Source organism: Pogoniulus pusillus, chromosome 24, assembly GCF_015220805.1.
Source record: "Pogoniulus pusillus isolate bPogPus1 chromosome 24, bPogPus1.pri, whole genome shotgun sequence".
NCBI classification, from domain to species: Eukaryota; Metazoa; Chordata; class Aves; order Piciformes; family Lybiidae; genus Pogoniulus; species Pogoniulus pusillus.
In genome coordinates this window covers 19,034,170-19,139,455 of record NC_087287.1, presented here as the reverse complement: position 1 = coordinate 19,139,455, position 105,286 = coordinate 19,034,170, and the positions used below count along the sequence as shown (strand labels likewise).

General features: G+C 54.6%; 1 protein-coding gene across 3 annotated transcripts; it reads left to right on the top strand.

Annotated features, from left to right (window-relative positions):
• The first annotated feature begins 22,219 nt into the window (after positions 1 to 22,219).
• On the top strand, positions 22,220 to 94,615 carry LOC135186272 (carnitine O-palmitoyltransferase 1, liver isoform-like). 3 transcript variants are annotated; one of them, XM_064163858.1, is made up of 21 exons: positions 22,220 to 22,327; positions 28,969 to 29,108; positions 41,875 to 41,962; positions 43,216 to 43,368; positions 47,731 to 47,870; positions 48,196 to 48,367; positions 54,740 to 54,841; positions 56,475 to 56,612; positions 57,934 to 58,011; positions 58,955 to 59,062; positions 61,337 to 61,424; positions 64,194 to 64,389; positions 68,820 to 69,008; positions 70,572 to 70,677; positions 73,894 to 74,010; positions 76,207 to 76,371; positions 78,315 to 78,449; positions 81,186 to 81,338; positions 86,014 to 86,118; positions 90,752 to 90,844; positions 94,069 to 94,615. In XM_064163858.1, the coding sequence occupies exons 4-21, from the start codon at positions 43,228 to 43,230 to the stop codon at positions 94,153 to 94,155; spliced, it is 2,313 nt and encodes a 770-aa protein (XP_064019928.1). In that variant the 5' UTR covers positions 22,220 to 22,327; positions 28,969 to 29,108; positions 41,875 to 41,962; positions 43,216 to 43,227; the 3' UTR covers positions 94,156 to 94,615. The 3 variants fall into 3 exon arrangements, with proteins under 3 accessions (XP_064019928.1, XP_064019929.1, XP_064019930.1); XM_064163859.1 differs by lacking the exon at positions 22,220 to 22,327 and adding an exon at positions 23,119 to 23,269; XM_064163860.1 differs by lacking the exon at positions 22,220 to 22,327 and adding an exon at positions 24,918 to 24,984.
• The last annotated feature ends 10,671 nt before the right edge of the window (positions 94,616 to 105,286 follow it).

Here is a 105,286-nt window from a genome sequence, read left to right as displayed (position 1 = left end):
AAAGCTCAGCCAGTTCCAAGCCCTTGCCACAGGCAGAGACACCTCCCACTAGAGCAGGTTGCTCAAGGCCTCATCCAACCTGGCCTTGAACACCTCCAGGGAGGGAGCAGCTACATCCTCCCTGTGCAACCTGTGCCAATGTCTCACCACCCTCACTGCAAACAACCCCTTCCTAACAGCCAGTTTCAATCTCCCCTCTGCCAGTTCAAACCCATTCCTCCTCCTCCTGCCATTCCCAGACCTTGTCAGTAGTCCCTCCCCAGCCCTCCTGGAGCCCACTTCAGATCCTGCAAGGCCACTCCAAGGTCTCCTCCAAGCCTTCTCCTCTCCAGGCTGCACAGCCCCAACTCTCTCAGCCTGTGCTCAGAGCAGAGCTGCTGCAGCCCTCTCAGCATCTTGGTGGCCTCCTCTGCACTGGCTCCAACACTTCCATGTGCTGCTTGTGCTGGGGGCTCCAGAACTGCCCCCAGGACTGCAGGTGGGGTCTGATGAGAGCAGAGCCAAGGGGCAGAATCCCCTCCCTTACTTTTGTGCAGCCTTCTCCAGTTGGAAGTGTTCCTGCTGCCTGCATCAAGATATCCTCTGAGTGTTCCTTCCACCCTGAAGCACTCTGAGCTGGCAGTGTCAGCATGCAAGGGGCTTGCTGCACTCGAGGGCTTATGTTACAGTTGAGAGTTAATGCCCTAACCCAGTCTCTTAATTGCAAACAAGTTTTATTGCAGAGAGTTTGAGTTTAGGATAAACAATTCTAGGGACTGGACATGGAATAATCACAAGATAAATGTATCTCACTCCATTGCTCTGCTGAATATCTTCCATGCTGCTGGACAAGCTTGCTCTGTCTCCTCTCTCTGCTATCTCTTGCTTGCTGCTTGCCCTTCTCTGACCTTGTTTGCTGCCTTGTTTTGCCTGGTGAAGGTACATGGGGTGGGGGGAGGTCAGAAGACAAGAGGTTGTCTGGCCTCTGGGTGCTTTTGCCCAGGGGGATGGTTTATGCTGTTGCTGGATTGTAAATCCATGTCAGTGTGCCTTGTACATGTTTGCTGCCTTTTATCCTTCTGCATTTAGCCCACTTTGGGTATATATCAATTCATTTCACTTCCAAAATCCTGAGGGGTAAATTTCCTCTGGGAGGGGTGGGGAAATTTCCTGTGTGTTGGGTGCAAATCCAATCCCCAACAGCTTCCCGGACACAAATGTGCACTTTAAAACCCTGTGTGAAAGTCAGGCTGGAGCCTGAGGTGCAGAGGCAACCAGAGAAGCTGCTGCAAGGAGCAGCTGAGCCCCAGGTCCCCAGCAAGCTTTTAGGCAGATGTGATCCAGGCTGGATGTGTTCCCACCAGATGTCTGGGTTCAGAAGCCTACAAAGCACTGAGATGCTTTTGAGAGCTGCCCACCAGGGCAGAAGAGAGCAGCTGTGATGCTGCTCACAGCAAACCAGGACAGTGCAGGAACAGGGCTGGGGCTTGGAACTGGATGGTCTTGAGTGGGAACTGGATGGTCTCTAGTTGGAACTGGATGGTCTTGAGTTGGAATTGGATGGTCTTGAGAGAGAACTGGATGGTCTTGAGTTGGAATTGTATGGTCTTGAGTGAGAACTGGATGGTCTTGAGTTGGAATTGGATGGTCTTGAGAGAGAACTGGATGGTCTTGAGTTGGAATTGTATGGTCTTGAGTGAGAACTGGATGGTCTTGAGTTGGAACTGGATGGTCTTGAGAGAGAACTGGATGGTCTTGATTTGGAACTGGATGGTCTTGAGTGGGAACTGGATGGTCTTGAGTTGGAATTGTATGGTCTTGCATTGGAACTGGATGGTCTTGAGTTGGAACTGGATGGTCTTGAGTTGGAATTGTATGGTCTTGAGTGGGAACTGGATGGTCTTGAGTTGGAATTGGATGGTCTTGAGTGGGAACTGAATGGTGTTGAGTTGGAATTGGATGGTCTTGCATTGGAACTGGATGGTCTTGAGTTGGAACTGGATGGTCTTGAGTTGGAATTGGATGGTCTTGAGTTGGAATTGGATGGTCTTGAGTTGGAATTGGATGGTCTTGAGAGAGAACTGGATGGTCTTGAGTTGGAATTGGATGGTCTTGAGTTGGAATTGGATGGTCTTGAGTTGGAATTGGATGGTCTTGAGAGAGAACTGGATGGTCTTGAGTTGGAATTGGATGGTCTTGAGTTGGAATTGGATGGTCTTGAGAGAGAACTGGATGGTCTTGAGTTGGAATTGTATGGTCTTGAGTGAGAACTGGATGGTCTTGAGTTGGAACTGGATGGTCTTGAGAGAGAATTGGATGGTCTTGATTTGGAACTGGATGGTCTTGAGAGAGAACTGGATGGTCTTGATTTGGAACTGGATGGTCATGAGTTGGAACTGGATGGTCTTGAGTTGGAATTGTATGGTCTTGCATTGGAACTGGATGGTCTTGAGTTGGAACTGGATGGTCTTGAGTTGGAATTGTATGGTCTTGAGTGAGAACTGGATGGTCTTGAGTTGGAATTGGATGGTCTTGAGTGGGAACTGAATGGTGTTGAGTTGGAATTGGATGGTCTTGCATTGGAACTGGATGGTCTTGAGTTGGAACTGGATGGTCTTGAGTTGGAATTGGATGGTCTTGAGTTGGAATTGGATGGTCTTGAGTTGGAATTGGATGGTCTTGAGAGAGAACTGGATGGTCTTGAGTTGGAATTGGATGGTCTTGAGTTGGAATTGGATGGTCTTGAGTTGGAATTGGATGGTCTTGAGAGAGAACTGGATGGTCTTGAGTTGGAATTGGATGGTCTTGAGTTGGAATTGGATGGTCTTGAGAGAGAACTGGATGGTCTTGAGTTGGAATTGGATGGTCTTGAGTTGGAATTGGATGGTCTTGAGAGAGAACTGGATGGTCTTGAGTTGGAATTGGATTATCTTGAGTTGGAACTGGATGGTCTTGAGTTGGAACTGGATGGTCTTGAGTTGGAATTGTATGGTCTTGAGTGGGAACTGGATGGTCTTGAGTTGGAATTGGATGGTCTTGAGTGGGAACTGAATGGTGTTGAGTTGGAATTGTATGGTCTTGCATTGGAACTGGATGGTCTTGAGTTGGAACTGGATGGTCTTGAGTTGGAACTGGATGGTCTTGAGTTGGAACTGGATGGTCTGGAGTTGGAATTGTATGGTCTTGAGAGAGAACTGGATGGTCTTGAGTTGGAATTGGATGGTCTTGAGTTGGAATTGGATGGTCTTGAGAGAGAACTGGATGGTCTTGAGTTGGAATTGGATGGTCTTGAGTGGGAACTGGATGGTGTTGAGTTGGAATTGTATGGTCTTGCATTGGAACTGGATGGTCTTGAGTTGGAACTGGATGGTCTTGAGTTGGAACTGGATGGTCTTGAGTGGGAACTGGATGGTCTTGAGTGGGAACTGGATGGTCTTGAGTTGGAATTGGATGGTCTTGAGTTGGAATTGGATGGTCTTGAGTTGGAATTGGATGGTCTTTTGTTGGAACTGGGTGGTCTTGAGTTGGAATTGGATGGTCTTGTGTTGGAACTGGATGGTCTTGAGTGGGAGCTGGATGGTCTTGAGTTGGAATTGGATGGTCTTGTGTTGGAACTGGATGGTCTTGAGTGGGAGCTGGATGGTCTTGAGTTGGAATTGGATGGTCTTCTCACCAATGTTCCTTACAGAGGGAAGCCTGTGGACAAGATCTCTTCTCCTAAGCAGGCTCAGCCCCAGACTGCAGACCCCAGCCCAGCTTCAGCCATGCTCCCAGCCCTGCCACTGCCGGCACCATGGCAGCACCGCTTGTGTCCGTGGGTGGCTGTACCAGATCTGCTCTGGGCTCACACTTGGAGCTGCTTTGCTTGCAGCTGCCTCCAGCTTGAATTCTCCAGGGATGGAGAGTTTAGGCAGGCCTGGGGTCCCTGCACTGCAGCTCTGAAACCATGGAGGCAGGATCAGAATCCTAAACCCAGACTGGTGGTGCTGCTCCCACAGCCTAGCGCTGCCTTCACCCTGGAAGAGCTGTCCAGGCAGGCAGCATTTGGCCATAACCAAACAGAAAAGCCTGGATGGGGCACTTAGTGCCATGGTCTGGTTGATTGGTTAGGGCTGGGTGATAGCTTGGACAGGCTGAGGTCTCTTCCAACCTGGTTGATTCTGTGATCACTGGATCAACTTCTTTCTGCAAGAGTCCACCTCATTTCCTAATAGGCCTCCAAGAATCAGTTACCTAAGTGTCAGATGGTGCTGAGGGCTCCTTTCTGAGCCCTGCAGAGTGATGGCAATACCTGTGGGCCAAGCTCCAGCTGCCTGGAAGAGGGTATGTTGTCACAGTGGGACCTGGGGTCATACTTAGTGAGCTAAGCACCAGACAGCTACCATGAGGTGAGACGAACTCTGTTCTGATGGCAAATGTAGCTGGGGCAATTGCCTGGGTGAGAGAAGGTTTTCTCTCAGCCTAAGAAGCAACACCTTGGATTTGCATCTCCTTTTTATTATCAGGCTTCCCACTTTGGCCTCCTGAGTAAACTGTGTTTTCTTCTTCCATGGCAGTGCCATGGGCAGAGGCACTGAGTGCAGCCTCAGCAAGGTTGCTGCCCACACCAAGCTGTGTGGTGCAGCAGCCAGGCTGGAGGGCAGGATCCATCCAGAGGGACCTGGGCAGGCTACAGAGGTGGGCACAAGCCAAGCTCAGAAGGTTCAACAAGACCAAGTGAAAGGTATTGCAGCTGGGTTGAGGCAATGCCAAGCACAAATCCAGGCTGGGCAGTGAGTGGCTGGAGAGCAGCCCTGAGGAGAGGGACCTGGGGGTGCCAGCATATGAGCCAGCAGTGTGCACTTGCAGCCCAGAGAGCAACCAGAGCCTGGGCTGCAGCAGCAGCAGTGTGGCCAGCAGGGCCAGGGAGGGGATTCTCCCCCTCTGCTCTGCTGAGACCCCACCTGGAGTCCTGCATCCAGCTCTGGAGCCCCTGGGACAAGAGGGCTGTGGAGATGCTGGAGAGTGTCCAGAGCAGGGCCAGGAGGATGCTCAGAGGCTGCAGCAGCTCTGCTGTGAGCACAGACTGAAAGAGTTGGGGCTGTGCAGGCTGGAGCAGAGGAGGCTCCCAGGGGACCTTCTTGTGGCCTGCCAGCATCTGAAGGGGGCTCCAAAAAAGCTGAGGAGGGACTTTTGAGGTGTGAGGGAGTGGCAGGAGTGGGGGGAATGGAGCAAAGGTGGAGGTGGGGAGAGTGAGGCTGGAGGTGAGGAGGAAGTTGTTGAGCAGGAGAGTGGTGAGAGGCTGGAATGGGTTGCCCAGGGAGGGGGTTGAGGCCCCATGGCTGGAGGTGTTTGAGGCCAGGCTGGCTGAGGCTGTGTGCAGCCTGCTCTAGGGTAGGGTGTCCCTGGGCATGGCAGGGGGGTTGGAACTGGCTGATCCTTGTGCTCCCTTCCAACCCTGACTGATTCTGTGATTCTAAGCCATCAACTCCTCATGTACAGGACTCTACCAGTGCCCTACTTAAGCAGTGCAGCCTGGGGGCTGCTGCTGTGCTAAACAGCTGTGCCAGCCCAGAGAGCCCTGGGTGCTGGGGCACCAGCAAGGACACTTTCTCTAATGGCTGTACCAGAATGTGGCTTGGTTTTCTTTTCTTTTGGCTGGTGAGCAGCCTTGAGCAGCTGTTACCTCACTTACATGATGTCTAGGCAGTATTTGGTGGAATTTTGCTGAACAAGATGTGATTGAGCCACACTTGTCCACCTTATCTGTCAGCAGGCTGGAGCATAAACAGCAGAGCAGGTGATAGTGTCCTAGCACCAGTATTGACAGAGAGAGAAATAAATAAGCTGCTAAACCTCAGACCCTGCATCTTATCCAGTTCAAGAGTTCATCCTGGACAAGGGTGCCAGGAGCTTTTGTGTCTGTGGCCTTCTGAAGGGACAGGCTGCTTGAGAAAGGCTCTCTCCATTTGTCACCATCAGCAGACTCAGAGATCACAGAATCACAGAATGCTCTGGATTGGAAGGGACCTCCAAAGCTCATCCTGTCCAACCCCTTGCACTCAGCAGGGGCATCCTCCACTAGAGCAGGTTGTCCAGAGAGCCCTGTCCAGCCTCACCTTGAATATCTCCAGGGATGGAGCCTCAGCCACCTCCCTGGGTAACCTGTTGCAGTGTTCCAGCAGCCTCCTGCTGCAGAACTTGTTCCCCACATCCAATCTCAACCTGCTCTGCTCTGGTTTGAAGAGCAATTAGTTAACTAGAGACCTTTGCAAACAGTCATAGAATCATAGGATCAACTGGAGCTCCAAGCTCAGCCAGTCCAACCTAGCACCCAGCCCTGCCCAACCAACCACACCATGGCACTAAGTGCCCCAGCCAGGCTTGGCTTCAACACCTCCAGGCACAGCCACTCCACCACCTCCCTGGGCAGCCCATTCCAGTGCCAATCACTCTCTCTGACAACAACTTCCTCCTCACACCCAGCCTAGACCTGCCCTGGCACAGCTTCAGACTGTGTCCCCTTGTTCTATTGGTGGTTGCCTGGCAGCAGAGGCCAACCCCCACCTGGCTACAGCCTCCCTGCAGGTAGTTGTAGACAGCAATGAGGTCACCCCTGAGCCTCCTCTTCTCTAGGCTGCACACCCCCAGCTCCCTCAGCCTCTGCAGCCTTCTTGTAACACTCTTCAGGTACTGGCAAGCTGCTGTTACGTCTCCCTGGAGCCTTCTCATCTCCAGGCTGCACACCCCCAGCTCCCTCAGGCTGGCCTGTAGCATGTCCTGATGATTTTTGTGGCCCTGCTCTAGGCTCTCTCCATCAGGTCCATATCCTCTGTCCCTCTTCTCTGGTGAGACCCCATCTAGCATAATGTATCCAGTTATGGAGCCCCTATTACGAGAGTGATGTGGACATGCTGCAGCATGTCCAGAGAAGGGGCACTGGGTTGGTCAGAGGGCTGGAGCACCTCTCCTATGAGGACAGACTGAAAGAGTTGGGGCTGCTCAGTCTGGAGTAGACTCAGAGGTGACCTTCTTTTGGCCTTTTAGTATCTGATGACTGGCTAGGGCTGGGTGCTAGGTTGGACTGGATGATCTTGGAGGTCTCTTCCAACCTGGTTGATTCTATGGTTCTATGATTCTATGATAAGAACATCTGGGAGTGAGAGGCTAACCTGTCCCAGTGAAGTCAGGCCCTACAGCTGCCTCTCACCCTACACACCCCCCCTGCAGCTACAGGTGCCACAGGCATTGCTTACCCTGCAGTGAAGGCCACTGACACTCTCCTGCACAGGAAACTCCAGACAAGGACACCTTGCTTGAGAAATGCCCCTCCATGAAATGCTGGCTTCTTACTACATCAAGGGGTGATACTTCCACTTGAAGCTTGCAGGTACAGTGTGGGAAGGTCAGTCCTGAGCTGGCAGTGTAATCACCAGGTGTTAGAGGAGGCTTATGGAGGCATGCACCCCGGGAGCAAAACTGATTGTGCAAGCCCATCTGCTGTGTTGCATTATCATCACTGCTGCTGAAAAGTAGTGATGGGCACTGCCAGGATCCCCTCTGCAAGAGCAAGTGAAGAGAGAGGGTGAGTGCTGTGAGCTGATCCCCAAAGAGCCCAGTCAGGTTTGCATCTCTCTATATGCATTTTGCACACTTGGAGAGGAAGCCTACCAAAACCTATCCACTGTCCTCTTTGGAAGCTGTGGCCAGCTCAAACCCCACGAGAGGGAGGGGAAATGCAGACATCTGCAATGGGTGGGACTTGGGAGAAAGGCAAAAATGAGCAAACCAGAAGAAGCCTCAAACTTTCAAATGGGCACAATCCTATGAGAAGGGCTGGAAGGAACCTCTGAAGGTCATCAAGTCCAACCCTCCTGCTAGAGCAGGGTCACCCAAAGCAAGTCATGAAGGAACACGCCCAGGCTGGTCTTGAAAGTCTCCAGAGATGGAGATTCAACCAGCACTCCAGCAGCCCACTCCATGGCTCTACCATCTCAAAGTCAAGAGCAATACAAGTACCTCCTGAAAAAGGAGAGAAGAGCTCAGCATTCAGCTAACTTCTGTGCAGCAGAAGCTATTTAAACAAGCCTTTCAGAATCATAGTCAGCCAGGTTGGAAGAGAGCTCCAAGCTCACCCAGCCCAACCTAGCACCCAGCCCTGCCCAACCAACCACACCATGGCACTAAGTGCCCCAGCCAGGCTTGGCTGCAACACCTCCAGCCACAGCCACTCCACCACCTCCCTGGGCAGCCCATTCCAGTGCCAATCACTCTCTCTGACAACAACTTCCTCCTCACACCCAGCCTAGACCTGCCCTGGCACAGCTTCAGACTCTGTCCCCTTGTTCTGGTGCTGGCTGCCTGGCAGCAGAGCCCAACCCCACCTGGCTACAGCCTCCCTGCAGGCAGCTGCAGGCAGCAATCAGCTCTGCCCTCAGCCTCCTCTGCTGCAGGCTGCACCCCCCCCAGCTCCCTCAGCCTCTCCTCACAGGGCTCTGCTCCAGGCCCCTCCCCAGCCTTGCTGCCCTTCTCTCAACACCTTCCAGCACCTCAGCAGCTCTCTGCAATTCAGGAGCCCACAACTGGACACAGCACTCCAGGGGTGGCCTGAGCAATGCTGAGCACAGGGGCACAAGAACCTCCCTTGTCCTGCTGCCCACACTGCTCCTCAGCCAGCCCAGGATGCCATTGGCTCTGCTGCCCACCTGGGCACTGCTGCATCAGCTTCAGCTCCTCTCTTCTAGCACCCCCAGCTCCCTCTCTGCCTGCCTGCTCTCAGCCACTCTGTCCCTAGCCTCTAGTGCTGCTTGGGGATGTTAGAACCCTGCACTTGGCCTTGTTCATTCTCATCCCATTGGCCTCTGCCCACCCATGCAGCCTGGCCAGGTCCCTCTGCAGGGCTCTCCTACTTTCCAACAGCTCCACAGCTGCTCCTAGCTTGCTGTCATCTGCAAACTCACTGATGCTGGACTCCATCCCCTGCTCCAGATCATCAATAAAGATGTTGCTGGGTTCTTAAGAAGAGCTTTGACCTCCATGAAAGTAATCCTAGAGAAAACGATGAAACAAGAAAAGATTTGTCTAAAAAACCAACCAACCAACCAAAAAACCCCAAGTGTGGGAAAAAAAAACCAATCAGAAATTTCTTTCCTATCTCCAAACAGAAGAGCTAAAATAGATGTAGAAGAGCCTGGAAACAGAGGACATAAGAAGATCATCTTGGCAAGCACTGGGCTGGGAGAAGTCACTTCTGCTTCAAGGGCAAGAAGAGAATATTTCCCCATGAGACAAAGGTGCAGTTTATGCTTTCTGAAGGGCCTGGAGCAGCTGGGGGTGAGGAGGGGCTGAGGGAGCTGGGGGTGTGCAGGCTGCAGGAGAGGAGGCTCAGGGCACAGCTCATTGCCCTCTGCAGCTGCCTGCAGGGAGGTTGCAGCGAGGAGGGGGCAGCCTCTGCTGCTTGGTGCCAAGGCACAGGAGCAGAGGAGCTGGTTCCAAGCTGCAGCAGGGGAGGCTCAGCCTGGGCAGGAGGAAACATTTCTGCCCTGGAAGGCTTCTCAAAGCTTGGCCCAGGCTGCCCAGGGCAGTGCTGCAGTGCCCATCCCTGGGGGTGTTCCAGCAGCCTGTGGAGCAGCTTGGAGTGCTGAGGGCCATGGTTTGGTGCTGAGCCTGCAGTGCTGGGTGCAGGGCTGGGCTGGAGCAGCTTGGAGTGCTGAGGGCCATGGTTTGGTGCTGAGCCTGCAGTGCTGGGTGCAGAGCTCTGCTGGAGCAGCTTGGAGGGCTGAGGGCCATGGTTTGGTGCTGAGCCTGCAGTGCTGGGTGCAGAGCTCTGCTGGAGCAGCTTGGAGGGCTTAGTGCCATGGTTTGGTGCTGAGCCTGCAGTGCTGGGTGCAGGGCTGGGCTGGAGCAGCTTGGAGGGCTTAGTGCCATGGTTTGGTGCTGAGCCTGCAGTGCTGGGTGCAGAGCTCTGCTGGAGCAGCTTGGAGGGCTGAGGGCCATGGTTTGGTGCTGAGCCTGCAGTGCTGGGTGCAGGGCTGGGCTGGAGCAGCTTGGAGGGCTTAGTGCCATGGTTTGGTGCTGAGCCTGCAGTGCTGGGTGCAGGGCTGGGCTGGAGCAGCTTGGAGGGCTTAGTGCCATGGTTTGGTGCTGAGCCTGCAGTGCTGGGTGCAGGGCTGGGCTGGAGCAGCTTGGAGGGCTGAGGGCCATGGTTTGGTGCTGAGCCTGCAGTGCTGGGTGCAGGGCTGGGCTGGAGCAGCTTGGAGTGCTTAGGGCCATGGTTTGGTGCTGAGCCTGCAGTGCTGGGTGCAGAGCTCTGCTGGAGCAGCTTGGAGTGCTGAGGGCCATGGTTTGGTGCTGAGCCTGCAGTGCTGGGTGCAGAGCTCTGCTGGAGCAGCTTGGAGTGCTTAGGGCCATGGTTTGGTGCTGAGCCTGCAGTGCTGGGTGCAGGGCTGGGATGGAGCAGCTTGGAGGGCTGAGGGCCATGGTTTGGTGCTGAGCCTGCAGTGCTGGGTGCAGGGCTGGGATGGAGCAGCTTGGAGGGCTCTGCCGAGAGGGTGGATTGTGTGGTTCTGTGATTCAATCCCGAAGTGTCAGTTTTCCAAGGCTGTTCGGCTGTGTTAGCAGCAGCCACAGGAGGGCACTGAGCTCTGCTCGCTGCTGATGGAGGATTTTTTTGCTTTTGCAGCAATCTGTGCAAGCGGCTCTTGCGTGCCAAGAGAGTGCAGCCACTCACCTACTGAAGGGCACTGTGGATCAAAGGAACACAAGGGAGGTTCTTCTGCCCCTGTGCTCAGCACTGCTCAGGCCACAGCTTGAGTGCTGTGTCCAGTTCTGGGCTCCTGAATTGCAGAGAGCTGCTGAGGTGCTGGAAGGTGTTGAGAGAAGGGCAGCAAGGCTGAGGAGGGGCCTGGAGCAGAGCCCTGTGAGGAGAGGCTGAGGGAGCTGGGGGGGTGCAGCCTGCAGCAGAGGAGGCTCAGGGCAGAGCTGATTGCTGCCTGCAGCTGCCTGCAGGGAGGCTGTAGCCAGGTGGGGTTGGGCTCTGCTGCCAGGCAGCCAGCACCAGAACAAGGGGACAGAGCCTGAAGCTGTGCCAGGGCAGGTCTGTGCTGGCTGTGAGGAGGAAGTTGTTGTCAGAGAGAGTGATTGGCACTGGAATGGGCTGCCCAGGGAGGTGGTGGAGTGGCTGTGGCTGGAGGTGTTGCAGCCAAGCCTGGCTGGGGCACTTAGTGCCATGGTCTGGTTGGTTGGGCAGGGCTGGGTGCTAGGCTGGGCTGGCTGAGCTTGGAGCTCTCTTCCAGCCTGGCTGATTCTCTGATTCTGTTACCTATGATTATGGCCTTTTTAAAAGAGCTTTATTCCAGAGCAGAGATTTTCCAGAGTGTATCACTTTTACCAAGTAGTTTTCATGCCTTTCTTTCTAAAACTCAAAGGTGCCTGCATCAAGTTGTGGATTCAAATCTCCTTGCTCTCTACAGCAAGCCATGGCAGCTCTGCACTCCTGCCAGGGCCTGAAGGCTGCAGCAGGAAGGCTGCAGAGAGACTTCTGCTGGGAGTGTCTAGAGCCAGGCCAAGGGGGAATGGTTTGGAGCTGAGGCAGAGCAGGGTTAGAGTGGAGCTGAGGAAGATGTTACTGAGTGTGAGGTTGGTGAGAGTCTGGCACAGGCAGCCCAGGGAGGCTGTGGATGTCCAGTGTCTGGGGCTGTTCAAGGCCAGGTTGGTTGAGGCCTTAGGCAACCAAGCCTAGCTGAGAGGAGTCCCTGCCCATGGCAGGGGTTGGAGTGGATGACCTCCGAGGTCCCTTCCAGCCTCAGGCATTCTGTGTTTCTGTGACTAGACCTGTGTTAAGACATGCTGGGAAACACTGCTCTGCTGTTTTGACAGGGTGGCAGGAGCTGAGCTCCCTTGCATTCTGTCTTTCACAACACTGCTTTTCTTGACCAGTCTGCATTCAGAATCACTCAGAGGAGCCTAAGCCTCGAAGCAGAGGTGCAGTTTCAGTCCCTTCTCTGGCCAGCTCGAGTTCATGTTCACTGTCACACTGAAGAACACTGCATGCTTTTGGTAATTCCACAGAGTGATGGCTTTCTTCCCCCCTCTGCTCCTCCTGCTCCTCCATTCCAATGCAGGAACATCTTCACGTGTGGTGCTGTTGTGGGCCCCCAGCCAGGTCACCTGTGCAGCTGGGCAATCCATCAGCAGAAATGACAACTCAACTTACTCTCACCGTGAGAGGGCAGAGGTCCAGCAGGCAGCACACAGGACTTTGCCACAGTCATTCCCTGCCTGGCCTTGTTTTGAAAAGCAGCCCAGCAGATAGGGCTTGGCTGACCTGGCTCTGGGTTTGTAAACAGCCCAAGAGGCATGCTCCAGGTCTTGGAAACCTTGCTTGTGAAACACCCTTGCTGATCTGTGCCTCCAGCCCACCCTGCTTTATCTGCTCTCAGCTCCTCATGTGGTTTCAACATGGGCTGTAGACAGGTATGGGCAGAATTTGTGCTTGCTGTGTGCCCACTAGGCTGAGCAGAAGTCCACTGCTTTGAGCTGCTCAGGCACAAATACGGGCAAAGTCCAGCGGCTGCTTGCGTCACCTCGAGGAGCCAGCACCGACGTCCTTGTGCGCTGCTCCAGCTCCTTTCTGCTGCCCATCTTGATAGCAGCTGAAGTTCATCCTGGTAAATAGGTTAGTCACATATTGTGCCTTCTCTGACAGTCTTTATTACTCATTAGGACAGTCTGATAAACACAATGCCGTTAAACCCAGGGGGCATCAAGAAAAGTGTGTCCAGCAGGTCACTCTGCTCTGCCCTGCTATAGAACCATAGGATCAAGCAGGTTGGAAGAGACCTCCAAGATCATCCAGCCCAACCTAGCACCCAGCCCTGCCCAACCAACCACACCATGGCACTAAGTGCCCCAGCCAGCCTTGGCTGCAACACCTCCAGCCACAGCCACTCCACCACCTCCCTGGGCAGCCCATTCCAATGCCAATCACTCTCTCTGACAACAACTTCCTCCTCACACCCAGCCTAGACCTGCCCTGGCACAGCTTCAGGCTCTGTCCCCTTCTTCTCTTGCTGGCTGCCTGGCAGCAGAGCCCAACCCCACCTGGCTACAGCCTCCCTGCAGGCAGCTGCAGACAGCAATGAGCTCTGCCCTGAGCCTCCTCTGCTCCAGGCTGCACACCCCCAGCTCCCTCAGCCTCTCCTCATAGGGTTTGTGTTCCAGGCCCTTCACCAGCTTTGTTGCCCTTCTCTGGACATGCTCCAGCACCTCACCTGCAGCACTGTGCCCAGTTCTGGTCTCCTCAGGGCAAGAGGGACAGGGATCTTCTGGGGAGAGTCCAACAGAGGCTGTGAGGATGATGAAGGGTCTGGAACAGCTGTGTGAGGAGGAGAGGCTGAGAGTCCTGGGGCTGAGAGCCTGGAGAGGAGAAGGCTGAGAGGGATCTGAGCAGTGCCTCTGAATACCTGAGGGGCCAGGCTCTGTTCAGTGCTGTCCTGTGACAGGACAAGAGGCAATGGACACAAACTGGACCCCAGGAGATTCTACCTCAGCATGAGGAGAAATTTGTTTGGTGTGAGGCTGCTGGAGGCCTGGAGCAGGCTGCCCAGAGAGGTTGTGGAGTCTCCTGCTCTGGAGACTTTCCAGACCCACCTGGATGTGTTCCTGTGTGCCCTGCCCCGGGCGCCCCTGCTCTGGCAGCAGGTTGGCCTGGATGCTTTCCAGAGGTCCCTTCCAACTCCTAACACTCTGTGATTCAATACTTCAATTTCTCCCAAAAGTGAAAAGCTGCTTTGTTGCTCTCCTTAGCTATTTACTCACTGAGCCAATTCTTCACCTGCTCAATGTGTAGGTGAAGAGCAGCACAATCTCTGCTACCTCCTGCAGCAAGAGCAAACCACTTTGTGCAGAGTTGCTGTGCCTTTAGCAATGCAGACACATGGATGGGCTGAGGAGCTGTTACATCACCCAAACACAAAGGCAATGCCCTAGCCAACTAAGGGAGGAAGAAAGACTAACATGACAAAGAGTTTGCTCGTGCAGGGAAGAGAATAAATGCAAAGAGGGGAGCCTGTGGAATAAACCAGCCCAAACTAACTTTTGCACCTTTGAGCAGTCTTCCCCACTAGGGAGAGCTCAGCATAACTGTGGGCACTGCCCACTTGGGGCACTAATTGTGTGTATCTGGCACTGCTTTGACAGCTGTGCTTTCCCCACCACAGTGCTCCACTTGAGAGGTGAGGACAGTGCTTGCCTGCCTTCTCAAGGCTTGCTTCCTCTCTTCCCAGGACAGGCACAAGAAAATTCAGTGTGTCACCAGGGCCAGCACAGACAACAGGGCACAACAGGAGCTGAAGAAGAAGGAAAGAATGCTGCAACAGAACTCAGAAAGGCAGAGTGAGGGTCTCTGTGCAAAGGCCAGCATCATTTTTCCACCAAAGAGCAGTGGTGTTTGCTGCCACAATAAGCACACAGGTGTAAGAGTGTCCAATGAGGAAGTGCTGAGGGTGCAGAAGGGGCTGAGGCCTGACAGCTGTGGCAAGATCAACATATAGAGCATTATGCCAGGCTGGGCTTGCCCCCAGAATCATAGAATCAGGCAGGCTGGAAGGGAGCTCCAAGCTCAGCCAGTCCAACCTAGCACCCAGCCCTGCCCAACCAACCAGACCATGGCACTAAGTGCCCCAGCCAGGCTTGGCTGCAACACCTCCAGCCATGGCCACTCCACCACCTCCCTGGGCAGCCCATTCCAGTGCCAATCACTCTCTCTGACAACAACTTCCTCCTCACAGCCAGCCCAGACCTGCCCTGGCACAGCTTCAGACTCTGTCCCCTTCTTCTCTTGCTGGCTGCCTGGCAGCAGAGCCCAACCCCACCTGGCTACAGCCTCCCTGCAGGCAGCTGCAGGCAGCAATGAGCTCTGCCCTCAGCCTCCTCTGCTGCAGGCTGCACCCCCCCAGCTCCCTCAGCCTCTCCTCACAGGGCTCTGCTCCAGGCCCCTCCCCAGCCTTGCTGCCCTTCTCTCAACACCTTCCAGCACCTCAGCATCTCTCTTGAATTGAGGAGCCCACAATTTGACACAGCCCTCAAGCTGTGGCCTGAGCAGTGCTGAGCACAGGGGCACAAGAACCTCCCTTGTCCTGCTGCCCACACTGCTCCTCAGCCAGCCCAGGATGCCATTGGCTCTGCTACCCACCTGGGCACTGCTGCCTCAGCTTCAGCTCCTCTCTCCAGCACCCCCAGCTCCCTCTCTGCCTGCCTGCTCTCAGCTACTCTGGCCCCAGCCTCTAGTGCTGCTTGGGGTTGTTGTGGCCAAAGTGCAGAACCCTGCCCTTGGCCTTGTTCATTCTCATCCCCTTGGCCTCTGCCCACCCATCCAGCCTGGCCAGGTCCCTCTGCAGAGCTCTCCTACCCTCCAACAGCTCCACAGCTGCTCCTAGCTTGGTGTTAGCAGCAGCCTACATTGCGCTGCTGCTTGTGAAGAGATGCACCAATAACAGGGATGTGTCTATGCAGGGAGATCTTAAACTGCTTTGCCTCCAGTGCAAATTTCCTCCTTATCCAAGCTGGTTTTTGCTGCTTTTCTTATGTCCTACTCCAATTTCTGGAGGATATTACCCTCTTCCTACCCTCTCATCACTCTTCCCTGTCTGAGCTGGTGGCACTACAGAAGTTAAAGGAGACACTTTGCAAATGAACGATGCTTTATGATGCAGACACAGAGAGGAAATTCAGAGGCAAAGGTACAAAGGCAGAGTTTAATTGCCTGTGTGCACTCAGCTTTGACTGATCAGGTGGAGAGAAACCACCTGCATGGGGGCCAGATGTGCCACTTGCTGTGGATGATCCTACTAAATAGGCTCTTGATCTGCATTTTTTGAGTGCAGGGTCCCCTCTGAGCTTGCCCAGCAGGGCTGTCTCCTCTGCATGCCATGGCAGTACAGTTCTGCTCTTACTGGATCATACAATCATATGATCAGGCAGGGTTGGAAGGGACCACAAGGAGCAGCCAGTTCCAACTCCCCTGCCATGCCCAGGGACACCCTACCCTAGAGCAGGCTGCACACAGCCTCAGCCAGCCTGGCCTCAAACACCTCCAGCCATGGGGCCTCAACCACCTCCCTGGGCAACCCATTCCAGCCTCTCACCACTCTCCTGCTCAACAACTTCCTCCTCACCTCCAGCCTCACTCTCCCCACCTCCACCTTTGCTCCATTCCCCCCACTCCTGCCACTCCCTCACAGCCTCATAAGTCCCTCCCCAGCTGTTTTGGAGCCCCCTTCAGATGCTGGCAGGCCACAAGAAGGTCACCTGGGAGCCTCCTCTGCTCCAGCCTGCACAGCCCCAACTCTTTCACTCTGTGCTCACAGCAGAGCTGCTGCAGCCTCTGAGCATCCTCCTGGCCCTGCTCTGGACACTCTCCAGCATCTCCACATCCTTCTTCTAATGGGGGCTCCAGCACTGCTCAGGGAACTGTCTGCAGTGTGATGTTCTGAGCATGCAGATGTCACTGACTTCCTTCCAGACTCTTAGCCAGGATGCTCAGGCACTGCTAGAAAGTCTCAGTGGGGTCTCCCCAGGGTTACTTGGTTATAAATGGAACCTTTCCTGACAGAAGGGCTTTCTAAGAATAGGAGCTTTGTAGGCAACAGTGACCTATCCCTATCCTCCTGGCAGTGGGCACCACTCTGCTCAGTGCTTGTGGTCGCTTGGTGCCTCAGGCAGCCCTTTGGAGTTAATGTGATAATAGGTTACACTATGTCAGGTGTCTTAAATAGCAATGGCAGACACTGGGAGCAGAACTCCAGCCTCAGAGAACATTTGGATCACATCTGGGAAAGTTAGGTGAGCAGCTGTCATTGCCTCACTTGTACACTGATACCACATTACTGGTTCAGTGGAACCTATAAAAGCTCCCTTTCCAAAAAGACTCTGGATCCACCTGGTCTGGCAAGCAACTGGAAAAGTCTGCTGCTTTTAGCTTGATATACAAACTGGAAGCAAGACCTGTGGCATGTTCTAAGGGGTGCTGGGAGAGAGGAGCTGAAGATGAGGCAGCAGTGTGCCCAGGTGGGCAGCAGAGCCAATGGCATCCTGGGCTGGCTCAGGAGCAGTGTGGGCAGCAGGACAAGGGAGGTTCTTGTGCCCCTGTGCTCAGCACTGCTCAGGCCACCCCTGGAGTGCTGTGTCCAGTTGTGGGCTCCTGAATTGCAGAGAGCTGCTGGGGTGCTGGAAGGTGTTGAGAGAAGGGCAGCAAGGCTGGGGAGGGGCCTGGAGCAGAGCCCTGTGAGGAGAGGCTGAGGGAGCTGGGGGGGTGCAGCCTGCAGCAGAGGAGGCTGAGGGCAGAGCTCATTGCTGCCTGCAGCTGCCTGCAGGGAGGCTGTAGCCAGGTGGGGTTGGGCTCTGCTGCCAGGCAGCCAGCACCAGAAGAAGGGGACAGAGTCTGAAGCTGTGCCAGGGCAGGTCTGTGCTGGCTGTGAGGAGGAAGTTGTTGTCAGAGAGAGTGATTGGCATTGGAATGGGCTGCCCAGGGAGGTGGTGGAGTGGCTGTGGCTGGAGGTGTTGCAGCCAAGCCTGGCTGGGGCACTTAGTGCCATGGTCTGGTTGGTTGGGCAGGGCTGGGTGCTAGGTTGTGCTGGCTGAGCTTGGAGCCCTCTTCCAACCTGGTTGCTTCTGTGATTCTATGACCATTTTACACTTCCTTGGTTGATGAGTTTAAAACCAATATTGCTTGTCTGACTTGAGATAAATGAATCCATTAAAAGTGCATCATGACTTCTAAAAATGACACTGTTTAGGAGAAGAGAAGCATCTTGTCTATTTAGAAAGCTCTGTAGTTATAGGACCAGAGGCAATGGCTTCAAACTAGAGCAGAGCAGGTTGAGATCAAGATTGGATGTGAGGAACAAGGTCTGCAGCAGTAAGGCTGCTGGAACACTGCAACAGGTTTCCCAGGGAGGTGGTTGAGTGCCAGTGCCTGGAGATATCCCAGGTGAGGCTGGACAGGCTCTGGGCAACCTGCTCTAATGGAGGATGTCCCTGCTGAGTGCAGGGGGTTGGATTCTGCAGATGACCTTTAGAGGTCCCTTCCAACCCAAACCATTCTCTGATTCTGTGATATTTATGTTCCCAAAATATCATTCTGCTGTTGCAATCAAATCTGCACAGCACACATTTTGTGCTAGCAGGACAGGCTGATAACCTGGAGATAACGAGTCAGGCGAGGTCAGCAGCAACATCCATTTTATCTGGGTGAAAAAGACAGAAAAGAGGGCAAAAAGTGGCAGCTCTGTTGTGGCTGATTACCTGTTGAAGCTCCTACTGGAACTTCACAGGGAATCGTTTACAAGTGGCCAAAGCTCAAGGCAGATGAAAGCTGTGTGCTGGCAGAGCTTGGTGCTCCTCGGTGCTACAGCAGTGGCTGAGATGGCTGAGTCACAGCAGCCAGGGCTTGGGTAACAGGACTGATCTGCTGGATGCAAGCAAAGAGGATGTGGTAAGGCAGGGCCATGGTGTGCAGCCTGCCAAATCCCTCTGGGATTTTCACTGCCCAGGGATGAGCACTGCACAGTTTCACAACATTTCTTTCTTGACCAAAAAGCTCCTGGACACTTTTGGATGTTGCAATGTTGAGGAGCTTCACTGCCTCTCAAGGAGAGGTGAATGTGAGCCCTGCACATGTGTGTGTGCACTCTCAGGGCCTTATCATAGAATGATAGAATCAAGCAGGTTGGAAGAGAGCTCCAGGCTCAGCCAGCCCAACCTAGCACCCAGCCCTGCCCAACCAACCAGACCATGGCACTAAGTGCCCCAGCCAGGCTTGGCTTCAACACCTCCAGCCACAGCCACTCCACCACCTCCCTGGGCAGCCCATTCCAGTGTCCAATGACTCTCTCAGGGAAGAACTTTCTCCTCACCTCCAGCCTAAATTTCCCCTGGCATAGCTTGAGGCTGTGTCCTCTTGTTCTGGTGCTGGCCACCTGAGAGAAGAGAGCAACCTCCTCCTGGCCACAACCACCCCTCAGGTAGTTGCAGACAGCAATAAGGTCTCCCCTGAGCCTCCTCTTCTCCAGGCTAACCAGTCCCAGCTCCCTCAGCCTCTCCTCGTAGGGCTGTGCTCAAGGCCTCTCCCCAGCCTCATTGCCCTTCTCTGGACACGCTCAAGCATCTCAATGTCCCTCCTAAACTGGGGGGCCCAGAGCTGAACACAGCACTCAAGGTGTGGTCTAACCAGTGCAGAGTACAGGGGCAGAATGACCTCCCTGCTCCTGCTGACCACACCATTCCTGATGCAGGCCAGGATGCCACTGGCTCTCTTGGCCACCTGGGCACACTGCTGGCTCATGTTCAGGTGGGTATCAATCAGCACCCCCAGATCCCTCTCTGTCTGGCTGCTCTCCAGCCACTCCGACCCCAGCTTGTATCAAACATCACCTGTCCTGCTGCCCTCGCTTAGGGGTCACAGAAAGGTGCCCCTCACATGGAGGGCCCTGCCCTACCTGCATTGCTGTCACCCATGGCCACCTGGCATTCAAACATGCAGGCACTTCTCTGTCTACAGTTACCTTTTGGAGCTGCCCTTCAGCTCACTGACTACCAAATTGCTTTGCCATTCAGGCCATCAGTGGCAAGCTGCTGTGGGACACTTGACTTAGCTGAGTTAACATCCTGACCAGGAGGATGCCATTTCTATCGTGGCAGACAACATGAATGAAGAAAACAAATGACCTTGGTCTGCTTTAAAGAGAAACTGCCAAGGCTAACATGCCAGCTGGGAAAACACCTGCCACTGAGATGGCACCCAATAAACCTGTGCTCTGGAGGGCTTCAGTAATTCAGTTCCAATAAGCAGAATAATTCTGTTTCCAGGCATTAAAACTCCTTGGCTGAAGCTACCTGAAAAAGTGAATTTATTCCAGAGAAACACACCAAAACAGAACAAGACAAACTGCACCAGAGGCAGGTAGGTTTCCAGATCAGATCCATGATTAAGGTCTAGTGCTTTGCCTGTTAAAATCTGCTAGAAACTAGAGAAAAGTAGAAGCATAGAATCATAGAATGGTTTAGGTTGGCAGGGACCTCAAAGCTCAGCCAGCTCCAACCTCCTGCCATAGGCAGGGACACCTACTAGGACAGGTCACTTAAGGTCTCACCCAATCTGGCCTTGAGCACTTCCAGGGAAGTTGTGGAGCATAGAATCACCCAATGTGATCTTTGATCACATTGGGTGATTCTGTGATCCACAGCCTCCCTGGGCAGCCTGTGCCAGGGTCTCACCACCCTCAACCTGTGCCAGTGTCTCACCACCCTCACTGCTAAGAACCCTTTCCTAACATCTAGTTTGAATCTCCCCTCTGCCAGTTCCAACCCATTCCTCCTCCTCCTGCCATTACAAGCCCTTGTCAGTAGTTCCCCCACCCCCCAGCCTTCCTGTAGCCCTCCTTCAGATCCTGGAAGACCACTCTAAGGTCTCCTCTAAGCCATCTCTTCTCCAGGCTGAAGAGTCTCAATTCTTGTAGCCTGCATTGGAGGATCTTTAGGCTAAGAGAGAGGCTTAGGTCTGTAGAGCCCAAGCTTCTGGACTCAGCCATCTGCTTGTGTGCTCTGGAGCCTTCAGCCCCTTGTGGGAAAGGGCAGCAGGCAGGGCTGCGTGGACGAGTGGGTCTGCCCGCAAGGGAGAAGTGTACGAATCCCAACCGGCCCTGGGGCTGAAAGACACTCTACAGTGACACTGCCAGGGCACCACAGGCCATGACCTCCTCTTGGGACAGAGCAGTTTTCCTGTTGTTGGCACACAGAAACCAAGCACAGCAGCAGGTAAACAAAGCCTGAGCTCTCCTAAGCGATCAGCCCATCAAACGATTTCCAAGGGCTCGTTTCAGGTTCTGCCCCGAGACAGGCACAGATGCTTCTGTTCAGATTACTCTCATGATTTTGCACTATCAAACAATGCAATTAGCTCTTCTTCAATGTATTGAACAGATCATTTCCTTAAAGCCCCAGTACTTGCTGGAGCAGGGTGGGCTGGCTGGTCCTTTCCAAGGAGGCTCCACAGCTGCACACCAAACTTTTGGGTTTAGAGCTCACACACAGAAGAGGCCAGGACTGAAAGCTGTTGCTGATCCTCATCTCCTCATGGCAGCCCTTACACAGCCCCATCAACACTGCGGGTCTGACCCTGCTTCAACCACTGATGTTTGCAGACTGTTTTATTTGCTCCTGCCGGAGCCCAGCTCCAGAACAGGAAAGGTCCAGCGACTGCTGCCCTTGAAAGGTGTCAGCACTGAATGCTGTGGCTGCCCCTCACCTGCTCTTGGAAGCCCTTTGCTCTACCACCTAATCCTCAGTCTCACTGCAGCCCAGGGACCTAGAAGAGCGACATCATCTAAGGCTGCTGCTGCCCCGGAGGAGCTAGGACATGAAGCTCTTTGCAGATGCAGCAGCTCTGCTCTGAGGCCAGGCTGAGAGAGTTGGGGCTCTGCAGCCTGGGGAAGAGAAGGCTTGGAGGAGACCTTGGAGTGGCCTTCCAGGATCTGAAAGGGGCTCCAGGAGGGCTGGGGAGGGATTATTGACAAGGTCTGGTAATGGCAGGAGGAGGAGGAATGGGTTTGAACTGGCAGAGGGGAGATTCAAACTGGATGCTAGGAAAGGGTTCTTAGCAGTGAGGGTGGTGAGACCCTGGCACAGGTTGCCCAGGGAGGTTGTGGAGCACAGAAGCACCCAATGTGATCGAAGATCACATTGGGTGCTTCCGTGCTCCACAACCTCCCTGGAGGTGTTCAAGGCCAGGTTGGATGAGACCTTAAGCGACCTGTTCTAGTGGGAGGTGTCCCTGCCTATGGCAGGAGGTTGGAGCTGGCTGAGCTTTGAGCTCCCTTCCAACCTAAACCAGTCTGTGATTCTATGCTTCCCCCGGCAGGCACCACCAAACAGACCCCACGAGTAGCGCTTCCCTCCCCCACCAAACCGGAGCCTCTCCTCGCTATCCTTGCAGCTCCCTTCCTCGGGACGACCGAAACCACGAAACCTCCGCCGTGGCTCCGGGGCTCAGCTGCCACAACCTCAGGCCCCGTCCCGGTCCCGGCTTCTCGCCCGCGCCGTGCAGGGAGGCTGTGCCTCTGGCTCTGCCTCGGGCTCCCCGCCAGCCGCCCAGCCCGGCCCACCCGTGCCCCGCGGCTGCCCGCCGCTGCCCGCCCCCTTCCCGCCCCTCGCCCGCCCCTCGCCCGCCCCGCGCCGCCGCCGCCAATGGGGCCGCGGGCGGCAAGCCCGGCTCCAGCAGGGCGTGTGAGGGAGCGGCTGCCGCGGCACTTGCGTCCTGCCTGTGCCGCCGCTCGTTCCGGCCCGGCGCCTCTGGCCGCCCTTCTCGCAGCAGGTCAGTGAGAGCGGGACTCGGTCGCCGCCTGCGGCTCCCGGGCAGATGCGAGGTGTAGGTCCTTCGACCGTGAGCTTTCGTGCCGCGGTGCGGCTTTAGCTCTGCCGTCTGCAGGCGCCGAGCCGCGGCGGTCCCGGGGGAGGAGGGTAGGGGGCAGCGCCGGGCCGCGGCGGTCCCGGGGGAGGAGGGTAGGGGGCAGCGCCGGGCCGCGGCGGTCCCGGAGGAGCAGGGTAGGGACAGCGCCGGGCCGCGGCGGTCCCGGGGGAGCAGGGTAGGGACAGCGCCGGGCCGTGGTGGCCCGGGGGAGCAGGGTAGGGACAGCGCCGGGCCGTGGTGGCCCGGGGGAGCAGGGTAGGGGCAGCGCCGGGCCGTGGTGGCCCGGGGGAGCAGGGTAGGGACAGCGCCGGGCCGTGGTGGCCCGGGGGAGCAGGGTAGGGACAGCGCCGGGCCGTGGTGGCCCGGGGGAGCAGGGTAGGGACAGCGCCGGGCCGCGGCGGTCCCCGGGGAGCAGGGTAGGGACAGCGCCGGGCCGCGGCGGTCCCCGGGGAGCAGGGTAGGGACAGCGCCGGCCGCCTTCCTTGTGTCCGGCTGATTCACTGCGGGCTCCATCCATCCCCTCCCCGCCCCCTTCCAGCCGGGACGCGCCCGCAGCTCACTGCTGCTGGCTTTGGGGCTGTCAGAGGGCGAGACTGGCGTCAGGTGGCTGGGCTCGGTCGGTCCGGTTTTAGCCTGTTATTTTCATTAGGGCGGGTAAGAAGTTCGTGGTACATGCCCGAGTACGCCGAGTGGCGTTTCCTCAGCGGGGCTTCCCCGAGGACAGGCTAAAATCCGGTGGTGGTGGCAGCGGGGCTGCTCCCGCGGGTCTCCCCCGGGAGAGGCACGGTGTCCTTGGCACACCGCCTGCCTTCTCCTGGCCGGAGAATGAACGCGCCGCCGCCGCAGGTAAGGAAGAGGGGCAGGCAGGGAGTGGGGGCAGGGGGAGCGGTGTCACACGGGGAGAGTCGCGGGATCGGCGCTGCGTCAATGAAGGTGGCGTCGGTGACTCGCCGCTTGGCTTCGGGTCCCTGCCGGGAGCAGCCTCCCTGTCGAAGGGGTTCCCGGCGTCCGCAGGCTGAGCCCTCCGGCATGTGTGCAGGGATGAGTGTGCAGGGCATGGCAGACGCGCTCCATCAGAATGCTAATCAGACTTGTTGCAAAAAGGCAGCTTAAGATCCTTCGCAGCATCTCGCAGCTTCTCTTTTCTCGCCTCATCTTCGCACGACTTAAAAAGCGCAAGGCAAAATACCGAAAGAGCTAAAAAAAAATCCTCCTAAAATAACGGCTTCAGTTACAACCCAGTTACAACCGCTCTGTGCTGGCGGAACTGCAACAAAAACCGTCACGCCTCTTTCTGAGAACAGGGCAAGATCAAAACCAGTATCTCCTTCTTCCTCTTATCTGGCAGTTCTTTCAGCAGTTGGAGGACAACTGGAAACTGCAGTCCAGAGGAGGCTGCCGGACGCTCCTTGCTTCCTTATCACACGTCTGTAGGAGTGTAGCGCTGAGAATGGCGAAGGTTTGAAGCCTTCCTTCTCTTTTCCTTAAGCAGCCGTTTTCCCGAGTGCCTGCAGGGAGGCTGTAGCCAGGTGGGGATTGGTCTCTTGTGCCAGGCAACCAGCAATAGAACAAGGGGACACAGTGTCAATCTGTGCCAGGGCAGGTGTTGGCTGGATGTTAGGAGGAGGTTGTTGGCAGAGAAAGTGATTGGCATTGGAATGGGCTGCCCAGGGAGGTGGTGGAGTAGCTGTGCCTGGAGGTGTTGAAGCCAAGCCTGGCTGGGGCACTTAGTGCCATGGTCTGGTTGGTTGGGCAGAGTTGGGTGCTAGGCTGGACTGGATGAGCTTGGAGCTCTCTTCCAACCTACTCGATTCTATCTTCAGGTTCCTGAACTGCAAGCTCTTGTACGCAGTTTCTGACCGTTGTGAATGGGTTTTGTGTAGTCTTCAGTGGTAATTAGCAACTTCCCCCAGAAATACTAGTATAAACCAGTAATTACCACCTTGTAATCACACTGGGAGTGCCAGGGTGAGGAACAATGGCTTTGAGCTGGAAGAGGGGAGATGGAGAGTGGGGATGAGGAAGAAATTGTTGGCAGTGAGTGTGGGGAGAGACTGGCACAGGTTGCCCAGGGAGGTTGTGGAGCACAGAAGCACCCAATGTGATCTTTGATCACATTGGGTGCTTCTGTGCTCCACAACCTCCCTGGAGGTGTTCAAGGCCAGGCTGGAGGAGGCCTTGTGCTGGTAGGAGGTGTCCCTGCCCATGGCAGGGGGGTTGGAGCTGCATGATCTTGGAAGGTTCCCTTCCGACCCAAACCGTTCAGTCAATCAGCTGTGTGGGTCTCTGCTTTGAGGCAATGTCACACTGATGACACAGGTTATCAGGCGCTGCCGTAGCTGTGACTTGGGTCTGAAAGCCAGCCAGATCCTGGGCAAATCTTGGCCATTTTGGAGTGGTTTAGCCATGACTCGAGAGCTTCTTCCAGGAAGGAAAGGCGGTTCGAGGTGCCAGGAGCCGGTGACATGAAACAACAGGACGTTCCTCGGCACCGGGAGCCGGAAGAGACGCTGCCGGGTTGCACAAGCTGCATGCAGCCTTTTCCCCCGTTTAGCTGCGGGGTTGGTTTCCCGGCTGCGGGTCTGCCCTGCGGTGCCGCTGGCCCTCGGCCGGGGCTGGGGGTGCGCTGTGCCGGGGCTGGGGGTGCGCTGTGCCGGGGCTGGGGGTGCGCTGTGCCCGGGCTGGAAGTGCGCTGTGCCGGGGCTGGGGGTGCGCTGTGCCGGGGCTGGGGGTGCGCTGTGCCCGGGCGGGGGGTGCGCTGTGCCGGGGCTGGGGGTGCGCTGTGCCCGGGCTGGAAGTGCGCTGTGCCGGGGCTGGGGGTGCGCTGTGCCCGGGCGGGGGGTGCGCTGTGCCCGGGCGGGGGGTGCGCTGTGCCGGGGCTGGGGGTGCGCTGTGCCGGGGCTGGGGGTGCGCTGTGCCCGGGCGGGGGGTGCGCTGTGCCGGACGGGGGTGCGGGGTCCCGGGCGGGGCCGCTGCTGCCTGCGGCCGCCTCCGGCCTGCGCGGCGCTGCGGCGCGCGACCTCTCACCTACTTCCCGGGGCCGTCACGTGGGCGGGCGGGCGCGCGGGGGCTGGGGCGGGGGAGGGGCCGCGGGGGGTGCGGGCGGTGCGGGCGGCGGTGCGGGCGGGGGGCTGGCGGCGATGGGCTTTGCCCTCCGCGTCTGCGGGCACAGCCGGGCTGCCGACCCCCGAGCCTGGCCGCTTCGGGACAGCCTTGGCCGACAGCGCTGGGAGCTAAAACAAAAGAGCCCGCAGGATCCCCAGCGACTCTGTATGCTCCGCTCCCTGCGTGCCGGAGCCGCTGTCGGTGCCGTGCGGCCCTGCTGTGTCATAGCCGCCAACTGCACATGGTCACAAAAGCGAGGTCTGAAGGACTGCCGAGTGTCCATCTCGCCCCCGCCCGACTTAACTTGCCTTTGAATGGTTACTTCATAGAATCATAGAATCAGGCAGGCTGGAAGAGAGCTCCAAGCTCAGCCAGCCCAACCTAGCACCCAGCCCTGCCCAACCAACCAGACCATGGCACTAAGTGCCGAGCCAGGCTTGGCTTCAGCACCTCCAGCCACAGCCACTCCACCACCTCCCTGGGCAGCCCATTCCAATGCCAATCACTCTCTCTGACAACAACTTCCTAACAACATCCAGCCTGGACCTGCCCTGGCACAGCTTCAGACTCTGTCCCCTTCTTCTGGTGCTGGCTGCCTGGCAGCAGAGCCCAACCCCACCTGGCTACAGCCTCCCTGCAGGCAGCTGCAGGCAGCAATGAGCTCTGCCCTGAGCCTCCTCTGCTGCAGGCTGCACACCCCCAGCTCCCTCAGCCTCTCCTCACAGGGCTCTGCTCCAGGCCCCTCCCCAGCCTTGCTGCCCTTCTCTCAACACCTTCCAGCACCTCAGCATCTCTCTTGAACTGAGGAGCCCTCAAGCTGTGGCCTGAGCAGTGCTGAGCACAGGGGCACAAGAACCTCCCTTGTCCTGCTGCCCACACTGCTCCTGAGCCAGCCCAGGATGCCATTGGCTCTGCTGCCCACCTGGGCACTGCTGCCTCAGCTTCAGCCCCTCTCTGCCAGCACCCCCAGCTCCCTCTCTGCCTGCCTGCTCTCAGCCACTCTGGCCCCAGCCTCTAGTGCTGCTTGGGGTTGTTGTGGCCGAAGTGCAGAACCCTGCCCTTGGCCTTCTTCAATCTCATCCCCTTGGCCTCTGCCCACCCATGCAGCCTGGCCAGGTCCCTCTGCAGGGCTCTGCTACCCCCCAACAGCTCCACAGCTGCTCCTAGCTTGGTGTCATCTGCAAATTTACTGATGCTGGACTCAATCCCCTGCTCCAGATCATCAATAAAGATGTTAAACAGGACTGGTCCCAGCACTGATCCCTGGTGAACACCACTAGTGACTGGCTGCCAACTGGATGTGGCACCAACATCCTCAACTAGATCAGGTTGCCCAGAGCCTGAGCTTAGCAGTGGACATGTGAAAGGGGAGAAAGCAGGAATAAATCTCATGTAATCTCAATGCCCAAGGTGTGCTTTCTGTAGCAGTGTTAAAAGGAAACACCCAGCTCTAAAGCCTGGGCTTTGGGGGGTGGGCAGGGCAGTGGGTTAGCTTGGTTATGCTCATTTCTTACTCATTAAGGTTGTTCTGCCTTTCTGCAAGGTCAGAGGAGGGAGCTTGCTGGGATGTGTGCAGTGTGACAGGTCCTGCAGTAGAGACTGCAGTGATCTGAAGGCCTAGGAACAGCACAGTATGTTCTGCTCACTGTAGGGGGGAGGAATGGGACCAGCCTGACAGTGGGGAAAGTCTCTGGTTTAATGGCAGCTGGGAAGCATGGCAGTGGTTTTGGTTGTGATTTTTATCTGGGGAGATGCTGTTTCACAGAATCACAGAGTGGTCTGGGTGGGAAGGCACCTCCAAAGCTCATCCAGCCCAACCCCCTCTGCACTCAGCAGGGACATCCTCCACTAGAGCAGCTTGTCCAGACCCTGTCTAGCCTCACCTGGGATATCTCTAGGAATGGGGCCACAACCACCTCCCTGGGCAACCTGTTGCAGTGTTGCAGCAGCCTCCTGGTGCAGAGCTTGTTCCTCACATCCAATCTCAATCTGCTCTGTTCCAGTTTGCAGCCATTGCCCTCGTCCTGTCCCTGCAGGCCTTTGCAAACAGTCTCTCTGCAGCCTTCTTGCAGCCCCTTCAGGCACTGGCAGGTCACTATTAGGTGTCCCTGGAGCCTTCTCTTCTGCAGGCTGCACACCCCCAGCTCCCTCAGCCTGGCCTCAGAGCAGAGCTGCTCCAGCCCTCTGATCTTTTTTGCCATCTCCTCTGGACCCTCTCCATCAGGTCCAGGTCTCTCTTGTGTTGTGGTCCTCACAGCTGGCCCCAGCCCTGCAGGTGAGGTCTCCTCAGAGCAGAGCAGAGGGGCAGGATCCCCTCTCTCCAGCTCTGCCCACGCTGTTTTGGATGCAGCCCAGGCTGCCCTTGGCCTTCTGGGCTGCCAGTGCCCAGTGCTGGCTGCTGTCCAGCTTCTTCCCCACCAGCACCCCCAAGGCCTCTTCCACAGGGCTGCTTTGTTGGTTTGGGTTTTTCTTGCTTGTTGTACATTTTGGAGCCATCATTTACAGGAGAAGGAGGAAGGCCACATGATCACAGAATCAAGCAGGTTGGAAGAGAGCTCCAAGATCATCCAGCCCCACCTAGCACCCAGCCCTGCCCAGTCAACCAGACCATGGCACTAAGTGCCCCAGCCAGGCTTAGCTGCAACACCTCCTTGGGAACCCATTCCAATGCCAATCACTCTCTCTGACAACAACTTCCTCCCAACATCCAGCCTAGACCTCCCCTGGCACAACTTGAGACTGTGTCCCCTTCTTCTGTTGCTGCTTGCCTGGCAGCAGAGCCCAACCCCACCTGGCTATAACCTCATAAACTGTAGGGATTCAGAACCCTTGCTGTTGGCCTTGGAGCCAGCACATTGTCTGTTCTCAGTGCTCTCATCTGCTGTAGCCACTCTCCTCTGCTTTGCCAGTCATCTAGGTTGGTCAGATGAAAGGAAAACTGAGTCTCTGTGGCTTTTCTCCTGGCGTGCCAGTGGAAATAGGCTGTTCCCTGAACAGCTGTCCCAGGAATCTTGATGGCCTCTGTGCTGACTAATGGAGTTTTGAAGTCTGCAGGCAAACACTGGCGAGTCTTACCCTGAAAGCTGACACTAGCGTTGGAGTCTGGCCCCTGAGCTCAGCCTGCTGCCTGCCCTGGCCAGTGAGCGCTAGCTGAGCTCTCAGAAGTCACTGAGTGGGTAGCAGATGAGCTTTCTTCCAGGGTGCAGTTCCTCCCCATCTCAGACCTGCTGAATGAAGACAGATCTATCCAGACTACATTCGTGGGAAGGGGGTTTCAGAGCTGCTGTTTGTGACTCTCCTCACCGTTGCCATCGGTTCCTCTAAAGCAGTCCCAGTCCCTCTGGGTGGCAGAAAGCTGTGCATCACACCTCAGACTGTTCTTCATGGCTTTTAGAGCTACAGCTGACTGTTTACCATTGCTTTTGTGTCATGTCTACTAGGAGCTACAGCACTGGAATGAATCTGCCTCTCAGTGCATCCTAACTCGTTCAGCTTCCCAGATGCAGTGAGCCTGCGGGACGGAAGACTTCTCTATGAGCAGCAGATCTCAAGCCCACTGTTAAGGCAGACAACTGTTCAGGTATGCTGACATCTTATTCATTGATCTGTTTGTTGCTGTTCTTCTCCTTTCCACATAGCATCATAGAATCAAGCAGGTTGGAAGGGACCTCCAAGCTCATCCAGCCCAACCTAGCACCCAGCCCTGCCCAACCAACCAGACCATGGCACTAAGTGCCCCAGCCAGGCTTGGCTGCAACACCTCCAGCCACAGCCACTCCACCACCTCCCTGGGCAGCCCATTCCAGTGCCAATCACTCTCTCTGACAACAACTTCCTCCTAACATCCAGCCTAGACCTGCCCTGGCACAGCTTCAGACTCTGTCCCCTTCTTCTGGTGCTGGCTGCCTGGCAGCAGAGCCCAACCCCACCTGGCTACAGCCTCCCTGCAGGCAGCTGCAGGCAGCAATGAGCTCTGCCCTGAGCCTCCTCTGCTGCAGGCTGCACACCCCCAGCTCCCTCAGCCTCTCCTCATAGGGTTTGTGTTCCAGGCCCTCACCAGCTTTGTCACGCTTCTCTAGACACCTTCCAGCACCTCAACATCTCTCTTGAATGGTGGAGCTCATAACTGGACACAGCCCTCAAGGTGTGGCCTGACCAGTGTTGAGTACAGGGGAAGAATAACCTCCCTTGTCCTGCTGGCCACATGCTTGTTGCATGCCTCACATGCTTGTTGCTCTGGTTTAACACTTGGGAAGGGGATAAAGAAATGGGCCCACCAAAGAGCTGCCTGCCAATTGTAGCTGCTGCTCACCTACAGGTGGTCTTTGGAAAGTGCTGGTGACTGGACACAAGCTGCTGGGGTTCTCAGTGCTACAGCAGACTCTCGAGCTGGTCTGCTTTCAGACTCTGCTGTGGGTGAGGTTTGCAACAGGTCCCAGTGTTGTGGTACCTGGGAAAACTGACAGATTCAGTTCTCCACCTTGGCTTTAACCACAGTGTTTGTTCACTTCTTACCTGTGAGAAGTCTTTTTAAGACATTTGCAATCCCAAGGTACTGCAGCTGGTGATGAGGGTGGGAAGGATTGGAGCCAATTAGCAATAACCTCATTACTGTCAACAACAATGAGGGGTGACCTCATTGCTCTCTACAACTACCTGCAGGGAGGCTGTAGCCAGGTGGGGTTGGGCTCTTCTGCCAGGCAGCCAGCAAGAGAAGAAGGGGACAGAGTCTGAAGCTGTACCAGGGCAGGTCTAGGCTGGCTGTGAGGAGGAAGTTGTTGTCAGAGAGAGTGATTGGCATTGGAATGGGCTGCCCAGGGAGGTGGTGGAGTGGCTGTGGCTGGAGGTGTTGAAGCCAAGCCTGGCTGGGGCACTTAATGCCATGGTCTGGTTGGTTGGGCAGGGCTGGGTGCTAGGTTGGACTGGCTGAGCTTGGAGCTCTCTTCCAACCTGGCTGATTCTGTGATTCTATGAGAACTTGAAATTCAGATGTCAGGTGATTGTGGCTGGTGGAGATGCTTCTTCCACTTTAGTTGTGGCACAGTAGTTTTACCTTGAAGGACCCTATGTGAGAGAACTGCTGCAAGAGCAACAAATTCAGCTTTTAGGAGGCTTAAACTTCCATCCCTGTGTGTGTTCAAGCAAAGCCTGGATGAGGCACTTAGTGCCATGGTCTACTTGGTAGGGCTGAGTGCTAGGTTGGACTGTATGATCTTGGAGGTCTCTTCCAACCTAGCTGATTCTGTGCTTAAACTTGTTTTAGCCTGTGTCAGTCACAACTGAAGTGGCAGGAGTGAAGTTGAATTTGACTTTGGTCACCTGGGGTGGTAGTTGATTGAATGCTGTGTTAATGCCTGTTCTTAAGGAGAGTGTTGCTTGCTTTCTGTTTTCTTTCTGTGCCATAGTCACTAGTTTCCCCCAAGAAGCCCTGCTGAGTGGACTTAACCTATTGCACAGAAATGATCTGGCTTCCCTCCTCAGCTTTCTCTTAATGATTTTCTGCCTGTGGAACAGGGTTCCTTGTTCTCAGATAGGGAGTTAGTGGTCCAGCTTGAAAGCAGTGCCTATCAGTGTCATTACATGCTGCAGCATGATCAGATGTCGTTGAAGGTTAGCCTGCAAGGAGGCTGCTCAGGAGCTCTGGGGTGAGTAGCTGTGGCTAGTTAATGGTTACAGGAAGTTCAGGAGGCAGTGCTTGGTGGGGTATCACATGGGCTATGAATAAGTCCTTTCTTTCTCTGAGGCTTTGATGTCTTGGAAGTGTGGTGTGCACTGCAAGGAAGTGGCATTAGCAAGTGGAATATAAGACCCTGGAATGGGTTGCCCAGGGAGGTGATTGAGCCCCCATCCCTGGAGGTGTTTAAGGCCAGGCTGGATGAGGCTGTGTGCAGCCTGCTCTAGGGTAGGGTGTCCCTGGGCATGGCAGGGGGTTTGGAACTGGCTGATCCTTGTGGTCCCTTCCAACCCTGACTGATTCTATGGTTCTATGAATATCCAGGGATCAGATCCAAGAGAGACCAGAGAGTCTTTTTGGTCATGTTTAAAAGCTTAAGCTGTACATTTTAAACTGTTTCAGCAGTTCTCTTTAGCTTTAGCAGTGATTTGGGTGAGGGAATCAAAGACACCCTCAGCAAGTTTGCATATGACACCAGCTTGAGTGGGAGTATGACCTGTACTCATAGAATCAAGCAGGGTGGCAGAGACCTCCAAGCTCCTCCAGTGCAACCTAGCACCCAGCCCTGGCCAATCAACCAGACCAGGCTAGATGGTCCTTGTGGTCCCTTCCAACCCTGACTGATTCTGTGATTTGTGTTGATAGAGATGGAGTTCCACTCCCACCTTCTTCTTCTTCTCTGCCCCCAAAAGAGTTTATTTCAAGAAGTCATTGGGGCAGTTGTTTGGCTTCCCAAGACCTTTTAAGTTCAAGATCTAGCCTTAAATCAGAGTCTCAATATAGGTCTTAGTATGTTTCCTAATGAAAACTGGCTCTACTGTGCTTTCATCTGGGCTCTCTCCTCTTCCCATCTTGAAAGTTTCCCTTAACATTAAGCTAAATCTTGAAGCTGTACATTTGTTTTCACCTCAAGTTTCTGCTTGCTTTGGATTTTGCTGGTAGCTTTTTTTCACTTCTAAACTTGCTAGAAGGAACATGGTAGGAGTCAGGTGCATGACAAGGTCACAGACTCAAAGAATCTGTCCTGCTGGAAGAGCCCTCCAAGCTCCTCCAGCATTGCAGGCTCAGCACCAAACCATGGCCCTCAGCACCAGCTCCACAGGCTGCTGGAACACTCCCAGGGATGGGCACTGCAGCACTGCCCTGGGCAGCCTGGGCCAAGCTTTCAGAAGCCTTCCAGGGCAGAAATGTTTCCTCCTGTCCAGCCTGAGCCTCCCCTGCTACAGCTTGGAACCAGTTCCTCTGCTCCTGTGCCTTGGCACCAAACAGCAGAGGCTGCCCCCTCCTTGCTGCAACCTCCCTGCAGGCAGCTGCAGAGAGCAATGAGCTCTGCCCTGAGCCTCCTCTCCTGCAGCCTGCACACCCCCAGCTGCTCCAGGCCCTTCTCCAGCCTCACTGCCCTGCTCTGGACAGGCTGCAGCCTCTCAGTGTCCTTCCTGCAGTGAGGGGCCCAGAGCTGAGCACAGCACTCAAGGACCCAGGACTGCAGGTGGGGTGTGAGGAGAGCAGAGCCAAGGGGCAGAATCCCCTCCCTTGCCCTGTGCCCACACTGCTCTTGCTGCAGCCCAGCACAGTGTTGTGTCTGGGCTGCACTCACCCTGTAGGCTCCTGTGGAGCTTTTCATCCCCAGGGCCTGTTCTTCAGGGCTGCTCTCTCTGAAGAGCCCCAACTCTTGTAGCTTGTTCTGATAGTAGAGCTGCTGCAGCCCTCTGAGCATCTCTGTGCCCTCCTCTGGACTTGTTCTAACTGTAGGGAGCCCTCCTTGTGCTGAGAGCCCTCCTTGTGCCGGGAGTCTCCCGTTCTCTGCAGCTGTTGACTTGCTTCCCTTTGTAGGAAAAGGAGCTACAGATGTGCAAAGTGCATTTCAGTAATGGATGTTTGGCTCCTGATGAGAAGTGGCAAAGTTTGCCTCGAGAATGAGTGGAAATGGGTTGCCAAGGGGTTAAAAGTGCCTTGCCTGAGCCAAGTGCTGTGGGAAGTGAGCGCCTGAGTCCTGAGCTCAGAGGTGACCTGGCACCACCTTAGAACACAGGCCTTGCTTGCTTTGCTGTAGAAAGAGTGGCTTCACTTTTTCAGTCATTCTTCTTTTATCCATATAAAGCTTGCAGGAAGGCTCAGAACAGCATTCCCAGGAGTAGCTGCTCCAGGAATGAATGCCTTGCTTTGCGCAGTTAACTTCGGACTCATGGCTTAGTGCTCTTTAAGACAGCCTTGGTGGTTCTTTCACTGTCTCTTAGGCATTGTCTTCTGTGTTATGTGCTGCAGGGAGACATTGCCACCCACAAGTGACTTCTGGCCTGCCTGCCTCACTGGAAGCACATGGGGGTCTTGCACATGTGGACTCTTTTAGCTTCAGATTCTCCAGAGTTGAGGCCCTCATCTTCTGTGGCTGTAGGATGCTGTAAGCCCCAGTCCACAACTGGCTGCTCAAGTGTCTGAAACTCGAAATCCTGAGGTTTGGGAGGAGTCTTTTGAGTGAGAGCTCAGCCTTTGTAAGTGCCCTGAGCCTACGGCAGCAGCAGCCTGCGGAGGCTTTGTGCAGCAGCAGCTTTGCAGCTTGTCAGACCCATCAGAGCTTAGGGCTGCTGGGTATTGCCCCCACTTTAAAGTCCACCCAGGCACTGTTGTTCATAATAATGGGGGGGGGGGGGGGGCAGAAAAAAGTGGTAAATTTTGTTTGGTTAGAGCAGAGCTGTGAAAAGGGAGGAGGAGAAACATCTGCAGCTGTTGGAGCGCGTTGGAAGGAGACACAGAAGAGAGCAAGGAGCAGGCATCTGTGGCTGTAGGATGCTGTAAGCCCCAGTCCACAACTGGCTTCTCAAGTGTCTGAAACTCGAAATCCTGAGGTTTGGGAGGAGTCTTTTGAGTGAGAGCTCAGCCTTTGTAAGTGCCCTGAGCCTACAGCAGTAGCAGCCTGCGGAGGCTTTGTGCATTAGCAGGCAAAGCAGCAGCTTTGCAGCCTGTCAGACTTATCAGAGCTTAGGGCTGCTGGGTATTGCCCCCACTTTAAAGTCCACCCAGGCACTGTTGTTCATAACAAGGGGGGGGAACGTGGTAAGTTTTGGTTGGCTCTAGCAGAGCCATGAAAAGGGAGGAGGAGAAACATCTGCAGCTGTTGGAGCGCGTTGGAAGGAGACACAGAAGAGAGCAAGGAGCAGGCAGCTTTGTCCTTTAATGACGACAAAGTAGTAATTAAAAGAGACAGCAAGTCTTGGGGAGGCAGATGCGCTTGGGTTGGGGCTGGGTGGGTGTTTGTAAGACCCGTGGCGCCCGGGAGCGTGGGAAGGAGCGAAGGGAGCCGTTTCTGCTGGCTGCTAGGCGAGTTTGGTGATCGTTGGTTTCGGTTTTCCTGCTCCAAGTATGGCCAAACTGCTGCCAAAGTCTCCAGCTGCTGACTGCGGCGGCCGGGGACGAGCTCGGAGCTGGCTGCGGGCGGCGGCGGCCGGGGCCGGGCTCGGAGCTGGCGGCGGGCAGCGGCGGCCGGGGCCGGGCTCGGAGCTGGCGGCGGGCAGCGGCGGCCGGGGCCGGGCTCGGAGCTGGCGGCGGGCAGCGGCGGCCGGGGCCGGGCTCGGAGCTGGCGGCGGGCAGCGGCGGCCGGGGCCGGGCTAGGAGCTGACCGCGGGCAGCGGCGGCCGGGGACGAGCTCGGAGCTGGCTGCGGGCGACGGCGGCCGGGGACAAGCTCGGAGCTGGCGGCGGGCAGCGGCGGCCGGGGCCGGGCTCGGAGCTGGCGGCGGGCGGCGGCGGCCGGGGCCGGGCTCGGAGCTGGCTGCAGGCAGCGGCGGCCGGGGACAAGCTCGGAGCTGGCGGCGGGCAGCGGCGGCCGGGGCCGGGCTCGGAGCTGGCGGCGGGCAGCGGCGGCCGGGGCCGGGCTCGGAGCTGGCGGCGGGCAGCGGCGGCCGGGGCCAAGCTCGGAGCTGGCGGCGGGCAGCGGCGGCCGGGGCCAAGCTCGGAGCTGGCGGCGGGCAGCGGCGGCCGGGGCCGGGCTCGGAGCTGGCGGCGGGCAGCGGCGGCCGGGGACAAGCTCGGAGCTGGCGGCGGCCGGGGCCGGGCTCGGAGCTGGCGGCTGGCGGCGGGCGGCGGCGGGCGGGGCCGGGCACACCTGGGCAGGGCGGCGCAGGCTGGCGCCGGCTGGCGCAGGCTCCGCACGCCGCTGCCCTTTCGCCTACTTCGCTGGCGGCACGTGATGGCAGAGGAATGCAGCAGGGGAAGTGCGGAGCAGCTTAGGAGCGAATTGGCCTTTAGGGGGGAAGAGAAAGCAGCAGGAAGTCTTTGGTGCTCAGCTGTCATCCTCCGGAGCAGCCTTCGAGGCGTGCGGCGTTCTGCAGGGAAGGGAAGGGCTGCGAGCGGGGGACGAGTCCTGGGACTGCGTCGTGTCTTAGGGTCATGGAATCGCAGCATCGGGCAGGTTGGAAGAGAAGGTCTAGGACTACAATAATCAGTAACTCAACATTGACTTAGCAGCTGCAGCACTATGCCTCTGAATCACAGAATCGGGCAGGTTGGAAGAGAGCTCCAAGCTCAGCCAGCCCAACCTAGCACCCAGCCCTGCCCAACCAACCAGACCATGGCACTAAGTGCCCCAGCCAGGCTTGGCTGCAGCACCTCCAGCCACAGCCACTCCACCACCTCCCTGGGCAGCCCATTCCAATGCCAATCACTCTCTCTGACAACAACTTCCTCCTCACAGCCAGCCTGGACCTGCCCTGGCACAGCTTCAGACTCTGTCCCCTTCTTCTGGTGCTGGCTGCCTGGCAGCAGAGCCCAACCCCACCTGGCTACAGCCTCCCTGCAGGCAGCTGCAGGCAGCAATGAGCTCTGCCCTGAGCCTCCTCTGCTGCAGGCTGCACACCCCCAGCTCTAAATGCCCCATCCAGGCTTTGCTTCAGTATCTCCAGTCACAGTGACTCCATCACCTCCAAGTCTTACAGCCCTAGAACTGGACTTGTCTTTGTTTTCAGGGCTTGCTTGCTTGATCCAGGATTAATTCTTGTTGAATTAACAGTTGTTCATTTGGGGATGATGAATATTTTTCTTATTAAAGCCACCAAGGAGGGCCACAAAGATGTCAGACACAACCCTGTGCTGGGCTGCAGCAAGAGCAGTGTGGGCACAGGGCAAGGGAGGGGATTGTGCCCCTTGGCTCTGCTCTCCTCAGACCCCACCTGCAGTCCTGGGGGCAGTTCTGGAGCCCCCAGCACAAGCAGCACATGGAAGTGTTGGAGCCAGTGCAGAGGAGGCCATGAAGATGCTGAGAGGGCTGCAGCAGCTCTGCTGTGAGGCCAGGCTGAGAGAGTTGGGGCTGTGCAGCCTGGAGAGGAGAAGGCTTGGAGGAGACCTTGGAGTGGCCTTGCAGGATCTGAAGTGGGCTGCAGGAGGGCTGGGGAGGGACTATTGACAAGGTCTGGTAATGGCAGGAGGAGGAGGAATGGGTTTGAACTGGCAGAGGGGAGATTGAAACTGGCTGTTAGGAAGAAGTTGTTTGCAGTGAGGGTGGTGAGACACTGGCACAGGTTTCACTGGGAGGTTGCAGAGCACGGAAGCACAGAGTGTGATCTTCAATCACATTGGGTGCTTCTGTGCTCCACAACCTCCCTGGAGGTGTTCAAGGCCAGATTGGATGAGGCCTTGAGCAACCTGTTCTAGTTTGAGGTGTCCCTGCCTATGGCAGGGGGTTGGAATTGGCTGATCCTGGAGGTCCCTTCCAACCTAAATCTTTCTATGATTTAATTTTCTGATCATGCTGAGTATGAATCTGTTAAAATATTGGGCTGACTGCTGCTGATTTGTGCTCTAGATCCATCTTTTTCTGCCTTAGAATCATAGAATCAGTCAGGGTTGGACAGGACCACAAGGATCATCTAGTTCCAATCCCCCTGCCATGTGCAGGGACACCCTGCCCTAGATCAGGGCAGCAGGAATAGATGTGCCTAGAAAGGGAAGAGTTGCTGGAAATCATTGTTTTGTCAGAAACAGAGGGGGTGATAGCTGTGAATTCTCCAGTGGAGAAATCACAGAGGAGCTGCAGGGTGCTCGAGACTGACCTGGTCTTTGCGACACTGCCACCTCAGAACACAGAACTGGAGTGAACTGGAGAGCCTGTTGGCCCTTCAGCCCAGTCCTCATAGTAATACCTCGTAGTAACACTGCCAAACCTACCATGAGTCTTCAGCTTGGAGTGTCTCTCCCTTTTGCACACCCTGCTGAGTCCAGGATGTCCATCCTGTGCTGCTGCTGCCTCTCTCTGCTTTATTGCTCTCTTCTGCTGGTGATGCAGGATTGGAATGAGTTATGGGGCAGCTTGACACTGACTTCCTGCTACTTGTCTGCTCCTGTAAATAAGCAGCACTTAGTGATGAAGTCATTAAGTGATACAAATTGCAGTTGTTAGTACAGGGCTTGTCTTAAAGGTTCTGAAAGCAGTGTTGAAAGCTGATTTGGTTTCTCTGTTGTCCTCCTCAGACACTGTCCATGCACGGCTCAAATTGCATGCTGCATGGCACTGAGCTTCAGCTGCCCTTCTGGCAGCACAGCAGCCTGAAACAGCCTCTTGAGCAGTGGCTGCTGCATTTGGGAGATCTGTGAGCTGCCATGGTCTGTGTGCTGCCATGGTCTGTGTGCTGCCATGGTCTGTGAGCTGCCATGGTCTGTGAGCTGCCATGATCTGTGAGCTGCCATGGTCTGTGAGCTGCCATCAGCCACTGGAGTGGCAGTTGTCTTGCAGAGGTTGGTTATTGCAGGCTGGTCAAGGGGCAGAAGTTGTCTATGTTGTAAACAGTCAATAAGCCCTGGTCAGCAACCTGCAGTGCTGTGCAGCAGCATTTGTCTTCCTCATCTCTGTCTAATGTTCCCTCTTGTGCTCTGTGTGTGTTTCTTTGGCCTGCTGTGGCATTGTAGAATCAGCCAGTTCCAAGCCCCCTGCCATACCCAGGGACACCCTACCCTAGAGCAGGCTGCACACAGCCTCAGCCAGCCTGGCCTCAAACACCTCCAGCCATGGGGCCTCAACCACCTCCCTGGGCAACCCATTCCAGCCTCTCACCACTCTCCTGCTCAACAACTTCCTCCTCACCTCCAGCCTCACTCTCCCCACCTCCACCTTTGCTCCATTCCCCCCACTCCTGCCACTCCCTCACAGCCTCAAAAGTCCCTCCCCAGCTCTTTTGGAGCCCCCTTCAGATGCTGGCAGGCCACAAGAAGGTCCCCTGGGAGCCTCCTCTGCTCCAGCCTGCACAGCCCCAACTCTTTCAGTCTGTGCTCACAGCAGAGCTGCTGCAGCCTCTGAGCATCCTCCTGGCCCTGCTCTGGACACTCTCCAGCATCTCCACTTATCCCAGGGGCTCCAGCACTGGCTGCAGTACTCCAGGTGGGGTCTCAGCAGAGCAGAGTAGAGGGGGAGAAAGCAGTTTGTTATGAGTGCAGTGCTGCTCCTCTGGTCTGTAAATATGGGGCTGGATTCAAAGAGGTTTCCCCTCTTGCACTCTGTATTTCAGAACTCACCCTCCCCATCCCCTGCCTTACCATTGCATTCCCCAGCCACCTCTGCCCCTGCTTCAAGGGGCTCTCTCCTGGGTCAGCAGCAGCAATCCCTGCAAACCCTCAGATCAAGGCAGAGGATCTGAAGCATCCCCCAAGCACTACAGGAATGAATCGAGTTGTGCTGGGAAGACTTCAGGTGAAGGAACTCCTAGGAGTAAGACTTGGCTGTAAGCCTTGGAGTAAGAAGCTGACCCTTCCCTGCCCACACTCAGCACCTGCTTGACCTTCATTCCAGACCTGCCTGTGCTCCAGTGGCATGGCTGAGCCTCTGCTCTGCTGCACATCCCCTTCCCTGCCATCGGTTCTGCCTGTTGGGCAAAACACCTCCTCCATGGCGGTGGTCACCATCCTCTGAGCTAGGCAGAAAGCAATGGAATCAAAAGCAAGGTAGGCATCAAAAGCAAGGTAGGCATTGGAATGGGCTGCCCAGGGAGGTGGTGGAGTGGCCGTGGCTGGAGGTGTTGCAGCCAAGCCTGGCTGGGGCACTTAGTGCCATGGTGTGGTTGGTTGGGCAGGGCTGAGTGCTAGGTTGGGCTGGCTGAGCTCTCTTCCAACCTGCTTGATTCTCTGATTCTAAATATTCTGTGTGTCAAAGTCTTGCAGAGCACAAAGAAAGGGTGCAAAGGGGTAGGAGTAGAGGAGGGAATAAAAGCTGCTGGGAATCCTCTCCTCTGAGGACAGAGTGAGGGAGTTGGGGCTGTGCAGGCTGGAGAAGAGAAGGCTCCCTGACTCATATCTGATTCTATGCTTCTGAAGTGCCAGCTGGACTGCAGTGGTCAGCCCTCACTTGCTGCTCATCAGGTCTCAGAGCAGAAATTTAGTTTCAGGCTGGCAAAAGAAATGTAAATCTCAGCCTTTGGGATTCAGCTGGTGTGAAATAGTTGTACTTGCTTTTGATGTTGCTTACCTGGATATGCCAGTGCCACCTGAAAGTGCTGGAGACTGCTTATGCTGGGTTTGGGGTCAGTAAAGTAACAAAGGTGAAACTAACATTCACCCTTGCATCTCACAGGTGGGGTTATGAATTCCTCTACCTTTTCCCATGCTTCTAGGAGGATGTTTGGTTTAGAATTCTGCAGGGAAGTTTTGATCAGGTAATAAATTAACATGGAAAAAAAGACTTTGGAATCATGATGGTCTCATCTGGAGTATGGACTTTGGACCATTTCAGTGCTGTGTGTAGAGCCTGGCTGCAGCAGCCTCTGTAAGGGCTCAGACAAGGTGAGGCTGGGTTAATGATGAGTAAGGGCAGCTCCCAGCATGCTAGAATCATAGAATGGTTTAGGCTGGAAGGGACCTCAAGGATCAGCCAATTCCAACCCCCTGCCTTAGGCAGGGACACCTCCCACTAGAACAGGTTGCTCAAGGCTTCATCCAACCTGGCCTTGAACACCTCCAGGGAGGTTGTGGAGCACAGAATCACCTAACCTTTGATTACATTGGGTACTTCTGTGCTCCACAACCTTCCTGGGCATCCTGTGCCAGTGTCTCACCACCCTCACTGCAAAGAACCTTTTACTAACATCTAGTTTCAATCTCCCCTCTGCCAGTTCAAACCCATTCCTCCTCATCCTCTGTCAATAGTCCCTTCTGTGCCCCTTCCAGATCCTGCAAGGCCACTCCAAGGTCTCCTCCAAGCCTTCTCCTCTCCAGGCTGCACAGCCCCAACTCTCTCAGCCTGGCCTCACAGCAGAGCTGCTGCAGCCCTCTCAGCATCTTGGTGGCCTCCTCTGCACTGGCTCCAACACTTCCATGTGCTGCTTGTGCTGGGGGCTCCAGAACTGCCCCCAGGACTGCAGGTGGGGTGTGAGGAGAGCAGAGCCAAAGGGGCAGAATCCCCTCCCTTGCCCTGCTGCCCACACTGCTCTTGCTGCAGCCCAGCACAGGGTTGTGTCTGGGCTGCACTCACACTGCAGGCTCCTGTGGAGCTTTGCATCAGCCCAGACCCCCAGGGCCTGTTCCTCAGGGCTGCTCTCAGCCATTCCCCACCCAGCCTGGAGCTGTGCTTGGGACTGCACTCACCCAGGTGTAGGACCTTACACTTGGCCTTGTTGAATGTCCTGAGGTTGGCCTGGGCAAAGCTCTGCAGCCTGTCCAGGTCCCTCTGGATGGATCCCTGCCCTCTAGCAAGTCATCTGTGCCACACAGCTTGCTGCCACCTGCACACTTGCTGAGGGTGCACTGATTGCTCTGCCTGTGGCACTGACAAAGATGTTAAACAGCACTGGTGCCAGCACTGGCCCCTGAGGAGCCACTTGGCACTGCTCTGCAGGTGTTGGTCACCTGTCTGTGTGTGTGAACATCCAGCAGAGGCGTTGCTTACAGGAAGAGAGAAGCTGTGCAGCTGAGCTGCTAAATAGGAGCAGCTGTATCCTCAGAGCCAGCTGAGACACAACTGTGTGAGCAGAAGCACAGCTACGTTGCTGTGCTGACTTCAGTGGTTTCACCTGAGCCTGTTTTACCTGCCCAGGGTGCCAGGCTTCTGTCTGCTCTGGCACCAGTGTGGGTGTTTGAGCAGTTGAACTGAGCCCCAGTTCAGCTCCATTCCCTCTCCTTTTCAGAGGGATGTGAAGGTGACTTTTCTGCTGCTTAGCATTTGGTTTCCTCAGCTCTGTCTAGTTTTGATTTTGCAGTTTATTTGCCAGTGGAAGCCACAGAGGCCAAAGTGTCTCTTGCTGTTGTGACTAATCTTTGGAGGAAGATGTGGCCAGAAGCAGCTTTGCTTTGCAGGCTGAGATCATAGAATCATAGAATCAACCAGGTTGGAAGAGACCTCCAAGATCATCCAGTCCAACCTAGCACCCAGCCCTATCCAATCAACTAGACCATGGCAAATGGCAAACAAAACCCCCCAAACAACAACAACAAAACCCCATAACAGCCAGGCAAAGAAAACCCCAACCCAAAGCAAAATTCCCCACACCCAAACCAACAACAAACCCAATCCCCCAATCTGAATCTTTCTCCTTGCAGAGTGAGCTGCTGGATGCCTGTGGTAGCCTTTTCTGAACAGGATGGCTTTGATTATCTGCTCTGCTGTATTTTCCTGCATTGTCTCTCTGGATAATATTCAGCTTGCTGCAGCCCTCTTGAAAGGCCAAAGTTACAGGAGACTTTTTTGCTTTCATTTCCAGGTGTCGTGCTTGGAAGCAGCATCTTAAGTAGCATACTGGAGGCTCAGATTGAAGTGCAAGCAGCGACTGTGAGGAAGAGGCAAGCACTGTAAGTCAGTCTGACATGCTTGGAAATCATAGAATCAAGCAGGTTGGAAGTGAGCTCCAAGCTCAGCCAGCCCAACCTAGCACCCAGCCCTGCCCAACCAACCAGACCATGGCACTGAGTGCCTCATCCAGGCTTGGCTTCAACACCTCCAGGAACCACTGTTCCCCTACGTCCCTGGGAATCTGTAAAAGAACTCTTTCTCCTACCTAGCATGTTGAGACAACCCCAAAAAACTAACCCCAAACCCAGGCAGCTGAGTGCTGCTCTGAGCTGCAGACCTCTCCTGGTCATGAGATGTGCAGCTGAAGCAGTTACTCAGACTTTTCCTGGAGCAAGAGCAGTTTGATCTGCCTTCAGAAAGCACCTGGTGAATAAGTTAATAAGGGCCTGAGTGCCTCAGATCATTTTAGCTACAGCAGGAGACATCTCCAGACATGGCTCTTGTTGGTTGAACAGCAGCTGGAGCAGCTGGTGGCTCCTGCCAGACTGAAACTCCCCATGCATGCTGCAACAGACTCATAGAATCAGGCAGGGTTGGAAGGGAGCACAAGGAGCAGCCAGTGCCAACCCCCTGCCATGCCCAGGGACACCCTACCCTAGAGCAGGCTGCACACAGCCTCAGCCAGCCTGGCCTCAAACACCTCCAGCCATGGGGCCTCAACCACCTCCCTGGGCAACCCATTCCAGCCTCTCACCACTCTCCTGCTCAACAACTTCCTCCTCTCCTCCAGCCTCACTCTCCCCACCTCCACCTTTGCTCCATCCCCCCCACTCCTGCCACTCCCTCACACCCTCAAAAGTCCCTCCAAAACAGCTACACAGCTGTTTTGGAGCCCCCTTCAGATGCTGGCAGGCCACAAGAAGGTCCCCTGGGAGCCTCCTCTGCTCCATCCTGCACAGCCCCAACTCTTTCAGTCTGTGCTCACAGCAGAGCTGCTGCAGCCTCTGAGCATCCTCCTGGCCCTGCTCTGGACACTCTCCAGCATCTCCACAGCCCTCTTGCAACAGAGGCTCCAGAGCTGGCTGCAAGTAGATTCAGAGAATGATTGAGGTTGGAAGGGACCTCAAAGCTCATCCAGTCTTTGCTTGAACACCTCCAGGGATGGTGACTCCACCTCCTCCCTGCATAGCCCATTCCAGTGCCAGTCTCTCTCTGGAGTGGTCTTTCCCACCATTGCTGTGTAGAAGACACCTTGCTGCTGGGCCTAGCTCCTTTAAACAGAACTGATTTTCTTCACTTTCCTTTTCAGCAGGACTCCCTGAACATGGCAGAAGCTCACCAAGCAGTGGCTTTCCAGTTCACAGTAACTCCAGATGGCATCGACCTGCGGATGAGCCATGAGGCACTCAAACAGATTTACCTGTCTGGTGTCCATTCCTGGAAGAAAAAGTTCATCAGGTTCAAGGTATTTTCACTTGGTCAAGCCCAGCAAACCTGAGAGCTGTTTCTTGGAGCTTGTTTAGACAAAAACTTGCATGTTTGCCTTTATGGCAACTAAATATCCTTCCTTGAAAAGCCTTCTGTGGGTTTTAGTTAAGGCAGTCCCCAGTGATGCTCTAAAGGCTATAAAGGGTAGAGTTGTGTGACTTATTCCATAGAAGCAAATGGTTGTAGACATTAACAATAACTTGGATTGTCTTCATTTGCTTCCTAGGACATGAGGTAGTCCTTTAGCCTGCATCAGAGACATCCCCAGGTGTTGTTTTTGGTCTCATTGCATTGTGAGCTACATGACCACACTCTTGATTTTATGCATTCTTTGCAAAGAAGATTTTCTTTCCACATTCAGCAGGATGTTTGTTGTTCAAGAAGCTGCCTGAGCATCTCTCTTGTACAGGTTTTGCTGAGTAGTCCTGGATTGGGTGAAGTACTTGATATAGATTGGGAATTTATTGTGTCTACTTTATCAGCCCACAGATAAATTTAACCTGGCTTGCTACTCTCTCCACCATCTCTCTCAACACCCATTTTCAGCACTGCTCCTAATTAAATCTCCTTATCAAGCTGTGGGAAGGATGCTGCAGTGGTATCTTCAAACCCCCTCGGGTGCAGTTTTCAGTGTTGTGTTCAGTAGAGTACTTTTGCCATACCACAGAGGCACAGAATCCAAACTGTTGTCAGAGCCCTCCAAGCTCCTCCAGCATTGCAGGCTCAGCACCAAACCATGGCCCTCAGCACCAGCTCCACAGGCTGCTGGAACACCCCCAGGGATGGGCACTGCAGCACTGCCCTGGGCAGCCTGGGCCAAGCTTTGAGAAGCCTTCCAGGGCAGAAATGTTTCCTCCTGTCCATCCTGAGCCTCCCCTGCTTCAGCTTGGAACCAGTTCCTCTGCTCCTGTGCCTTGGCACCAAGCAGCAGAGACTGCCCCCTCCTCGCTGCAACCTCCCTGCAGGCAGCTGCAGAGAGCAATGAGCTCTGCCCTGAGCCTCCTCTCCTGCAGCCTGCACACCACCAGCTCCTTTAGTCCCTCCTCACCCCCAGCTGCTCCAGAATCATGTAGTCCATGAGCAGGGCCATCAGACTGCTTGAAGCCCCATCCAGTCTGACCATGCATGTTTCCAGTGATGGATATCCCCAGTTTCTCTGGATGCTGTTTTGTGGTCTCAGTCTTTGTTAAGGAAAGGTTACATTTGCTGAGCTGCAGAGAGCAATGAGCTCTGCCCTCAGCCTCCTCTTCTGCAGCCTGCACACCCTCATAGCACAGCTGCTCAGGCCCTTCTCCAGCCTCACTGCCCTTATGTGCTTGTTTAGAAAGGCCTAGCTCAGTGCAAGAAGGAATTCCCACAGTGTCCTTTGTGGCAATTTTATTTGCTGATTTGAGTAAGACTTGGAGCAGGATCAGTGTTTTCTACACAAGACCTTAAAAGTCCCTTTAAATTCTTGCTGTGGTGGTGACCCTTTCCTGCAGCCAAGTCAGGCACACCTGTGGAAGTGCAGGATAACCTGGATGTGTGGTGAGTTCTGTTTCTGTGTCTTTGGTGTGAGCACTGATGTGAAGGTTTCCTGTAGCCAAGTCAGGCACAGCTTTGGAAGTGCAGGGTAACCTGGATGTGTGGTGAGTTCTGTTTCTGTGGCTTTGGTGTGAGCACTGATGTGAAGGTTTCCTGCAGCCAAGTCAGGCACAGCTTTGGAAGTGCAGGGTACCCTGGATGTGTGGTTTAGATCAGAGCAGCTTCAGTGTGGTGAATTCTGTTTCTGTTGCTTTGGTGTGAACCACTCATGAAGGTTTCCTGCAGGCACAGCTTTGGAAGTGCAGGATAACCTGGATGTGTGATGAGTTCTGTTTCTGTGGCTTTGGTGTGAGCACTGATGTGAAGGTTTCCTGCAGCCAAGTCAGGCACAGCTTTGGAAGTGCAGGGTAACCTGGATGTGTGGTTTAGAACAGAGCAGCTTCAGCAGGGTGAGTTCTGTTTCTGTGGCTTTGGTGTGAGCACAGATGTGAAGGTTTCCTGCAGCCAAGTCAGGCACAGCTTTGGAAGTGCAGAATAACCTGGATGTGTGGTTTAGAACAGAGCAGCTTCAGCGGGGTGAGTTCTGTTTCTGTTGCTTTGTTGTGAACCACTCATGAAGGTTTCCTGCAGGCACAGCTTTGGAAGTGCAGGGTACCCTGGATGTGTGGTGAGTTCTGTTTCTGTGGCTTTGGTGTGAGCACTGATGTGAAGGTTTCCTGCAGCCAAGTCAGGCACAGCTTTGGAAGTGCAGGATAACCTGGATGTGTGGTGAGTTCTGTTTCTGTGGCTTTGGTGTGAACCACTCATGAAGGTTTCCTGCAGCCAAGTCAGGCACAGCTTTGGAAGTGCAGGGTACCCTGGATGTGTGGTGAGTTCTGTTTCTGTGGTTTGGTGTGAGCACTGATGGGAAGGTTTCCTGCAGCCAAGTCAGGCACAGCTTTGGAAGTGCAGGGTACCCTGGATGTGTAGTGAGTTCTGTTTCTGTGTCTTTGGTGTGAGCACAGATGTGAAGGTTTCCTGCAGCCAAGTCAGGCACAGCTTTGGAAGTGCAGGATAACCTGGATGTGTAGTGAGTTCTGTTTCTGTGGCTTTGGTGTGAGCACAGATGTGAAGGTTTCCTGCAGCCAAGTCAGGCATAGCTTTGGAAGTGCAGGATGACCTGGATGTGTAGTGAGTTCTGTTTCTGTGGCTTTGGTGTGAGCACAGATGTGAAGGTTTCCTGCAGCCAAGTCAGGCACAGCTTTGGAAGTGCAGGATAACCTGGATGTGTAGTGAGTTCTGTTTCTGTGGCTTTGGTGTGAGCACAGATGTGAAGGTTTCCTGCAGCCAAGTCAGGCACAGCTTTGGAAGTGCAGAATAACCTGGATGTGTGGTTTAGAACAGAGCAGCTTCAGCAGGGTGAGTTCTGTTTCTGTTGCTTTGTTGTGAACCACTCATGAAGGTTTCCTGCAGGCACAGCTTTGGAAGTGCAGGGTACCCTGGATGTGTGGTGAGTTCTGTTTCTGTGGCTTTGGTGTGAGCACTGATGGGAAGGTTTCCTGAAGCCAAGTCAGGCACAGCTTTGGAAGTGCAGGGTACCCTGGATGTGTGGTGAGTTCTGTTTCTGTGGTTTGGTGTGAGCACTGATGGGAAGGTTTCCTGCAGCCAAGTCAGGCACACCTGTGGAAGTGCAGGGTACCCTGGATGTGTGGTGAGTTCTGTTTCTGTGTCTTTGGTGTGAGCACAGATGTGAAGGTTTCCTGCAGCCAAGTCAGGCACAGCTTTGGAAGTGCAGGATGACCTGGATGTGTGGTGAGTTCTGTTTCTGTGGCTTTGGTGTGAGCACAGATGTGAAGGTTTCCTGCAGCCAAGTCAGGCATAGCTTTGGAAATGCAGAATAACCTGGATGTGTGGTTTAGAACAGAGCAGCTTCAGCAGGGTGAGTTCTGTTTCTGTGGCTTTGGTGTGAGCACAGATGTGAAGGTTTCCTGCAGCCAAGTCAGGCACAGCTTTGGAAGTGCAGAATAACCTGGATGTGTGGTTTAGAACAGAACAGCTTCAGCAGGGTGAGTTCTGTTTCTGTTGCTTTGTTGTGAACCACTCATGAAGGTTTCCTGCAGGCACAGCTTTGGAAGTGCAGGGTAACCTGGGTGTGTGGTGAGTTCTGTTTCTGTGGCTTTGGTGTGAGCACAGATGTGAAGGTTTCCTGCAGCCAAGTCAGGCACAGCTTTGGAAGTGCAGGATAACCTGGGTGTGTGGTGAGTTCTGTTTCTGTGGCTTTGGTGTGAGCACTGATGTGAAGGTTTCCTGCAGCCAAGTCAGGCACAGCTTTGGAAGTGCAGAATAACCTGGATGTGTGGTTTAGAACAGAACAGCTTCAGCAGGGTGAGTTCTGTTTCTGTTGCTTTGTTGTGAACCACTCATGAAGGTTTCCTGCAGGCACAGCTTTGGAAGTGCAGGGTAACCTGGGTGTGTGGTGAGTTCTGTTTCTCTGGCTTTGGTGTGAGCACAGATGTGAAGGTTTCCTGCAGCCAAGTCAGGCACAGCTTTGGAAGTGCAGGATAACCTGGATGTGTGGTGAGTTCTGTTTCTGTGGCTTTGGTGTGAGCACTGATGTGAAGGTTTCCTGCAGCCAAGTCAGGCACAGCTTTGGAAGTGCAGGATAACCTGGATGTGTGGTGAGTTCTGTTTCTGTGGCTTTGGTGTGAACCACTCATGAAGGTTTCCTGCAGCCAAGTCAGGCACAGCTTTGAAAGTGCAGGATAACCTGGGTGTGTGGTGAGTTCTGTTTCTGTGGCTTTGGTGTGAGCACTGATGGGAAGGCTTTGCTTTGCAGAATGGAATTATCACTGGTGTTTACCCTGCAAGCCCATCCAGCTGGCTGATCGTGGTGGTGGGGGTGATGTCCACAATGTATGCCAAGATTGACCCTTCCTTGGGAATCATCGCCAAGATTAACCGCACGCTCGACACCACGTGAGTAGGCTGCAGAGTTCCCCTCCTCTCAAGCTTTGTAGCTGCAGTTGAAGCTCAGCCTGCTAAAGCATGTCAGCTTTGGAGCAGTGTGAGTGTGCCCTAGGAGCAGCTGCATGAGGGTATGAAGTGGGCAGCTTGTCCCAGCAGTATTCCTGCTTTGTTTTCTGAGGATGTGGGAAGCACTTGGCAACCTCTGCGGCCTTTGATCTCGCTGCCTGGGAGCTTGTGGAGGAGGGCTAAATGGGCATGAAGCTAGCTGCCTGGTTTGCAATGCCAGGCTCTCTTGAGAAAGTGAAGTGGCAGCTGGTGGCTTTTGTTTGCACAGTGGCTACATGTCCAACCAGACGCAGAACGTGGTCAGCGGGGTTCTGTTCGGCACAGGGCTGTGGGTCGCCCTCATCGTCACCATGCGCTACTCCCTCAAGATGCTGCTGTCCTACCACGGCTGGATCTTCTCTGAGCATGGCAAGCTCTCTGCAGGCACCAAGCTCTGGATGGTAAGGGTGCACTGTCCCCCTCCTGCACCTTCACTTCTCTCTGACCTCTACTCATAGATCGTAGAATCAAGCAGGCTGGAAGAGAGCTCCAAGCTCAGCCAGCCCAACCTAGCACCCAGCCATGAAGTGGCTTTGTTGCTACTTGGACTCGTTGTTTTCAACCCAATTTTTGGACAGCATTGTTGTAGAATTAACTTCTGTGCCTTACTGTGATAAAATTAGTCCCTGCTGCCTGGTAGACAGGTGGACAGACAGACAGATAGATTGAGGGATTGGTTGATAGATAGATTGATGGATTGAGGGATTGGTTTAGGGAGAGATTGATGGGTTGAGATATTGGTTTAGGGAGAGATTGATGGGTTGAGGGATGGATTGATGAATTGGTTGAGGGATAGAATGATGGAATGGTTAAGGGATAGATTGGTTGAGGCATTGGTTGAGGGATGGGTTGATGGATTGAGGGATTAGTTGAGGGATAGATTGAGGGATTGGTGGAGGGATAGATTTGTTGAGGGATGGATTGAGGGATTATTTGGGGGATAGATTGAGGGATTGGTTGAGGGATAGATTGAGGGATTGGTTTAGGGAGAGATTGATGGGTTGAGAGATTGGTTTAGGGAGAGATTGATGGGTTGAGAGATTGGTTTAGGGAGAGATTGGTGGGTTGAGAGATTGGTTTAGGGAGAGATTGATGGGTTGAGGGATGGATTGATGAATTGGTTGAGGGATAGAATGATGGAATGGTTAAGGGATAGATTGGTTGAGGCATTGGTTGAGGGATGGGTTGATGGATTGAGGGATTGGTTGAGGGATAGATTGAGGGATTGGTTGAGGGATAGATTGGTTGAGGGATGGATTGAGGGATTGGTTGAGGGATAGATTGAGGGATTGGTTGAGGGATAGATTGAGGGATTGGTTGAGGGAGAGATCGATGGGTTGAGAGATTGGTTTAGGGAGAGATTGATGGGTTGAGGGATGGATTGATGAATTGGTTGAGGGATAGATTGATGGAATGGTTAAGGGATAGATTGGTTGAGGCATTGGTTGAGGGATGGGTTGAGGGGCTGAGGGATGGATTGATGGGTTGAGGGATAGATTGAGGGATTGGTTGAGGGATAGATTGAGGGATTGGTTGAGGGATAGATTGGTTGAGGGATGGATTGAGGGATTATTTGGGGGATAGATTGAGGGATTGGTTGAGGGATAGATTGGTTGAGGGATAGATTGAGGGATTGGTTTAGGGAGAGATTGATGGGTTGAGAGATTGGTTTAGGGAGAGATTGATGGGTTGAGAGATTGGTTTAGGGAGAGATTGATGGATTGAGGGGTTGAGAGATTGAGGGATGGGTGGGTTGAGGGATGGAAGGGTTGAGGGATAGATTGGTAGGTTGAGGGATGGGTTGACAGGTAGACTGACTGACTGACAGACTGACTAACAGAATGCCAGTTTGGAAGTGACCTTGAGATCATCCAGTCCAAGCCTGTCAAGGTAAGAATGTAGCTGCAGTGAGCTGGGCCAGCAGCCTGGCAAGCTGGGCATTCCAGCTGTCTAATGTAGGAGACTCCAGCAGCTCCCTGGGGAGTTTATAACAGACTCAAAGCTGAGCTGCTAGCCTGCCAGCATGGTTCCTTATGAGAGGCATTCAAAAGCAGCTACCCAGGGTGATGCACTAGAGCAGGATGCAATGTTCACCTGTGACAAATGACATTTCTGCTTGCTAGCTTCTCCTGGAAGCAGTATCAGGAGCCTCATGACTGGAGTTTCTGCAGTCCAGGCTCTGGAGGGTAAGGCTTTCTGGCAACTGTTTGAAGCTGCAGCTGTCTGGGTTTTCAGCATGTCCCACCCAAGAGATATTTCATAGCTGTTGATATCATCAACCTCAGACAGCAGGAACTCTAATGCTGCTTACCATGCTTTGTGGCACGTTGGGTTTGTGGGGTTCTGTGGCATTTGTGTGTGTGTTCTGTCTGTTTGTAAATGAAGAACACTGCCTGAGAATGGATTGGGTTGGAAGGGTCCTCCAGAGCTCATCCACTCCAACCTCCTGCACTCAGCAGGGACATCCTCCACTAGAGCAGGCTGCCCACAGCCCTGTCCAGCCTCACCTGGAATATCTCTAGAGATGGAGCCCAGACCACCTCCTTGGGCAACCTGTTGCAGTGTTGCAGCAGCCTCCTGGTGCAGAACTTGTTCCTCACATCCAGTATCAATCTGCTCTGCTCCAGTTTGCAGCCATTGCCCTTGTCCTGTCCCTGCAGGCCTTTGCAAACAGTCTCTCTGCAGCCTTCTTGCAGCCCCTGCAGGCACTGGAAGTCAGCTCTAAGGTCTGCCTGGAACCTTCTCTTCTCCAGGCTGACCAATCCAAGCTCCCTCAGGCTATTACCTGCAAAGGTGTTTGTGCAGTAGTAGCTCTGTTTCAAAACCTTGTTATTTCTTTTGCTAGCCACAGAAGAGAGGGCTGCTTGCCCTAGTGAAGCACTAGTAACTACCTCAGCTCTTCCAGTTACTCTTCAGTGTTGTCTGGTTTGCTGGAGAGGTTTTCCTGAGTTATTTTACTTATCTGTTGGGTTGTTTTTTTTGGTGATGTTTAACAGCTTAACAAATACTATTGTGAATATATTGACTTACAGCCATGCTAAGTCATGCTAACTGCATCCAGCTCTGCAGCCCCTGGGACAAGAGGGCTGTGGAGATGCTGGAGAGTGTCCAGGGCCAGGAGGATGCCCAGAGGCTGCAGTAGCTCTGCTGTGAGCACAGCCTGAAAGAGTTGGGGTTGTGCAGGCTGGAGCAGAGGAGGCTCCCAGGTGACCTTCTTGTGGCCTGCCAGCATCTGAAGGGGGCTCCAAAAAAGCTGGGGAGGGACTTCCGAGGCTGTGAGGGAGTGGCAGGAGTGGGGGAATGGAGCAAAGGTGGAGGTGGGGAGAGTGAGGCTGGAGGTGAGGAGGAAGTTGTTGAGCAGGAGGGTGGTGAGAGGCTGGAATGGGTTGCCCAGGGAGGTGGTTGAGGCCCCATGGCTGGAGGTGTTTGAGGCCAGGCTGGCTGAGGCTGTGTGCAGCCTGCTCTAGGGTAGGGTGTCCCTGGGCATGGCAGGGGGGTTGGCACTGGCTGATCCTTGTGGTCCCTTCCAACCTTGACTGATTCTGTGATTCTAAGTAAAAACCCCAGCCCTGATTTCACTCACAATCCAAAGTGACTTCAGGTGAACCTATTTTGTCTTCTAAAGTAAACTCCAGCAGAAATAGGGGAAAAAATCCAAATATTAGGTTCAAAACCAGGTTACAAAATAACAATCTGTGCCCAGATGCAGTGCATGCTGGAATGGGAGAATTTGATCTGTCTGCATATGAAATCAGATGTAATTAACTGTGAGTGCCTGTCAGACCACTTGAATGTCTGAAGCTCTTACAGGTGCTCTACTACAGGTTTACTTAAGATGTAAATTCTGTTCACACAGTCCCTGAACAGTTTTGGTTGGGTTGGAAGGGAACTCAAAGCTCATCCAGTTCCAACTCCCTGCCATGGGCAGGGACACCTCCCACCAGCCCAGGCTGCTGAAGACCTCATCCAGCCTGGCCCTTCCCTCCAGGGAAGGGACATCTACAGCCTCCCTGGGCAGCCTGTGCCAGTGTCTCCTCACTCTCACCAAAGTCTTCCTCATCTCCACTCTCACTCTCCCCTCTCCCAGCTCAAAGCCATTGCCCCTCACCCTGGCACTCCCAGCCCTTGTCTAGAGTCCCTCTCCAGCTTTCCTGGGGCCTCTTCAGGTACTGGCAGCTTGCTCTAAGATTTGCCTGGAGCCTTCTCTTCTCCAGGCTGCACATCTCCAACTCTTCCAGCCTGGCCCCACAGCAGAGGCTCTCCAGCCTCTTATCTTTGTGGCCTCCTCTGGAGACTCTCCAGCAGCTCCAGGTCCTTCTTGTGCTGGGTTCCCCAGAGCTGGAGGCAGTGCTGCAGGTGAGCTCTGAGCAGAGCAGAGGGGCAGAATCCCCTCCCTGTGCTGCTGCTCTCCCTGCTCTGGCTGCAGCCAGCACACAGCTGCCTCTGGGCTGCCAGTGACCAGTGCTGGCTTCTGGGCACTTTGGCACCAACTGGCACCCCCAAGGCATTCTCCTGCAGGCTGCTCTCAGCCACTCCTCACCCAGCCTGGATCTGTGCTGGGGGTTGCCCTGCCTCAGCTGCAGGACCTTGCACTTGATCTGCTAAGCAAACACATCTGTGGCTGAAGATAACCTGTCCTAAGAGCTGTGGAATAATAATGTCTCCAAGTGTGGAATTGGATTTGCTTATGAGAAGCTGCACTTCTGTTTCTCACCTGGCTTCAGCTTGTGTCATAAAGCACAGGTTGATGTCACTGGGCTCAGAACTGTGCTGCACCCACAGCCTTCTGAAAATCACAGCTGCAGATCCATTTGCTGGGGTGGGGTCTGCAGTTCTTCATAAGGCAGACTCCTCTGGCTGTGTTAAGCAAGGACCATGAGAGAGGAGAGAGCTTGCATCCCACAGCTGGAACTGTCAGTGGGGAGAGGCTGTGGAGGGGAAGGGTTAGGAATGGTGTGCTGGAATGGTAGCCTTACCTCTTCTGGCTGCAGTTGGTTGTGCTGAAATGGTAGCCTCACCTCTTCTGGCTGCAGTTGATTGCTCTGTAGCCAGTGGGTGCTGTGCTGTGTTGGACCTTGCACAGTGAAGGTTCCCCTGGATTGTTGGTGTCATTCCTGGCCTTGCTTTCATGATGAAACAGGGGCCAAAATACAGGCAAAACCCTTTCCTGGGTAGCCTAGAAGCTGCAGCATGGCCTAGGCTTTGAGCCTGTGCATGTCACAGCTGAGAAGCAGCCATAGAGAGAAAAGCTGCCTCTCTCTTCAGCCTTCCATGTGCCCCAGGAGCTGCTGTGCTGTCTGAAGCTAAGGTAGAACTCTCACCTCTGGCTGCTTTGTCTCATTGTTGGGGTCTTGTCTAACACAAGCACTGAGTGCAGCACTGGCATGCTTGCATGGTTTGGTTTCCATGCTCAAAGAAACTTCCAGGGCTGTTCCTGGTGCTGAGCTGGAACTGTGGATAACAGGAAACCATTACCCCAAAGCAGAATTACCAGTGTTGAAGATGGCTACAGTTATCTGGGATCCTTAGATCATAGAATCATAGAAGCAACCAGGCTGGAAGAGAGCTCCAAGCTCAGCCAGCCCAACCTAGCACCCAGCCCTGCCCAACCAACCAGACCATGGCACTAAGTGCCCCAGCCAGGCTTGGCTGCAACACCTCCAGCCACGGCCACTCCACCACCTCCCTGAGCAGCCCATTCCAGTGCCAATCACTCTCTCTGACAACAACTTCCTCCTCACAGCCAGCCCAGACCTGCCCTGCCACAGCTTCAGACTCTGTCCCCTTGTTCTGTTGCTGGCTGCCTGGCAGCAGAGCCCAACCCCACCTGGCTGCAGCCTCCCTGCAGGTAGTTGTAGGCAGCTGTAGATGATGAAGAGCTTGCAGTGATTCCTGTTTTGAAGCACAAGGTAGATGTCTCTGTAGTATCTGTGTAGTAACCTCTAGTATCTCTAGAATAGTAAAAGGCCAGCTGGCAGGTCTGCTGGGTTCATCTCACAGAGGGAGAAGTATGAAGAAGAGAACTCTGCCTCTGTGATCACAGAGTCATAGTATGGCTCAGGCTGGAAGGGACCTCAGAGGTCATCTTCTCCAGCCTCCCTGCCGTGAGCAGGGACACTTTTCAGTACTTGGTTGCCCAAGGCCTCACCCAGTTTTGACTTAAATACTTCCAAGCAGGAGGCAGCCACAGCCTCTGGGCAACCAGGAGCCTGTGCCAGAGTCTCACCACCCTCACACTCAACAACTTCTGCCTCAGCTCCACTCTAACCCTGCCCTGCCTCACCTCCAAACCATTCCCCCTGGCCTGGCCCTAGACACCCTGAGCAGAAGTCTCTCTGCAGCCTTCCTGCAGGCTCCCTTCAGGCCCTGGCAGCAGTTCTGAGGTGCCCCTGGAGCCTTCTCCTCTGCAGGCTGCACCCCCCCAGCTCCCCCAGCCTGTGCTCACAGCAGAGCTGCTCCAGCCCTCAGATCATCCTCATGGCCTGCTCTAGACTTCAAGAGTTGTGCCATTCAACCCCAGCATTGCCAGGATCCTGCAGAGCATGGGGCAAATTTGGAACCTCTTCCACTGCCACCTTTAACCTTGAGAAATGTCATCTGTCAGGGCCCTTTTGAGTTGGGACAGGGTGATAACTGTGATGCTTTGCTACAGCTTGTAAGTGCAGTGGGAAGAGCACCAGGAGTTACTCACTGCACTTGGTTACTGTGCTGTTTCTCTTGTGTTGAGCCTAATAACCTGAGGTGCCTTTGGCTTTGTGCTGTCTGTTCCCCAGGCACTAGTGAAGCTCTTCTCAGGACGCAAGCCCATGCTGTACAGCTTCCAGACTTCTCTGCCACGGTTGCCAGTTCCAGCTGTTAAAGACACAGTCAGCAGGGTGGGTACTTGCATGGGCACTCTTCCTTCAGGGATATTGTACCCACAGGTACAGTGTGTGGGGTTTGGTTTGGCTTTGGGTTTGCCAGACCTTATCAAAATCTTGCCTGGTGGCATTAATATGCTGGAATCACAAAGTGTCAGGGGTTGGAAGGGAGCTCTGGAGGTATCACAGTATCACCATGGTTGGAAGAGACCTCACAGATCATCAAGTCCAACCCTTTACCACAGAGCTCAAGGCCAGACCATGGCTGTGTCCTCTTGTTCTGGTGCTGGCCACCTGAGAGAAGAGAGCAACCTCCTCCTGGCCACAACCTCCCCTCAGGTAGTTGTAGACAGCAATAAGGTCTGCCCTGAGCCTCCTCTTCTTCAGGCTAACCAATCCCAGCTCCCTCAGCCTCTCCTCGTAGGGCTGTGCTCAAGGCCTCTCCCCAGCCTCATCATCCAGTCCAGGGCAGGGCACACAGGAACACATCCAGGTGGCTTTGGAAAAGCTCCAGAGGAGGAGACTCCACAACCTCTCTGGCAGCCTTCTCCCCAAGGAGGTTGTTGGGTCCCCATTCGTGGAGGTATTTCAGAGAGGCAGAGCTGTGGTGCTGAGGGCCATGGCTTGTCCCCAGCCTTGGTGGTTGGACTGGATGATCTTGGGAGGGGTTGGAAGGGAGCTCTGGAGGTCATCCAGTCCAACCCTCTGCAACCCTCTGACAGAGTAGGAGCACCCAGGGCAGGGCACACAGAACACATCCAGGTGGCTTTGGAAAGGCTCCAGAGCAGGAGACTCCACAACCTCTCTGGGCAGCCTGCTCCAGCCTCCAGCACCCTTGCAGGGACAAAGTTTCCCCTCCTGTTCCCGTGGTGACTCCTCTGCTCCAGTTTGCCCCCAGTGCCCCTTGTGCTGCCCTTGGCCACCCCTGAGCAGATCCTGGCTGTGTCCTCCCCATGCTGCCCTGCACATCTTTAGCACAGCAGTGAGGGCAGCCCTCAGGCTGCTCTGCTCCAAGCAGCCCCAGCACCCTCAGCCTGGCCTCACAGGAGGTGGTCACTGCCTGCAGCACCTTGGGGCCTCTGGACTGGGCTCTGCAGCACTTCCCTGGGTTTACTTTAATGGATTAAAACTTGTGCATAGAAAAAAAAGGCTGGGACCAAGCACTGAGACTGCTGCCAGTGTGAAGCTGACATAGTTGGTACTGGAGGATGTGATGTCCAGTGTAGAACTGTGTAGCCAACTGTGAGTCCCAGGGCTTTTGGCACCTGGAGAGTTTGTTATCTACCACAGGCTGACCATTCAGAGGTGTGGAAATCAAAACTGAGGGCACAGAAACCCAAGGGCTGAGTTGTAGTTATTTAGAGACAAAACCAACCTCTCTCTGCCTGCTACTGGAGAAGAAGTTTCTCTTTTGAGAGGCAAATGTATCTTTAGCAAAGTCACCTCTTCCACTGGGGATTTATTGGCAGTGTCTGCAGAAGGAGCTCACTTTTGTGGTATTCAGGATGTTCAGAAGGGTGTGGAGCAACATCTTCCTTGTAGCCTGATGAGTGGAGCCTGCATACTCTTTGTCTACTGCTCAGATGCTGTGTGCAGGAGGCTGTGCAGTGGTTGCTGTCCTGATGCAGATTCGTTTCCTGTCTTGCAGTACCTGGAGTCAGTTCGTCCTCTGATGGGTGATGAAGACTTCCAGAGGATGGAAGGGCTTGCCAAAGACTTTGCATTTAATTTAGGACCAAGGCTTCAGTGGTACTTGAGGCTAAAATCCTGGTGGGCCACAAACTATGTGAGTAGATAAACCTCCCTGGGCAACCTGTGCCAGTGTCTCACCACCCTCACTGTAAAGAACTCTTTCCTAACATCCAGTTTATGTCACAGAACTGTCAGGGTTTGGAGTGACCTCAAAGATTCAACCCCCACAGGCTCCCACTAGATCGGGCAGCACACAGCCACATCCAGCCTGGCCTTAAACACCTCCAGGGATAAGCCTTCCACTGCCTCCCTGGACAACCTGTTCCAAGGTCTCACTGCCCTCATGGTGAAGAACTTCCTCCTCACCTCCAGCCTCACTCTCCCCACCTCCACCTTTGCTCCATTCCCCCCACTCCTGCCACTCCCTGACACCCTCAGAAGTCCCTCCCCAGCTTTTTTGGAGCCCCCTTCAGATGCTGGCAGGCCACAAGAAGGTCACCTGGGAGCCTCCTCTGCTCCAGCCTGCACAGCCCCAACTCTTTCAGTCTGTGCTCACAGCAGAGCTGCTGCAGCCTCTGAGCATCCTCCTGGCCCTGCTCTGGACACTCTCCAGCATCTCCACATCCCTCTTGTCCCAGGGGCTCCAGACCTGGATGCAGTACTCCAGGTGGGGTCTCAGCAGAGCAGAGGGGAAGAATCCCCTCCCTGGCCCTGCTGGCCACACTGCTGCTGCTGCAGCCCAGGCTCTGGTTGCTCTCTGGGCTGCAAGTGCACACTGCTGGCTCCTGTTGAGCTTCTCCTCCACCAGCACCCCCAAGTCCCTCTCCTCAGGGCTGCTCTCCTGCCTGGATTTGTGCTTGGTATTGCCTCAATCCAGTCTGTCCTGGCAGATTGCTAAATGCTCAGGAGATCTGACACACTTCAGTGATCTGAAGGTGGTGACTTCATCAGAAGCTTATCAGAGAGGTACAGCTGGATGTAACTGAGTCCCCTTGCCCCTGTTTTGCTGTTCCCTGCAGTTTAAGAGAAATTAGGGGAGTTCAGTTTTATTTTGCAGTGAAAGGGCCCAGCTTGCAGTGTCCTCCCTGCTTCTGTCTGGAATGTTTTGTTGTGGAGTCATTAACATGGAGAACACAAACTGGGAATTCTGAGAATCCCAGAAGGCCAGGGGTTGGAAGGGGACCTCTGGAGATCATCCAGCTCAGTCCCCTGCCAGAGCAGGGGCACCCAGGGCAGGGCACACAGGAACACATCTAGGTGAGGGTTGAAAGTCTCCAGAGCAGGAGACTCCACCACCTCTCTGGGCAGCCTGCTCCAGGCCTCCAGCACCCTTACAGCAAGGAGGCTTCTCCTCGTGCTGAGGTGGAACCTTCTGGGCTCTAGCTTAATGTCCTTCTGCTTCTTTTCTGCTGCAGGTCAGTGACTGGTGGGAGGAATATATCTACCTGAGAGGACGTGGACCAATTATGGTGAACAGCAACTATTTTGCAATGGTAGGTGACTGCTCTGGCTACCTTCAGGTGCCAGGGAGGCAGTGTCAGCTTTCTGCTAGCTGTCTTCTTTGGTGACCTCTCTTTACAAATCCACTCTCACTGACTGTGTGACCTTTGTTTGTCTTTCTTATGGTATAGCCTAAAGCCAGTGCTGTCTTAATGATCACCTTGGCACGTCACCACTTAGGCCAGCTCCTCCCTTGATCTGCTGGGCACACTCCTCCTAATACACCCCAGGAGCCCACTGGCCTTCTTGGCCCCCAGGGCACATTGCTGTGCCATGGGTAACTTGTTAGCCACCAGGACTCTACAGGGCTGCTCTCCAGCAGTCACCTTCCAGCCTCTACTGCTGCAGTTTGTTATTGCTCCCCAGGTGCAGCACTCTGCACTTGTCCCTGTTGAACCTCCCTGGCTCCTCTGTGCCCAGCTCTGTGTGCCCAGGGCTCTCTGGATGGCAGCACAGCCTGCAGCTGTCTCAGCCAAGCCTCCCAGCTTGGTGTCAGCAGCAAACTTGCTGAACAGACTGTGTCTGTGTGTGCCCTCATCAGTGTCATTGATGAAGATGTTGAAGAGGACTGGCCCCAGCACTGATCCCTGGGGGACACCACTGGTCTCAGCTCTCCAGCTGGACCTGGCAGCATTGATCACCACCCTCTGGACCCTGTCTTGCAACCAGTTCCTAACCCCCCTCACTGCCTGCTCTTCCATCCCACACTTGCTCAGCTTGCTCACTAAAATGCCATGGCAGACAGTGTCAAAGGCCTTGCTAAGGCCAAGGGAGACTACATCCACTGCTCTCCCTGAACCTACCCTATCATAGACTGCCATCAGGTTAGTCAAGCAGGACTCCCCCTTGGTAAAAGCACTGTCAGGCTGGGGTGGGAGGGGGTCTTTTAAGTGTACCTTGGCCATCACTAACTTAGGCTTCTTCTGTGCTTTGCAGGACTTCCTTCACTTGTTCCCCACAAGGGTGCAGGCAGCCAGGGCTGGCAATGTCATCCATGCCATCCTGCTCTATCGGAAGAAACTGGACAGGCAGGAAATCAAGCCAGTATGTAGTGTGGCTTTGAAGGGCTTTTGGTCTTTTCCAGCATACTCTGCAAGAACTTGGTCAGTTTTCAAGAGTGGGAGAGGAAATGAACATCTTGCAGTCAGAGCAGTGTGAGATGGAGCTGAACTTGTGGTCTCAAACGTCTTAGTTATCACTTGAGCTGTACGTGGGTGGGAACTGCCAGCTCTGTGCCCAGCTCTGCTGCCCCCAGCACAAGATGGACCTGGAACTACTGGCTCCAGGGGAGGCCACCAAGATGCTCAGAGGATGGAGAACCTCTGCTGTGGGGAGAGGCTGGGAGAGTTGGGGCTCTTCAGCCTAGAGAAGAGAAGGCTCCAGGGAGACCTCAGGGCAGCCTTCCAGTAACCAAAGGGGCTCCAAGAGAGCTGGGGAGGGACTTTGGACAAGGGCAGGGAGTGCCAGGATGAGGGACAATGGCTTGGAGCTGGGGGAGGGGAGAGTGAGAGTGGAAAGGAGGAAGGAATTGTTGAGTGAGGGTGGGGAGAGACTGGCACAGGATCGGATGTGAGGAACAAGTTCTGACCAGGAGGCTGCTGGAACACTGCAACAGGATGCCCAGGGAGGCTGTGGCTGCCCCCTGCCTCGAGCTGTTCAAGGCCAGGCTGGATGAGGCCTTCAGCAAGCTGAGCTGGTGGGAGTTGTCCCTGCCCACAGCAGGGGGGTGGCACTGGATGATCTTTAAGGTCCTTTCCAACCCATTCTATGAATCAAAATCACTGGGTTCTGTCTTGCCAGATCATAGAACCATAGAATCAAGCTGGTTGGAAGAGAGCTCCAAGCTCATCCAGCCCAACCTAGCACCCAGCCCTACTCAACCAACCAGACCATGGCACTAAGTGCCTCATCCAGGCTTGGCTTCAACACTTCCAGGATCCTTGCAGTGTTTGCAGTTCCAGATTTACCCAAAGGGACTGGCACTGGCCTGTGCCCTGTGCTCCACCTAACAGTGCTGCTGCTCTGTGCTAACCATGTGTTGGTACTTTTGAGCCCCTGCAGTCTGAAAAGACTGTGATGATCACATGAGGAGTGGCTGGGCCAGAGGGCTGGACCCTGAGCCCAAGTGTGAGCCTAAGGAGAGATGAAGATGAAATCCTGTTACTCTCAGTTCTGGGTAACAAAGGCAGGCAAAGTGAATGCAGTTCACACATGGAGTCATCTGGGCTGGAAGGGACCTCCAGAGCTCATCCAGCCCAACCCCCTGCACAACATCCTCCACTAGAGCAGGCTGCCCACAGCCCTGTCCAGCCTCACCTGGAATATCTCTAGAGATGGAGCCCAGACCACCTCCTTGGGCAACCTGTTGCAGTGTTCCAGCAGCCTCCTGGTGCAGAACTTGTTCCTCACATCCAATCTCAATCTGCTCTGCTCCAGTTTGCAGCCATTGCCCTCGTCCTGTCCCTGCAGGCCTTTGCAAACAGTCTCTCTGCAGCCTTCTTGCAGCCCCTTCAGGCACTGGAAGTCAGCTCTAAGGTCTGCCTGGAACCTTCTCTTCTCCAGGCTGACCAATCCAGGCTCCCTCAGGCTATTACCTGCAAAGGTGTTTGATCAGTAGTAGCTCTGTTTCAAAACCTTGTTATTTCTTTTGCTAGCCACAGAAGAGAGGGCTGCTTGCCCTAGTGAAGCACTAGTAACTACCTCAGGCATGGGGCCACAACCACCTCCCTGGGCAACCTGTTGCAGCGTTCCAGCAGCCTCCTGCTGCAGACCTTGTTCCTCACATCCAATCTCAATCTGCTCTGCTCCACTTTGCAGCCATTTCCCACATGCAGTCTGTCTGCAGTTCTGCATATCCACCCTGCCCAGTGGCTGTGCTCTGGGGTGGAAACAATCAAGCAGTTTTGTGCAGGTGATAGCAGGGATGGGAGGAGTTGATTGTCCCCACAGAGCTAACCAGTGTTAACTTCTGTTCCTACACAGCCAGAAATGGCTTTCAGAGAAGGAATGAAGGGGTAATGCATGCTGCACGTGTTGGGTTTTGCATCTGGGCTGGCCACTGAGAGCTCTTGGGATCTCAGATGCTGAGCAGCTTCAGCAGCCCTCCTTTGAGCTTTGGTAGAGGGGGAAAGTACAAACCCAGCTGCTGGAATGTTAGGGGAATCTTCCACCTGTAGTTTAAAGAAGGAGGATGAGCAGGGGAGGGAAAACCCTTGGCTTGATGTGCTGTAAATCTTACTGTTCTCCTGCCTGTTTCTCCTCTCCTGCCCGATGTGCTGATGGTGTGAAATCCCCCCTCGGTGTGCCTCTGTGCTGCAGATCCTGCTGCTGGGCTCCACCGTGCCGCTGTGCTCGGCGCAGTGGGAGCGCATGTTCAACACCTCCCGCGTCCCGGGGCTGGAGGCAGGTAAGCACAGCCAGCCGGGGAGGCAGCAGTGGGGACACTCCTGCCACTCTCCTGCTTTTCCTGATCAGGATCATAGAATCAGGCAGGCTGGAAGAGAGCTCCAAGCTCAGCCAGCCCAGCCTAGCACCCAGCCCTGCCCAACCAACCACACCATGGCACTAAGTGCCCCAGCCAGGCTTGGCTGCAACACCTCCAGCCACAGCCACTCCACCACCTCCCTGGGCAGCCCATTCCAGTGCCAATCACTCTCTCTGACAACAACTTCCTCCTCACAGCCAGCCTAGACCTGCCCTGGCACAGCTTCAGACTCTGTCCCCCTCTTCTGTTGCTGCTTGCTTGGCATCAGAGCCCAACCCCACCTGGCTGCAGCCTCCCTGCAGGTAGTTGAAGAGAGCAGGCAGATCCTTCTGCAGCATCTCAGCAGTGGGGCTTTTCAGGTTCATAGGAGCAGAAGACTTGTTTGGGGCACTGAAGGAATTCAGTTAGCAGCTTTCATGCAGTGAGGGCTTCTCTGGCCTGCTGTGCAAACCTTCACCTGCAGTTTGAGACAGAGGCTTCATGCCTAGCTTCAGGCTTATCCCAGTTAAGCCACACAACTAATCAAGTGGGGTTTGTGCTTCACTGACTTTGATCACCCTGCCCTTTTGGGCCGTGGCTGGAGGGTTCCCTCTGCTTCTGCCAGGATAAAGGTGGACAAAGCTTGTGTTCCTAAACCTAGGCTCTCTTAAGACTTCTGCATTGCACTGGGAGTTGTGTGGTGTTTGAGTGCAGCTGAGTTAAAGTTGCCTCAGCTCAGGTTCATTCAGCCTGCACTGCCACTGCTCACTTCTCAGGTACAGAAGTGCAGAGTTAACTGCTTCAGGTTGGCCTCCACTGGTGAAACTCAGGGTGCTGCTTATGGAAACTGGTGATCAGAGCTGGGCAGTGGACTGCTCCTGCAGGAGTCTCTGTGCTGGAGTGTAGATCACAGGATGTTAGGGGCTGGAAGGGACTCCAAGGGATCATCCAGTCCCACCCCCCTGCCAGAGCAGGACCACACAGTCTAGCATAGATCACAGAGGAACACATCCAGACAGGCCTTGAAAGGCTCCACAGAAGGAGACTCCACAACCTCTCTGGGCAGCCTGTGCCAGTGCTCTGGGACCCTTACAGTAAAGAAGTTCCCCCTTGTGCTGAGCTGGAACCTCTTTTGCTGCAGCTTACACCCATTGCTGCTTGTCCTGTCCCAGGGAGCAGAGAGCAGAGCCTGTCCCCCATCCTGATCCCCAGCTTACACCCATTGCTGCTTGTCCTGTCCCAGGCAGCAGTGAGCAGAGCCTGTCCCTCCATCCTGATCCCCAGCTTACACCCATTGCTGCTTGTCCTGTCCCACGGAGCAGTGAGCAGAGCCTGTCCCCCATCCTGATCCCCAGCTTACACCCATTGCTGCTTGTCCTGTCCCACGGAGCAGTGAGCAGAGCCTGTCCCCCATCCTGATCCCCAGCTTACACCCATTGCTGCTTGTCCTGTCCCAGGGAGCAGAGAGCAGAGCCTGTCCCCCTCTCCTGACCCCCAGCTTACACCCATTGCTGCTTGTCCTGTCCCAGGGAGCAGTGAGCAGAGCCTGTCCCCCTCTCCTGACCACCAGCTTACACCCATTGCTGCTTGTCCTGTCCCAGGGAGCAGTGAGCAGAGCCTGTGCCCCTCTCCTGACCCCCAATTTACACCCATTGCTGCTTGTCCTATCCCAGAGAGCAGAGCCTGTGCCCCTCTCCTGACCCCCAGCTTACACCCATTGCTGCTTGTCCTGTCCCAGGCAGCAGTGAGCAGAGCCTGTGCCCCTCTCCTGACCCCTAGCTTACACCCATTGCTGCTTGTCCTATCCAGGGAGCAGTGAGCAGAGCCTGTCCCCCATCCTGACCCCTAGCTTATATCCATTGCTGCTTGTCCTATCCAGGGAGCAGTGAGCAGAGCCTGTCCCCCTCTCCTGATCCCCAGTTTACACCCATTGCTGCTTGTCCTGTCCCAGGGAGCAGAGAGCAGAGCCTGTGCCCCTCTCCTGACCCCCAGCTTATATCCATTGCTGCTTGTCCTGTCCCAGGGAGCAGAGAGCAGAGCCTGTGCCCCTCTCCTGACCCCCAGCTTACACCCATTGCTGCTTGTCCTGTCCCAGGGAGCAGAGAGCAGAGCCTGTGCCCCTCTCCTGACCCCCAGCTTATATCCATTGCTGCTTGTCCTGTCCCAGGGAGCAGAGAGCAGAGCCTGTGCCCCTCTCCTGACCCCCAGCTTACACCCATTGCTGCTTGTCCTGTCCCAGGGAGCAGAGAGCAGAGCCTGTGCCCCTCTCCTGACCCCCAGCTTACACCCATTGCTGCTTGTCCTATCCCAGAGAGCAGAGCCTGTGCCCCTCTCCTGACCCCCAGCTTACATCCATTGCTGCTTGTCCTGTCCCAGGGAGCAGTGAGCAGAGCCTGTGCCCCTCTCCTGACCCCCAGCTTACATCCATTGCTACTTGTCCTGTCCCAGGGAGCAGAGAGCAGAGCCTGTCCCCCCCATCCTGATCCCCAGCCCTCAGGTGTTTATAAACCTTGATTAAATCCCCTCTCAGCCTTCTCTTCTCCAGACCAAGCAGCCCCAGGTCCCTGAGCCTGCAGACAGCTGCCTCCAGCCCCTGTCCCTGCTGCGGCAGGAGCTGGTGAAGGCAGCAGAGGGAGGGCTGGCAGGCGGCGGGGGCGGGCGTGGGTGCGCGGAGCCCTCGGCTTTGTTTTTACACAGTGGTTACAATTCTAGATGCTCTGCAGCATGTGAAAGACAGCAAACACATTGTTGTGTATCACAAGGGCCGCTACTTCAAGGTGTGGCTGTACCACGACGGCAGGCTGCTGAGGCCCCGCGAGATCCAGCAGCAGATGCAGAGGATCCTGGACGATGACTCGGAGCCTCAGGCTGGGGAAGAGAAGCTGGCAGCTCTTACAGCAGGAGACAGGTACAGGGGGCTGCTGTGTTTCCAGCTGTGCTCTTGCATAATTGCTCTGGAGTGTTGGGTTGGAAGCGTGCAGCCAGCTCATGATTCCTCTTTGGAGCAATACTTGCTCTGGAGTGTTGGGTTGGAAGCATGCAGCCAGCTCATGATTCCTCTTTGGAGCAATGATTGCTCTGGAGTGTTGGGTTGGAAGTGTGCAGCCAGCTCATGATTCCTCTTTGGAGCAATAATGGCTCTGGAGTGTTGGGTTGGAAGTGTGCAGCCAGCTCATGATTCCTCTTTGGAGCAATGAATGCTCTGGAGTGTTGGGTTGGAAGTGTGCAGCCAGCTCATGATTCCTCTTTGGAGCAATGAATGCTCTGGAGTGTTGGGTTGGAAGTGTGCAGCCAGCTCATGATTCCTCTTTGGAGCAATGAATGCTCTGGAGTGTTGGGTTGGAAGTGTGCAGCCAGCTCATGATTCCTCTTTGGAGCAATGATTGCTCTGGAGTGTTGGGTTGGAAGTGTGCAGCCAGCTCATGATTCCTCTTTGGAGCAATGATTGCTCTGGAGTGTTGGGTTGGAAGTGTGCAGCCAGCTCATGATTCCTCTTTGGAGCAATACTTGCTCTGGAGTGTTGGGTTGGAAGTGTGCAGCCAGCTCATGATACCTCTTGGGAGCAATAATGGCTCTGGAGTGTTGGGTTGGAAGTGTGCAGCCAGCTCATGATTCCTCTTTGGAGCAATGAATGCTCTGGAGTGTTGGGTTGGAAGTGTGCAGCCAGCTCATGATACCTCTTTGGAGCAATAATTGCTCTGGAGTGTTGGGTTGGAAGTGTGCAGCCAGCTCATGATTCCTCTTTGGAGCAATGATTGCTCTGGAGTGTTGGGTTGGAAGTGTGCAGCCAGCTCATGATTCCTCTTTGGAGCAATAATTGCTCTGGAGTGTTGGAGTGGAAGCATGCAGCCAGCTCATGATTCCTCTTTGGAGCAATGATTGCTCTGGAGTGTTGGGTTGGAAGTGTGCAGCCAGCTCATGATACCTCTTTGGAGCAATGATTGCTCTGGAGTGTTGGAGTGGAAGCATGCAGCCAGCTCATGATTCCTCTTTGGAGCAATGATTGCTCTGGAGTGTTGGGTTGGAAGTGTGCAGCCAGCTCATGATACCTCTTTGGAGCAATAATTGCTCTGGAGTGTTGGATTGGAAGCATGCAGCCAGCTCATGATTCCTCTTTGGAGCAATGATTGCTCTGGAGTGTTGGGTTGGAAGTGTGCAGCCAGCTCATGATACCTCTTTGGAGCAATAATTGCTCTGGAGTGTTGGATTGGAAGCATGCAGCCAGCTCATGATACCTCTTTGGAGCAATGATTGCTCTGGAGTGTAGGGTTGGAAGTGTGCAGCCAGCTCATGATTCCTCTTTGGAGCAATAATTGCTCTGGAGTGTTGGATTGGAAGCATGCAGCCAGCTCATGATTCCTCTTTGGAGCAATGATTGCTCTGGAGTGTTGGGTTGGAAGTGTGCAGCCAGCTCATGATTCCTCTTTGGAGCAATGATTGCTCTGGAGTGTTGGGTTGGAAGTGTGCAGCCAGCTCATGATTCCTCTTTGGAGCAATAATTGCTCTGGAGTGTAGGGTTGGAAGTGTGCAGCCAGCTCATGATACCTCTTTGGAGCAATGATTGCTCTGGAGTGTAGGGTTGGAAGTGTGCAGCCAGCTCATGATTCCTCTTTGGAGCAATGATTGCTCTGGAGTGTTGGATTGGAAGCGTGCAGCCAGCTCATGATTCCTCTTTGGAGCAATGATTGCTCTGGAGTGTTGGATTGGAAGCATGCAGCCAGCTCATGATTCCTCTTTGGAGCAATGATGGATCTGGAGTGTTGGGTTGGAAGCATGCAGCCAGCTCATGATACCTTAGAATCATAGAATGAAGCAGGCTGGAAGAGAGCTCCAAGCTGCTCCAGCCCAACCTAGCACCCAGCCCTGGCCAGTCAACCAGACCATGGCACTAAGTGCCCCAGCCAGGCCTGTCTTCAGCATTTCCATATAATGGACTAGGCTGGAAGTGACCTCTAGAGGTCATCTACTCTGCCCCCCCTGCACTCAGCAGGGACATCCTCACTAGCCCAGGCCACCAGGAAGCCTCACCTTTATTGTCACCAGGTAAGGGGCCTCAACCACCTCCCTGGGCAACCTGTTCCAGTGCTCCACCACCCTCATGGTACAGAACTTGCTCCTAACATCCAATCTGAATCTGCTCTTCCCAAGCTGGAAGCCATTGCCTCTTGTCCTGTCCCTGCAGGCCTTCGCAAACAGCTTCTCTCCTTCCTGTAGGCTCCCTTCAGGTACTGCTGTTAGGTGCCCCTGGAGCCTTGGGCAGTGCTGATGGATGCTGCTGTCAGGTCTTTAGGCATTTAGAGCTCCCTGGACTTGATGGCAGTGTTGCAGTGCCAGCCTTGTGTCCAGACTGGCTACAAGTAGCTGCCGCAGTGTGGTTCAATTGGCTTTAACACCAGAGTGGTCACAGGCTCACAGGATGTCAGGGGTTGGAAGGGACCCAAGGAGATCATCCAGTCCAACCCCCTGCCAGAGCAGGACAATCCTATCTGACACAGAGCACACAGGAACACATCCAGACAGGCCTTGAGAGGCTCCAGAGAAGGAGACTCCACAACCTCTCTGGGCAGCCTGTGCCAGGGCTCTGGGACCCTTACAGGAAAGAAGTTCTCCCTTGTGTTGAGACAGAACCTCTTTTGCTGCAGCTTGCACCCATTGCTGCTTGTGCTGTCCCAGGCAGCAGTGAGCAGAGCCTGTCCCCCCCTCCTGGCAGCCCTCAGATACTTAGGAACATTTATCCAATCCCCTCTCAGTCTTCTCTTCTCCAGACTGAGCAGCCCCAGGGCCCTCAGCCTCACCTCATCAGCCATGCCCTCCTGGCCCCTCATCATCCTCGTAGCCCTCTGCTGGACCCTCTCCAGCAGATCCCTGTCCCTCTGAAACTGGGGAGCCCAAACCTGAAGGCAGTACTCAAGATGGGGTCTGAGCAGGGCAGAGCAGAGGGGGAGGAGAACCTCCCTTGATCTGCTGGGCACACTGCTCCTAACCCACCCCAGGATCCCATTGGCCTCTTGGCCCCCAGGGCACATTGCTGTGCCATGGATGTTCTCCACCAGCACCCCCAGGGCCCTCTCCACAGGGCTGCTCTCCAGCAGTCACCTCCCAGCCTCTGCTGCTGCAGTTTGTTATTGCTCCCCAGGTGCAGGACTCTGCACTTGTCCCTGTTGAACTTCATCTGGTCCCTCTGTGCCCAGCTCTGTGCCCAGGTCTCTCTGGATGGCAGCACAGCCTGCAGCTGTCTCAGCCAAGCCTCCCAGCTTGGTGTCAGCAGCAAACCTGCTGAGCAGACTCTGTCTGTGCCCTCATCAATGTCATTGATGAAGATGTTGAAGAGGACTGGCCCCAGCACTGATCCCTGGGGGACACCACTGGTCACAGCTCTCCAGCTGGACCTGGCACCTTTGATCACCACCCTCTGAACTCTGTCTTGCCACCAGTTCCTGGCCACTGGGAAGCTTTATAGTGTTACGGGCAGCAAACTGCTTGAGGCTTGGGCTTCACTGGCACTGTGAAGCAGATTGTGGAAGTCAGGGCTGAGAACCCAGGAGCTGTTGCTGCATGCTCACAGCTTGCACCTGCAGACTAGGGGAGGATGTGCTCAGCTGGCTCTAGGCAGTAGACCAAGGAACAGAATGAATTAGTGACAAACTTAGTTCAGTTCTTTCTCTTTCTGCTTTAACCCAAGCTGAAATACTTTCTCCTTGGGAAAGCCACACACAGTTTTAAAGGAATAAGATGCAGCTGTAGAGGAATTGCACTGTTCAGGACTTCTTACCATGGACCTTGTTGTTGCCAGCTGTCCAGACTCTTAGGTGCTGCAACAGTGGATATTAATAGCTATTGATTGATTGATTGATTTCATAGGATCAGTCAGGGCTGGAAGGGAGCACAAGGAGCAGCCAGTTCCAACCTCCCTGCCATGCCCAGGGACACCCTACCCTAGAGCAGGCTGCACACAGCCTCAGCCAGCCTGGCCTCAAATACCTCCAGCCATGGGGCCTCAACCACCTCCCTGGGCAACCCATTCCAGCCTCTTACCACTCATGCTGAACATCTTCCTCCTCCTCCTCCTCCTCAGATCCAGTTCCTGATGAGCTGTGCTGTACATTTTGCCTGGCATAGAAGTGTTGAGTTTCTGAGCATGAAGCTTTGCACCTGGGAGATGTGGAGTTGGTTCCTAGCATTACTTTGTGTACTTTTACCCTTACAATATGGTTTTAAAAGAGTCAAAGAAGTCACTTCAGATTTGAGAGAAGCAAGAGGAGTGTGTGGTGGAGCTGTTGAGGCTGATAAAGGCAGCAGTGAGAGGTGCATGTAATACTAAGTGACTCCTCTTTGCAGAGTGCCGTGGGCTAGAGCTCGGCAGGCGTATTTCAGCCACGGCAAGAACAAGCAGTCCTTGGATGCCATTGAGAAGGCAGCATTCTTCGTGACACTGGATGACACTGAGCAAGGCTACAGGAAAGAAGATCCAGTGAGGTCTCTGGATGCCTATGCCAAGTCATTAATCCATGGCAGATGCTATGACAGGTACAGTCCTGCCTCTCCTGTGGGGTTTCTCTAACTCGCGCAGCTGGTACATTCCATAGGATCACAGAGGGCTTGGGTAGGAAGGGACCTTCAAAGGTCTCACAATCCAGCCAGCTGCAGGAGCCCTCCAAGCTGCTCCAGCCCAGCCCTGCACCCAGCACTGCAGGCTCAGCACCAAACCATGTCCCTAAGCCCTCCAAGCTGCTCCAGCCCAGCCCTGCACCCAGCACTGCAGGCTCAGCACCAAACCATGTCCCTAAGCCCTCCAAGCTGCTCCAGCCCAGCCCTGCACCCAGCACTGCAGGCTCAGCACCAAACCATGTCCCTAAGCACTCCAAGCTGCTCCAGCCCAGCCCTGCACCCAGCACTGCAGGCTTAGCACCAAACCAGGGCCCTCAGCACCAGCTCCACAGGCTGCTGGAACACCCCCAGGGATGGGCACTGCAGCACTGCCCTGGGCAGCCTGGGCCAAGCTTTGAGAAGCCTTCCAGGGCAGAAATGTTTCCTCCTGTCCAGCCTGAGCCTCCCCTGCTGCAGCTTGGAACCAGTTCCTCTGCTCCTGTGCCTTGGCACCAAGCAGCAGAGGCTGCCCCCTCCTCGCTGCAGCCTCCCTTCAGGGAGCTGCAGAGAGCAGTGAGCTCTGCCCTGAGCCTCCTCTCCTGCAGCCTGCACACCCCCAGCTGCCTCAGCCCCTCCTCACCCCCAGCTGCTCCAGAATCATTAGTCCCTTTGCCTTCCCATGAGCAGGGACATCTTTCACTCCATCAAATTGCTCAAAGCCTCACCCAGCCTGACCTTGGACACTTCCAGTGATGGATATCTCCACTTTCTCTGGATGCTGTTTTGTGGTCTCAGTCTCTGTTTAAAAAAGGTTCCATTTACTGAGTGTTCTCCCTTAGGATGAGCCTAAATCCCCTCTCCTGCAATTCATAACCATTGCCCCTTGGCTTGGCACCAGGCTGTGGCAGAATGGCTTTCCCAGTGTTGCCAACGAGCCTGCTCTGCATACTGAAAGGCCACAAGGTGGTGGTGGCCCAGAGCCTTCTCTTCCCCGAGCTGAACAACCTCAACTCTCAGCTTTTCATCATGGCAGAGGTGTTGCAGCTCTCTGACCACTCTGTGGCCTTCCTTTAGACCCACCTGAAGAGGTCCTTGCTGTTGTGGTGTTGAGGCTGTTGAGGTGTTGGGGTGGGCTCAGGACCTGCCAGCCCTGTGGAGCTCAAAACATGAGTGGCTTTCTGAGCTGCTGCCACCTTGGCTCCAGTTCTTCATCCACCAAGATCCCAAAGTCCTCCTCTGCAGAACTACTTGGTCTGTTCATCCCCAGTCCACACATCAGTAGTGGGGATTGTCCCAGCCCAGATGCAGGACCTTGCACTTGGCTTCACTGAACTTCCTGATGTTCAAATTGGTATCTGATAACCTCCTGAATAATAGCAAATGGACCTTTAAACAAGGCACCCTTTGAGTCTTTAAACATCAAGAACAAGTGGATTTGACTCTGAATTTCAGAGATGAAGTTGCAGCATCAGCATGCTTCTGAAATCTGCCTTTCTTTTGTAGGTGGTTTGATAAAACATTCACCCTGGTAGTCTTCAGAAATGGCAGAATGGGCCTGAATGCAGAGCACTCGTGGGCAGATGCTCCTATTGTTGGACACTTGTGGGAGGTAGGTCTTCAGGAGAGGTTGTTAGTGAGAAGAGAATCAGAGAATCATAGAATGGTTTAGGTTGGAAGGGACCTCAAGGCTCAGCCAGCTCCAACCCCGGCCATGGGCAGGGACACCTCCCACTAGAACAGGTTGCTCAAGGCCTCATCCAACCTGGCCTTGAACACCTCCAGGGAGGTTGTGGAGCACAGAATCACCCAATGGGATCAAAGATCCCATTGGGTGATTCTGTGCTCCACAACCTCCCTGGCCAACCTGTGCCAGGGTCTCACCACCCTCAACCTGTGCCAGGGTCTCACCACCCTCAACCTGTGCCAGTGTCTCACCACCCTCAACCTGTGCCAGTGTCTCACCACCCTCGCTGCAAACAGCTTCTTCCTAACACCCAGTTTCAGTCTCCCCTCTGCCAGTTCAAACCCACTCCCCCTTGCCCTGTCATCACCAGACCTTGTCAATAGCCTCTCCCCAGCCTTCCTGGAGCCCTCTTCAGATCCTGGAAGGCCACTCCAAGGTCTCCTTATAGCCTTCTCTAGGCTGCACAGCCCCAACTCTCTCAGCCTGTCCTGATAGAACGTTAGGGGTTGGAAGTGACCTCTGGAGATCATCCTCCTGTCCAGCCCCCCACTGCCAGAGCAAGGGCACTCAGAAGGGGTGGAGGCCATGCAGCAGTCCTGAAGATCAGCAGCAGTTTCAGTCACTTGCATGTGTGCTGCTGAGGAGCAACAGTGGAATAAAAAGGACCACTAGAGGTGGCTGCACCAGAAAGGTCCTAATGAGCACAGATGTCTCCAGAAAGCACTGCTACAGCTCCCAGCTAACTGGTTCCTGGCATTTTAAGTCAGTAGGTGGCTGCCTGCCTGCCACAGCATTGTGTTCCACGTGCTCCTGAAGGGCTGCAGCTTCTGCTGTGACAATCCCCTGCTTCCAAAACACAAAGAAACAGCAGAGCTGAGCTTTTGCTTTCAGTCATTGTGTGCTGAGCTGCAGGTCGAGAAGCTGTTTAAAATGATCTCTGTTTATCTGCAGTGAATGCAAGAACTGCACATTTGGTCAGGGCTGTACATCATGGAGCTAATTCACTGCTTGCAATCCCCTTTGAGGGTTTTTCCATTCTCTTTTAAACTGAAAGCCATGAGCAGTTACATAGAACCATAGAATCAAGCAAGTGGGAAGAGAGCTCCAAGCTCAGCCAGCCCAACCTAGCACCCAGCCCTGCCCAACCAACCAGACCATGGCACTAAGTGCCCCAGCCAGGCTTGGCTGCAACACCTCCAGGCACAGCCACTCCACCACCTCCCTGGGCAGCCCATTCCAATGCCAATCACTCTCTCTGACAACAACTTCCTCCTCACAGCCAGCCTAGACCTGCCCTGACACAGCTGGAGGCAGCAATGAGCTCTGCTCTGAGCCTCCTCTGCTGCAGGCTGCACACCCCCAGCTCCCTCAGCCTCTCCTCACAGGGCTCTGCTCCAGGCCCCTCCCCAGCCTTGTTGCCCTTCTCTCAACACCTTCCAGCACCTCAACATCTCTCTTGAACTGAGGAGCCCAGAACTGGACACAGCACTCCAGGGGTGGCCTGAGCAGTGCTGAGCTTTTTCTTTCCATGTTTTCATCCAGCCCTATCCAATCAACTAAGACCATGGCCCTAGGTGCCTCATCCCAGGTTTAACAGATTCCAATCAATTGATAATTTGTTTTTAACACCTTGGGAATGTTTTAAGACCATGGGAATGTGAGTCTACCTTTCTTGAAGCTGCATTGTTTATCTCAGACACAGGTTTAGTGCATTCCCACCAAGCTTTATCTTTCCACGTTTTAACAGATTCAAATCTATTAATAATTTAATTTTGGTTTAATACCTTGGGAATGTTTTAGTAGCTTGGGAATGTTTTAATACCTTGGAAATATGAGTCCACCTCTGCTGAAGCTGCATTGGTTATCTTGGCTATGTGGTTAGCACATTCCCACCAAGCCTTTTCTATCCCTGTTTTCACCCAGCCCTATCCAGTCAACTAGCCCATGACACTAAGTGCCTCATCCCAGGTTTAACAGATTCAAATGTATAGATAGTTTGGTTTTAATAGCTTGGGAATGTTTTAATACCTTGGGCATGTGAGTCCACCTCTGCTGAAGCCACAGTGGATACCTGTCCCTTCCCACCCGAGAGCTCTAGAGCACACCTAGCCTGGGCTTCAGTTTTAAGTGGAATGCCAATCTTTAAAAGGTATGAAAATCTGTGCAGGCTTGTGCACTTACTCTGAAAATCTGTTTCTTGATCAACAAGTTCTGGCAGATCACAGATCCTCCAGCCTCTAATATGGGCTAAGGTTGTAAAGACTAAAGCCTGCAAGAGTGCTCTTGGCTGACCACCACCGAGTTTGAGCCTTCTGCTAGAACCATTCTGATGGAGTTCAGTAGCAGCCCTGGATGTCTGTGCACAGCTGCTGTTCTTCCCTCTCACACTGCAAATCAAAAGGCCTTAAATGAAATAAGGAGTGAAAGCAGAGGGCTTCAGCTGCAGCTGGTGTCAGTGTCTGGCTGGTGTGAGCAGTGCCCGGCCGTGGGCTGTGCTGCTTGCCCACCGCGGCGCTCGGCGTGCAGCTGCCTGTGCTGCAGCTCTGAATCATAGAATCAAGCAGGTTGGAAGAGACCTCCAAGATCATCCAGTCCAACCTAGCACCCAGCCCTAGCCAGTCAACCAGACCATGGCACTAAGTGCCTCATCCAGTCTTTTCTTGAAGACCCCCAGGGACGGTGCCTCCACCACCTCCCTGGGCAGCCCATTCCAATGCCAATCACTCTCTCTGGGAAGAACTTCCTCCTAACATCCAGCCTATACCTACCCTGGCACAACTTGAGACTGTGTCCCCTTGTTCTATTGCTGGTTGCCTGGGAGAAGAGGCCACCCCCCACCTGGCTACAATGCCCCTTCAGGTAGTTGTAGACAGTAATAAGATCACCCCTGAGCCTCCTCTTCTCCAGGCTAAACAGGCCCAGCTCCCTCAACCTCTCCTCATAGGATTTGTGCTCCAGGCCCCTCACCAGCTTTGTTGCCCTTCTCTGGACATGTTCCAGCACCTCAACAGCTCTCTTGAATTGAGTGGCCCAGAACTGGACACAGCACTCAAGGTGTGGCCTGACCAGTGCTGAGTACAGGGGAAGAATAACCTCCCTTGTCCTACTGGCCACACTGCTCCTGAGTTCTCTCTTCTGCAGAACGTGATGGCAACAGAATACCTGGAGCTGGGTTATACAGAAGATGGGCACTGTAAAGGAGAGATCAATCAGAACATTCCTGTCCCTACCAAACTACAGTGGGAAATTCCAGAAGAGGTAAGTACGGAAGAGCAAGTGGCTGGGGATAGAAGCTTCTCCTTGCCAGTTGTTACTCAGCTGTGTGTCCCCTGTGTGCATGGGACTCACTTCTCTTCAGGTGTCAGGGGGTTTTAACATCATCTCTCTGAGCAGATGCCAGCTTTTTCCTGGGAACTGTCTTGGTTGGCAAGGTAGCAAAAATAAGTGGCCAAGGATTTTGTAGAGCATTTGAATCATTCGGGTTGGAAAAGACCTTCTGAGGTCATTGAGTCCAGCCATAACCCAGCTCCTGTGACCACTGAGCTCTGGCCTGAAGGAACACAGCTTTAGACCAGACATTAGGAACCTTTTTTTTTCCCACCAAGAGTGGTCAGACAAATGGAATGTGCTGCCCAGGGAAGTGGTGGAGTCAGCAGCCCTGGCTGCGCTTAAAGGTTGTTTGGATGTGGTTTAGGGTGAGGCTTGTAGGGTAGGGATGATATGGGTTGCACTTGGTGGTCCTGAGGGGCTTCTCCAACCTCAGGCTTTCTGTGATTCTGTGATCTACAGCTTCTTGAACCCTAACACCAACAACAAACCAACCATCCAAAATCCTCTGCAAAGACCTACCAACTGGTTTGGTGCAACAGTGTCTTTCACAGTCCTTTACCTTGCTGCCTTTCCTGGATCATGGAATGATAGAACTGTTTGGGTTGGAAAAGGTCTCCAAGCTCATCCAGTCCAACAGCAGCCCAGCCCTACCATGGCCATCAAAAAATGGCCCCAGGTGCCATGGCCACACCTTGCTGGGATGCCTCCAGGCATGGGCACTCCACCACCACCCTGGGCAGTCTGTGTCAAGCCCTGACCACTCTTGAACCAAAGAAATTGTTCCTCATCTCCAACCTAACCATGGCACTAAGTGCCCCAGCCAGGCTTGGCTGCAACACCTCCAGGCACAGCCACTCCACCACCTCCCTGGGCAGCCCATTCCAATGCCAATCACTCTCTCTGCCAACAACTTCCTCCTCACATCCAGCCTAGACCTGCCCTGCCACAGCTTCAGACTCTGTTCCCTTGTTCTGTTGCTGGCTGCCTGGCAGCAGAGCCCAACCCCACCTGGCTGCAGCCTTTGCAGGTCACTATTTTGTAGTGTAGTGGCCTGAGCAGTCAGTGGCAGTGGGGTGTGGGGGTTCAGTTTAGTTTTTGGACTGCAGGCATTTATTGCATCAGAACTTAGTAGCCTTTTAAATCAATGTTAACTTCCTGGCAAAGGGAGCTTCTCCTCTTTCTCCAAAGGGAGATTATTTGGCTGATGATTTCCCTGGCACACACAGGATCACAGACTCACACAGTGCTAGCTTGGGAGGGACCCCCAGGACCATCTGCTCCAACCTCTCTGAGTGCTGCTGCAGCTGCAGTGAGCTGCCCAGCAGCCTGCCAAGCTGAGCCTCCAAACTGCCCAGTGCAGGACACTGCACTGCTGCCCTTGGCAGATGATTCCAGTGTCCAGCTGTGCTCTTGGGGAGCATTTCCTTCTGGAGCCCAATGGCAGTGTCCCCAGCACTGACTTGTCCCCATCCCTCCTTGTCTGCTCCATGGGACTCCTTGGCACAAGGGAGTCTCCACCCTCCTGACAGCCTCCCTTTGTGTCCTGCTCGGTGGTGATAAGGTCTGCCCTGAGCCTTCTCTCCTCCAGGCTGTGCAAGCCCAGCTCTCAGCCTCTCCTCACAGGGCAGAGCCCTTCCAGCCCTCTGCTCATTCTCTGCCCCTTCTCTGGGCACTCTCCAGCCTGTCCACATCTCTTGTACCGCAGGGACCAAACCTGCAGGCAGAGCTCCAGGTGTGGGCTGACCAGCACTGAGCAGAGTGGGACAAGGACTTCTTTATCTCTGCTGGGGATGCCCCTGGGGATGCAACCCAGCATCCTGTCGGCCTTCTTTGCCCACGCTGAGCCCTTCAGAGATACCAGGCTGGGAGCTGGCAGCACTCAGCTCAAACTTAAGAATCTTAAGCTCTTGCTCTACCAGTAGGCATAGTGGCTCCCAGCTTCTCTCCCAGGCTTTCTAGACAGAAGGCAGTCAAAGAATTGCAGTTCAACTGCAGGCAGCCAGTCCCTGGGCTTCTCCAGGCTGCATTCCTTGTTTTACCAGCTAAAACCACCTTGCACTTTCCCACCAGCTCTCTCCAGTCCAACCCAGTTCATACAGCTGCACGTCTCTTTGTCTCTTTTAGTGTCAAGAGGTGATTGAGAGGTCTCTGAGCACAGCCACGGCTCTGGCAGATGATGTGGACTTCTGTTCATTTCTCTTTGATACTTTTGGGAAGGGGCAAATAAAGAAGTCCAAAACCAGCCCTGATGCCTTCGTGCAGCTTGCCCTGCAGCTGGCTCACTACCGGGTAAGGAACGCCTGAGTGCTGCGCTGCGTGGAGCCATCAGCTCTGGCACTGGGTGAGGCAAGCTGGGGGGGATCTGGGACTGCTTTGCAAGGTCGTTAAAGACATTCCATGGAAGTGGAGGCAAACCCTGAACAGATCACTGGAAATCAATTGTCCAAAGGTCAGCATCCTGACACTTGGGCAGGGTTTGCTGCTTAGCTGGCCTGTCCTGAGGCATTCTGGACTTGAAAGAAGTAGATAGGAGACTTCCACTGCTCTGAGTGTTACTTTAAACAGTGTTAGGAGCAGTGCTCAGCTTAGCTTTGAGCTCAGAGTGCCTCTCACTTCTGTCCTCATGGGCAAACAGAAATGCTGCTGTGTTGTCTCTTAGCTCAGCTTTTCTGTGACGTGCTTGCAGACAACACCAGTGTGGCAACCTGAGTGCTTTTAGTTTTGCTTTCTCGTTCCTGCAGGTGAGCTGCTACTCTGCCTTGGTTTATGGATGTGTATATATAAACATCCACATCTACAGAAAGGGGTTTTTAAGCCTTTTGGGTTTAGCAATAACAAATGTTTTGTCACAGCATCCAGATTTCCTGGATAGTGTCACCGCTTACCATGTGTAGCTCCGTGGCCCATGGCTCAGTTACCCACACACTGCTTTCATTTTGGAGGTTTCTCCCCCTCATTTAAAACAACAACCTCCTTCTGACCTCTCCTGATGTGTGTTTCAGACAGGCAGAGCTTCTGGAGTGCCAGATAAACTTCTGCCACTTGGCAGCTTTCAGTCTGTAGATCCAAAGGTCTGTGCACACCTACAGGGTGTGTGGGAGCCACACAGCCTGCTTTCAGCTCTCATGTTCTCAGGGATCCCTCCCACAGCTCTGCATCTCTGTGCTGGTAGAGATTTAACTGCAGATACACTGAAGGCTGGCAGAGTTTGCTCTTTCTCCCTGTTTCTCTTAACAGGGCTGTGTTCATCAGGAAGTCCCTGAGCTTTCATAGTGGCTTTTGCCAGCCTTTAAAACAGCTTCTGTTATACAGTGCAGAAGCCTGGGGTAGTCCTGTCTACTTTGGTTGCTCTTTTAGCACTGATTAAACTCTGCTCCTGATACTATTTGTGCTGTGATTACTGTGAGACTGCTCATGGTGGCTGCTAAAAGCATCACACCGAGTTTGATTTGTGGAGTGATCTGTGTCATAGAATCAAGCAGGTTGGAAGAGAGCTCCAAGCTCATCCAGCCCAACCTAGCACCCAGCCCTACTCAATCAACCAGACCATGGCACTAAGTGCCTCATCCAGGCTTTGCTTCAACACTTCCAGGATCCTTGCAGTGTTTGCAGTTCCAGATTTACCCAAAGGGACTGGCACTGGCCTGTGCCCTGTGCTCCACCTAACAGTGCTGCTGCTCTGTGCTAAGCATGTGTTGGTACTTCTGAGCCCCTGCAGTCTGAAAAGTCTGTGATGATCACAGTGTGAGCATGAGGAGTGGCTGGGCCAGAGGGCTGGACACTGAGCCCAAGTGTGAGCCTAAGTAGAGATCCAGCCCTAGCCAAGCAACCAGGCCATGGCACTAAGTGCCCAGCCAGGCTTAGCTTCAACACCTCCAGCCACAGCCACTCCACCATCTCCCTGGGCAGCCCATTCCAATGCCAATCACTCTCTCTGACAACAACTTCCTCCTAACATCCAGCCAACACCTGCCCTGGCACAGCTTCAGACTCTGGCCCCTTCTTCTGGTGCTGGCTGCCTGGCAGCAGAGCCCAACCCCACCTGGCTACAGCCTCCCTGCAGGCAGCTGCAGGCAGCAATCAGCTCTGCCCTGAGCCTCCTCTGCTGCAGGCTGCACCCCCCCAGCTCCCTCAGCCTCTCCTCACAGGGCTGCTGTATGTGAGGTGTTGGTTAGGGCAGGTGGGGGCTAAGCCTGGGCAGAGCTCTAACTGGCTGCTGTTGCACTCTGAAGGACATGGGGAAGTTCTCCCTGACGTATGAAGCCTCCATGACGCGCCTGTTCCGCGAGGGCAGGACCGAGACCGTGCGCTCCTGTACCGTGGAATCCACTCACTTTGTCCGTGCCATGGAGGACCCAGCTGAGAGTGTAAGTTCACAGGCATCCCGAGGGCTCTGCAGCCCACTGCCAGGCACAGCTCTCACAGCTCCAGCTGATGAACCAATGGTTGCGTTTGCAGGTGTGCTGGTTTGAGGCTAACTGGAATATTTTAGTGAGAGAAATTAGACTCTAGGCTGGGCAAAGGAAACGATGCTGAGCTCTGCTGCACTCACAGGCTGGCTGAGATGGATGAAAGCAAGGACACAAATTAGATAAGACAGTGTCAGTGTGTGTGTCTGTGCTTCCTTCTGGGCCTTTGCTGTGTAACCCAACTAATTCTGCTTCTAACCCCCCTTGCCCACCCTTGCAGCTCACCTTGCAGGTAAGGCAGACTCTGGGATAAGGCAGAGGGGTGGGAAGAAGGTGGCAGGGTGGTTGAGAGCCCCTCCTGGGCACTCTGGTTTCTGGCAGGGCTGTTGTGTTTCTGCATTGCCTTTAACTTGTCTGCTGCTGTCTGGAGCTGTGAATATTGTAACTATCTGCTTGTGTCTTGTGCTGAGCTGTGAGCAGAAAGCTTCAGTGCTTAACTGCCAGCTCAGCTGAGTCTAGTCTGGGTGATTTCATAAGAGTGGGGGGGCAGGGAACTCCTAAACCATCACAGCAGGGTTTGCTGAGCAGGGAAGAGGCTTCCCAGTTCTTTAGAGTCAGTAACAATTATACCTGAAAAAAGAACAGGTTTTTGTTAACTAGAGATGTGCTCAGGTACTGCACCCAGCAACCCCTGCAGGGCTGCATGTTACTATAGGGAAGGTCCATAGTAGGTCCACAATAATCAGTAACTCAACATCGACTTAGCACCTGCAGCACTACGCCTCTGAATCAGAGAATCAGCCAGGCTGGCAGAGAGCTCCAAGCTCAGCCAGCCCATCCTAGCACCCAGCCCTAGCCAGTCAACCAGACCATGGCACTAAGTGCCCCAGCCAGGCTTGGCTGCAGCACCTCCAGCCACAGCCACTCCACCACCTCCCTGGGCAGCCCATTCCAGTGCCAATCACTCTCTCTGACAACAACTTCCTCCTCACAGCCAGCTTAGACCTGCCCTGGCACAGCTTGAGCCTGGGTCCCCTTCTTCTGTTGCTGAGTGCCTGGCAGCAGAGCCCAACCCCACCTGGCTACAGCCTCCCTGCAGGCAGCTGCAGGCAGCAATGAGCTCTGCCCTGAGCCTCCTCTGCTGCAGGCTGCACACCCCCAGCTCCCTCAGCCTCTCCTCACAGGGCTCTGCTCCAGGCCCCTCCCCAGCCTTGCTGCCCTTCTCTCAACACCTTCCAGCACCTCAGCAGCTCTCTGCAATTCAGGAGCCCACAGCTGGACACAGCCCTCAAGGGGTGGCCTGAGCAGTGCTGAGCACAGGGGCACAAGAACCTCCCTTATCCTGCTGCCCACACTGCTCCTCAGCCAGCCCAGGATGCCATTGGCTCTGCTGCCCACCTGGGCACTGCTGCCTCCTCTTCAGCTCCTCTCTCCCAGCACCCCCAGCTCCCTCTCTGCCTGCCTGCTCTCAGTCACTCTGGCCCCAGCCTGTAGTGCTGCTTGAGGTTGTTGTGGCCAAAGTGCAGAACCCTGCACTTGGCCTTGTTAAATCTCATCCCATTGGCCTCTGCCCACCCATGCAGCCTGGCCAGGTCCCTCTGCAGAGCTCTCCTACCCTCCAACAGCTCCACAGCTGCTCCTGGCTTGGTATCATCTGCAAACTCACTGATGCTGAGGTCCAATGCCCTGCTCCAGATCATCAGTACAGATGCTGATACTGGGAAGAATGGACCTCTTAGCTCAGTCCTGCTGCTTCTTATCAGTCATCTTTTGTCTCTGCCCTTTCTTGCTGGCTGAAATGGTACAGGCAGTGTTGGACACTACCCTTGAGGGATGGATAGATTGAAGAGAGTCTTTAAAAGAGAGCAGAGATGGTTAGAAATGTCTGAAGGGGATGTCTGAGGAGAGTTTGAACTTGAGAGTTCTTGCCTAGTCTAAAGAAGCGAGGACAGCGTAGAAGCGAAAATCAGCTGGAGTGTGCTAAAGAGGACAGAAGGTCTGGTGCAGAGATGACTGAAATGATCTGTTCTCCATCCTGAGAAGTGATGGACTTAAAAGTCAGGGGGGAGAAAACAACAAGGGAATCATTTTCTCCTAGTAAGGATAATAAATAAGGAGAGAAACAGTGAGAGGCCTGAACTGGATTGTTTAGGGAAGTTGTTTTTTCACTTGGAACATCTTTAGAAGTAGGCTACATCATGGTCCTTGAGGACAGAGTTGTAGCTGGCAGTTCTGAGGGAAGTGCAGGCAGATCATGGAATGGTTTAGGTTGGAAGGGACCTCAAGGACCATCCAGTTCCAACCTCCTGCCATAGTCAGGGACACCTCCCACTAGAACAGGTCTCATCCAACCTGGCCTTGGAACACCTCCAGGGAGGTTGTGGAGCACAGAAGCACCCAATGTGATCAAAGATCACATTGGGTGCTTCTGTGCTCCACAACCTCCCTGGGCAACCTGTGCCAGTGTCTCACCACCCTCAACCTGTGCCAGTGTCTGTGATACCTGCAGTTGAGTCCATAAGGGTGAGAAGGATGAGGAGCGTTTGGTGTTAGCCGCGCGCAGCATCTTGTGCTTGACCCTGATGCGCTCTAGGCTTGAACCATTGCTGCACCTTGGTTTCTACACCTCTGTCCTCAGCCCAGGTCATTGAATTCATTGTTCTCTCTCTTTTTTTTCCCCCCCCTCACTGTTAGACTGAAACAAAGCTGAAGCTCTTCCGCTCGGCTGCTGCCAAACACCAGCTCCTGTATCGCCTCGCCATGACCGGCGCGGGCATCGACCGCCACCTCTTCTGCCTCTACGTTGTCTCCAAGTACCTGGCTGTAGACTCTCCTTTCCTCAAGGAAGTAAGTGACTTGGATTGATAACTATTAATGAGTAACTCTTAGTTTGCTTAGTGTTTGTGGTACCTGCTCATGTACTTGGCCAACTCTGGCTTCCCGAAGTAAAAAGGTGAGAGTTGAGCTTTGCTCAGCATCTGCTGGTAGAAGGGAAGAGTCCTGGGTGCAGTTCTGGAGCTCCTCCAAACAGGAAGGACATGGAAGTGTTGGAGCCAGTCCAGAGGAGGCCACCAAGATGCTCAGTGGGCTGCAGCAGCTCTGCTGTGAGGACAGGCTGGGAGAGTTTGGGCTCTGAAGGACATGGAACTGTTGGAGCCAGTCCAGAAGAGAGCCATGAAAATGCTCAGAGGGCTGCAGCAGCTCTGCTAAGAGGACAGGCTATAAGAGTTGGGGCTCAGCAGCCTGGAGAAGAGAAGGCTTCCAGGAGACCTTGAAGTGGCCTTCCAGTATCTGAAAGGGGCTCCAGGAAGGCTGGGGAGGGACTACTGACAAGGTCTTGTGATGACAGGAGGAGGAGGAATGGGTTGAACTGGGCCCCATCCTCTTTAACATCTTCACAGATGATCTGGATGAGGGCATGGAGTCAGTCATCAGCAAGTGTGCAGATGACACCAAGCTGGGGGCAGATGTGGCTGGGTTGGAGGGCAGAAGGGCTCTGCAGCAGGACCTTGACCGCCTGGACAGATGGGCAGAGTCCAAGGGGATGGCTTCAATAGCTCCAAGTGCTGAGTGCTGCACTTTGGCCACAACAACCCCATGCAGAGATACAGGCTGGGGTCAGAGTGGCTGAGAGCAGCCAGACAGAGAGGGATCTGGGGGTGCTGATTGATACCCACCTGAACATGAGCCAGCAGTGTGCCCAGGAGAGCCAGTGGCATCCTGGCCTGCATCAGGAATGGTGTGGCCAGCAGGAGCAGGGAGGTCATTCTGCTCCTGTACTCTGCACTGGTTAGACCTCACCTTGAGTGCTGTGTTCAGTTCTGGGCCCCCCAGTTTAGGAGGGACATTGAGATGCTTGAGCGTGTCCAGAGAAGGGCAACGAGGCTGGGGAGAGGCCTTGAGCACAGCCCTACGAGGAGAGGCTGAGGGAGCTGGGATTGGTTAGCCTGGAGAAGAGGAGGCTCAGGGGAGACCTTATTGCTGTCTACAACTACCTGAGGGGAGGTTGTGGCCAGGAGGAGGTTGCTCTCTTCTCTCAGGTGGCCAGCACCAGAACGAGAGGACACAGCCTCAGGCTGTGCCAGGGGAGATTTAGGCTGGAGGTGAGGAGAAAGTTCTTCCCTGAGAGAGTCATTGGGCACTGGAATGGGCTGCCCGGGGAGGTGGTGGAGTCGCCGTCCCTGGAGCTGTTCAAGGCAGGACTGGACGTGGCACTTGGTGCCATGGTCTGGCCTTGAGCTCTGTGGTAAAGGGTTGGACTTGATGATCTGTGAGGTCTCTTCCAACCTTGGTGATACTGTGATAACTGGCAGAAGGGAGATTGAAACTGGATGTTAGGAAGAAGTTGTTTGCAGTGAGGGTAGTGAGACACTGGCACAGGTTGCCCAGGGAGGTTGTGGAGCACGGAAGCACCCAGTGTGTGCTTCTGTGCTCCACAACCTCCCTGGAGCTGTTCAAGGCCAGGTTGGATGAGGCCTTGAGCAGCCTGTTCTTGTGAGAGGTGTCCCTGCCTATGGCAGGGGTTTGGAACTGGTTGATCCTTGATGTCCTTTCCAACCTAAACCATTCTAGCTCATGGTAGCTCAAGGAGGTGGTGGAGTCACCATCCCTGGAGATGTTCAAAAACAACCCCAAGCAGTGCTACAGGCTGGGGACAGAGTGGCTGGAGAGCAGGCAGACAGAAAGGGACTGTGGAGTACTGTTAGATAGTAGCTGAACATGAACCAGTATAGGCTGGATGTTAGGAGGAAGCTGTTGGCAGAGAGTGATTGGCATTGGAATGGGCTGCCCAGGGAGGTGGTGGAGTGGCTGTGGCTGGAGGTGTTGCAGCCAAGCCTGGCTGGGGCACTTAGTGCCATGGTGTGGTTGGTTGGGCAGGGCTGGGTGCTAGGCTGGGCTGGCTGAGCTTGGAGCTCTCTTCCAACCTGCCTGATTCTCTGATATGATTCTATGAGTCCAAGTTCTGTTTCAGTTTGCTTTGTCTGTACAGAGTAGCAGCCTTGAAGCAAAGTTTTCTGAGAGCTCTGTAGCACATGAAGAAATTCTTGCCAGTGAGGGTGGGGAGACACTGGAACAGGTTGCCCAGGGAAGGTTGTGATTGCCCTCTCCCTGGAGGTGTTAAAGGCCAGGCTGGATGAGAACTGGTCCAGTGGGCAATGTCCCTGCCCATGGCAGAGGGTTGGAAGTGGATGATCTTAAAGGTGCCTTCCAACCATACTGTGAATGCAGGAATCTCTACTCACTGTAATTAAGGATTGCAAGAAAGATGCAGTCACTACTACCAAAAAATGTACTGCTTGCCTAAGGGTTTGACCTACTGCCCAGGCAGTGCCACAGGGGCCATGTGTGTGTCCTCTCCAGGACATTCTATTGCAGCTGTGACAAAATCACTTCCTTTTACTGTGGATGACAGGAGCTGTGTGCTGCACTTTGTTGTTTTCAGTGCCCAGTGTCACTGTTCATTCCCGTGGCAAATGGCTTACTGCTTAAACCAGATTTTATACAGCAGCTGTGCTGCACTTGCTGCTCTTTTCCTGGTTGATAAAAACTGTGCTCAAGCTGGCCTGGAAGTGAAGCCACTCACACCTGCCTGCTTGCCCTCCTACATGCTGAGAGTAAACCCACTTTGTACAGCTCCCACAGCCTGCCAAGATGTGGGCACAGTCCTGTTCAATATCTTTAGTGATGATCTGGAGCAGGGGATGGAGTCCAGCATCAGTGAGTTTGCAGATGACACCAAGCTAGGAGCAGCTGTGGAGCTGTTGGAGGGTAGCAGAGCCCTGCAGAGGGACCTGGCCAGGCTGCATGGGTGGGCAGAGGCCAATGGGATGAGATTGAAGAAGGCCAAGGGCAGGGTTCTGCACTTTGGCCACAACAACCCCAAGCAGCACTAGAGGCTGGGGCCAGAGTGTCTGAGAGCAGGCAGGCAGAGAGGGAGCTGGGGGTGCTGGGAGAGAGGAGCTGCAGAGGAGGCAGCAGTGCCCAGGTGGGCAGCAGAGCCAATGGCATCCTGGGCTGGCTGAGGAGCAGTGTGGGCAGCAGGACAAGGGAGGTTCTTGTGCCCCTGTGCTCAGCACTGCTCAGGCCACCCCTGGAGTGCTGTGTCCAGTTGTGGGCTCCTGAATTGCAGAGAGCTGCTGGGGTGCTGGAAGGTGTTGAGAGAAGGGCAGCAAGGCTGGGGAGGGGCCTGGAGCAGAGCCCTGTGAGGAGAGGCTGAGGGAGCTGGGGGGGTGCAGCCTGCAGCAGAGGAGGCTGAGGGCAGAGCTCATTGCTGCCTGCAGCTGCCTGCAGGGAGGCTGTAGCCAGGTGGGGTTGGGCTCTGCTGCCAGGCAGCCAGCACCAGAAGAAGGGGACAGAGCCTGAAGCTGTGCCAGGGCAGGTCTAGGCTGGCTGTGAGGATGAAGTTGTTGTCAGAGAGAGTGATTGGCATTGGAATGGGCTGCCCAGGGAGGTGGTGGAGTGGCTGTGGCTGGAGGTGTTGCAGCCAAGCCTGGCTGGGGCACTTAGTGCCATGGTCTGGTTGGTTGGGCAGGGCTGGGTGCTAGGTTGGGCTGGCTGAGCTTGGAGCTCTCTTCCTGCCTGCTTCATTCTATGGTTCTATGATCCTCATCTGGAAAAGCAAGGGGGTTACAAGCTTCTAACTCCCTGGGGTAGCTTAGCAGGATTTGAATATGACCATTAATGATCCTCTTGTTATGAGCCCTGTTCTGCAGAATTGAGCAGGCTGTGGAGCAGATGAATCAGTTTGGAAATGGCATTTCTGCTGAAGGGGTTTTTATTCTCTTTCCCCAACTGACCTCACGACCTCTCATGTTAATATTTTGCCTCTCAGGCACAAGTTCAGCTCTACGTTGTAACCTTCTTCATTGCTCCTGCCGTTGAAGTGGGAACTAGAATGACCCTTAGTGGTGCACCACAGTATCACAGGATACTAGGGTTAGAAAAGACCTCTGGACATCATCCAGTCCCACTCCCCTGCCAGGGCAGGGGCACCCAGGGCAGGGCACCCAGGAACATGTCCAGGTGGGGTTTGAAAGTCTCCAGAGCAGGAGACTACACAACCTCTCTGGGCAGCCTGCTCCAGGCCTCCAGCACCCTCACAACAAAATTGTTTCTCCTCATACTGAAGTGAAACTTCCTGGGTTCCCCTTTTCCCTTGTCCTCTCATGGGCACCCCCCAAAAGAGCCTGGCACCTTCATCCTGACACCCACCCCTCTGCTATTTACAGCCACCGAGCAGTTCCCCTCTCCTCCTTCTCCACACTAGCCCCAAGCCCTTCAGTCTTTCTTCTTAGCAGAGATATTCAAGTCCCCCAATCCTCACAGCCTCTGCTGGTCTCTCCCCAGCAGATCCCTGTCTCTCATGAACTGGGGGGCCCAGAATGGGACACAGCATTGCAGCTGTGGCCATTACTGACCAATCACTGAGTGCTTTCAGTCTTCTCTTGACTAGTTTTGAGCAAGTTGCAAGTTTTAAGGCAGTGCATTACAGAGCTTTGTGTCTTTTGCATCTCTTACACAGGTCTTGTCAGAGCCTTGGAGGCTATCAACGAGTCAGACTCCACAGCAGCACATTGATCTGAAGAAGAACCCTGAGATGGTGTCCTGTGGTGGAGGATTTGGGCCGGTATGTTTGCTAAATAACCCTGCCACTGCAAAACCACCTTCAGTCAGGGGGCCTGGGGTGATGCAAAGCTCCACAGGAGCCTGCAGTGTGAGTGCAGCCCAGACAGCAACCCTGTGCTGGGCTGCAGCAAGAGCAGTGTGGGCAGCAGGGCAAGGGAGGGGATTCTGCCCCTTGGCTCTGCTCTCCTCACACCCCACCTGCAGTCCTGGGGGCAGTTCTGCAGCCCCCAGCACAAGCAGCACATGGAAGTGTTGGAGCCAGTGCAGAGGAGGCCACCAAGATGCTGAGAGGGCTGCAGCAGCTCTGCTGTGAGCACAGGCTGAGAGAGTTGGGGCTGTGCAGCCTGGAGAGGAGAAGGCTTGGAGGAGACCTTGGAGTGGCCTTGCAGGATGTGAAGGGGGCTGCAGGAGGGCTGGGGAGGGACTATTGACAAGGTCTGGGAATGGCAGGAAGAGGAGGAATGGGTTTGAAGTGGCAGAGGGGAGATTGAAACTGGCTGTTAGGAAGAAGTTGTTTGCAGTGAGGGTGGTGAGACACTGGCACAGGTTGCCCAGGGAGGTTGTGGCTGCTTTCTCCCTGGAGGTGTTCAAGGCCAGGTTGGATGAGACCTTAAGTGACCTGTTGCAGTGGGAGGTGTCCCTGCCTATGGCAGGGGGTTGGAACTGGCTGACTCTTGAGGTCCCTTCCAACCTAAACCATTCTATGATTCTAGTCTGTCACACCTTGATGCTGCACAGCAGAGGTGCTCCACTGCTTTGGGTGCTGCACAGCAGTGATGCTCCACATGCTTTGGGTGCTGCACAGCAGAGGTGCTCCACTGCTTTGGGTGCTGCACAGCAGTGATACTCCACATGCTGTGGATGCTGCACAGCAGTGATGCTCCACATGCTGTGGATGCTGCACAGCAGTGATGCTCCACATGCTTTGGGTGCTGCACAGCAGAGGTGCTCCACATGCTTTGGATGCTGCACAGCAGAGGTGCTCCACATGCTTTGGGTGCTGCACAGCAGTGATGCTCCACATGCTTTGGGTGCTGCACAGCAGTGATGCTCCACATGCTTTGGGTGCTGCACAGCAGTGATGCTCCACATGCTTTGGGTGCTGCACAGCAGTGATGCTCCACATGCTTTGGGTGCTGCACAGCAGTGATGCTCCACATGCTTTGGGTGCTGCACAGCAGTGATGCTCCACATGCTGTGGATGCTGCACAGCAGAGGTGCTCCACATGCTTTGGGTGCTGCACAGCAGTGATGCTCCACATGCTTTGGGTGCTGCACAGCAGTGATGCTCCACATGCTTTGGGTGCTGCACAGCAGTGATGCTCCACATGCTTTGGGTGCTGCACAGCAGTGATGCTCCACATGCTTTGGGTGCTGCACAGCAGTGATGCTCCACATGCTTTGGGTGCTGCACAGCAGTGATGCTCCACATGCTGTGGATGCTGCACAGCAGAGGTGCTCCACATGCTTTGGGTGCTGCACAGCAGAGGTGCTCCACATGCTTTGGATGCTGCACAGCAGAGGTGCTCCACTGCTTTGGATGTTGCACAGCAGTGATGCTCCACATGCTTTGGGTGCTGCACAGCAGTGATGCTCCACATGCTTTGGGTGCTGCACAGCAGTGATGCTCCACATGCTTTGGGTGCTGCACAGCAGTGATGCTCCACATGCTTTGGGTGCTGCACAGCAGTGATGCTCCACATGCTTTGGGTGCTGCACAGCAGTGATGCTCCACATGCTTTGGGTGCTGCACAGCAGTGATGCTCCACATGCTTTGGATGTTGCACAGCAGAGGTGCTCCACATGCTTTGGGTGCTGCACAGCAGAGGTGCTCCACATGCTTTGGGTGCTGCACAGCAGAGGTGCTCCACATGCTTTGGGTGCTGCACAGCAGAGGTGCTCCACATGCTTTGGGTGCTGCACAGCAGTGATGCTCCACATGCTTTGGATGTTGCACAGCAGAGGTGCTCCACATGCTTTGGGTGCTGCACAGCAGAGGTGCTCCACATGCTTTGGGTGCTGCACAGCAGTGATGCTCCACGTGCTTTGGGTGCTGCACAGCAGAGGTGCTCCACATGCTTTGGGTGCTGCACAGCAGAGGTGCTCCACATGCTTTGGGTGCTGCACAGCAGAGGTGCTCCACATGCTTTGGGTGCTGCACAGCAGAGGTGCTCCACATGCTTTGGGTGCTGCACAGCAGAGGTGCTCCACATGCTTTGGGTGCTGCACAGCAGAGGTGCTCCACATGCTTTGGGTGCTGCACAGCAGTGATGCTCCACATGCTTTGGGTGCTGCACAGCAGAGGTGCTCCACATGCTTTGGGTGCTGCACAGCAGAGGTGCTCCACATGCTTTGGGTGCTGCACAGCAGAGGTGCTCCACATGCTTTGGGTGCTGCACAGCAGAGGTGCTCCACATGCTTTGGGTGCATGCTTGATGCTTCTGACATGTGCATGTGGCTCAAAGCCCTGCAGCCCCTTCTGCTCGTGTTGCAGCAGGAGAATGGCCTGTCCTTAAGGACATGCACAGTTGCCACAGGTGGAGCAGGGCTCCATGCAGAGCCCTCTGATCTCACGTGGCCTGTGCCCAGGCCGTTAGCAGTTTGCAGTCCCCTGGTGCCTAAATGAGCTGCTCAGGTTGGGAATGTGCACAGGCATTTCTGCTTGACTGTTCTTTGTGTTTCCTGGCTAATTAAGGAATGTGTTCCTGCTTGCCTCCAAATGAGGCTACTCAGTGTTCTGCTTGTCCTTGGTCCCTCAGCAGGTTTGCTGCCCACTCCAAGCTGTGTGGTGCAGCAGATAGGCTGCAGGGCAGGGGTACATCCAGAGGGACCTGCACAGGTGCAGAGGTGGGCACAAGACAACCTCAAGAGGTTCAACAAGACCAAGTGAAAGGTGGAGGCAATGCCAAGCACAAATACAGGCATGGCAGTGAGTGGCTGAGAGCAGCCCTGAGGAGAGGGACTTGGGGGTGCTGCTGGAGGAGAGACTCAACAGGAGCCAGCAGTGTGCACTTGCAGCCCAGAGAGCAACCAGAGCCTGGGCTGCAGCAGCAGCAGTGTGGCCAGCAGGGCCAGGGAGGGGATTCTCCCCCTCTGCTCTGCTCTGCTGAGACCCCACCTGGAGTACTGCATCCAGTTCTGGAGCCCCTGGGACAAGAGGGCTGTGGAGATGCTGGAGAGTGTCCAGAGCAGGGCCAGGAGGATGCTCAGAGGCTGCAGCAGCTCTGCTGTGAGCACAGAGTGAAAGAGTTGGGGCTGTGCAGGCTGGAGCAGAGGAGGCTCCCAGGTGACCTTCTTGTGGCCTGCCAGGATCTGAAGGGGGCTCCAAAAAAAACTGGGGAGGGACTTTTGAGGGTGTGAGGGAGTGGCAGGAGTGGGGGGAATGGAGCAGAGCTGGAGGTGGGGAGAGTGAGGCTGGAGGTGAGGAGGAAGTTGTTGAGCAGGAGAGTGGTGAGAGGCTGGAATGGGTTGCCCAGGGAGGTGGTTGAGGCCCCATGGCTGGAGGTGTTTGAGGCCAGGCTGGCTGAGGCTGTGTGCAGCCTGCTCTAGGGTAGGGTGTCCCTGGGCATGGCAGGGGGGTTGGCACTGGCTGCTCCTTGTGGTCCCTTTCAACCCTGACTGGTTCTATGGTTCTGCCTGTGAGCAGTGCCTAAGGCCACTGTCTGTGAGCTTTGAAGACCCCATTGTGTTGGTAGAGATTTTTACAAGCTGAATGGGGCAAATGGGGCTCAGCAGTGCCAGGCTGCTCAGCAGCAGTGGCAGCACAAAGCTTTAGGTTGTGAAGCTTGGAGGGAGGCAAGACAGGCAGGAGCATGGCAGCAGGATGGCCTCTGTCTTCTCCTGTCCTCAAGCTGTGCTTTGGTTTGCTGAAGCAGCTCAGGCTTTCCCCCTGCTTGTTGGTTCGGGGGAGTTCTCCAAGCCTCTCTGGAATGCAGCTCTGTAGTGCCAGTGGGGAGAAGAGTGCCAGGCTGCTCAGCAGCATTGGCAGCACAGAGCTTTAGGTTGTGAAGCTTGGAGTGAGGAAAGGCATGCAGGAGCATGGCAGCAGGGTGGCCTCTGTCTTCAGCAGGCACACTGGAAACGTGAGGTCACAGTGAAACTTGGAAGTGCTGCTGCTGTTGAAACTGGCCCAGAGCTCTGCTCGTGGTGGTTATTCTGGGCTGTATCTCTGCCCTGGGCTTAGGTGGCTCTGCCTTTGGGCAGGTGTTCACAAGACAAGGTTTGCAGGCTCTGTGTTTGTGTGCTCTCTGTGTACACCTGCAGAGTGATCCCAAGGGACAGGGGGTTTGGGTGTACACCTGCGCTGCTTTCTCCCTGTCTCACAGAGCTCTCTAGAGAGCTGCTTGGGGCCAGACCTTGCCAGGATGATGTCCTGGCACAAGGATTCCTGTTTCAGAGCTGGGGAATGCCACAGCCAGCCAGAACATGGGAATTCCATCCACTGCAGATGAGCCAAGAACTGCTTCTTTAAGTGGAACCAGTTTTCAGCAGCAGTTCCCTAGGTGTGGAAGCTTGAAATTTGCTCCAGGAGAAACTGCTTGTAGAACCTGTGTAGTAAGAGTTGTGTAACTGTGAATGTAGGAATGGAAGGAGAAAGGAGAAGTTTAGACTTGTTCTCTTCCTTCTTTCCCTAGGTGGCTGATGATGGCTATGGTGTTTCTTACATTATCTTGGGTGAAGATTCCATTCACTTCCATGTCTCCAGCAAAGTCTCCTGCTCTGAGACGGTAAGAGCCAGTCCTGTCCTCTGCTTTCTGTGTCCTGCTTACAAAACTGCTCTGCTCAGTGGCTAAAAGCAACGAGTAGGATGTGCAGTATGCAGCTATAATGTGGGTTTGCTTTCTCACCAGAGGCTGTTTGGTTGGGTTTGGTTGGGTTTGGGTTTTCTATCTGTACCAGCTTTATGAACGAGGGAAACCATCTGTGATGGTTTGGGTGTTCCCTGCCCTCCCCCACTTTGGAAGTCACCCAGACTAGACTCAGAGGCTCTGGAAATTGAATGAAGCTTTATACTTACAGCTTAGCACAAGATACAAGCAGAGAGTTACAATTTGTGCAGCTATAGACAGAAATATACAAGGTAAAAAGTAATGCAGAAGCACAACAGCCCTGACAGAAACCTGAGTCCTCAGGAGGGGCTCCCAACCACCCTGCCACCTTCTCCCACCCCTCTTCCTTACCCCAGATCTTGCCTTAAATTCAAGGTAAGTTTGGGGGGGTCAGCCAGGGAGATTAGGAAGCAGATGGATTAGTCACACAGATGGCAGGTTAGGTTGGAGAGAGAGTGAAGTTCAGCCCAAAGCCCAGACAGCAACTCTGTTATCTATATTTATGTTCTTACCTATCTCAGCAAGCCCATGAGTGCAGTAGACATCACCATTGTTTCCTTTCCACAGCTTGTAATCTAATTCTTCTCACCAGAACATCCTAGGTAGCTTCTAACTAGCACAGCATCTTCTGTTTCCCTTGATGCTTTCAAGCAGAAAGCAAGCCCAAGGCCATCTGTGCACACCCAGTTCCCTGGAACTCATGTGCAATGACTCATAGCTGTCCCATAAGAGGAAGAAGCCTCTTGGGGTTTGTCATTACAGTTCTGCTTGCAGATGTAAAGGAAGAGTAAGGTGGATGCTGCCTGCTCTTGAAAATCATCTCAGTTCAATGAATGCTGGCAACCCCCATGCCCATGCATCAGAGCTACGTTTCTCAAGCACAAATTAATCACATTTCTTAGACTAATGTCCATTAATGTGCCCCAGGGAGCAGTGCTGGGCACAGTCCTGTTCAGTGTCTCTAGTGATGATCTGGAGCAGGGCACTGAGACCAACATCAGTGAGTTTGCAGATGATACCAAGCTAGGAGCAGCTGTGGAGCTGTTGGAGGGTAGCAGAGCGCTGCAGAGGGACCTGGCCAGGCTGGATGGGTGGGCAGAGGCCAATGGGGTGAGATTGAAGAAGGCCAAGTGCAGGGTTCTGCAATTTGGCCACAACAACCCCAAGCAGCACTGCAGGCTGGGGGCAGAGTGGCTGAGAGCAGGCAGGCAGAGAGGGAGCTGGGGGTGGTGGGAGAGAGGAGCTGAAGAGGAGGCAGCAGTGCCCAGGTGGGCAGCAGAGCCAATGGCATCCTGGGCTGGCTGAGGAGCAGTGTGGGCAGCAGGACAAGGGAGGTTCTTGTGCCCCTGTGCTCAGCACTGCTCAGGCCACCCCTGGAGTGCTGTGTCCAGTTGTGGGCTCCTGAATTGCAGAGAGCTGCTGAGGTGCTGGAAGGTGTTGAGAGAAGGGCAGCAAGGCTGGGGAGGGGCCTGGAGCAGAGCCCTGTGAGGAGAGGCTGAGGGAGCTGGGGGTGTGCAGCCTGCAGCAGAGGAGGCTGAGGGCAGAGCTCATTGCTGCCTGCAGCTGCCTGCAGGGAGGCTGTAGCCAGGTGGGGTTGGGCTCTGCTGCCAGGCAGCCAGGGACAGAAGAAGGGGACAGAGCCTGAAGCTGTGCCAGGGCAGGTCTAGGCTGGCTGTGAGGAGGAAGTTGTTGTCAGAGAGAGTGATTGGCATTGGAATGGGCTGCCCAGGGAGGTGGTGGAGTGGCTGTGCCTGGAGGTGTTGCAGCCAAGCCTGGCTGGGGCACTTAGTGCCATGGTGTGGTTGGTTGGGCAGGGCTGGGTGCTAGGTTGGGCTGGATGAGCTTGGAGCTCTCTTCCCACCTGCTTGATGCTATGATTCTAGAATGTGGTAGTTGTCAGCTCTTCACTAGCCTGCTGTTGTAGAGACCTGCTTGGAGTGAGCTTCAGTTCACCCTTCCCCTGCAGCTGATGAGTCTGTGCAGTAGTACAGAGCTGAACTAGTTTTGCTCTTTCGACCTTCCCTTGTCCGAGAGCTCTCAGTGCCTTTGGTTAATCATTAAAGATGAGGAAATCCAAATTTGTTTTTTCCAGGGTTCAAAATGTTCTCCAGATGCCTGTTGGCTTGCACTTCAAATTCCCCTCTAGGTTTTACTTAGTAGTCAAGTCAAAGGTCCCTGCAGAAAAGGCAGCAGCCGTGTGTGGTGCTGGTACGAGTGGGGCCTTTGCAGTTGGTGCTGTCTGGAGCTGATCATCTCTGTAAGCTTCATTTCCTGATGCCACTCAGCACAGACAGGACAGGGCCAGGGTTCATTTCTACTTAGATCGTTTGGATTCTTCATTCTCAGAGCTTGCTGTAACTTTTTTTGATGGCAAATGATTCAGGATTCTGATAGGGGCTCAAATACAAAAGGTTGTTCTGCTCTCCTGGGTCATTAGTTCTGCACTGCTGAAGCATCCTGGGCTGGCTGAGGAGCAGTGTGGGCAGCAGGACAAGGGAGGTTCTCCTGCCCCTGTGCTCAGCACTGCTCAGGCCACACCTGGAGTGCTGTGTCCAGTTGTGGGCTTCTCAGTTCAAGAGAGCTGTTGAGGTGCTGGAAGGTGTTGAGAGAAGGGCAGCAAGGCTGGGGAGGGGCCTGGAGCAGAGCCCTGTGAGGAGAGGCTGAGGGAGCTGGGGGGGTGCAGCCTGCAGCAGAGGAGGCTCAGGGCAGAGCTGATTGCTGCCTGCAGCTGCCTGCAGGGAGGCTGTAGCCAGGTGGGGTTGGGCTCTGCTGCCAGGCAGCCAGGGACAGAAGAAGGGGACAGAGCCTGAAGCTGTGGCAGGGCAGGTCTAGGCTGGCTGTGAGGAGGAAGTTGTTGTCAGAGAGAGTGATTGGCACTGGAATGGGCTGCCCAGGGAGGTGGTGGAGTGGCTGTGCCTGGAGGTGTTGCAGCCAAGCCTGGCTGGGGCACTTAGTGCCATGGTCTGGTTGGTTGGGCAGGGCTGGGTGCTAGGCTGGGCTGGCTGAGCTTGGAGCTCTCTTCTGTGCTTGATTCTATGATCTAGCTCTACATGCTCCAGAACAACCTCCTTCAGGTGGCTGCTACCCTCAGCCTTGTGTGTGTTGTGTGCTTGCTCCCCCAGGACTCTCACCGCTTTGGGCACAACATCAGGCAGGCCATGGCTGACATCATGACCTTGTTCAGCTGCAGCCAGAACTGCGCCAAGTGACGGCCCAGAGCCTCCTCTGCACGGGAGAGCTGCGCTGCAGCGCCAGCCGGAGCCAGGGGCAGCAGACAGCAGCTGCTGGATACACCGAGTCAGCATCTTCTGAGCACCTAGGAAAACCTTAGCAGTGCAGCAAATGTTTCTTGCTTTTTGTTGTTGTTGTTTTTTTGTGTTTCAGTAGTTTGGAAGAGTTTTCTTTCCACAAAGGATGACTTGGGAACTGCTGTGTGCGTGGCCATGAAGTGTGGAACCCCCAGGCCAAGTCTTGGCTGGTTTGACTCCTGCCTTTTGCTCTCCAGTTGTATGCATCTGACCTGTTTTATTTCTGCATCAAATTAAGGCTCCTTCTGGTCCAGAACCCGAGGGATACAACGACCCTGTCTGAAGTAACTGGGAAAAGGTTGATCATGTTCTCATGTTTCAATCTGACTCACTGGCACCAAGCAGCAAGAAGCAAAAGTTGTACCTGTTGCACTTCATTGTTTAGGGTTTATTTGGTTGTTTCAGTCTGACTCACACCAAGCAGCAAGAGGCAAAAGTTGTACCTGTTGCACTTCACTGTTTTGGGGCTGGGGGTTCATGTTTAGGGCTTATTTGGTTGTTTCAGTCTGACTCACACCAAGCAGCAAGAGGCAAAAGTTGTACCTGTTGCACTTCACTGTTTTGGGGCTGGGGGTTCATGTTTAGGGCTTATTTGGTTGTTTCAGTCTGACTCACACCAAGCAGCAAGAGGCAAAAGTTGTACCTGTTGCACTTCACTGTTTTGGGGCTGGGGGTTCATGTTTAGGGCTTATTTGGTTGTTTCAGTCTGACTCACACCAAGCAGCAAGAGGCAAAAGTTGTACCTGTTGCACTTCACTGTTTTGGGGCTGGAGGTTTATGTTTAGGGTTTTTTGGTTGTTTCAGTCTGACTCACACCAAGCAACAAGAGCTAAAGGTTGTACCTGTTGCACTTCACTGTTTTGGGGCTGGAGGTTTATGTTTAGGGTTTTTTGGTTGTTTCAGTCTGACTAACACAAAGCAGCAAGAAGCAAAAGTTGTACCTGTTGCACTTCGTTGTTTTGGGGCTGGGGGTTTATGTTTAGGGCTTATTTGGTTTTTTGGGGGTTTGGTTTTGTTTTCTTGGGGTTGGTCAGTTTGGGGTTGGGTTTTTTTTTTTGGGTTGTTTCTTTTCTGTTGTTGTTTTGTTTTGTTTTCCAAACTTAACTTCTGTGAACCATTTTTGTACATCCTTGGTTTAAGCCACAGGAACACAGCAGTGAGCACTGAGGAGTGCTACTTTGGGGAGCAAAACCTGCACTTAGCTAGCAAAATATGCCCTGACCTAGCATGTTTGCCACATCCTTGGCTTTGTTTCCTTGGACCTGTGTTTACCTGACAGCCTTTGAAAGAGGAAGATCCCAAACCCTGAAAAGGTTCTGGCAAGAGCTGGTTCAGTGTTGTAGTTGTGAAGGTGAAGTAGCAGTAATGCAGAGGTCGTTTCCAAAGTGTGGTTGTGGCCTAAGCAGACCTGATTGTGTTTCCTCTGTGGTGCAGGTGTAAAGCTCTTTAAAAAGGCAAGCTTTTAAAGCTTGTGAAGGGCTTGAAACTCCAACCAAGTGCTCCCACCTGGAATGGCAAAGATCAGTGCCCAGGAAATACAGCAGGACCTTTGCTTCCCACAAACACCTGTGTGTGTTTGGGTGCATGCTGGTGGTGGTCCTTTGAGATCAGAGTTTCTGGGCTCTGAAGGCTGTCAGATACAAATGCAACCTGTTGGGCAGTCTGCAGCAGGAGGCTGGCTGCAGGAGCTGCTCAGCTGCAGTGTCCAGAGGCTGTCAGATACAACTGCAACCTGCTGGGCAGTCTGCAGCAGGAGGCTGCCTGCAGGAGCTGTTCAGCTGCAGTGTCCAGAGGCTGTCAGATACAACTGCAACCTGCTGGGCAGTCTGCAGCAGGAGGCTGCCTGCAGGAGCTGTTCAGCTGCAGTGTCCAGAGGCTGTCAGATACAATTGCAACCTGCTGGGCAGTCTGAGCAGGAGGCTGCCTGCAGGAGCTGTTCAGCTGCAGTGTCCAGAGGCTGTCAGATACAATTGCAACCTGCTGGGCAGTCTGCAGCAGGAGGCTGCCTGCAGGAGCTGTTCAGCTGCAGTGTCCAGAGGCTGTCAGATACAACTGCAACCTGCTGGGCAGTCTGCAGCAGGAGGCTGCCTGCAGGAGCTGTTCAGCTGCAGTGTCCAGAGGCTGTCAGATACAATTGCAACCTGCTGGGCAGTCTGAGCAGGAGGCTGCCTGCAGGAGCTGTTCAGCTGCAGTGTCCAGAGGCTGTCAGATACAATTGCAACCTGCTGGGCAGTCTGCAGCAGGAGGCTGCCTGCAGGAGCTGTTCAGCTGCAGTGTCCAGAGGCTGTCAGATACAACTGCAACCTGCTGGGCAGTCTGCAGCAGGAGGCTGCCTGCAGGAGCTGTTCAGCTGCAGTGTCCAGAGGCTGTCAGATACAATTGCAACCTGCTGGGCAGTCTGAGCAGGAGGCTGCTTGCAGGAGCTGCTCAGCTGCAGTGACTGGAGGCTGTCAGATACAACTGCAACCTGCTGGGCAGTCTGCAGCAGGAGGCTGCCTGCAGGAGCTGCTCAGCTGCAGTGTCCAGAGGCTGTCAGATACAACTGCAACCTGTTGAGCAGTCTGCAGCAGGAGGCTGCCTGCAGGAGCTGCTCAGCTGCAGTGTCCAGAGGCTGTCAGATACAACTGCAACCTGCTGGGCAGTCTGCAGCAGGAGGCTGCCTGCAGGAGAAGGAGAGCTGTGCAAAATGACCCCAGAGTGGGACAGCCCTGTGCCTGCCCAAACCCTTCCTGGGAGATGCTTGTGGTCAGAAGGGAGCGAGGGGAAGGTTGTTTCCCTTGAAAAAGAGCAAACTGTTCCCAAGTGCAGAAATAAAAGCAACAGCTTTGTGCTTGATGCTTCTTTCTCCCCCACCTCAGGGCTCCAGAGGTGTGGTTTGCTTTGGCAGTGCACTCTTAGCTCAGCTGTGCTGTTGGATTCTCTGTTCTTTCATGTAAGGTACGTGGCATTGACTAACACAGTGACTGCTGCTGCAGAGCTCTGCTGGCTTCAAGAGGCCTTTGGGGTTAATCTGCAACTCATCAGACTTGGAATGTTTTCTGGCCAGTATTTCTGACCACCTGTGCCTCTTGGTGCTGGGTTTGTTGGGTTGTGGTTTTGTTTTGCACTCTGGCTGTTAGCACACCAGTACAGGTGGGTGTTTAAGGGGACACAGACACACCTCTGAGAGCCCAGATCCATACTTAACCAAATGCTTGCTTACAGAAATGCAGGGACCCTTACAGGGACTGGCCAGAGACACAGAACCACAGAATGGCAGGGGTTGGTGGGGACCTCCAGAGATGATCCAGTCCAGCCCCACTACCACAGCAGGAGCACACAGGGCAGGGCACACAGGGACACATCCAGGCCACTCATTATTAGAGTATGTGGGAAAGGACCCTTTGGAATGAGCTTCCTCAAAACTGCTGCACTGCTTCCTCACAGAGCTGTGGAAATTAAAGCCCTGTCCTGTTTGTCTGAGCCCTGTCCTGTTTGTCTGAGCCCTGCCCTGTTTGTCTGAGCCCTGCCCAGTCTTTGCTGCACCTAACACTAGGGCAGGTGAGCTGCAGGAGTTTCTGTAGCCAACAGCACCATGAAAAAACCACAACCACAACGACAAAGAAAGGGGAAAAAAGAAGTGAAAGCCAAGACTTTAGATTTGCCCCTGAGGTTTGCCAGGTGTCCTAAGTCTCACAGTGGTTAGTGCAGTGATCAATGCAATTCCCATTCCTGGTGAGTCCAGCTGGCACAGGGAGCACTGTCAGTGCTCTCAGCAGTTGGTTGGGGTCGACTGTGGTGTTCAGTAGATCTTCTGCCTCTGGTTTTCCTTTGGGGTAGGGTCAGGAGGCCTGAAAGAGCAGAGGTTTGCTTTCGTTTCCTTTTCAGGTGTCAGTGGCATGTAAATAAAATCTCTGCTTTTGGTTTGGTTTTTGGATGTAAATCTTAGAAATCCAGAGGGGAATGTAGGTTATTAATAAAGGATTAATTTAAGCCTGGATGTTCAATATTGTGTACATACAGCCAAGCTGCTTGCTTTCTTCTGCTCAAAAGCCATAGGAATGTAACTGAAATTCTGTAGCCCTTGGGATGAAACTCCCTGGTTAGGGGAGAAAGGTTCATTATTCCAGGAGAAAAACTAATCTACTAAATCCTTAAGTCCCTCCCCACCCCAATTCAGGTGATTTATAAAGCCCTCAAAAGTTGAGGTTGAGTAGGTGATGGAGGTTGGGTGATCCTCAATGAAACCTGTGCATTGACCAGCAGTGTGGAGTGGGAGGCATACCTCAAATGTGCATTTCCACCTTCATGTCAGTCATTCCCTGCCAGAAACTGGGGGAGCAGGAGGTGCATGTAGAGGCTAACCCCATTCCAAACTGAGTGTCCTCTGAAGGGTTTCTGAGGGCCTTGGGAAGTGTGCTGCTTGATCCTGACCACGATGGTTCTGAACCAGCCTTGGTCCCACTCCTTTGCTCCTCTCCCACAGACTCATTCCAGCTTTCTCTTTCTTTTGTTGGTTTATCCTTTACATCTAAGGTTGATTTTGTACATCCAACACTCTGTCTCTTTTCTACCCTCTTCTGTGACTTCCAAAAGAATGAAATAAAATTCCACAATGACCACTACTTCTGGAGGGTGTTTGGTATGTTTGGGTCTTCTTCCCAGCTGCCTTGCTGCTGTTTGTGGCTTTGTGAAGCCACTGCTCTGAGAGCCAGGCAGGAGGAGCTGCAGCAAGAGTTCTCTCTCTTCAGTGTAGCAGTGATTGGGAGAACTCTTGGTGGTTAATACTAATGAAGAGTTGTGCAGGGCCAGCAGAAAGCAGCAGCTACATGGCTCTGAAATGAGATCATAGAATCATCACAGTAGATATCATAGTAGATATCATTATAATATCATCATAATAGGATCAGACAGGTTGGAAGAGAGCTCCAAGCTCAGCCCTGCCCAACCTAGCACCCAGCCCTGCCCAACCAACCACACCATGGCACTAAGTGCCCCAGCCAGGCTTGGCTGCAACACCTCCAGCCACAGCCACTCCACCACCTCCCTGGGCAGCCCATTCCAATGCCAATCACTCTCTCTGACAGGAACTTCCTCCTCACAGCCAGCCTAGACCTGCCCTGGCACAGCTTCAGGCTCTGTCCCCTTCTTCTGTCCCTGGCTGCCTGGCAGCAGAGCCCAACCCCACCTGGCTACAGCCTCCCTGCAGGCAGCTGCAGGCAGCAATGAGCTCTGCCCTGAGCCTCCTCTGCTGCAGGCTGCACACCCCCAGCTCCCTCAGCCTCTCCTCACAGGGCTCTGCTCCAGGCCCCTCCCCAGCCTTGCTGCCCTTCTCTCAACACCTTCCAGCACCTCAACAGCTCTCTTGAACTGTCTGGTTGGTTGGGCAGGGCTGGGTGCTAGGCTGGGCTGGCTGAGCTTGGAGCTCTCTTCCAACCTGGCTGATTCTGTGAGTCTATGATCTATAGGATCACAGTGTTGTTTGGTTGGACAAGCCCTCTCAGACCATCCCATCCATCCTAGCACCCAGCCCTAGCCAATGAACGGGACTGTGCCCCCAAGTGCCATGGTCACACCTTGCTGCAACACCTCCAGCCCTGGGGGCTCCACCATCTCCCTGGCAGCCTGTGCCAAGCCCTCACCACTCTGCCACCAACGACATGTGTCCTCATCTCCAACCTAACCCTCCCCTGGCACATTTTCAGACCAGTTCCTCTCCTTCTCTCCGCTGAGCCTGGGGAGCAGAGCCCAGCCCCAGCCGGCTGCAGCCTCCTCCCAGGCAGCCGCAGAGGGCAGTGAGGTCTCCCTCAGGCTCCCCCCGTACGGTGCACTCCTACCCTGGCTGCTGCTCGGCTGAGGCTGTGGCTCCCTCCCAGCGCCATTCCTGCCTGCGGAGCCTCAGAAAGCGTTTAAAAGCCGCTGGCATTTCCATGGGCTGCGATGTGGCCCCGAGCAGCAGCTGGGGCTGCGGCGCCTGCCCGCGGCATGCCCCGCAGAGGGCGCTCGCAGCGCAGCCGCTCCGCGGCGCCGTGAGGTGACCGGGGCGAGCCAGCGCCGCTCCGGCGCAGCACTGACCCCTGCTGGCCGCCCCGCACACTGCACGTCTGCGCCGCTGCTGCCGCCTCCGCGGCTTGGTGTCCAGAGGGCTCTGCCTGCCAGGGACCTTCCCCGCACCCAGCGGCCCAGGGCAGCGTCCTGCACACCGCCGCGGCTCGGAACCTCCGGCTGTGAAGTAACACAACGGCCGGGGACAGCTGCCTTGGCTTCGGCTCGCCTGCCCCGCCTGCCGCTGCGGCTGCGCACAGAGCCGGAGGGGCACGGAGTAGCTGCTGCGGGAGGGCACCGCGGGGGGCACCCCCTCTGACCCCCTGCCGTGGCAGGGCACACCTCTCACCTGCACTCACCTGACCAAGCCTGGGGCACAGGAGGCTCCCAGGGGACCTTCTTGTGGCCTGCCAGCATCTGAAGGGGGCTCCAAAAAAGCTGGGGAGGGACTTTTGAGGCTGTGAGGGAGTGGCAGGAGTGGGGGGAATGGAGCAGAGCTGGAGGTGGGGAGAGTGAGGCTGGAGGTGAGGAGGAAGTTGTTGAGCAGGAGAGTGGTGAGAGGCTGGCATGGGTTGCCCAGGGAGGTGGTTGAGGCCCCATGGCTGGAGGTGTTTGAGGCCAGGCTGGCTGAGGCTGTGTGCAGCCTGCTCTAGGGTAGGGTGTCCCTGGGCATGGCAGGGGGTTGGCACTGGCTGCTCCTTGTGCTCCCTTCCAGCCCTGCCTGATTCTGTGATTCTGTGATTCATCCAAACTGGCCTTGAACCCCCCTAGGCAAGAGGCAGCCACAGCCTCCCTGGGCAGCCTGTGCCAGACTCTCACCAACCTCACACTCAACAACTTCTGCCTCAGCTCCGCTCTAGCCCTGCTCTGCCTCAGCTCCAAACCATTCCCCCTGGCCTGGCTCCAGACACCCTCAGCAGAAGTCTCTCTGCAGCCTTCCTGCAGGCTCCCTTCAGGCCCTGGCAGCAGCTCTGAGGTGCCCCTGGAGCCTTCTCCTCTGCAGGCTGCACCCCCCCAGCTCCCCCAGCCTGTGCTCACAGCAGAGCTGCTCCAGCTCCCTCACCATTTTTGCAATCTCCTCTGGACCCTCTCCATCAGCTCCATGTCCTTCCTCTGCTGAAGGTGCAGTGCAGGTGAGGTCTCCACAGAAAGACCAGAGCACAGGAGTGGGATGCTCTCTCTTCTCCCCACACTGCTTTTCATAGAACCAGAGATTCGTAGAATCAGGCAGGTTGGAAGAGAGCTCCAAGCTCAGCCAACCCAGCCTAGCACCCAGCCCTGCCCAACCAACCAGACCATGGCACTAAGTGCCCCAGCCAGGCTTGGCTGCAACACCTCCAGCCACGGCCACTCCACCACCTCCCTGGGCAGCCCATTCCAGTGCCAATCACTCTCTCTGACAACAACTTCCTCCTCACAGCCAGCCTAGACCTGCCCTGCCACAGCTTCAGACTCTGTCCCCTTCTTGTCTTGCTGGCTGCCTGGCAGCAGAGCCCAACCCCACCTGGCTACAGCCTCCCTGCAGGCAGCTGCAGACAGCAATGAGCTCTGCCCTCAGCCTCCTCTGCTGCAGGCTGCACACCCCCAGCTCTCTCAGCCTCTCCTCACAGGGCTCTGCTCCAGGCCCCTCCCCAGCCTTGCTGCCCTTCTCTCAACACCTTCCAGCACCTCAACAGCTCTCTGCAATTCAGGAGCCCACAACTGGACACAGCACTCAAGGTGTGGCCTGAGCAGTGCTGAGCACAGGGGCACAAGAACCTCCCTTGTCCTGCTGCCCACACTGCTCCTCAGCCAGCCCAGGATGCCATTGGCTCTGCTGCCCACCTGGGCACTGCTGCCTCCTCTGCAGCTCCTCTCTCCCAGCACCCCCAGGTCCCTCTCTGCCTGCCTGCTCTCAGACACTCTGGCCCCAACCTGTAGCACTGCTTGGGGTTGTTATGGCCACAGTGCAGAACCCTGCACTTGGCCTTGTTCAGTCTCATCCCATTGGCCTCTGCCCACCCATCCAGCATGAACAGGTCCCTCTGCAGAGCTCTCCTACCCTCCAACAGCTCCACAGCTGCTCCTAGCTTGGTGTCATCTGCAAACTCACTGATGCTGGACTCAATCCCTTGCACCAGATGATCAATAAAGACATTGAACAGGACTGTGCCCGGCACTGATCCCTGGGGCACACCACCAGTGCCAGCTGCCAGCTGGATGTGGCACCATTCACCACCACTCTCTGAGCCCAGCCCTCCAGTCAGTTCTTGACCCACACCAGAGTGAATTTGTCCAAGAGAGGAGCTGCAGCTGTGCCAGGAGCTGCTTGTGGCAGACAACATCTTTGTTGATGAACAAGGGAGAGATGATTTAGACTCTCACAAGGTCATAACTCATCCAGAGTCTCTCCTCAGAGAGCCAGGCCTTTAGCAAGAGCCAGGAGTATCAGACCCTGAGCAGGTACCCAGCAGAATGGGGTCCTGGTCCCAGCTGAGGCCTCGACAACAACGTCAAGTATAGAAAGAGTGGTGCTCTGCTGGGGAGCAGATGGTGGAGGTGGATGGGTGGATAAAGAATTGGCTGGATGGTCACATCCAAAGTAGTGGCCAATGGCTTGGTGTCAGACAGAGACTGGTCACCAATGGTGTCCCTTGATGGTCTGGCTGGACCAATGCTGTTTGGTGTCTTCTTCAGTGACAAGGAGAGTGCAGCTGAGGGCACTCAGCATGCCTGCAGGGGACAACATGGTGACTGGTGCAGCTGACATGCCTGAAGGACAGGATCCATGCAGATGGACAAACTGGAACAGAGGGCCTGGGTGAACTTTATGAGCTGCAACAAGGCCAAGTTAGGAGGAAGTTGTTGTCAGAGAGAGTGATTGGCATTGGAATGGGCTGCCCAGGGAGGTGATGGAGTGACTGTGCCTGGAGGTGTTGCAGCCAAGCCTGGCTGGGGCACTTAGTGCCATGGTGTGGTTGGTTGGGCAGGGCTGGGTGCTAGGTTGAGATGAGGATGAGCTTGGAGCTCTCTTCCAACCTGCTTGATTCTTTGACTCTAAGTGCAAGGTCCTGCACCTGGGCTGGGCCAGCCCCTGGTATCAACACAGACTGGAGGATGGTTGGATTGAGAGCAGCCCTTGGGGTGCTGGTGAGTGAGAGGCTGGACATGAGCCAGCAATGTGCATTTGTCTCCAGGAAGCCAATCAAAAGAAGGTGCCTCAAAAGAAATGTGACCAGCAGGTCAAGGGAGCTGACTCTGCACCTCTGCTCTGCTGAGACCCCACCTGCAGTGCTGGGTCCAACTCTGGAGTCCTCAGCACAAGAAAGACATAGACCTGTAGGAGCACAGCCAGAGGAGGGATAGTTCAGTGACCTTAGTGCTGCAAGGCCAAGCTGAGAGAGTTGGGATTGCTTAGCCTGGAGAAGAGAAAGCTCCAGGGACACCTGTTGGTGGCCTTTCAGTACTGAACTTGGGCTATAGGAGCACTGGAGAGGGACAGACTTTTGAGCAGGACCTGTTGTGACAGGACAAGGGGTGATGGATTCTGACCAGAGAGAAGGGAGACATTTTTACACTGAGGATGCTGAGACCTTGGCCCAGGTTGCTCAGACAGGGAAACTTCCATGGCCATTCCATGCCAGGCTGACCAAGGCTCTGAGCAGCCTGCTCTGGTTGAAGATGTCCCTGCTGAGTGCAGGGGGGGTTGGACTGGATGAGCTTTAAAGGTCCCTTCTAAAGCAAAGCAGCCTGGGACTCTGGGAGGCACAGGGTCCATTTACAACCCTCAGGAGCTGTCCCTTAAGCACACCCTGGGTAATGACCTGAGAACTCTTCTTTCCAGTGTGGATATCTGCCAGTCAGCATTACCCACTGCAGAGACCAGCTGTGACTCCTGATTGAATGACTTTGATCTGTGCTGAGGCAGGAGCCCCCTGCCACATCTCTTTGGGAGCCTTTTCTGCAGAGCAATTGCATTAGCCACAGCCGATTACACTGCAACCTTCTGTCCTGCCAAATGAAGGTAATTACTGGGGCTGGGAACACATCCCTCTGCCAGGGGGCTGCTGGAAGGCAGAGCAATGCTTTGTTCTTTGGAACGAGAGCAGCACAAAGGCATAAATGTGTCACTGATGTGGCACAGGGAAAGTTTTCCTCTTTGCAAGGAGCACAGAAACCAAACCATCGTTTGAGGCTCAAATTCCTAGGCCATAAAGTCCACAGCAAGTCTGGAATACAGAGAACCATAGAAGCATAGAACCAGAGGATCAGAGAATCAAGCAGGTTGGCAGAGAGCTCCAAGCTCAGCCAGCCCAACCTAGCACCCAGCCCTGCCCAACCAACCAGACCATGGCACTAAGTGCCCCAGCCAGGCTTGGCTGCAACACCTCCAGCCACAGCCACTCCACCACCTCCCTGGGCAGCCCATTCCAATGCCAATCACTCTCTCTGACAACAACTTCCTCCTCACAGCCAGCCTAGACCTGCCCTGGCACAGCTTCAGGCTCTGTCCCCTTCTTCTCTTGCTGACTGCCTGGCAGCAGAGCCCAACCCCACCTGGCTACAGCCTCCCTGCAGGCAGCTGCAGGCAGCAATGAGCTCTGCCCTCAGCCTCCTCTGCTGCAGGCTGCACCCCCCCAGCTCCCTCAGCCTCTCCTCACAGGGCTCTGCTCCAGGCCCCTCCCCAGCCTTGCTGCCCTTCTCTCAACACCTTCCAGCACCTCAACAGCTCTCTGCAATTCAGGAGCCCACAACTGGACACAGCACTCAAGCTGTGGCCTGACCTGATGGCTGCTTGCTCCCCAGGAGAACAAGACACAGCTCTGGTGACAGCAGGAAGCACTCTGCACCTGTTCAGTCCCAGGTGTGAAGGAAAGTCAGGCTTGCCTGTTGCCATGACAAGCTTGGTGAGCCCGTGTGTGCTAGCCTTGGCTTACATAGGCTAGAAATGGTGGTTCCAACTTGCAGCAAGCACTGTGGTGCAGGCTGAGCACTAGTAGGCAGTGTCACAGGCTTCTCTGACCTGTTT

Coding starts and splice junctions, on each gene's coding strand:
- LOC135186272 (XM_064163858.1), top strand. CDS start 43,228: ATGGCAGAAGCTCACCAAGCAGTGGCTTTCCAGTTCACAGTAACTCCA. Junction 43,369..47,730: donor AAAAGTTCATCAGGTTCAAG/GTATTTTCACTT, acceptor TTTGCTTTGCAG/AATGGAATTATCACTGGTGT. Junction 86,119..90,751: donor GTGGTGGAGGATTTGGGCCG/GTATGTTTGCTA, acceptor TTCTTTCCCTAG/GTGGCTGATGATGGCTATGG.